The sequence below is a fragment of the Eretmochelys imbricata genome, chromosome 5, assembly GCF_965152235.1.
Source record: "Eretmochelys imbricata isolate rEreImb1 chromosome 5, rEreImb1.hap1, whole genome shotgun sequence".
Taxonomy (NCBI): domain Eukaryota; kingdom Metazoa; phylum Chordata; order Testudines; family Cheloniidae; genus Eretmochelys; species Eretmochelys imbricata.
The window spans coordinates 60,503,077-60,624,972 of NC_135576.1; the positions used below are offsets into that span (position 1 = coordinate 60,503,077).

The following is a 121,896-nucleotide window of genomic DNA, read 5'->3' on the forward strand; positions in this document are numbered from 1 at the left end:
TGCAATCACAGCAGCCAGTTCCTTTAGCACTCTCGGATGCAACTCGTCCGGCCCCATGGACTTGTGCACGTCCAGCTTTTCTAAATAGTCCCTAACCACCTCTTTCTCCACAGAGGGCTGGCCATCTATTCCCCATGTTGTGATGCCCAGCGCAGCAGTCTCGGAGCTGACCTTGTTCGTGAAAACAGAGGCAAAAAAAGCATTGAGTACATTAGCTTTTTCCACATTCTCTGTCACTAGGTTGCCTCCCTCATTCATTAAGGGGCCCACACTTTCCTTGGCTTTCTTCTTGTTGCCAACATACCTGAAGAAACCCTTCTTGTTACTCTTGACATCTCTTGCTAGCTGCAGCTCCAGATTCTATTTGGCCCTCCTGATTTCATTCCTACATGCCCAAGCAATATTTTTATACTCTTCCCTGGTCATATGTCCAACCTTCCACTTCTTGTAAGCTTCTTTTTTATGTTTAAGATCCGCTAGGATTTCACCGTTAAGCCAAGCTGGTCACCTGCCATATTTACTATTCTTTTGACTCATCGGGATGGTTTGTCCCTGTAACCTCAACACGGATTCCTTGAAATATAGCCAGCTCTCCTGGACTCCTTTCCCCTTCATGTTAGTCCCCCAGGGGATCCTACCCATCCATTTTCTGAGGGAGTCGAAGTCTGCTTTCCTGAAGTCCAGGGTCCGTATCCTGCTGCTTACCTTTCTTCCCTGTGTCAGGATCCTGAACTCAACCAACTCATGGTCACTGCCTCCCAGATTCCCATCCACTTTTGCTTCCCCCACTAATTCTTCCCAGTTTGTGAGCAGAAGGTCAAGAAAAGCTCCCCCCCAGTTGGCTCCTCTAGCACTTGCACCAGGAAATTGTCCCCTACGCTTTCCAAAAACTTCCTGGATTGTCTATGCACCGCTGTATTGCTCTCCCAGCAGATATCAGGAAAATTAAAGTCACCCATGAGAACCAGGGCGTGCGATCTAGTAGCTTCTGCGAGCTGCCGGAAGAAAGCCTCATCCACCTCATCCCCCTGGTCCGGTGGTCTATAGCAGACTCCCACCACTACATCACTCTTGTTGCTCACACTTCTAAACTTAATCCAGAGACACTCAGGTTTTTCTGCAGTTTCGTACCGGAGCTCTGAGCAGTCATACTGCTCCCTTACATAAAGTGCTACTCCCCCACCTTTTCTGCCCTGCCTGTCCTTCCTGAACAGTTTATAACCATCCATGACAGTACTCCAGTCATGTGAGTTATCCCACATATTGAAGTCATATCGGCCAAGGAGGGCTTGGTGGTTGGCTACTCTCAGCTGAAGGCTGGAAGACGAATAAACCTTACGTCCAAAAAGATCCAGCCTCCTGGAGTCTTTATTTCTGGGGGTGGCCCCTGGTTGTCTCTGCCTCTTCTTGTGTTTTACCACCTCGACCACAAGGGAATTGGGGCCTGGGTGGGAGTACAAGTACTCATGCCCCTTGGTTGGCACAAAATACTTGCATTCGGCCCTTTTAGAGATGGGGCCAGGGAAAAGGGGGTCTGCCACAGGGCATTAGGGATCTTGAAAACACCTTCATGAAGGGGTAGAGCCCCCCGTGGCAGGAGCCAAGGAGTATAGGATGTCAAACAGGGAGTCCGAGGATTCTTCCAGAGGGCTCTTCCAATTCCTCTGCCTGAAGTTAGAAGTGACCCTCTTCAAAAGTCCGTGGTGAGCTTTGGTGTCATCCTAAGGAACCGGGTGAGGGGGCCCCATAATAGATTTGTCTAGTGACGATAAGGATGGATGCCGATGCTATGGGATCCTCCACGTCCATTGGTGGTCCAGCAGCTTGCTCCTCTGGGTCCTCATGGACCTGTGGGGTCTTACCCTCCGAAGTCTCAAGCACCTGAGAGGGATGGGATACCGAGGCTACTGGCCCAACACTGATTGGGCAGCCTGGGAAGTTGGGTGAACCCCTCAAGGGTTCCCCAGGTACCATGATGCTGGCCACTGAGCTTGGGGCATAGGACAGGTTTCGGTGCTAATAATGTAGTTGGCACCACCGATACCGGGGCTTGTCCCGCAGTCAGGGCCCCACCATCTCCAGGGAAAGCAGAGAAAAATTTGAATTAGGGCCCTGACAGCGCTGCCTTCTGATTAGGCTATAGAATGAGCACATGACACTCGATTGTTCCCTGACTGGAGGGACAGGGTGTAGTGGAGACACATTAGGTTGCCTGGGGGAGGGTGGTGGAGACATCCTCCCCCAAACATCACCACTCCCCCCACCCCACATCCCTGTGATGCTGCTTGTGGGGCTGTGGCTGCACAAGCAGCTGCCCAGGGACACACTGCGCTGCACAGCACAGTCCAACCACTTGCCCCATGCTGGGAGGCCCTACACTGGGAAGTGGGCATGGCTCCACAGGGCTGCAGCCCTGGCTCGGCTTCAGCCCGAGCAGTCCATTGAAAAGCCTCTGGCAGTCCAGATTTGGCCCAAGGTCTGCTTATTGACTACTTCTCACGTAACATAACCTTTAATATACCCTTAGGTTAAATAACTAAGCATTTAACAACTCATATAAACAATCTGCAAACTAGCATCAAAATAATTGCTATGTCCTATGACCACATATCATATGATATATAATATAATATACTGTTATATATAAACTACTACATTGCTCTGACCTGTTCACATATTACAACACAATTATCTAAAGTATATTCAGAGCCCAAATCTACCTATTTCTCTATGATTATGCCAAGTACATCTGGTCCACAGAGAAGTTATGAATTTCTGTAGTGGCTCACCCTGAGCAAGATCACTTTTAACTTTTCTTTTAACTTAAAAAAAATAAAAAAGCTGAAATTCAAAGTCAGCAGCTGTTACATGGTTCTCCAAACAAGTGTCTAAAGAATAAAATCTCACATAGTCTTGATTAGAAACATCTGACCTATATGTCAAAGAATTTTTAAAATGTAAACCTATCTTTCATCCTTTGCTTCTGGTCAGTGGGAGGAAAATTGTGTTTTGAATGCACATGTATGACAGCTATGACAATTTTCACACTAGAATTTCATAAACATATATAATTTATAACAGGGCAATCTTGAAAAATATCCGGCCAGGTACATCTGTACTAAGTACAGACTGTACTGTACAGTACCTTCACTAAACAGATTTTCTTTGTAACATCACCTTGTGATCTTCAGCTTTAACAGTTTTCTTAAGGGATCATGTTGAGTTCACATAGCACTAGCAGAAGTTTTTCAATAGCCCTATGTAAAAAACAAACAAACAAGTAATAAGATTACTGACTGGTAGCATTTTAGGAATAAAAAAATTCAAAAGTAAGTCTTAAAGATGTTTTAATGCTACATAAAAACATGTTTCAATAAAAAGAGAAAATTCTTAATACCCATTGATAAATTGTTAACTTATGCTATTGGACAGATTTTTTTTATTTTTTTAAATTTAAGTGCTGGTTTTAACTTTGAGTTTCTTCATTTCAGCTGGTGCATGCCTCAAATTTGTGTGTGTGTGTAAATCTTCTGACCAATAACTTAGTCTGAGTCAGATTTAACTTGGAGGGATCCACATGGGTGAAAAAGGGCTACTGCTGCTTGCTATAGAAGTACAGTATATCCCATCCATCAACTGAATATTCTGTAATACAACTTTGTGAAAGGAGGGTTCTTGACTCTTTCAAGTCAAGTAATTATTAAAAATGACTGAGAATTGTGAAGAGTTTTAAAAACCTCATAATTTTGTATAAAGGAATGGAAATTCCTTCAAGAGTCCTCTCCAGAATGGATCAGCTGTGGCAATGGGAAGAACTCTCAGTCAAGTAGCTAGGATGTATGTTGGGAAACACTAATACCACCACTAGTCCACAATTAAAAATTAAACTCCTGCCTAAATATGCTTTTAACAAATAGACCAAAACTACTGAAGAATCCATTTCTGTCTCCTGGGTACAAAAACACAGAGTGTTTTTTTAAAGAAATAAGTAGTAAAGGAAATGCAAAAACCTATATGAAAAATGACATTAAGGTTGTGACACCAGAGAACAAAAGCCAAGAAATTTAAAGTTAAGCTGACACTCAGTCCTTAAATCATGCTATTGTGCTTCTTTTTAAAAAGCAACAATGTGAGTTAATGACAAGTTGTCAGCTTTAACTTTGAATTGCCTGAAGTTTGTCATTTGGTGTTTGTGTCACAACCTTAATGTTATTTAAATGTAGTTTTTAATATCTATTATTTAAAAAGGTCTACTTTAAGACAGCAAAGAGCTTTGATGGAGTAAACCTCAAAGTACACTGCATTGCCGGTATGCCACTTCATTAGAAGTAGTGCATAAAACATATGCTGTTGACAAATCTAATTCATTAAAGTTGAGATAGATGCACTTTAAAACAACTGGCTGGCATCATTATCTACAGTTCCTTTTATAAATTATTCCTCTTTTTCCTTTTGACTGAACTTGTCACTGTTCCCTTTTCAGAATATGAATGTTATGCCTTAAAATTCAATACTTTCAACGTGTTTAGACAAGTCAGAAGTTAAATAAAGTAGCTTATTTGCTAAAAATAAGTGTGTAAGCAAAAAAACTTACACCGATTATTTCAGTGATTTTAACTGAAGACAAGTAAAATTAGTTAATGTATAGCAGTTTCAGCTTGATCAAACACATAAAATAAAAATGTATTGAATAGGAATAGGGAATTAAAAAGTAGAAGAGAGAGTAGATTCTGGCAGCCTTGTTGCATTGCCATGCAGATGATTTGAATTTAGAATGGAATTGTGCTCTGCAAGAGAGAGGAGATCAGGCACATCACAATGTTGACAGCTGACACATACTTTTAAAGGGAAATTGCTAACTGTATTATTCTTAGAAACCAAAACACAGTGCAGCATTATGTTGACTGTTTGGAGGAAGCTATGAGCTGGCAAAGTACACTTAATCAGAGAAGAAAATTTCTCACATATTAGCTACTTTCTTTTCTATGAATTAGATGTTCAATTAAAAGGTCATCCTTCCTTGACAGTATGTGAGGGTAGCTACAAAGTTCATCTATAAGCTTCTTCAGTGCAAGAATTTAACTTTTAGTTTCTTTCAAAAACTACATAATGCTACACACAACTGGAAAACTGTTATTGAATTAGTTACATAAAATGCACCTCAGTATCTGCATATGCTGTAACAAATAATTTTAAAAGGCTGGTGGGAGCAGTGGACATGTAATTCAGAGAAAGTTAAATTAGGAATTTTTTTCTTGCTCTGTCCTATACACCTACCAGTTCTTCACTAAATATTAGGTGTCCCAACTAATTCCATAGTCTCTTATGTTTTGGATGAGGACAAAAGGATAAAGAACATTTTTTTTTAGGATTTATTAAACCTCAAGTTCATTTAAGGGTAAACTCCGGAAATGTATCAGGAAAAAAATTTTCGTGATGAAAAATGAAGTTCAACTGACCGAACTTCAGGAATCCAGGAGAGCTGGCTGTATTTTAAAGAATCCTTATCGAGGTTGCAGGAACAAATCATCCCGATGTGTAGAAAGAATAGTAAATATGGCAGGTGACCAGCTTGGCTTAACAGTGAAATACTTGCTGATCTTAAACACAAAAAAGAAGCTTACAAGAAGTGGAAGCTTGGACAAATGACCAGGCAGGAGTATAAAAATATTGTTCAGGCATGCAGGAGTGAAATCAGGAAGGCCAAGCTGCAACTGTCATGGGATGTTAAGAACAACAAGAGGGGTTTCTACAGGTATGTTAGCAACAACAAGGTGGTCAGGGAAAGCGTGGGCCCCGTACTGAACAGGGGAGGCAACCTAGTGACAGAGGATGTGGAAAAAGCTAATGTGCTCAATGCTTTTTTTGCCTCTGTCTTCACGAACAAGGTCAGCTCCCAGACTACTGCACTGGGCAGCACAGTATGGGGAGGAGGTGACCAGCTCTCTGTGGACAAAGAAGTGGTTCAGGACTATTGAGAAAAGCTGAATGAGCACCAGTCCATGGGGCCAGATGCACTGCATCCAAGGGTGCTAAAGGAGCTGGCGGATGTGATTGCAGAGCCATGGGCCATTATCTTTGAAAACTCATGGCCATCGGGGGAGGTCCCGGGTGACTGGAAAAAGGCTAATGTAGTGCCCATCTTTTAAAAAGGAACGAGGAGGATCCGGGGAACTACAGGCCAGTCAGCCTCACCTCAGTCCCTGGGAAAATCATGGGGCAGGTCCTCAAGGAATCAATTATGAAGCACTTCGAGGAGAGGAAAGTGATCAGGAACACTCAACATGGATTCACCAAGGGAAAGTCATGCCTGACTAACCTAATTGCCTTCTATGATGAGATAACTGGCTCTGTGGATGAGGGGAAAGCAGTAGACGTGTTATTCCTTGACTTTAGCAAAGCTTTTGATATGGCCTCTCACAGTACTCTTGCCAGCAAGTTAAGAAGTATGGGCTGTATGAATGGACGATAAGGTGGATAGAAATCTGGCTAGATCATCGGGCTCAACAGGTAGTGATCAATAGCTCCACGTCTAGTTGGCAGGGGAGCTATTTGCCCAATTTTGCTACCCGAAGCAGTCGCCACCGAATTGCTGCCGCCACGATACCAGCAGAGCTGCCGCCGAATTGCCGCTGCACCCGGAAAAGCAGCAGAGCTGCTGCCCAAAAGCCGCCGCGGTGGGAAGAGCGGCAGAACTGCCGCCGAATTGCCGCCGCGGGACACAGACTGCCACCCCATTCTGAATGCCGCTGCTAGCACCTGCTTGGAAAATTAGTGCCTGGAGCCGGCCCTGTTAGTTGGCAGCCGGCATCAAGCGGAGTGCCCCAAGGGTCGGTCCTGGGGCTAGTTTTGTTCAATATCTTTATTAATGATCTGGCGGATGGTGTGGATTGCACCCTCAGCAAGTTTGCAGATGACACTAAACTAGGAGGAGTGGTAGAGAAGATGAAGGGTAGGGATAGGATACAGAGGGACCTAGACAAATTAGAGGATTGGGCCAAAAGAAATCTGATGAGGTTCAACAAGGACAAGTACACTTAGGACAGAAGAATCCCATGCACTGCTACAGTCTAGGGACCAAGTAGATAGGAAGCAGTTCTGCAGAAAAGGACCTAGGGGTTACAGTGGACAAGAAGCTGGAGTCAACAGTGTGCCCTTGTTGCCAAAAAGGCTAATGACATTTGAGGCTGTATAAGTAGGAGCACTGCCAGCAGATCGAGGGATGTAATCATTCCTCTCTATTTGGCATTGGTGAGACCTCATCTGGAGTACTGTGTCCAGTTTTGGGCCCCACACTACAAGAAGGATGTGGATAAATTGGAAAGAGTCCAGTGGAAGGCAACAAAAATGATTAGGGGGCTGGAGCACATGATTTATGAGGAGAGGCTGAGGGAACTGGGATTATTTAGCCTGCAGAAGAGAAGAATGAGGGAGGATTTGATAGCTGCTTTCAACTACCTGAAAGGGGGTTCCAAAGAGGATGGATCATAGAATCATAGAATATCAGGGTTGGAAGGGACCCCTGAAGGTCATCTAGTCCAACCCCCTGCTCGAAGCAGGACCAATTCCCAGTTAAATCATCCCAGCCAGGGCTTTGTCAAGCCTGACCTTAAAAACCTCTAAGGAAGGAGATTCTACCACCTCCCTAGGATCTAGGCTGTTCTCAATGGTAGCAGATGACAGAACAAGGAGTAATGGTCTCAAGTTGCAGTGGGGGAGGTTTAGGTTGTATATTAGGAAAAACTTTTTCACTAGGAGGATGGTGAAGCACTGGAATGGGTTACCGTAGGGAGGTGGTGGAATCTCCTTCCTTAGAAGTTTTTAAGGTCAGGCTTGACAAAGCCCTGGCTGGGATGATTTAGTTGGGGAGTGGTCCTGCTTTGAGCAGGGGGTTGGACTAGATGACCTCCTGAGGTCCCTTCCAACCCTGATATTCTATGATTCTATAACTCTTTGCACCAGACACTGTGGGAACACAAGACAAGACACCAGGAACATGGCTTAACTAGGCCACAACTTTATTAACACATTTAGAAACTATCCAGCAACAATTCATCCAGTGCAGGTCACCCTTCCTTTGTAATCCATGCCACCTGGTGGAGGGCTGCCATCAGCCTCCCCAACTCCTCAGTTAACCTGGTCCCAGCATCATTATTGGAACCTATTGTCTTTTCCTCATATGAGAGTTACTGAGGGGTTGTTTCCTCAGCGTATTGGACATTAAGAGCCCCAACCCCAGTCCCCAACTTCTTTAGAAAATGCCTTCTCCTAATACATTTCCATTTCCAGTTTATCAGTGAACTAGACCCCATACTGAACCATTACCTGCACTGGGCACCTGCCACCAGGAGGCACCAGAAATTTGCTTGGCTTCCTCCCTACCATACCTGCTGGATTCCCAGATTGTTAACACTTCATTCTAATGGCCGCCAGATTAACCTCCATTGCCCCTGGAGAGATGTACAACCTCTTCTTCGAATAACTCAAGTATTGAATATGCATTTTCATGATGGGTAATCATCAATTTTTCCTGCTCACATAATTTAGCCACCAGTCAATTTAATTCTCACCTGGCCTTGCCCACCCACTCCCCACAACAGATCCTTCACTGCAGCAGCTCAGGTCAGTTCACAATTACCCCCAGGAAAAGGACTTAGTTCCACTCCTAATACCTTTGTCCTAATCGTTATCTGTACTCCTTTACTAAATCCCCAAATAGTTTCCTACAAGGTACATAATGATCCATTCACATGGCCCCTTCCTGGCCAATGAATGTAAGAGTGGAAGCTGCTGATCCCAGAGTCTGCCCCTCCAGCTAGACCAATTTAGAGCTGCCTCATCACTGAGGCCCAGCTTTGAATTTCCAGAGAGAACTGGCCACCCACCTGTGGGGACCAAGTGCACAATACTTCACCTCCACAACTAGATACCTATTCCTGTGACCTATTATCTTGATCTTGAAGGAAGAGATAAAAAGGAAGAGTATAGCACATTTAGACCACTGAATAATCATCCCAGAAGGGGACTTCCATACACTTGTACGCATTTGGATGCCCCCACTGATACCTGAAATAACTGTGTTCCTATTTCATACTGTGCTGTGGATGTAGCCGCTCCAGTCCTAAATTAATGGGCTCCCAATTCATCAGGGAAACCTCAACGACACATGCTCTTCAGCATCTCCATGACTGGAGATGTCCTTTTCTGAGGTAACTCTCTTCCCTGTGAAGAAACTGTAGCCTGACAGCAGCAGGCCTCTATACTAGGCAAGTCTGTATGACTTCAGGTGGACCAATCCCAGCCTACCCACACTCTTGTAGCATTATTTCACAGGATTCCACATCAGCTACCCAGTAAGCAGTGCTGCCTAGCCTGTTTTTGTGGTTCCTCAGTCACAAACACACCCAGGCTGTTTCCCTTTTACCAGATGTACATTTCTTCTTCTGTTTTTAAGCAGAACAGAACATGACATAGGTATTCAGCAGAAGACTTCCACACACAGCCTTCTCTCCTGTTCCAACTCACTCACTGAGCTCCCCTGCTTCCTGTTCCTCCCAGTTATATATCCTTGCAATTACTGAGCCAATTGTCTCATTAGTCCAGCAATTACCACCAAGGTGTCAGTAATCTCCCAACAGAAACTGGTTAATTGCTTCCAGTTAAGCCTGCAGCCTCCTCTGTGCTGCATCAATCTCAGTGACCAGACTAACACCCTGTCTTAACTATATCTTACCTTGACAACCCTTAATTGGTTTTCTGACAGTGTCAGATCTCTCCCTCTCATTGCAGCTCCTTAAACCCCAAATCCCTATTCAAATCCACCTTTGCTGACCCCTTAATAATCCTTACTGAGACCAACCCCCCATAGCCTAACTAAAACCCACTAAAAAGGTTCTGGTAACCCAGTATCTTAACACAAAGCGTGTTGCTCAAGCAATCCAAAATGCAATATGATGCCAACCTACAGTGTACCCATGATACCATCAATTGCACTACCCAACATAAAAATAGGTCAGATTTTCTGAGAGCTCTCTCCTGTCCTCAAATGGAGTTGAATAAGTTCCTCAAGAGTCCCAACATACACCTGAATGTTCTAGTTGCTTTGCAATGAACCAAGGTTTTAGAGACCTAGCTGCACATGAATGAAAAATAAGAGTTAAATCATCGTTCTAGGTCTTTCCAATCACTTATTAACTTCCTCATATTAAGGCAGTGGCTCAAGTGATAGTCCTCAGGTTCTTTTGGGGCACCTGCTTCAAAAGAGAAGTTCACAAATCTTCTATTGTAAAAGACCCTGCAACTATTTTTTCCCTACATAAATCTCATCTCTTACTATGCAATATAAACCCTCCAAGGACTTTGAAGTCTGGAATCATTCTCAAACATCTATCTCTATACAGGTTTCAGAGTAGCAGCCGTGTTAGTCTGTATTCGCAAAAAGAAAAGGAGTACTTGTGGCACCTTAGAGACTAACAAATTTATTTGAGCATAAGTTTAATTCACGAAAGCTTATGCTCAAATAAATTTGTTAGTCTCTAAGGTGACACAAGTACTCCTTTTCTTTTTATCTCTATACAGTAAATGCTATATTTAGTCATGCTGAACATCGTTTCCTCACTATGCTCTCTCTTGTCATGGTAATCCCACAGGAGCGCCCAGAGCATCTTGAGCTCAACGACAGATTAAGCCATTTCTCTGCTCCTGTTCCTGTCCCTAGATGGAGAGATTCTGACAGACTCCCACTAATGGAGTGTAACCTCCCCTGGGGGTCTGGACCAAACATGTTCCTCCAGTGCCAAAATGTTGTATTTTATTTTTAACCTCCATGTTTGTATTTGCATGAATTCCACCAACATTTGCCCACAGTGAAGGTTGTCTAGTTGGGAACAAAGGATGACATTTAAATAGCCAAAGTCATCCATTATAATTATATTTAAAGATAACACACAGATACACAGACCCTGCATTATAAATAACTTTAAGGTTGCCAAGTCAAGCACTTAAAAGTTAGGAAATGGCAGAATTAAGGTTGCCTGAGCCCCTTGTGTGTGTTCAATATGATTAGTCTTTAATTACATGAACACAATTTTTTTTTTTTCAAACATTCAGTGCACAGGATGGACTTGTTCTCAGGAATGAATTGGGATTGAGTAGTGAAGGAGTGGGTTTGTTTAGGACCGCTGCTTCATTCGTTGCAGATGACGAATGGTGTGTAGCAAATGAGGCTAGAGATTGCAGAAAGGAAAAGAATGGTCTCATGGTTAAGGAAAATGAATACGACTCTGGTGAATTGGATTCTATCCCTGCCTCTGCCACAGAGTGCCTGTGTGATGCTAGGTAAATCACTTAAACTAAACCTTTCATGGGTGGTCACTAATTGTGTACTCCTCATTTTCTGGGTTCCCCTCTCCATACCCTGGAGTCTGATTTGCAGAGGGCCTTAGCACTCATAGCTATAACTGAAGTCAATGGGAGCTGTGGTTTGAACATATAAAGTGATATGTAATCTTAGGTATTCTGAAAAATACCTGAACATATAAAGTACTACGTAATCAGGTATTCTGAAAAAAATCAGGTCCTAAGTGTCTCTGATTGGACACTCAAAATTAGTAGATATTTTTTCCCTTAATCTCTCTGTGACTCAGTTCTTTCACTGTAACATGGGGATAATAAAACCCATTCATCTTACGTGTTATGAAAATAAATTCATTATTGTTTGTAAAGCAGACACTATAATATCCATAGAAAACCCTATGAAGAAATTAATAATTCTGTCTTCAGAGCAGGATCTGAATAGTGTGTAGTAAATAAGGACCACACAATGAACAATTAGAAAACAAAATACTGAATAGCTCATTAAGTGAGCATCATCCATCCTGTTTACTAAACGAAGCAGGAGCATGTAGCTAAAGACTGTATCATAATACAGATGCACAACAGGGCTAAATCAAGGTTAAAAAGACATATTTAATTCTGTCATTTCCTAACTTTTGAGTGCTTGACTTTGCAATCTTAATAGTATTGTTTTAACATAGTTTGTGTGTGTGTAATTTCTTAGATTAATAAAAAAACCTGAAAAACCAAAAATTCCATTAAGTGATATCGTATTGATGATACCTACATGGTTCATCAGCAGGGTTGGAACCTTTAGCTCCACTGTAACAGGTAGCAGTTGTATGTTGTCATCTCCTGTGGACCAGTACTGTGGGGGGCAGGAGGGGAGGGAATGAGACACTTTGCTGTCAACAAATATTTGTGGAACGTCCTGGCAGAGAAACAGTGAGATTCAGGAATCTTGAGTTCCATTCCAACCTCTGGAGTCGACAGTGCTCTGGTGGCAACAGTCTCTTCTGCTAGTTAGTCACAGCCCTGACCCATTCAGCCCACCCCCTCCAACCTGTTCCAGTCCTGCCTCTTGGCAAAATGAAAGCAACTGAAAACAGTTCATAATGGGAAGTGCTGGGTAACTTTAATAATAGGCAGTGATACCAGCCCCATCTATAGTCAGCCTGGTCGCATTTAATTCCCTTACACACTGGAACCATCAATCCAATTTCCTCCATGCCAGAGCCCTAACTGTACTGTGGACCCAACAGACTAATCTGTTATATTCTGACATTGCTGAGTCTTCGTCCGAATCTCTGTCCAACAGCATGCTTGCACATCTTCAGTGGGAAGCATGCCCACTTTCCCAGATCCAAATTAGTCTATTAGCTTCCACACCTTCCTTTTCTACCTCTGCCCCTAAATTCCTTTCAAAATAATTAGATTTTTTTATATATATATTATATCCCTTTAAATATCATCTCTATTGGCTTAGAGAAAGTACACTATAATAGAAGCAGATACTCCTATTTAAGCCTGCTTCACTGAAAGTCCCTGGGAAAACCATGGAGCAGGTCCTCAAGGAATCAATTCTGAAGCACTTAGAGGAGAAGAAAGTGATCAGGAACAGTCAGCATAGATTCACCAAGGGCAAGTCATGCGTGACTAGCCTAATTGCCTTCTATGACAAGATAACTGGCTCTGTGGATGAGGGGAAAGCAGTGGACGTGTTGTTCCTTGACTTTAGCAAAGCTTTTGACACAGTTTCCCACAGTATTCTTGCCAGTAAGTTAAAGAATTATGGGCTGGATGAATGGACGATAAGGTGGATAGAAAGCTGGCTAGATTGTAGGGCTCAACGAGTAGTGATCAATGGCTCCATGTCTAGTTGGCAGCCGGTATCAAGTGGAGTGCCCCAAGGGTCAGTCCTCAGGACGGTTTTGTTCAATATCTTCATTAATGATCTGGAGGATGGTGTGGATTGCAGCCTCAGTAAGTTTGCAGATGACACTAAACTGGGAGGGGAGGTAGATACGCTGGAGGGCAGGGATAGGATACAGAGGGACCTAGACAAATTAGAGGATTGGGCCAAAAGAAATCTGATGAGGTTCAACAAGGACAAGTGTAGAGTCCTGCACTTAGGATGGAAGAATCCCATGCACTGCTACACACCAGGGACCGAATGGCTAGGCAGCAGTTCTGCAGAAAAGGACCTAGGGGTTACAGTGGATGAGAAGCTGGATATGAGTCAACAGTGTGCCCTTGTTGCCAAGAAGGCCAATGGCATTTTGGGATGTATACGTAGGAGCATTGCCAGCAGATCGAGGGATGCGATTGTTCCCCTCTATTCTACATTGGTGAGGCCTCATCTGGAGTACTGTGTCCAGTTTTGGGCCCCACACTACAAGAAGGATGTGGAAAAATTGAAAAACATCCAGTGGAGGGCAACAAAAATGATTCGGGGACTGGAACACATGACTTATGAGGAGAGGCTGGGGGAACTGGGATTGTTTAGTCTGCGGAAGAGAAGAATGAGGGGGGATTTGATAGCTGCTTTCAACTACCTGAAAGGGGGTTCCAAAGAGGATGGATCTAGACTGTTCTCAGTGGTAGCAGATGACAGAACAAGGAGTAATGGTCTCAAGTTGCAGTGGGGGAGGTTTAGGTTGGATATTAGGAAAAACTTTTTCACTAGGAGGGTGGTGAAGCACTGGAATGGGTTACCTAGGGAGGTGGTAGAATCTTCATCCTTAGAAGTTTTTAAGGTCAGGCTTGACAAAACCCTGGCTGGGATGATTTAGTTGGGGAGTGGTCCTGCTTTGAGCAGGGGGTTGGACTAGATGATCTCCTGAGGTCCCTTCCAACCCTGATATTCTATGAAAGACTGGGACTGTTAATTGCAGTGGCTTCCACCACACTATATGCCTCCCACTCACTCTCAATGCAGTGGAAGCCGTTTGAGTGGCCTTGAGTTAGACTTAAAGGTGTTTGATCTGTAACATTCTGCCTGCGGGAAGGACCAACGCTCCATTGGCTGCTGCCACTACTCCAATCTTGAACCTATGCAAGTCATGAATTGGTGCAAGGCCCAGATTTTATGACAGCGGGTTACTTTGCCTACCCTTAATGTTTGGGCACTAGGATCCAGGAAATCCACAAATCCATTTTAGCAATGCAGCTGTCAGCAGAATATGGAGCCTGTGCTACAGGGTGGTGCTAACTGCTAAACAATCCGGGGGAAAGAAAACTGCTTCAACATCTGATCTTTGTATCGCAGAGATCTTGAACCCCTGTCAAAGGGAAACTTCCAAGTTCCTTCTCTTCTCCCCCATCAGTGATTTCAGCCCCTAGGGAATTTCATGCCATTCCCCCCACTGTTCCTTCCTGCCATAGTCCTGTGGGGGCAAGAGCTCAGCCAACATATCAACCATGCTGCCCCTTCAGGACCCAGTCATCCATCCCGGGATCAACAAGAAACATCCCAAACTTCCATCCTTCTCTATCACCCCCACAGGGTAAAAGCTGTGGCTCCTATTGCGTGTAAATGGCCCGGCCCAGCCCTGGGCCACTACTTTGGCATGACTGCTGCCACACATTCTTTCTGCTGCTGCAATCCTGAGGGCGATTTCCACCCAGTCCTTGCTGGGATCCAGGGACTCTTGCTGCCAACTAACAGAGGGTTTCACGGGGATCTCCTGGGTCAGATATATGCATAATAGTTCACCAGAGGGGCATGTGAGGTCTCTAGCAAGAGCCTACTGATCATAATAATTATGATAATAATAATCAGTATCCTACTGATCATAATAATTATGACAAGGCATTTGGGGAATCATAGAATATTAGGGTTAGAAGAGACCTCAGGAGGTCATCTAGTCCAACCCCTGGCTCAAAGCAGGACTAAACCCCAACTAAATCATCCCAGCCAGGGCTTTGTCAAGCCTGACCTTAAAAACCTCTAAGGATGGAGATTCTACCACCTCCCTAGGTAACCCATTCCAGTGCTTCAGCCATCGTCCTAGTGAAATAGTGTTTCCTAATATGCAACCTAGACCTCCCTCACTGCATCTTGAAACCATTGCTCCTTGTTGGTCATCTGCCACCACTGAGAACAGCCGAGCTCCATTCTCTTTGGAACCTCCCCATCAGGCAGTTGAAGGCTGCTATGATCTCCCCTCACTCTTCTGTAGACTAAATAACCGCAGTTCCTTCAGCCTCTCCTCCTAAATCATGTGCCCAGGCCCTAATAATTTTCGTTGCCCTCCGCTGGACTCTCTCCAATTTGTCCACATCCCTTCTATAGTGTGGGGACCAAAACTGGATGCAATACTCCAGGTGTGGCTTCACCAGCGCCGAGTAGAGGGGACTAATCACTTCCCTTGATCTGCTTGCAACGATCCTACTAATTCAGCCCAATATGCTGCTGCTGACTCACATCCAGCTTCTTGTCCACTGTAATCCCCAGGTCCTTTTCTGTAGAACTGCTGCTTAGCCAGTCGGTCCCCAGACTTCCTAATTGCAGGACTCTGCATTTGTCCTTGTTGAACCTCATCAGATTTCTTTTGGCCCAATCCTCCAATTTGTCTAGGTCACTCTGGACCCTCCAGCATATCTACCTCTCCCCGCAGCTTAGTGTCATCTGCAAACTTGCTCAGGGTGCAATTAATCCCATCATCCAGATCATCAATAAAGATGTTGAACAAAACCAGCCCCAGTACTGACCCATCCCTGCGGCACACCAGTCGGTCCAAAACAGGTGAAGTAAAACTTGTAACCTGAGTCGAGACAAGCCTCAGGGCTAACTCAATCAGCACATAGAACCATGAACACCTGCCTAGTTTCTAGGCCAGGTGCGGGCCTGAGGATTTACGAAGACAAGGAACTCCAAGATAAGCCTCTGAAGATGGGAGCTCCTGGGATAAGAGACAACGGTCTGTAACAGCAACAACAACAAAAAAGAGAGGGGACAAGATTTTATCTTTCACCAAAGAGGCAAGCTGACAGTAGGACTTGTCTCATGAATGATGGATGACAGCAAAACCTGGACAGGGGCTGGACACTCCAGGAGGTTGGAGTGTGCCTACTGCTAACCTGTAGAGAAACAGTGGAGCCTGCATAGGCCTAAAGAGGAATGCTTGTGTTGCCAGTGGCCAGTGGAGTATGGGAGCTGACGCCCATCAGGGACAGACAAAGCTTCTTCATGCTAAGGGCAGATAGTAGTGAGTTGTTTCACAACCTTTGATACCTCTAGGAAGCATTACAGATCCCACTTCTGACCCTGAGGCTCATGGGGACCCTCCACCTTGCAGTGCACAGTGGGGTGCCTTGGCCGTAAACAACCAAAGCAGGTTTTTATGCTGCCTGCCGCCTTACAGCAACTCTACCTCCATCACCAGGTGCAGAAGGAAAGAAAGGCTCCTGTGCAGAAGGAAAGGCTTATATGCTCTCCCCTTGGGTGCGAGGCAGCCAACAGGCTTACGTTTCACTCTTCTATCCAACCAATCAGCCACAGTATCACCTTTTGACCTCCTCAAAGTGTGGGGGGGTAATCCTTAAAGAGGCCATGGTTCTTCTTTCCCTGCTGCCCCAGATAAAGCCTTTCCCTGACCTCTGAGGCTAGGGGCGGGGGATTGGAAGGAGTGCAGCATTGTTCCAAAACGAGTATAGCTGCTCAGGGACCTAATTTTCAGCTGTGCTGTACACTCACAGTTCTTACTGAAGTCAATGGGAGTTATGGCTTTCAGCAACTCTGATAATCAGATTTATGCTAACCCCTCCCCCACACAACCTTGAAATTATCTTTTGCAAGAAACACTCTTCATTTGTTGTTATCCATAACAATACTAAAATGGCCAGTTCTCTGCTTTGGAAACATTACTCTTTCCAAAGTCAATAAGACATTGTCTTTTTGGCAAATACTCCTTGCTTCATCTGCTTGCTGGCCAAGTCTTCCCAACTGACTGTGATAAATCAGATACATACACATGCTCAATATATTTTAGAATGTAGAGTTTCTACTATTACAAGAGTTTTTGTGAGAAGTTTCAGGGAGTCGATAGCCCAATAGGACAGGTTGGTACTGGCAGTGACTCGGAACTCTTATGGCAAAGATAAATGAAAGCATGAAGATACAATATAAATCTGTAAGATCTGTTGGTGACAGGAAATATCCTTCAAATTGATGTGAGGACAGACAAACATCTCCATGATAAATCTCTTCTAGCATCTTACAAACTTGAAAAAAAAAATTACCCCACTATACACTAACCTCAAGACTAAAACGTACTATCCATGTTAAAAAAAAAAAAAAAAATTAAGTATCTAGTACAATTCTGGGCACTAATACCACATTTCCCGGAAGTCCCAGTAACATAAATGAATAAAACAATTGTGTATAATTGTAACATACTGTTAGTGGTTATTTTACTTTAAAAAAAATATAACATGGTAATACTCCTGCCTTTGTTATACTTTCTTTAACTTCCTGATTTTACTTTCACACACCTCCCTCTTTTTTTCCTTTTTCATCACAGTACATGGTATATATTTTCCTGCATTTGCTTTCAGTGTATTTTCTTTTCTCTTTCCTTCCGTAACCTTATACTGCTTCATCTTTCTTTCTTTCATCCAAGGCAACCACAAACATAATGAACAGTAGGAAAGGCAAGAAGTAGATGGGGAAACACATTGCCTCAGTGGTTGCATCACATCTGAAATTACTTTCTAAATTCTGTGGGATAGGGTTCACATTTATCTATCATGTGGCATCAAACAGGGTGTTAGGGACTGTTTAATAAAAATATAGCTTTCTGCACTGTAATGTTTGTCCTTTGTGAAGAAAAACAAACAGTGAAAGGATAACTGCTTGATTGGAAGTTAAAATAAAAATATACATTTGTTTTAATATGTGGTCACAATTATAGAACTATCACTATGCACATGCACCAATACACTTGCAAGTGCTGAGAGAAGGCTAGTGCATAACAGAAATAAAGAATTTAAATAAATAAAATGAATGGATATATTAGGTGAAAAATGCCCTGTGGCTATATCAGGAAAGGATGGGAAGAATAATTTGAACAAGGAAAGAGGTTGCTGACCAGCTCGTGAAGGACATTCTACATAGAAGAGAAAACATTAGAAGGCTGTGAGGGAAGCAGAACAATTAAGCATTCCAAGCTGGTATCACTGGTTTAGCAGAGGGAGAGAAAGGGAACATGATAAGAAAGTTGAGTCAGACAGACAGGGAGGGGCAGGGTAATGCACAGTCCTGAAGGCAAGGACAAGAAGCTTGAACTTGATACAGTGGTGAAAAGGGACCTAGTGGAGGGATTCAAAATCTTTGTCTATGCTAAAAAAATAAATAAAAATAAAATCTTATCACCAGCTGACAACGGGTGTTAGTAACAGGTGCACTACATCTGAACTACATCTGAAAATGGTTAATCTAAAAGGATATTTAGAACCAAACTGTGCTCAGCACTATTTCAAAAACCCTGGTTGAGCAAGGTACTGAACTCTTTTGTCTTGTATACATTTGTAGATAAACCACTTTTTATTATAGTGATAGACTCAAGGAGCTCAACTCAAGGTTATACCAACATGGGGAACAGCTATTTAATGATAGCAGAGAAACACATAACACGATCCAGTGGCTGGACATTGAAACTAAACAAATTCAGACTGGAGATAATGTATAAATTTTTAACAACAAGAGTAATTAAGCACTGAACCAATTTGCCAAGGATCATGGCTAGGGCCCTACTAAATTCACAACCATGAAAAACATGTCACAGACCATGAAATCTCATCTCCCCCCTGTGAAATCTCTATAAATATAGCGTAAAAGTACACAAAAGACCAGATTTCATGGGGGAGACCAGCATTTCTCAAATTGGGGGTCCTGACCCGAAAGGGAGTTGCAGGGGGGTTGCAAGGTTATTTTAGGGTGGTTGCAGTATTGCCACCCTCACTTCTGTGCTGCATTTAGAGCTGGGCAGCTAGAGAGTGGCAACTGCTGACTGAGGACCCAGTCTGCATACCATGCCATCCTTACTTCTGCACTGCTGCTGGCAGCAGCTCTGCCTTCAGAGCTGGGCTCCTGGCCAGCAATCGCTGCTCTCCAGCTGCCCAGCTCTGGAGGCAGTGCCATCACCAGCAGCAGTGCAGAAGTAAGGGTAGCAGTACCATAACCCCCCCTTACAATAACCTTGTGACTCCCCCCCCCGCCACTGCTTTTTGGATCAGGACCCCTACAATTACAACACCATTAAATTTCTGATTTAAATAGCCAAAATAATGAAATTTATTATTTTTAAAATCCTATGACCGTGAAACTGACCAAAATGGAATTTGGTAGGACCCTAATCATGGCAGATTCTTCATCACTGACAATTTATGAATCAAAATTAGATGTTCTCCCAAAAGATATGCTGTAGGAATTATTTTGGGCAAGTTCTATGGCTTGTGTTATATGGGGGGGGGGGGGGTCCAGACTAGATTATCACAGTGGTCCTTTCTGGCTTTAGAATCTATGAACCTATGAGCATTGATTCAGCAGCACCAAATGACAGCACATGTTGTCTGCAGTGGGTTTGTTGTGGACAGCAGACAACCTAATGAGGTCAGATTGATGTAAAAGGATGATTTTAGAAGGGTACTTTATAAGAACTGACAGGAGACCAGGTGAGTGCGGAGACCAGAGAAGAGGAGATTTCAGAAGTCACAATGGAAGGTGATTAGGATGTAGACAAAAGTTTTAGTTGTGCGAGATGAAAGCAAAGGAAGCATCTTTGAAATACTATGGAGAAAGAAGCTTCACGCTGTTAATACAAAGTTGTAATTAAGAATTAAAATCAACAAGGTTCAGAAAATAGTATTAAGTGTTGTGAGAACTATTCTACCACATTGCATACGTGCATCAAAGCATGAAACATACTGCTACACAGAGCAGTACAAATGTCTACTCTTGTGGAAAATGAATTACTTGTTAGGTGAACTATAACTTTTCCATGTACTGGCTTCTGTGCATTTAACTTTTTAGCTATAACATTTCTATTTTCTCTTTTGGCCCTATAAGTTAACATGCCACCATAGTGAAGGATGCCACATGTTATATTCACTGTGTATTTTGGGGAAGTGCTGGTTTCATAGTTAAGGAAACCTTATGAAATCGCCTTAAAATGAGACATAAACTTATGTTTTTCCTGTACATGCAGGTGGTCTTTCTGTGTGAAATTTTATACAATGTTAGATAAATCAAAGTGTACAAACTATGAAGCTTCTGACTGATTTCCTTTTATAAATTTTTAACAGGAAGTGTTTGACATTGGGCTATGACTGAAATTTGTCTGTGGCAGTCCAACATGTATTTAGTTGAATTATATGTTAAAAAAAAAATTGCTCATCTACAAAAACACTGGTAGAAAGGGTAATCGTCAGTAGATCTTGTGCACCAGATAAGGCTTTTTAACATAAATATATGTAGAATAAAATATTTCCCCATCATATGCATAAACTATTCTCCATTGGATAATTTTTTTTCCTTTCAGTAATTACACTTTTCTGTGAGATTATATTTTACAAGACAGAATGTTTTATGCATGTACTGTACCACTATCACAACTATCACACACCCCTTATTCATTATAGGCAGAGCTGCTAGCACCTCTAGTTAAGGTCACTGCACACTTCACCTTATAAAATCATGTTTTCAGTTGCTTATGACTGCTGAAGTTTTAACTGCTTGAGCTGAAATGTAAATGCCACATGTTTGATTCAGTCTAAATTTTTTGGGGGGAAACGTCACTTAAAACGGTTCAGTTGTTTCTGATAAACAGTTAGGAAAAATACACTTTCCCTTTTCGGGGGTTATTTTTGTTTTGTTTTGTTTTTTACAGCTGTTCTGTTGACAATCTAGTTCCTCCATGCAATGGAGCAGGCACTTGAAATCTGGCTGGCCAGGGGGTGAGGAAATTTGCCCAAATATTTGTCTAAGTTATAAGCCTCCAAAAAAATTCAGTTCACACCTGCTTACTAATTAGAGTTTGGCAGCTAAATTATATATAAATTCTGACTGCAGTGAGCTCCATCCCCTCGGAGCTTCTACACGACTACCAGAGTCCACATGGCTAACATGTATAGCAACTGAACATACTCCATCCTGGGACTGCATAGATGGAGCAGGATTTTTCCTGAAATTGCTCCTCCCCATAGCAGGGGGGACCCTGTGGTGCTGAGCATAGGAATTGAGAACAGGGATTGTCTATCCTGAGCACTTAGTGCTCCCACTGCTAGCACCAAGGAAGCATGGAGGAGGAAGAGGAGAAGAAGGAGGAATCAGCCATACTGGAATACAGAGGGGTGAGACACGGTGAGGGGGACTGACAATTGTAGAAGCCAGGGAGGGGCAGGAACAGCAGGGAGGGGGCAAGAGCCAGGGAATGCGGTGGTGGTGGATGGGAGCAGAGGGTGACAGATGCTGGGGGAACATGTGTAGGATCAAATGGAAAGGGGGGGAGGAGACAGGAGGAGTCAGATAGGAGCACAGGGGGATTGAGACAAGCTAGGTGCACTGGGGCAGAAGAGTCTATAACTATTTGAGTACAGTCCCTTACAGAACTTGGAACCGAACCCAGCATTTCTGAGTTAAAATTCCTTGGCTTTCAACAAATATCTGTGAAACCCAATGCCGAAGTGGGTCTCTCATTCCCACTGTAGAGACTTGTGCACCCAGAGAATAACAGTCTACTATTGTTATCAAGTGAAAGAGGTCTCCTCTGTGGACTTAAAGGTTCCATCCCTATAGATGACCCAAGTTGGGGGTCAACATGGTTCCACATTAATTTGTTTTTTTTTCAATTTGTTTAAAAAAATCATAAATTACATAAAACACATTAAAATAACGTTAAGATGGCACAGTCAAGTACTCAAGAGTTAGAAATGCTGTTAAGGCTCCTTTGTGCATATGCATTCTCACAATCTTGAATCACATGCTGTTTTTTCCACAGAACGCTTGCTTCATTCTGTGAATGGGGGCAGTTACTTAATATTTCCTTTTATATTCCACATTCAACGTGTCCCCCCAGACTTTCAGTATTGCATCCCACCCAAAACCTGCACTGAATACAAAATTATTTATTTTCTCATGGGCATTTCAATGATGTTTTCACCACAGTACCCATGTGCTTCAAAAACAATGAATTTATCTTCACAATACCTGTGGAAGATTATTATCCCCATTTGATAGCTGGAGAACTGAGAGAAGGAGAGGCACTGTCAAGACTCCACTAATTTTGGGTGCTGTCATAAATATCCTCTCACCTGTAAAGGGTTAAGAAGCTAAAGGTAACCTCGCTGGCACCTGACCAAGATGACCAATGAGGAGACAAGATACTTTCAAAAGCTGGGAGGAAGGAGAGAAACAAAGGGTCTGGGTCTATCTACATGCTGCTTTTGCCAGGGATAGACCAGGAATGGAGTCTTAGAACTTTTAGTAAGTAATCTAGCTAGGTATGTGTTAGATTATGATTTCTTTAAATGGCTGAGAAAAGAATTGTGCTGAATACAATGACTATTTCTGTCTGTGTGTATTTTTTGTAACTTAAGGTTCTGCCTAGAGGGATTCTCTATGTTTTGAATCTAATTACCCTATAAGGTATCTACCATCCTGATTTTACAGAGGTGATTCCTTTACCTCTATTTACTTCTATTTCTATTAAAAGTCTTCTTGTAAGAAAACTGAATGCTTTTTCATTGTTCTCAGATCCAAGGGTTTGGGTCTGTGGTCACCTATGCAAATTGGTGAGGATTTTTACCAATCCTTTCCCAGGAAGTGGGGTGCAAGGGTTGGGAGGATTTGGGGGGGAAAGACGTGTCCAAACTATGTTTCCCAGTAAACCCAGTTAGAGTTTGGTGGTGGCAGTGGATATTCCAAGGACAAAGGATAAAATTAATTTGTACCTTGGGGAAGTTTTAACCTAAGCTGGTAAAAGTAAGCTTAGGAGGTTTTCATGCAGGTCCCCACATCTGTACCCTAGAGTTCAGAGTGGGGGAGGAACCTTGACAGGTGCCCAACTTGGGACACCTCAGGCCTGATTTTTCAGAATATTTAGCATTTTATACTTTCAAAGCACTGATCCACTTGACTTAAGCCGCAGCTGTGAGTGCTCAGCACTTCTACAAATCTGGCCCCAGATAGCTCACATTGGGCACACAGAAAATAAGGAATAATTAGTGGCCAGTTGTTAACAGTTTGATTGAAAGTGACTTATGCAGCATCACATAGGAACTTTATGAGAGGAAGGGATAGGATCCAATTTCCCAAGGTGGCATTCAACTTTAACTAGGAGACCATTCTTTAGTCTTCCTGCAGTCCCATATGCTTCATTCATTACACACCTTCCAACTTCCGCAACAAATGAAGTAGGAGTCCTCCAGACAACAGCCTCATTCACTACACAACCCTCGTTCATCCCCAGAGCACAATCCATCATGTACACTGAATAAGGCAGGGGTCTTATATTATGCGATCATGTAATTAAAGACTGTATCATAATGCATGCACAAAAGGAAGCCACATTAAAGTTCTATAGGCAACCTCAATTCTGCTGTTTCCTAACTTTTAGAGTTCTTGACATTTCAACCTTATCTTATAATGAAGGTTTTTAAAATATAATTTTATATAGGTTATACACCATTATCATAGCTGCACAAATGTGCTGATAGATAATTGATGATTATTTGGGATACCATTAGGGTTTTTCAACAAATTAGCTTTAGACTAACAAACCACTGAGATTTTTAAAGTATATCAAACTCTGTACTATAAGTATGGCCATTAATATTGTTACTCTGAATATACCATTCCCCTTGAAGAACAGTAAACTGATGTGTTATTTTAACAAATCTATGTGAAGTTTCAATAATGTTACAAAATCAGTATTTTAAAGTTAAGAGCTATCTTAGTCACCTACTTTTTAATCATGGGATTGGAAAAGTAAGTAGGTCAAAAGAGGCAAAAGAGATTACGGTTATATAGGTCTTGTCCTCTGATAAAGTAACAAGAATTTTGAGATTGTATTGAAATATTAGTTGAATTTAAGGGGGAAAAAAGTCTTCCTTCTCCTGTGGACTCTTGCACAGGTAGAAAATGAAAATTGTCTACTGAGTGCTGACATATTTTATGTAAACTAGGGATTTTTTTTTAAATTGCCATATTTCATTAAACAGGGTAATATACTGTATGTATTTGAGGCATCTATTGTACTATTTAAATAGAGATTGGTCATGGAAATTTTTTTTATGTATAAAAATAATCAAGTGGCTAAAACTAAGATTTTTGGCTGAAAGTTGATTGGGTGTAAATTAGATTGGTATGTAAAGGGAACAATGAACATGACGGAAGAACAAATACATTTTTCAATAGTGAAAATGAGGCAATAAATATCTGGTTTAAAAACAGATTGCACGTAAATCATAGAGAAGTTATTTCAAAATTTAAAAGGTGCAAACAGTAAACACCTACGGTTGGTAATATGAAGTGTACTAAATAAAATGGAAAAAAAACTTATGTTGTACGTGTTTCAGGAGTCAAAGAAAATTATTCTGAATGCTCTTCCACAATCTACAAAAAGTAACTGAAGATTGATATAATTGTCTATTTTCTGTAATGCTGAAATTTCTAACTTCTGCAGTAAAGATATTTGCTGGTAGAAATAGTAACTAGAGAAGAATGAGTAGGACTCTGCCAGAATTCATAACTAAGCATTGTCATAAATATAAAGGGAAGGGTAAACCCCTTTAAAATCCCTCCTGGCCAGAGGAAAAATCCTCTCACCTGTAAAGGGTTAAGAAGCTAAAGATAACCTCGCGGGCACCTGACCAAAATGACCAATGAGGAGACAAGATACTTTCAAAAGCTGGGAGGAGGGAGAGAAACAAAGGGTCTCGGTCTGTCTATATGCTGCTTTTGTCGGGGATAGACCAGGAATGGAGTCTTAGAACTTTTAGTAAGTAATCTAGCTAGGTATGTGTTAGATTATGATTTCTTTAAATGGCTGAGAAAAGAATTGTGCTGAATAGAATAACTATTTCTGTCTGTGTATCTTTTTTTGTAACTTAAGGTTTTGCCTAGAGGGATTCTCTGTCTTGAATCTAATTACCCTGTAAGGTATCTACCATCCTGATTTTACAGAGGGGATTCCTTTACTTCTGTTTACTCCTATTTCTATTAAAAGTCTTCTTGTAAGAAAACTGAATGCTTTTTCATTGTTCTCAGATCCAAGGGTTTGGGTCTGTAGTCACCTATGCAAATTGTTGAGGCTTTTTACCAAACCTTGTCCAGGAAGTGGGGTGCAAGGTTTTGGGAAGTATTTGGGGAGAAAGACGTTTCCAAACAGCTCTTCCCCAGTAACCAGTATTTGTTTGGTGGTGGCAGCGGCCAATCCAAGGACAAAGGGTGGAATATTTTGTACCTTGGGGAAGTTTTGACCTAAGCTGGTACAGAGAAGCTTAGGAGGTTTTCATGCAGGTCCCCACATCTGTACCCTAGCGTTCAGAGTGGGGGAGGAACCTTGACATGATCATCATCATCTTCTTGACAGGCCAATACTAATACTTAGACTTGATTTACTTATTTTTTTAAATAAAAAATGCAAGCTATAGAAAGATATTCACACTGCTGAAGAATTTACAGTATTTTGGGAAATCTAGATTTCCCAAAATTTCCCATGTCACTGAAATATCTAATCCACAGATTAGAAGACATCTTGAAAGATACAGAATACTTAACTTAAAATCATAATATTTTATGAATTCTGAAGTTATTTTATCTTTCTATATGTATTTTGCTCCAAGCTTTCAAGTTAAGTGAGAATGGGTACACATGTTGTGATCCAACCTTGAATACTGTATTGATTTAGTATATGCAAGTGACACTATTGCATTCCATGAACTTCCAGAAACCAAGCCTAAGTGCCCCAATATTCAAAACCACAAGAACTATCACTCCTTTTATGATTGTCAACCTAATGAAGCACAATGCAACCTTTTTGATTTTTTTCTCCGAAGAACTTGTTTTTACTACCAGAAGTGGATGGTAGGCTTCGCTCTCCAAGCAGACACAGTCTACAAAAAAGCATTTACAGCCAGCCATAGAAGACTGGAGAACTCTGCGCTGCCAAGACGGAATAAATAATTTTACATTGTTGCTGTCATAAATATAAAGGGAAGGGTAACTACCGTTCTGTATACAGTGCTGTAAAATCCCTCCTGGCCAGAGGCAACATCATGTTACCTGTAAAGGGTTAAGAAGCTCAGCTAACCTGGCTGGCACCTGACCCAAAGAACCAATAAGGGGACAAGATACTTTCAAATCTTGGGGGGTGGGGGGAGGGGGAGGAAGAAGGCTTTTTGTTTCATGCTCTTTGTTTATGTGGTTGTTCTCTCTTGGGACTGAGAGAGGCCAGACAGAAATCCATCTTCTCCAATCCATCCTAATTCAAGTCTCCAATATGGCAACCAGTATACATAAGCCAGGCAAGGCAGATTAGTTTATCTTTTGTTTTATGTGAATTTTCCCTGTGTTAAGAGGGAGGTTTATTCCTGTCTTCTGTAAACTTTAAGGTTCTGTCCAGAGGGGGATCCTCTGTGTTTTGAATCTGAATACCCTGTGAAGTATTTTCCATTCTCATTTTACAGAGATGATTTTCCCCTTCCCCCCCCCCTTTTTTTTTTAAATAAAATCCTTCTTTTAAGAACCTGACTGATTTTTCCATTGTTCCAAGATCCAGGGGTTTGAGCCTTTGATGATTTTGTAACAAATTGGTTAGGATATTATTCTCAAGCCTCCCCGTGAAAAGGGGCGTCTAGGGCTTGCGGGGAAGATGTCTCCAAGTGGTCTCTTTCCATGTTCTTTGTTTAAAACGCTTGGTGGTGGCAGCATACTGTTCAAGGACAAGGCATAGTTTGTACCTTGGCGAAGTTTTTAACCTAAGCTGGTAAGAATAAGCTTAGGGGGTCTTTCATGTGGTCCCCACATCTGTACCCTAGAGTTCAGAGTGGGGAAGGAACCCTGACAGTTCCTGACAAAGTTTCACATCACTGGACAGAAAACTTGTGATGGTGTTAGATTTTTGAGGGGAGAAAAATGCTAGTTCCCTGAATAGAAACTTTTCTTCTAAAGTCCCTCTGTCAAACTAAGTAAACAATTGATGAGCCAACCAATTCTGCTAGAATGTTAGAAGTTATTGTAGAAGTAAGACATTTATAAGCAGCCTATCCAATAATATAACCAGATTTGAAAATAGTAGGATTTAAATCCATCAACACACTAAACAGGGAACAAGAGAAGAACAACTAGCATTTTATATCTTATGAAAAATTAGCTTTTATAAAAATCTAGAGAGTTGAATATGATGATGCTGCAAGTTACAAAATCAAGTTTAAGACATGACATAGGTAAGGAACCAGAAAGAAGCCCTGGAAAGAAATTTGGACCACCAATGAGATTGGTCTCCTTTGTCTACAAAGATTAAGGTGAATTATTTTATGCAAGAAGTACAATATATTACAAGATAAGAAATATGTAGCTACTATAATCGGAACTCAGGCAGGATGAATATGGAGTGGGGAAAAAAATTCAGGATTCTAATGAAAAAGACATGCGAAAGCATGTCTTTAGTACAAAGTCATTTGAAATTGTTAGACTGAATGCAATCCAAGTACAAACTTCATGATCCTTCAAAATTTCATTTAAAGAGTAATTAATTTATACCATTACACCACAGTGTGGTCACTATAGTAATTTAGGACCATCATGCAAGGAATGTTTTGATGACAAATCTGTTGTCCTGATCCCATGAATTTTGTGTGTCAAAGTAAGAATAATACAATTCCCATATAAAACCAGAGCCTATATATATGCCAAACTTTTGTGAGCAGTTTTTCAGCTCCTTACAAGCCATGTATTTGAATTCACATTTTTTGAGGTTAGATGTCAAATATTTGTATGCAGTTGAAAATAGGTGAATTACTGGAAGACCAGTTCTGAAGCTGAAATAACTGGCATTGGCTTTAGTGTATTTTGTAGGTTGTGTTACCTGTGGTATTGTTTTTTGTGAATAACCCAGGCTATGGGTTATCACCTTAAGAACTGGTTTCAGAGTAACAACCGTGTTAGTCTGTATTCGCAAAAAGAAAAGGAGTACTTGTGGCACCTTAGAGACTAACCAATTTATTTGAGCATAAGCTTTCATGAGCTACAGCAACTGTGGCTCATATAACTAGTAAGCATTCAACATTTCAAAAATATCACAAGTGAACAAATGCCCAAAGGTGAATAATTCAGTCATCACCACACGATAATTAATTGCCTTGTTTAACTTCAGAATCAATCTGACCTGACCTCCAACCTTCCCCAGAAAATCAATCTACCACAAAAGTTACCCAATCTTCCTCCTTGCTGACTAACACAACTGTAACCCACTTACCTCTTACCACCCTTTGCCAGAAACCACAGTGACTGTACAAAGGGAGACCGACAGATTTAACATAATTCATAGTGAAATGGAAACACATGAAACCATGGAAGAAGCAGAAAATTATGCTTTATATGATTTTCATGCCAACATAACTGATGTCCTAATTACAGTTAATGAATAGTTTTCACGGTATTCAATGGTATTTTTTTTTATTTTATGTAGTTTAAGGGAAGGTGTTTAACTGGGAGTGTGTTACTGGGGTGAGTATACTCTAGTTTGGGAAATTAAGTGCCCTTGTAGGGACCCTTTGTAAATGAAATAAAAATATTAAAATGTACCTGAATTATTGTTTTAAGTGAACCTATCTTTTACAAAAGTTAAAAAGCTCCAGAAATATTGCCACAATTTTGTTTTCTACATTCCAGTGGAGATAGTTATGTTAAAAAATGTACTCAATGCTACTGAATGCAGTGACTCTTTTTTCTGGGTAGCAGGAAAAAGAGAATGGGGCTCCCTACTACATTTGGGTTTCGATGGAGGAGAAAAGAGAACAGACTTACCTGACCGAAACCAAGGAGAGAACAGGAAGGGACTTGGCCAGATGGAGGCACTGACCTACCATGCACACTAGGCAAAGGGGAGGGTATTTATACCCTATGCATTCCAGAAGAAATTCTGCCTCCCATAGTCACTGATCAGCAGTGTCTACCCTCAGGATCAGGGCAGGACCAGATTTATGATTTGCTGTGGGTTTGTGCTTAGTCGCCTCTTTCTTGGGGGGCGGGGGGGGGCGGGGCGAGAGTGGGAGGGGAAAGAGGTTGAGAAGTAATTTTTCTTTCACCACCAGATTGGCAGAGACAGGGTAGATTTTTGAACCTTCCCGATAGCAGGACACTAAAATCAGAAAAAATACTTAAAAATAAACATTGACATTATCCATCAAAATTACAAAAAAAATAAAAATTGAATTCTGCCAAGCCTAATTATGATATAATCTTTCATTAAATGATTACATACTAGTTTTTCCACAGGACCCCTGCTTCACTCAGTGCACAGGATGGACAGCACTCACTGAATGGATAACTAATCAATATTTCTTTTTATCTACATCAGTGTGTAACGACATCTTATTTACTGCACAGAATCCAAACTTTACACTGAACAAAAAAATAATAATTTCCTCATGGGCTTTTTAATTACACTCATCACCATAGCATCTGAATGCTTCACAAATATTAATTATCCTCCCAACACTTATCTAAGTAGAGATAATTTTACTGTCTCCATTTAATATATGGGGAACTGAGGCACAGGAAAATTAAAGGTCAAAATCATCCACTAACTTTAGGTGTCAAATCTGAGGTGTCTACAGTCTGATTTTTCAGAGTATCTAGCATTTTATAGTACTTTATACATTCAGAGAAAAGCTTCCACTGACTTCAGTTGCAGTTGTGAATACTCAGAAGTTCTGCAAATCTGGCCCCAGATGTCTCAAATTAGGCACCTACAAAATGAGGAAGACAAAATTAGTGGCCACCTGGGAAAAGTTTGGTTAAAAGTGACTTGTTCAGAATCACACAGGAACTCTGTGAGAGGGGCAGGAATAGAATCCAGTTCTTCAGGGTGTAATTCAACTTAATCACAAGATCATCTTTTATCTTCCTGCAGTCCCATGCCCTATTTGCTACATACCTTCCATCTTCTCCAGCAAATGAAGCAGGGGTTCTACAGTCAACAGTCTCATTCACTATATTATACTAACTGATTTCCTGCACATCCTGTCCAGTGAGACTCAGGGATCCTCTGGAAAGACCAGAATGTGATTGTGTAATGAAAAACTGGATTATAATGCTTATGCACAAAAGATCTGAATTAAGGTTAAACAGGCAACCTTAATTTTGGCACTTCCTAATTGTTGAGGGCTTGACCTACAACTGTAACATTAGGGGGGCTTAGTTTGCTTCTGGGTGGATAAAAATCAATGATTTTAAAATGATTTTTATTTAAATTGGATTTTTTTTGATAAAATACTTTTTGAGGGAAAAAAAAACTTTTTAATTAAGGTATCTTTGAGCTATGAAGTATCTCATCATGGAAAAGGGATTATAAATTCTAATTCTATAGTATGACACAATATATTCATGTAATGTTTAAGAAAAGTTTTGTAAACGAGTTCCAATAGTTCGTGGATTAGGGACCCACTCTTATGGGGTTCCAGGGGCTTCTGTACATATTATTTAGGTTAATCTTTCTATCTACCCAATGGGACTCAGTGCTCAGTCTAGAAGATACCATCAGAGATGCTCAGTTTTGCAGTTCTCAAACTGTGGATTCGTGCATGTTATCTCTTGATGCTTGTTAACAGCAAAAAATGTTTTAAAATAAATAAATAATATACAGAGGTGAGAAATACCAGACCTTAACCCTACTGTCCCTCTGCAAATTTGTACACAGAGTCAATCCCTTACCTCTCTCTAAAAGTGCAAAGTTTCAAAAAGTTCAATGAATAGAAGATTGTCCATATCTATTCCACCCACAATAATGAGAAGAAGTCTGGAGACAAATGTAAGAAGGGACGGACAGACAGTAGAAACAAAAGTCAAACTGTATGAGCAGCATATTCCAGAAATCTTGAGGTCTTTCTGAGTGAAGCCTTCATTGATCTAAGATCTACCATACTATTCTCTCACTAGAAGGGAAAACCTACAATGGCAGCAGGCCATAAGAGAGACCCAGTTTGGGAATATTTTAATGAAGTTCCTCTACCTGTGGGTAAGACAGGCATGCGTGCAAAATGCAAACAGTGCAACAAAGAAATGCAAGGCCTGGTTGCCCAAATGAAACAACATCATGAGAAGTGTTCCTTCTCAGGAGGAAGCTGCGTTGAAGATGATAAAAGGAACATGTCTGAACATGCAGGATCTTCAGGTTGGTAACTTTTTTGTTACATGCTTCTTTCTTAAGGACTGCTCGTCTTCCTTCTGGACTATTCTTGAATTCTCATGTTTGAGCAAAAAATATAGTTGTTGCTGTATGATACTATCATTTTAGATGCAGTTGTGATAAAAAATAAATAGCTGAAATAGGCAGATATTCCTTTTACAATTTCACCTTTAAAGTAATACTGAGTGTTAGTGAATGCAGTGAGTAATAATAAATGAGCAGCATGGTAATAATGATTAAATAACTGCATGGACTTATTTTGTTTAGGAGAATCCATCCTCAACATACAGGATTCTGAAGACTATCCACCTTCAAGATCACCATCATTTTCTATAGTTTCAGAATTATCTGCCAATGATAGTGTTTCAGTCACATCATGTATATCCCATAGCCATAGTATATCACCTGTAGATAAGTTTGTGATAAGAACCAGCAGATTACAATAAGAGGTAACTGATGAAAAAATTGCCTAGTTTGTTTATCCAACAAACTATCCTTTCCGTATGATTGAGAACCCACACTTCATTAACATGGTTCAGTCATTAAGACCAGGACACAGTCCACCCAACAGAGCATACGTCGCAGACAAATTGCTGGATAAAGTGTATGAAATAGAAATTGGAAGTGTGCAAAAGATCTAGAGCGTGAAATTGTTAACCTGAGTCTTGATGGGTGGAGCAATGTCCACAATGATCCTGTTGTAAGTGCTTGTGTGACAACAGAAGAAGGGAATGTCTTCCTTACAGAAACAATTGATACATCAGGAAATGCACACACAGCAGAATACTTACAAGTAGCAGCAGTAAAAGCTATGACAAAACTGTGAAAAAAAATTCAAATGTTTAGTACGCAGCTTGGTCACAGACAAAGCTGCAAATGTATCCAAGATAAGAAGAAATTATTTAGAAGAGAGTCCCAAGCTAATAACATACAGTTGCAGTGTTCATCTGATGCACCTCCTAGCCAAAGTGTTCCAGAAATAAAGGCTAATGTTGTTGAAATTGCAAAATACTTCCATAACAACCACTCTGCAGCAGCTGCTCTGAAAAAAGGGGGAGGAAACAAGCTAACTCTCCCACAAGACGTGCGACGGAACTCAGGAGTGGACTGTTTTGAGCAGTGTATCAAGAACTGGCCTAATCTGTTGACAGTTTGTGAACAAAATCGTGAAAAAATAGATGGCATGGTCACAGCCAAAGTTCTCAACATTGGGCTTAAGAGAAATGTTGAACACATGGTAAGTACCCTGAAGCCTATTTCTGTAGCCTTGAACAATATGCAGGGAAACAGCTGTTTTATTGCTGACGCTGTTGAAATTTAGAAGGAACCGAGTGAGATTTTTAAAAGAGAAATATGCAATGACAGAGTTAAATTACAAGCATTAAAAAAAACAAATGGGACAAGCACTATTTCCAGCTCACTTTCTTGCAAATATTCTCAATACTTGGTACCAGGGTCAAACCAGAAGAAGAGGAGTTGGCTATGACATGGACATTTAGTAATCATCCCTCCATAATAAACTTCCAAGCTAAGGGTGAACCATTCGAGAAACATAGGTTTGCTGATGAGGTTTTAAGAAAGTCACACAAGTGAATTGGTGGAAGTCATTTAAGCACTTGGATTCAGAGACCATTGAAGTGATGATCTCTTCTTCTGCTGGTGTAGAAAGAATATTTTCTGCCTTTGGACTAATTCATTCCAAATTGAGAAATCATTTGGGACCTGAAAAAGCAGGAAAGTTTGTTTTTCTTTTCCAGATTACGAACAAACAGGAAAATGAAGGTGAAAATGACCGAGTTAGCTGCAGAAGCCAATATTTTAAATTTCTCATGTTGACCTGGCTGATGTAGTAGATTTAATTTTGTTTGTTTTGAAATATTTCATTTAACTATTTTAATTAAAAATAATTTTAACAAAAACAAACCTGATTTTAAAAAACGTGAATGTTTAAATTCAAAAATGCATATGCTTATTTTGTTAAAATATTATATGTTTGCTGCTGAAGAAAAAAATCCAGAATACATAACGTTGTTGTTTTAGTTAACTAAAACAATTTAAATGTCTGACTGGTAATGTTCTCTTCCTAATACAGCATGGCAAGAAAATCCTCCAAATATTAATGATTAACCTGTTGAAGTGGAGATAGTTCACCTCCCAATCACTTCATAAATATCTGCTTCAATTACCTTTGGTAAATGAAATAACCAAACAATCATTCATTTTCTGATATAGCTGTAAAACTAATCTGAAAAGTTTTGAAAATAAATCACTTTAAAAATGTATAGTATGTACCTTCTAAAAATGAAACCTACATCTATCTCTGAGGTGTGAAGGATATGTATTAAGGTTATAACAACCAACAAGAATGCACTTTTATGTAGAAAATCCATGATTAAATTGAGTCTTCCTGACTAGCGGTTTAAATCAATTTGATTTAAATCAAATCCACCCTGGTTTGCTTTTTTAAAACTAAGGATATTCCATCATGTAGAATTATACTGGTCCTCATATGGGTCATCAGTAGGGCTGGAACTAATACCAGATATTTTTGAGCTCTTCTATTCTGTTTCATAAACACAGCACTAAAAGCATCACCTTGCCACCATTAGCTGAAAATGGGGGAAGAATTAAAATAAGATTAACTAAATTGGCAGGAAATGGAGTGGTAACAGAAGACCATAATATTAAGATAGGGTACATACTGTATGTATCCAATTGTCAGTTTAAGGATGAGGTAATTGTTTACAGTTTGGTGTATGTGGAATGTTGGCATGCATCCAAGTAAAAGTGGAGCATGCTCAGCACAGAGGTAGACTTAAGGTCACCTAAGTAGGTCAGTCAAGCATGGCTCAGTGTAAATAGAGGAAAAAGTTTACAGACCATAATAGTTGGCAGATGATATTATTTAGCTACAGACCATAGTAGCCAATACAGACTATAATATCAAACTTTTATATAAGAATGACTCAAACAATTATTATGGGATAATAAGGGAAGGATTGTAAAAGAACCAATAGAGAGATTGGAATGCAAGCATGCTCAGAAAGGGTCTTCTGGCTGGCAAAACTGTATAAAAGATAGATAGTCAGTAGGCAGTGCTTATTTAGTTAGAAGGAGAAGGTGAAGGTGTTGGTGAAGTTGTTCAGAGAGGGAGGAGAAGATCAGGGTCAGAACTCTGGGGTGGTTTTTGCAGCGGAAGAAAAAACCGCTACAAGCAGTGCCAGAACCTGCATCAACTAGCAGACCCTGACAGAACAGAGGGAAAGAAACCTATGGAGAGTAGGCATGCTTGTTATAGGATAAATATAGAACTGAAATCATATTAATGAGTATGTTTGGAGCAATAAAGATGTGTATTTCTGCTAGATCAGTGGCTCTCAACCTTTCCAGACTACTGTACCCCATTCAGCAGTCTGATTTGTCTTGAGTATCCCCAAGTTACACCTCACATAAAAACTACTTGCTTACAAAATCAGACACAAAAAGTGTCACAGCACACTATTACTTAAAAAATTGCTTACTTTCTCATTTTACCATATTATAAATGAATTGGAATATATATATATTGTGCTTATATACAAATGCACAAAGCCTTGGTAACAAGCAGGGAGAACTGGAGGTCCTGGTGATGTCAAAGAACTATGACGTGATTGGAATAACAGAGACTTCGTGTGATAATTCCCATGACTGGAGTACTGTCATGGGTGGTTATAAACTGTTCAGGAAGGACAGGCAGGGCAGAAAAGGTGGGGGGAGTAGCACTGTATGTAAGGGAGCAGTATGACTGCTCAGAGCTCCGGTACGAAACTGCAGAAAAACCTGAGTGTCTCTGGATTAAGTTTAGAAGTGTGTGCAACAAGAGTGATGTAGTGGTGGGAGTCTGCTATAGACCACCGGACCAGGGGGATGAGGTAGATGAGGCTTTCTTCCGACAGCTCACGGAAGCTACTAGATCGCATGCCCTGATTCTCATGGGTGACTTTAATTTTCCTGATATCTGCTGGGAGAGCAATACAGCAGTGCATAGACAATCCAGGAAGTTTTTGGAAAGCGTAGGGGACAATTTCCTGGCGCAAGTGCCAGAGGAGCCAACTAGGGAGGGCGCTTTTCTTGACCTGCTGCTCACAAACCAGGTAGAATTAGTGGGGGAAGCAAAAGTGGATGGGAATCTGGGAGGCAGTGACCATGAGTTGGTTGAGTTCAGGATCCTGACACAGGGAAGAAAGGTAAGCAGCAGGATACGGACCCTGGACTTCAGGAAAGCAGACTTCGACTCCCTCAGGGAACGGATGGCCAGGATCCCCTGGGGGACTAACTTGAAGGGGAAAGGAGTCCAGGAGAGCTGGCTGTATTTCAAGGAATCCCTGTTGAGGTTACAGGGACAAACCATCCCGATGAGTCGAAAGAATAGTAAATATGGCAGGCGACCAGCTTGGCTTAATGGTGAAATCCTAGCAGATCTTAAACATAAAAAAGAAGCTTACAAGAAGTGGAAGGTTGGACATATGACCAGGGAAGAGTATAAAAATATTGCTCGGGCATGTAGGAATTATATCAGGAGGGCCAAATCGCACCTGGAGCTGCAGCTAGCAAGAGATGTCAAGAGTGACAAGAAGGGTTTCTTCAGGTATGTTGGCAACAAGAAGAAAGCCAAGGAAAGTGTGGGCCCCTTAATGAATGAGGGAGGCAACCTAGTGACAGAGGATGTGGAAAAAGCTAATGTACTCAATGCTTTTTTTTGCCTCTGTCTTCACGAACAAGGTCAGCTCCCAGACTGCTGCGCTGGGCATCACAACATGGGGAATAGATGGCCAGCCCTCTGTGGAGAAAGAGGTGGTTAGGGACTATTTAGAAAAGCTGGACATGCACAAGTCCATGGGGCCGGACGAGTTGCATCCAAGAGTGCGAAAAGAATTGGCGGCTGTGATTGCAGAGCCATTGGCCATTATCTTTGAAAACTCATGGCGAATGGGGGAAGTCCCGGATGACTGGAAAAAGGCTAATGTAGTTCCAATCTTTAAAAAAGGGAAGAAGGAGGATCCAGGGAACTACAGGACAGTCAGCCTCACCTCAGTCCCTGGAAAAATCATGGAGCAGGTCCTCAAAGAATCAATCCTGAAGCACTTGCATGAGAGGAAAGTGATCAGGAACAGCCAGCATGGATTCACCAAGGGAAGGTCATGCCTGACTAATCTAATTGCCTTTTATGATGAGATTACTGGTTCTGTGGATGAAGGGAAAGCAGTGGATGTATTGTTTCTTGACTTTAGCAAAGCTTTTGACACGGTCTCCCACAGTATTCTTGTCAGCAAGTTAAGGAAGTATGGGCTGGATGAATGCACTATAAGGTGGGTAGAAAGCTGGCTAGATTGTCGGGCTCAACGGGTAGTGATCAATGGCTCCATGTCTAGTTGGCAGCCGGTATCAAGTGGAGTGCCCCAAGGGTCAATCCTGGGGCCGGTTTTGTTCAATATCTTCATAAATGATCTGGAGGATGGTGTGGATTGCACTCTCAGCAAATTTGCGGATGATACTAAACTGGGAGGAGTGGTAGATATGCTGGAGGGGAGGGATAGGATACAGAAGGACCTAGACAAATTGGAGGATTGGGCCAGAAGAAATCTGATGAGATTCAATAAGGATAAGTGCAGGGTCCTGCACTTAGGATGGAAGAATCCAATGCACCGCTACAGACTAGGGACCGAATGGCTAGGCAGCAGTTCTGCGGAAAAGGACCTAGGGGTGACAGTGGACGAGAAGCTGGATATGAGTCAGCAGTGTGCCCTTGTTGCCAAGAAGACCAATGGCATTTTGGGATGTATAAGTAGGGGCATAGCGAGCAGATCGAGGGACGTGATCGTTCCCCTCTATTCGACATTGGTGAGGCCTCATCTGGAGTACTGTGTCCAGTTTTGGGCCCCACACTACAAGAAGGATGTGGATAAATTGGAGAGAGTCCAGCGAAGGGCAACAAAAATGATTAGGGGTCTAGAACACATGACTTATGAGGAGAGGCTGAGGGAGCTGGGATTGTTTAGCCTGCAGAAGAGAAGAATGAGGGGGGATTTGATAGCTGCTTTCAACTACCTGAAAGGGGGTTCCAAAGAGGATGGCTCTAGACTCTTCTCAATGGTAGCAGATGACAGAACGAGGAGTAATGGTCTCAAGTTACAGTGGGGGAGGTTTAGATTGGATATTAGGAAAAACTTTTTCACTAAGAGGGTGGTGAAACACTGGAATGCGTTACCTAGGGAGGTGGTGGAATCTCCTTCCTTAGAGGTTTTTAAGGTCAGGCTTGACAAAGCCCTGGCTGGGATGATTTAACTGGGAATTGGTCCTGCTTCGAGCAGGGGGTTGGACTAGATGACCTTCAGGGGTCCCTTCCAACCCTGATATTCTATGATTCTATGATTCTACTTACATTTGAGTATATAGAGCAGTATAACCAACTCACTCTCTGTATGAAATTTTAGTTTGTACTGACTTCACTAGAGCTTTCTATGTAGCCTGTTATAAAACGAGCCAAATATCCAGATGAGCTGAAAGACATTTGCACACCCCTGGTTGAGAACCACTGTGTTAGAGCTTAAACTTTATACATATAAAACAATGTAAAATTTCTGTCAGCGACTGCACATGGCTAATCACCATATGTAGGGTGCAACACTTAGTACTGTTCTAATTGTACGACATTGCAGTTCAGATATTTTTAAATCTGTAGGAATTGTGTTGATGAGATTACATTGTAGCCAGGAAACATCAGTGTGCTACTGTAATAGAAGATACTTTGTTTTGGAAAAGTACTGCCTGTGTGTCAACCAACTATATCAGAAGACCATATCTGTGTCCTCCCAAAGGTAACTGATCTAGGATACTCTGGGGAGTTTTTCTAAAAAGGGAACCTCTAGTAAACCCAGGGAATTTCTCTAGGGTGAGCCCCCTTTCACCATTCAGAAACATATTAATAGGTTAGTAGGCTACCTTGAAGGGAACTTCTGGTAAACCCAGGAGGGGGCAACAGATAAGCTATTCTGGGGGTATCCTGGGTCTGATTTTGGGGTAACAGAACCTTTAATGCATTGTACAGACCTCTGCCACATCAGCTAACACAGTAACGAATAGCAGGAACAGGTTGTTATCCAGTATGTAGATCAGCCTCTAGAGCAGGGATTCTCAAACTTCATTGCACTGCGACCCACTTCCGACAACAAAAATTACTACATGACCTCAGTGTCCAGTATTACTCTAAATTATAGAGTCTAGAACATAGAGTCTAGAATCAGGGCTTGTGTTAGGGGGTGGTAAGCAGGGAAATCACCCGTGGCCCCATTCCACAGGGGGCAAGTGAAACTAAGTGGCTCATGTGTTGGCTTCAGCCCTAAGCAGTGGGGCTTGGGCTTTAGCTTCCGTCCCCCGCGGCAAGGTGTCTAATACCAGCACTGGCGACCCCATTAAAAGAAACTTGTGGCCCACTTTGGGGTCGTGACCCACAGTTTGAGAACTGCTGCTCTAGGAGATGAGACACACTTTGCCAGTCGGTTTCACTGATATTTACTGGCAACAGAGGTATGTTCAGGCGCAGGAATACTGGGATCTGTTGCAAGTTCCTGGAGGTCATGTCATCCAGGGGATACAGAAGCCGCAGACACTGTCCTTCCTTCCCAAGCCTGAGCCATTCTGCTTAGTTCCCTAGCACTGTGCTTCTGTACCCCACCAGACTGACTTGGTCCCCCTCTAGCTCTTCTCTTTGTTAGGCACCAGCAGCTCAATCTATTTAACTTATTTCTATAAGTAGGTTTGGCAGAATTCAAAAAAAAATTTATAATTTTGACAGATATCAATGTATATTTTAAAGCATTTTTCTCATTTTTATCTATTTAAAGTTCCAAACTGTGAAAAATTATATATGTTAAGTATTTTTTATCCATTTTTATCTATAATCTTTCACAGTTGTGGGAAATTATGGGGGGCAGACAACAACAGGTATCAGATAATTATTTAATGACAGCAATGTTGAAATTCAAAAAGTTAAAGCTTTATAATCATTAAAACACAAATTGTCAGTATCACATGTATATTTTGATATATGAAGTAAATATCCCCAAATCAAACTGTAATGAGTTCTCAAGCAGTATTTTTCTTTATTTACCTATCTGTAAATTTCAATTATGTTTTATGGAATTTTTTTTTTTTTTTTTTTGAGTTTTTGCGTGTATGGTAAAACTGAAACCAAGCTAATCCTTCCAAGCCTAACTATAAGGCACATTTCCTAATCTTTTAATAATTCTCGTGGTTCTTCTCTGAACCCTCTCCAATTTATCAACATCCTTCTTGAATTGTGGACACCAGGACTGGACGCAATATTCCAGGAACTGTCACACCAGTACCAAATACAGGGGTAAAATAACCTCTCAGCTCCTGCTTGAGATTCCCCTATTTATGCACCCCCGGACTCCATTAGCCCTTTTGGCCACAGCATCACACCGGCAGCTCATGTTCGGCTTATTATCCCCCATGACCCCAAATCATTTTCAAAGTCACTGCTTGCCAGGAAAGAGGTCCCCAAGTATGGCCTACATTCTTTGTTCCTACTTGCATATATTTACATTTAGCCATCTGAAAACACATATTATATGCTTGTGCCCAGATTACCAAGCAATCCAGATTGCTCTGTATCAGTGACCTATTCTCATTCTCTTCATTATTTATCACTCCCCCAGTTTTTCTGTCATCTGCAAACTTTATCACTGATGACTTTGTGTCTTCTTCCAGGTCATTGATAAAAAGGTCAAATAGCATAGAGCAAAGAACTGATCCCCATAGGACCCCCACTAGGAACACAGCTGTTTAATGATTATTCCCTACTTAGAATTCTATTTTGAGACCTATCAATTTATCATCTTTTAATCCATTTAATGTGTGCCATCTTCATTTTATATTGTTCCAGTTTTACAAAGTATTGTGCGGTACCAAGTCAAATGCCATACAGAAATATAAGCACATTACATCAACACCATTCTCTTCATCCACCAAACTTAAGAATCTCATAAAAAATTACATAAAATTAGTTTGAGGGGATCTATTTTCCATAAAACCAAGTTGACTGGCATTAATTATGACAGGTTTCAGAGTAGCAGCCGTGTTAGTCTGTATTTGCAAAAAGAAAAGGAGTACTAGTGACACCTTAGAGACTAACCAATTTATAATGAGCTTATCTTAAGTGATCACTCTCCTTATAGTGTGTATAACACCCATTTTTTCATGTTCTGTGTGTATATAAATCTCCTCACTGTATTTTCCACTGAATGCATCCGATGAAGTGAGCTGTAGCTCACAAAAGCTTATGCTCAAATAAATTGGTTAGTCTCTAAGGTGCCACTAGTATTCCTTTTCTTTTGGCATTAATTATGTTATCCTCCTTTAATTCTTTATTTATGCAGTCCCATATCAAGCACTCCATTTTCTTGCCTAGGACTGATGGCAAACTAAGAGGCTTATAGTTACCCAGGTCATCCTGCTTACCCTTTTAAAATATTGGCATAACATTAATTTTCTTCAGTGTTCTGGAACTTCCCCTGGATTCCAAGACTTATTGAAAATCAACATTAATGGTCCAATGAGCACCTGAAGCAGCACTTCTAAAACTCTTGGGTGCAAGTTATCTGGACCTGCTGATTTCAAAGTGTTTAATCTTAATAGTTACTATTTAACATTCTCCCGAGTACACCAGTGGAATGGAAAGAGTGTTACTATCATGACTACAAAAAGAAAAGGAGTACTTGTGGCACCTTAGAGACTAACCAATTTATTTGAGCATGAGCTTTCGTGAGCTACAGCTCACTTCATCAGATGCATACCGTGGAAACTGCAGCAGACTTTATATATACACAGAGAATATGAAACAATACCTCCTCCCACCCCACTGTCCTGCTGGTAATAGCTTATCTAAAGTAATCGTCAGGTTAGGCCATTTCCAGCACAAATCCAGGTTTTCTCACCCTCCACCCCCCCACACAAATTCACTCTCCTGCTGGTGATAGCCCATCCAAAGTGACAACTCTTTACACAATGTGCATGATAATGAAGTTAGGCCATTTCCTGCACAAATCCAGGTTCTCTCACTCCCTCACCCCCCTCCAAAAACCACCCCCATACACACACAGACTCACTCTCCTGCTGGTAATAGCTCGTCCAAACTGACCACTCTCCAAGTTTAAATCCAAGTTAAACCAGAACATCTGGGGGGGGGGGGTAGGAAAAAACAAGAGGAAATAGGCTACCTTGCATAATGACTTAGCCACTCCCAGTCTCTATTTAAGCCTAAATTAATAGTATCCAATTTGCAAATGAATTCCAATTCAGCAGTTTCTCGCTGGAGTCTGGATTTGAAGTTTTTTTGTTTTAAGATAGCGACCTTCATGTCTGTGATTGCGTGACCAGAGAGATTGAAGTGTTCTCCGACTGGTTTATGAATGTTATAATTCTTGACATCTGATTTGTGTCCATTTATTCTTTTACGTAGAGACTGTCCAGTTTGACCAATGTACATGGCAGAGGGGCATTGCTGGCACATGATGGCATAAATCACATTGGTGGATGTCCTGGGCGCCCCATCATTTCAGGCATTGGCACCCTGACAGCAGGATTGTCTGGCTATGTAGACTCCCTCCTCAGGCCCTACGCTACCAGCACTCCCAGCTACCTTCGAGACACCACTGACTTCCTGAGGAAACTTCAATCCATCGGCGATCTTCCTGATAACACCATCCTGGCCACTATGGATGTAGAAGCCCTCTACACCAACATTCCACACAAAGATGGACTACAAGCCGTCAGGAACACTATCCCCGATAATGTCACGGCTAACCTGGTGGCTGAACTTTGTGACTTTGTCCTTACCCATAACTATTTCACATTTGGGGACAATGTATACCTTCAGATCAGCGGCACTGCTATGGGTACCCGCATGGCCCCAGAATATGCCAACATTTTTATGGCTGATTTAGAACAACGCTTCCTCAGCTCTCATCCCCTAAAGCCCCTACTCTACTTGCGCTATATTGATGACATCTTCATCATCTGGACCCATGGAAAAGAAGCCCTTGAGGAATTCCACCATGATTTCAACAATTTCCATCCCACCATCAACCTCAGCCTGGTCCAGTCCACACAAGAGATCCACTTCCTGGACACTACAGTGCTAATAAACAATGGTCACATAAACACCACCCTATACCGGAAACCTACTGACCGCTATTCCTACCTGCATGCCTCCAGCTTTCACCCTGACCACACCACACGATCCATCGTCTACAGCCAAGCTCTGCGATACAACCGCATTTGCTCCAACCCCTCAGACAGAGACAAACACCTACACGATCTCTGTCAAGCTTTCTTACAACTACAATACCCACCTGCGGAAGTAAAGAAACAGATTGATAGAGCCAGAAGAGTTCCCAGAAGTTACCTACTACAGGACAGGCCTTACAAAGAAAATAACAGAACGCCACTAGCCGTCACCTTCAGCCCCCAACTAAAACCCCTCCAACGCATTATTAAGGATCTACAACCTATCCTAAAGGATGACCCAACACTCTCACACATCTTGGGAGACAGGCCAGTCCTTGCCTACAGACAGCCCCGCAACCTGAAGCAAATACTCACCAACAACCACATACCACACAACAGAACCACTAACCCAGGAACTTATCCTTGCAACAAAGCCCGTTGCCAATTGTGCCCACATATCTATTCAGGGGACACCATTACAGGGCCTAATAACATCAGCCACACTATCAGAGGCTCGTTCACCTGCACATCCACCAATGTGATTTATGCCATCATGTGCCAGCAATGCCCCTCTGCCATGTACATTGGTCAAACTGGACAATCTCTACGTAAAAGAATAAATGGACACAAATCAGATTTCATAAGCCAGTCGGAGAACACTTCAATCTCTCTGGTCACGCAATCACAGACATGAAGGTCGCTATCTTAAAACAAAAAAACTTCAAATCCAGACTCCAGCGAGAAACTGCTGAATTGGAATTCATTTGCAAATTGGATACTATTAATTTAGGCTTAAATAGAGACTGGGAGTGGCTAAGTCATTATGCAAGGTAGCCTATTTCCTCTTGTTTTTTCCTACCCCCCCCCCCCCGATGTTCTGGTTTAACTTGGATTTAAACTTGGAGAGTGGTCAGTTTGGACGAGCTATTACCAGCAGGAGAGTGAGTCTGTGTGTGTATGGGGGTGGTTTTTGGAGGGGGGTAAGGGAGTGAGAGAACCTGGATTTGTGCAGGAAATGGCCTAACTTCATTATCATGCACATTGTGTAAAGAGTTGTCACTTTGGATGGGCTATCACCAGCAGGAGAGTGAATTTGTGTGGGGGGGTGGAGGGTGAGAAAACCTGGATTTGTGCTGGAAATGGCCTAACCTGACGATTACTTTAGATAAGCTATTACCAGCAGGACAGTGGGGTGGGAGGAGGTATTGTTTCATATTCTCTGTGTATATATAAAGTCTGCTGCAGTTTCCACGGTATGCATCTGATGAAGTGAGCTGTAGCTCACGAAAGCTCATGCTCAAATAAATTGGTTAGTCTCTAAGGTGCCACAAGTACTCCTTTTCTTTTTGCGAATACAGACTAACACGGCTGTTACTCTGAAACCTATCATGACTACATCATCTGTTTTTCCCCTACAAATACAAAACAGAAATATTTATTTAACACTTCTGTTTTTTCCTCCACAATTCTACCATTTCCATCTAGTAACAGACTAGTCTCTAAGGTGTCACAAGTACTCCTTTTCTTTTTGAGACTAAAACCAATTGACCTAGATAATACTAACCAGGGATACCTAGCATTTGTAGAAGACTTGAATTTTCAAACTTGCCATTAATCAAACTTCACAACATCTCTTTTGAAGTAGGTGGCTAAGACTTATTTGCCTAGTGGGGAAACTGAGGCAAAGAAGGTCTGTGTTAGCCATTCCTCAACAAAAAATAATGTGATATATGCCATCATGTGCCAGCAATGCCCCTCTGCCATGTACATTGGCCAAACCAGATAGTCTCTACATAAAAGAATAAATGGACACAAATCAGATATCAGGAATGGTAACATACAAAAGCCAGTAGGAGAACACTTCAATCTCCCCGGACATTCAATAACAGATTTAAAAGTAGCCATCCTTTAACAAAAAACTTCAAAAACAGACTTCAAAGAGAAACTGCAGAGCTACAATTCATTTGCAAACTTAACACCATCAATTTGGGCTTGAATAGGGACGGAAAGTGGCTTGCTCACACAAAAGCAATTTTCCCTCTCTTGGAATTGATACCTCCTCATCAGTTATTGGGAGAGGACCACATCCACCCTGAGTGAATTGGCCTTGTTAACACTAGTTCTCCTCTTGTAAGATAACTCTCTTCATGTGCCAATATATATTTATGCCTGTAATTTTCACTCCATGCATCTGAAGAAGTGGGTTTTTTTAGCCACAAAAGCTTATGCCCAAATAAATGTGTTAGTCTTTAAGGTGCCACCGGCCTCCTCTTTGTTTTTATGATTTGTGCAAGGTCACAAAAGAAGTCAGCGCAGGACCAGGACCAGAAACAGACCATCCCAGTGTCCCGACTAGTTCCAGGCCCTTCTAACCAAACGTGCCGTCTTTAATTTATAGCACCACCACCACTTGGCAAAAGAAATAAATTGGGGGGGGGGCAGCCTGGGGTCCTCACCATCTGCTCAGCCCGCGACAGACGGTGGCACACGGCATGTGACCCGGCCCTGGCGAGCGCAGCCGGAGCGCCACACGCTGTCAGGCAGCCAAGTTAGTTATTCACAGGCACGAGAGAGAGAGTGTGTGTGTGTGGGGGGGGGGGGGGGGCACTAACGGTCAGTCACAAGGAGCGTCCTGTTGGGGGGGCTGGAGGGGAGCCGGGCCCGGGGGCACGAGAGGGGCTAGTGGGGAGCAGGGCGCCTGCCGGGGCGGTTCTAGTGGGGCCCCGCTCTCCAGGAGGTGCGTGTTGGGACACAGCGGCCCGGAGATGTCTCGGACCCTGCTGCCCACAGTCTCTCCGCCCCACCAGGCTCACTTACCGGCCGGGCCCCGCTCGGCTCCGTGCTCACAGCCCCAGAGACCAGGGAGCGTCAGTGACAACGTCCCGGAACAGCTGGGTCCCACATCCGGGGGCGGGGCCGGCGGGAAGGAGGCTGCAGGGGCTGGTATGGCGGCGCGCCCGCCGTCTCTTACAGCAGCTCCGGTAAAGGCGGGGTCGGGTCTTCTACAGCCGCTGCTGCGCTGCCCTCTCCCCACAGCAGCGCTTGGGTGGCTAATGCCAGCAGGCACGAGAGGGGCTGTTTGATCCGCCTCGGCTCTGTGAGCGCGACCATCCCCGGGCAGGGAAAGGTGAGCGCCCTGGGGTGACCGAGTGTGGCCTCCCCCTGCTCCCAGGCCCCCATGGTAGGTGTGGGCGGGGGAGAGCTGGGTACCCCACCATGATGCACGCCCTAGGCCTAGCAATGCCATGCAAACTGTGCACTAATATCCATGTAGAATTGACAGGTGGTGCCCCATGAAGTCCAGCTGCTGGTTCAGGTTTGAAAATGCAGTTATTGGCGCCACCTCCATTCAACATCCTGTCTCCTCCCCTTCTGTTCTACTCCTCCTATTAAAAAGAAAAGGAGTACTTGTGGCACCTTAGCCTAACAAATTTATTTCCCTGGGGCCCTTTCTGCTACAACCTACCTTGCCTAGGACAGCTGGTTTCACTTTGCTTATTATGGACCTCCCCCCTCAGTGGCTGGTCTGAGTCCCTCTGTATGCGGCCAGGGGTTTGGTTAGGGAACAGTCACAGCAAATCTTGCTGGCATGTCTAACTCTCTTCCTTGAGGTGGGTAGGCTGGCACACAAAGGTGCAGAGCTGGGAGAATCATGTAGGTGCTCAGCATTGTCTGGAACCTCTGCTTTAGGCTATTATCTTTAGTGTACATTAATGCTACTTAGTAACAATTTTAAAATGGTCATTTTTGTAGTATCTCAAAGTAGTATTACTCTAATAGAATCATTTGCTTATAGAGCTATATTAAGTCTTTAATTTTATCCAAAAACGTGGAAGGAATAGAAAGTTCGAATACAAATTGTACAAACAATTTATGCATATATTTTCCTCCCCCCCGCCCAAAAAAACCCCACAACATTTTACAGATGGCGACTGCTGTCCAGAAACGGAGAATCCAACTAACTGGATTTAAGAAACAAGAAAAGGAGGCTATAGTTGAATTACTACTTACACTGGACTGTGTTTTTATTGATACTGAGGTAAGCATCTACCTTCGTTGTTTCTTTCATTAAATTCACAGAAGGAGCAAAAGGAAGCGGCAGATAAGATGGAATTCTACAGATAAATAGGCTGGATGATGGTCTGTGCTATAAGCTAAAACTATAAGTCTGTGCTAGTAGTTAAAAAAACTAAACAACCATTTTCAATTACACTTTTTTGTTTGTTTGTTTTTGTTAGCAATACAGAAATTGCACACATCTTATAGCAAAACAGCTTTCCAAGAGTGAAAAGTTCTTAGCAGCTTGTGCAGCAGGTGAGTAACAAATTGTGGTATCCTCTTTAACTGTATCAGTTAATGAACAAATAAGATTATTAACCTTGTTTCATAATTGTTCTTATCTTTGCTGATAAACAAGACTTTTGCTCAAGCTTGGATTTGCTTCCTCTCAGCTTATCTCTTCCCTTTGTTTGACTGAAATTAGTAAGTCTGTTATCCCACAAAAAGATAATTGTTGGTTAAGGTAACAGTTAAGATAGAGAAGTCACAAGTTATTTATTAGAGAGAATAAAAAGTATTGGAATACTTGCTATTGGTAGCATACAATTCTGACGCTAAACTTCACACTAACATTCGCTCACAGACTGCAAACTTCTGCCTGCACAGCAACCCCTTATGGCCAAAAGAAAAACCCTTACCTCTGCCTTTTTTATAGGCTCTAGACCCCAATTTTACTCCTTTGTTTTTTTTCATACTTATGGCCTGAATCTGAAAACCGTTACTCAAATATTTAAAGGTTTTCAAGATGAGACCTCTATATTGTAAGATGTTTTTGATGTAGGGCTTTCTGGAAGGGCTTTATGGTGTTTACAGGCTGTTGTTATGGACATAAGTTTTGCAATGGCAATATATTGGTATGGTAACCATTTTGAGTATTATCATCCTCTTTTCTTTTAATCATACTTGTGCCATATATATGCTGAAGCATATGTATTACTAATAATTATTTGTATTACCATAGTGTTTAGGGGCCCTACTCTAAACCAGGAGGACTACATTATACTAGGTACTGTACGAACACACAACAAAAAGATGGTCTGTACCCCAAGGGGCTTATGATCTAAGCATAGATAACACAAACAGATGGGAGAGTTCAAGTAAACAATGAGAGGTACAGGTCAGCATGGTAGGCAGTGGACTTTGCACATTAGCAGCCTAACTTAAGTTTTTCATAGGCCTCACTGCAACGGAGAATTTTGGGGAAAGATTTTAAGGTAAATAATGAGGTAGGTTTGCGAATATTTAAAGAGGACAGCTCCCAATTACGTGGGGCAGCATGGGAGAAAACATGGACAAACAGGCAGTGGAACCTGGCATCATGGAATGATTGGAGGTGAGAGTTAACATGTCAATAGTGAATGAGAGAAAATAGGGTGGGGATAGGCCATGAGGGGCCGTTAAAGAGAATACAGGCAGCTTATGTTTGATTCAATAGAGAAGGGAAGCCAGTGAAGGGATTCAAAGAGAGGAACGACATGGGTGAAGTGATGGGCTAGGAAAATCTTAGTATCCGCATTTTAAATGGATATGAGCAGGACATGATTGCATTTGTTAAGGCCAGAGAGTAGGGTGTTCCAGTAACTGAGACATGAGTGATAAGAGCTTGAAGGAGAGTTTTGGCTGTGTGGATAGATGGGCCATATAGAGATACTATGCATAACAAATTGGTAAGATTTAGATGTAACCTGGATATGAAGCCTAGAGAAAGGTTGGAGTCGAAGATGACATCCATGTTACAGGCCTGAATGACAGGAAGGGTGGTAGTGTTATCTACAATGATTGAGAAAGAAAGTAGGGGGAAAGGGAGATTAGAAGCTTTATTTTAGCCATGTTTAGCTTGAGCGGGCAGCTAGATATCCACAAGATCATCTCCAGGAGGCAGGTCATGGTTTTAGTTTGGACAGAATGGGACAGGTCTGGAGTTGAGAGGCAGATGTGTGAGTTTTCAGCATAAAGATAGTGGTTGAATTTGTGTTTGTGAATGAGATTACCCAGAGATAAAGTGCAGATGGAGAACAGAACAGAACCAAGGATGGAGCCCCCACATAAAGTTACAGGGTGGATGAGGATCCTCCCGAGGACATGCTGAAGGAGCGATTAGAGAACCAGGAGAGAAGAGAGTCACAGAAGCCAAGCAAGGACAAGATTTCAAGACTGTGTCAAAGGTAGCTGACAAGTCAAGGAGGACGAGGATGGAGTACTGGTTCTGAACTTTAGCTGGAAAGAGGGCATTAGAGATTTGGTAAGAACCATTTCAGTGAAATATAAGGGGCAGAAGCCAGATTGGAAAAGGTCTAGGACAGAACTGGAGGAGAGGCACTCCAGAAGGCAGTTGTAGATAAGAGCATTCAATGAGTTTATAGATAGATGGGGAAGTAGTTATAGGCAAGTGGGGTTAAGGATATTGTGTTTGGGGTTTTTTTTGAGATGGGAGAGACTAAAGCATGCATGTATACTGGAGTCATAGTTCAAGGCAACTACACTCATGTTTCTCTTCAGTGGTCCAGCAAGGACACCGTTCTCAGGCTGCCAGTTCCCCGGTCTGTCACCTTTCTTGGGTAGAGACCTCCCATCTCTCTCCCTTCTGACAAGGGTATCTCCAGGCTACACAGTTCCCTGCCTTCACTGTGTTGTTCCAGCACAGACAGGTTGTCCAAGGAATACCTATTTGTTTCTGTTCAGAGATGGTTAACGTGTAATTGCTACAGTTGTAAGTACCCCAGAGTTCTTTCTATGCAAGCCTACTTTAGAATAAAGGTAAAAAACTTGACAGATAGTGTACTGAAAACAAACAAGAAAAACCTTACATGTATGCTAATAAGCTTACCAGACATCTCAATCCTAACATGGATTCTGGCAGGAGCAGTCCTTCAACCGCCTTCACTACCTAAAGGGATTCCTTGTGGTTACTAGTTCATCACAGCTGCAGCTCAGGACAAGTTCTTAGTCCAGTGGTTCTCAACCTGTGGTCTAATCAGCTCACATCTGTGGCCCAGGTGACATCCTCAGGGCCATACATGTAGTATATATATATATTGTGTGGATACGGCCTACATCAACACAGAGCTGCATATACTGCCCACGATGGTAAATAGGTTGAGACCCACTGCCTTAGTCTTATGAGACCTCAGTAGTCCCAGTGCTTCCAACCCTACCTTAAGGACTGGGGCCCTCCATGGACCAGGGTTCTTGTCCATTTGGTGGTTCAAGAAGGCCCATAGCCAGATTAAAACCAGGCTATTTATCCAAAAATCCTCTTTTTCTGTTGGTCCCTGGAGAATCCTGTCAGAATTAGTACATACACATAGCTCTGCAAGGGGGTGGCTTCAAAGAGATGATAACAGAAGGAAGCACATCCCCCCGCCCTCACTAGAGAAGGTACATACAATACCACAATAACACATGCACAGTTGTTTTTTAATACAGTGTACCTCAAAGGTATTAACCTTAATTTGATCAGATTTAATTCATATAAAGTTAATCTTAATTCTGTAAGGTTTGTTTAGAATATTACAGGATATTGTCAGTCTGGCACAGCTTGAATTTGAAGATTGGTATAAGGCTAACAGGCTTATATACACAGATATGCTAAATCAGTATTTACTGATGATTGTGAAATTGTTCAGTTGTATTGGCATTTAAATGCCAGTGATAGACACCTTTGAAAATTCTAGCATCTAATGACAATTGGCTATATGGGTGGACTCTGGTACCCCATGCAGAGCCTTATTGAAGTCAGGGCTATAGAATTTAGGTCCTGATCCTGCAGCAAGTTCCATGTCTGCAGAAGCAGACAAGGTTCTATTTGTGCTGGAATCCCTTGCAGGATTGGGGCTTTAGTGAGAGAGGTTAAGTGATTTGCTTGAAGGCATAGAGAGATAACTGGTGTCTGAGTCAAGATTCAGAGTCATGATTTTCTGTCTCCTGTCTAGACGGTATTATCTCCTCCAAAGGTGCAGGCACTTAAACCAACTGTTTTGGTAAAAAGGATTACTTTTTTCAAGGTAGGATCAAACAAAAGAGAAAGTGGGTCAGTGAAAAAGAAAATTCCTATTAAAGCACATTTTCAGTAGTCAAGAAAACCCAAGAAACTATTGGCCAGATTCAAAGTGTGAGCGTGTATGCGTATGCTTAACATTGTCTAATATGAAAAGTCCTTTACCTATATTTAATGAAGTAGATTCACGTGGTTATGATGTTGCATACAATGGACTTCCATCTCAAACCATCCCTTACAAGTCATCTTCCTTCCTCAAGAGTCAGTATGGGAGAATTCAGGCTTCTTAAATCCTTCAAAACTGCATCTTCCAAACTCATTTGAGGCAGACCTTGTGCTCCGCTTCCTTTCCACTCAGCTCTGTAAACCTTCTGTAGATGCATACCTTCTACATGAGAGAGGTTCTACGTGACCCCACAGCTGCACTCTTCTTGTTCTTCACTGATGACAGACTGCATCTGCTGGGATCATCTATCTCCTCGTTTGTGACAAAATCAAATCAGTGGATGTTAAGAATATGCTGTAACTTTTAATATTGAAAACTGTTTAGTTTCCTCTCCTCAGCTGTTCAACGGCCATGTTTCTGCTCCGTATAACAGGGTTGTAATCACCACCACATTAAACAATAAATATCCTGCCACCTAAACAGAGGGCGTTGAAGACACTGAATACCATTGACAAGACCGATTCAACGTGTGACTACTTCAGTTATAGAACATCTTGCCGTCAACCAATTACCCAGATAGAGAACTCTTCACGCATTAGACGTCATTACCATCTACCTGCAGTATCAGCTGGTCATTTGTTTCCATTTTATAGGTACTTCTATTTATCACCAATGATCTTAAGTCCCATAGTTTCTGCATTAGCTGTAGTTGGTCAGTAGTGTCTTCAAATAAGGCAATATCATCCACATATTCAAGATCCTCAAATTTCACCCCTTCTACTCGGGCTCCATCAGCTTCGTTATCAGTTTATTAAAATACTAGATAATATGGGGGAGAGCAAGAGAGAGAGAGAACACGCATTCCTGGAATACTCCTGATTCTATGGAAAACCAGTCTAATACAATCACTGACCCTCACACAACTAAATGTACCATGGTAGAGTTCCTCCAATAAGCATGCTACGTTGTCAGACATCCTGTACTGACATAGCAGTACCCAGGGTGCATCATCTGATCGATGTACTGATACTGAGAGGGAAAATAGTAAGGGTGGATCTTGTAAAGGGCAAAGAGGGAAATAATGGGGGCAACGAGGGGGTAGACACTGTGGAATATGAAGTGGGGAGGAAAAACTGGGTTGTGTAAGAGATGTAGTAAGCAAAGAAGCAGGATAGTGCTCCTGGTGGAATTCTGCACCAAAAAATTAAAAATTCTGCACACAATATTTTAAAATTCTGCAAATTTTATTTGTTAAAATAATGCAGTATAATCCTGCTGGTTTCAATAATTCTGGTAATTTGTTTAAACTACAATACAATGGATGAAGAATCGGAGTGGGGAGCATTGGAGGAAATCGCCAACACCCCTTCTGTCTAATAGTAATGGAGCTAGTATTGACCCTTTAGTCAACAAACATATGCAGCCATACGCTCAGTGTTACATCATAGGCAACTGAAGTACAAGTGAGGGCTGGGGACTCAAACTCGCAATTTATATTGGCTACTAATGATCTCCAGAAAGGTCAGTAGCAAACAGTTCATGGAGCACATTTTGATAAAAAAAAATTCAGTCCAAAAATGTAAACCAGTTCTAATCAGTAAAGCACCATAAGCATTTATACGGCCACACTGTCCTTTACGATCAAGATCCTTTACACCACTCTGGCAATGTAAAGGAGCCTTAAAATTTTAACACTTTTTTTATACTCCTTGGGAATTCACTAAGAACACTGGGAACAATTAACTAAGAAGGCAGGCTGTTACATTCTGCTCTGCCTGAGGGGACAGAGGCTGCCTCACGCCTACCTCCCCAGAAACACCCCAAAGCCCTGCCCGTCCATGCTGAGGGCGCCACAATAGCAAGCAAGAGGGACAGAGTATCTGTCTCTCTCTCACACATGACTTCCCAGCGTTCAGAAGTCATTTTTCTGTGGGGAAGCAAAGAAATCTGCGGGGGGCCATGAATTCTGCGCATGCGCAGTGACACAGAATTCCCCCCCCGAGTAATGATAGCAATAAAGTATGGGGATGGACAGGGAAAGGATGGCAGCTACTCCACTCTAGGGCTTAGGAATGTTTTTTAGGTTCTCTCTCAGAAGCTAGTAGGGATACTCACATTTCACATGTGCTTGTCACATTAGATTTTGAGCATGAAAATAATCAGACTTAGGGTACAGGTGGCTTCCATCTAAAGATTAAAAAAACTTGACGGGAAATGAAAACAAATCCCAGATTTTAATTCATCTTTCTTGACATGTGACTCATGATTTTAGACTATTGGGGATTGGCTGTAGTGCATCCATGCAGATGGCTCCCTCTCTGTGAGCACAGGGTCTTGATAAGTCTCTTAATGCTGGAAATCCTCATCCTTTCCCATCTCTACACCCTGGGTAGTTAAAATACATTGAAAACTGGGTGAGCAGCTCTCACCAACCAATTGAGCAGGAGCAGCTGCAAGGAAGTGCTCCTTGCATAAGCCAGGGAATGGAGAAGGAGCTTTCCCTGCTTTTAGCAGAAGAGGGGGAGCCACTCCCTCTCTTTAATCTCTGTGTGGCTCCCCTCAGATTCTTCCCCCTGAGGTAATAGTGTAAAGCAGGGGTGGGCAAAACACGGCCCATGCGCTGGATCTGGCCTGTCTAACATTTCTGTCCAGCCTGCCATGACTAACATATCCATCTGGCCTCTTCTGCCCCCTTGCGATCTCTGATTCCAGGCTGCTAAAAGTCCCACGGTGCAGCCTGCACCTTGCACCCCCTCCCACACCCCAACCCCCTGCCCCAGGTCAGAACCCCCTCCTGCACCAAAACTCCCTCCCAGAGCCCACACCCCTCACCCTCTCCTGCACGCCAACACTCTGCACCAGCCTGGAGCACCTCCTCCATTAATATAGTAGAAATATGCAGCCCATGACAACTTATCAAAATACGTGGAGTGTCCCCCCCCCGCGAAAATTATTGTCCACCCCAGCATAAAGGGAACTCTGTCAGGGATCTTTCAGGAAGATCTCTTGCACATCATACCTCTCCATGAGGCTTCTGTAGGTAAGGACACTCGCCCACTCCCCCCCAAAAGGACAACTAAACCACCAAAATGGCAGGAAGAGACAAGGTGAAAATATCAGAAGGGTGGCTATATTAGTCTGTATCCACAAAAACAGTGAGGCGTCCAGTGGCACCTTTAGAGACTAACAGGTTTATTTGGGCATAAGCTTTCGTGGGTAAAAAAAATCCACTACTTCAGATGCATGGAGTGACCATTACAGATGCAGGCATAAATATAGTGGCACATGAAGAGAAGGGAGTTACCTTACAAGTGGAGAACCAGTGTTGACAAGGCCAATTCAGTCAGGGTGGATGTCCACTCCCAATAATTCATGAGGAGGTGTCAATACCAAGAGAGGGAAAATTGCTTTTGTAGTGAGCCAGCCACTCCCAGTCCCTATTCAAGTCAAATTAATGGTGTTAAGTTTGCAAATGAATTGTAGCATTGCAGTTTCTCTTTGAAGTCTGTTTTTGAAGTTTTTTGTTAAAGGATGGCTACTTTTAAATCTGTTATTGAATGTCCGGGGAGATTGAAGGGTTCTCCTACTGGCTTTTGTATGTTACCATTTCTAATGTCTGATTTGTGTCCATTTATTCTTTTATGTAGAGACTGTCTGGTTTGGCCAATGTACATGGCAGAGGGGTATTGCTGGTACATGATGGCATATATCACATTATTAGATGTGCAGGTGAATGAGCCCCTAATGGTGTGGCTGATGTGGTTGGGTCTCCTGATGGTGTCCCAAGAGTAGATGTGGGAACAGGGTAGGCAACAGGGTTTGTTACAGGGATTGGTTCCTGGGTAGTGTTTCTGTGGTGAATATTTGCTTCAGGTTTGGGGACTGTCTGTAATCGAGGACTGGACTGCCTCCCAACGTCTGAGAGAGTGAGGGATCGTTTTCCAGGATAGGTTGAAGATCGCTGATGTGCTGGAGAGGTTTTTAGTTGGGGGCTGTACGTGATGGCCAGTGGTGTTCTGTTATTTTCCTTGTTGGGCCTGTCCTGTAGTAGGTGATGTCTGGGTATCCGTCACACTCTGTCAGTCTGTTTCCTCACTTCCCCCGGTGGGTATTGTAGTTAATAATTCTTGATAAAGATCTTGTAGATCTTTGCCTCTGTCGGAGGGATTGGAGCAAATGCGGTTGTATCTTAGGGCTTGGCTGTAGACAATGGATCATGTGATTGTCCTGGATGGAAGCTAAGGCAACACAGAAGTAAAGGTGGCATGGTATAATATTGCCATCCTTGCTTCTGCTGGTGGGGCACTGCCTTCAGAACTGAGCATCGGGCCAAAAGCTCTGCTCTCTGGCCACCCAACTCTGAAGGCAGCGCAGAAGGGTGGCAATACCACAACCCCCCTAAAATAACCTTGCAGCCCCCTGCAACTCTCTTTTGGGTCAGGACCCCCAATTTGAGAAAAGCTGGTCTCCCCCATTAAATCCCTATTGTATAGGGTAAAAGCACACAAAAGACCAGATTTCATGGTGGGACACCAGATTTCACGGTCCGTGATGCGTTTTTCATGGCTGTGAATTTGGTAGGGCCCTATCCATAAAGGATAAAGTGATGCAAAACTGCATTTTGGTCTTGTTACCACCACTAGTTCACATTGACACAATATATCTTCCAAAGAACACTAAGTATGATTCCCACCTTTTTAGTTTTACCCATAATCATTCCCTAGTAATGTCCAATATTGCTGAATATTGCCCTTAGGCACAGTTTTGGGGTTTTTTTGGTGTTGCGGGCGGGGAGGGAGACATGCATGTCCACCACCTTTTCTTGGTAAAACTGTAGTGAGAGTGTGGTTAGATTCAGTAGATTCTAATCCCCTTCAGTATTTGTCCTCACCCTGAGAGTTCCAGCAAGCATACCAATGTGGATGGATTTTTAATTACGTGGAACCTATTGAGTAGGAATTGGTGACAAAGGGTTTATTAAGCTATAGGTTATGTACAGAGCACCTTTGTGTCTTTCTATTAGATGTCCATACCCAGTGCTATCTCCTTTAGAAGTACCATCTGTGCTCTTGCACTTATGCATTTTACCAGTAACCCTGCTGTTCTGAGAAATTGATTAGGATCACACAGTTTCACTTAATGTATGCAGTAAGCAGTGTTTCAATACAAGAGGACCACAACTCCTGATCTGAACCTGAAAAGACAGACATTTAGAAAAGAGGGAGGATCTTTACATACAGAAAGAGAAAGAGGAGGTGAGGCCAACGGAGGGGAAAGGATGTGGAAAGGAGTACTAGTCTAAAATTTTCCCCCTAATATTGGTATCCACTAAACTTACACAATTAGAAATGTCTAGACTTTCAGAGTTTAGGGATGAACTATGCTGTGCTTTTAGTATGCTAAAAATTTAGACAGTTTTGTTAGCTGGTGGTACCGGTATTTATGGCTTCAAATAAGAAACTAGCATGGGATGCCTTTATTTGTACATCCAAACAGATTATTCATAAAGGTGATTTGACAGAGTTGTTGCATTTTTTCTGAGTTCACAGAATGTTCACTGTCAGGAAATCTATTTTTACAGTGTATTGAAAAAAATCATATAAGAATACTAAGGCTAAGTTGATACTGGACAAAAGACACAGAAGAAAAATCTAGAGAGGCAAATTAATATCATGATTGTTCTTTTGTCTGGGATTATTTTATTCTGGAAGAGCTTGAGGATACTATGTCATTAGAAGAAAGCAAAACTACCATGTCCAGTGACTTTGCGCAATTCTGATGTTAAAATATTAGGAAAGGAGAACTTTTGGAGTAGAAAGAAAAATTGTTCGAAATGTTACTTAAAGATGTACTGTGGTATTTGAATGAGAGAGCTTGAAGTTAATTTTATATTTGATCTTCATTTGCCATTTGTCTGTACAAAAAAATCTTTTGTGGCTAACAGTTAATTTGCTTTCTAGGAAAGTGGATACTAACTAAGGACTACATAATTAATAGTGTTGAAAGTGGCAGATGGCTTGATGAAACAACTTACGAATGGGGATATAAAATTGAAAAAGGCTCCCATTATTCACCTCAAATGCAATCTGCACCTAAAAGATGGCGCGAAGAACTAACATGCTCTGATGCTTTAGGGGCCTTCCACAGATGGAAAGTTATCCTCCTTGTGAAAGAAGGTGATAAACGAAGGGATTCTATCACAAGGTAGGATGATACTACTTAAAGTTGAAATAATGAATGATAAAGTAGTTGATATAGCTGAATTACATTGTTGTTCTCCCTCTCCCATCCCAATTAATTTGGTCCGCAACAACTCCCAGTGCTTTAGTCTGCATGGCATACTGTTCCACATATTTATAATAGTTGGAACAGTAAAAATTGCTGGTTTTTCTCTTCCAGTTTAGTTTCTTTTTACTTAGTACTATTACCACATTGTTAACTATAGCACTTATGGTTTTATGCATATTTTAAATTAATAGCCTAGGAAGACTTCCTCTGCCCCTGACCCTGATTTGTTCTTAGCTCATATGCTCAGAGTTCATGCATTCTTTTATTTTTCTGTGGTACTGAAATGAAATGTCCAGAATCATATTTCATTTGTGTAATGAAGCTTTCTTTGAGTTGTATGTTACAGTCTACTATGTATCTAGCATTTTGTTAACTTTGATAAATGTTTAGATATGAAAATACCATTAAACTGTTCCATTACTAACTGTTCCATTATTATTATTTTTAAAATAAGGGCATCTTGGTCTAGTTCCACGTTTTTCCCCTCACTATTTTTGGACCCCTCCTCCCCCAAAACTGTAATGCCTAAATGCTCATGTTGAACTTGGAGAGGCGGGATGTGTGATAAAAGGGCAAGGAATACAGTTAGATCTGTGTTTCAGAGTAACAGCCGTGTTAGTCTGTATTCGCAAAAAGAAAAGGAGTACTTGTGGCACCTTAGAGACTAACCAATTTATTTGAGCATGAGCTTTCGTGAGCTACAGCTCACTTCATCAGATGCATACCGTGGAAACTGCAGCAAACTTTATATATACACAGAGAATATGAAACAATACCTCCTCCCACCCCACTGTCCTGCTGGTAATAGCTTATCTAAAGTGAGCATCAGGTTAGGCCATTTCCAGCACAAATCCAGGTTTTCTCACCCTCCACCCCCCCACACAAATTCACTCTCCTGCTGGTGATAGCCCATCCAAAGTGACAACTCTTTACACAATGTGCATGATAATGAAGTTAGGCCATTTCCTGCACAAATCCAGGTTCTCACTCCCTCACCCCCCTCCAAAAACCCACCCCCATACACACACAGACTCACTGTCCTGCTGGTAATAGCTCATCCAAACTGACCACTCTCCAAGTTTAAAACCAAGTTAAACCAGAACATCTGGGGGGGGGGGGGTAGGAAAAAACAAGAGGAAATAGGCTACCTTGCATAATGACTTAGCCACTCCCAGTCTCTATTTAAGCCTAAATTAATAGTATCCAATTTGCAAATGAATTCCAATTCAGCAGTTTCTCGCTGGAGTCTGGATTTGAAGTTTCTTTGTTTTAAGATAGCGACCTTCATGTCTGTGATTGCGTGACCAGAGAGATTGAAGTGTTCTCCGACTGGTTTATGAATGTTATAATTCTTGACATCTGATTTGTGTCCATTTATTCTTTTACGTAGAGACTGTCCAGTTTGACCAATGTACATGGCAGAGGGGCATTGCTGGCACATGATGGCATAAATCACATTGGTGGATGTGCAGGTGAACGAGCCTCTGATAGTGTGGCTGATGTTATTAGGCCCTGTGATGGTGTCCCCTGAATAGATATGTGGGCACAATTGGCAACGGGCTTTGTTGCAAGGATAAGTTCCTGGGTTAGTGGTTCTGTTGTGTGGTATGTGGTTGTTGGTGAGTATTTGCTTCAGGTTGCGGGGCTGTCTGTAGGCAAGGACTGGCCTGTCTCCCAAGATGTGTGAGAGTGTTGGGTCATCCTTTAGGATAGGTTGTAGATCCTTAATAATGCGTTGGAGGGGTTTTAGTTGGGGGCTGAAGGTGACGGCTAGTGGCGTTCTGTTATTTTCTTTGTTAGGCCTGTCCTGTAGTAGGTAACTTCTGGGAACTCTTCTGGCTCTATCAATCTGTTTCTTCACTTCCGCAGGTGGGTATTGTAGTTGTAAGAAAGCTTGACAGAGATCTTGTAGGTGTTTGTCTCTGTCTGAGGGGTTGGAGCAAATGCGGTTGTATCGCAGAGCTTGGCTGTAAACGATGGATCGTGTGGTGTGGTCAGGGTGAAAGCTGGAGGCATGCAGGTAGGAATAGCGGTCAGTAGGTTTCCGGTATAGGGTGGTGTTTATGTGACCATTGTTTATTAGCACTGTAGTGTCCAGGAAGTGGATCTCTTGTGTGGACTGGACCAGGCTGAGGTTGATGGTGGGATGGAAATTGTTGAAATCATGGTGGAATTCCTCAAGGGCTTCTTTTCCATGGGTCCAGATGATGAAGATGTCATCAATATAGCGCAAGTAGAGTAGGGGCTTTAGGGGACGAGAGCTGAGAAAGCGTTGTTCTAAATCAGCCATAAAAATGTTGGCATACTGTGGGGCCATGCGGGTACCCATAGCAGTGCCGCTGATCTGAAGGTATACATTGTCCCCAAATGTGAAATAGTTATGGGTAAGGACAAAGTCACAAAGTTCAGCCACCAGGTTAGCCGTGACATTATCGGGGATAGTGTTCCTGACGGCCACTGCATGTGCCAGCAATGCCCCTCTGCCATGTACATTGGTCAAACTGGACAGTCTCTACGTAAAAGAATAAATGGACACAAATCAGATGTCAAGAATTATAACATTCATAAACCAGTCGGAGAACACTTCAATCTCTCTGGTCACACAATCACAGACATGAAGGTCGCTATCTTAAAACAAAGAAACTTCAAATCCAGACTCCAGCGAGAAACTGCTGAATTGGAATTCATTTGCAAATTGGATACTATTAATTTAGGCTTAAATAGAGACTGGGAGTGGCTAAGTCATTATGCAAGGTAGCCTATTTCCTCTTGTTTTTTCCTACCCCCCCCCCCCCCAGATGTTCTGGTTTAACTTGGTTTTAAACTTGGAGAGTGGTCAGTTTGGATGAGCTATTACCAGCAGGAGAGTGAGTCTGTGTGTGTATGGGGGTGGGTTTTTGGAGGGGGGTGAGGGAGTGAGAGAACCTGGATTTGTGCAGGAAATGGCCTAACTTCATTATCATGCACATTGTGTAAAGAGTTGTCACTTTGGATGGGCTATCACCAGCAGGAGAGTGAATTTGTGTTGGGGGGTGGAGGGTGAGAAAACCTGGATTTGTGCTGGAAATGGCCTAACCTGATGCTCACTTTAGATAAGCTATTACCAGCAGGACAGTGGGGTGGGAGGAGGTATTGTTTCATATTCTCTGTGTATATATAAAGTCTGCTGCAGTTTCCACGGTATGCATCTGATGAAGTGAGCTGTAGCTCACGAAAGCTCATGCTCAAATAAATTGGTTAGTCTCTAAGGTGCCACAAGTACTCCTTTTCTTTTAGTTAGATCTGTGGTGATCTTACTCTATTGTGAAACTACCCCCCTTTTCTCTGGGATGGCAACTTGTCTTTTATTATATGAGAGTGGCAATCCTAGAGGAAAACAAGACTGTCTCATAGGTAAGAGTGAAATAATATGGTAAGTATGGTTCGACATATTGTAAAGCCACATTCTGACTGACTTGGGCCTTTTTTGTGTCACAGTCATGCAGCAGCTCCCCAGTGGTACACTGCTGCAGCCTCAGAACTGAAAAAACACAAAAACTTACTTGCATCATGGTAAATAGGGAAGATTCAAAAGGAAGGGGACAGAGATGATAAAGGAGTGGATGGGAGGAGAAGGGACTGAAGGAAAAAATGAGTTTAAAAGTGCTCCGTTGGCCTTTTGGGATCTCTAGCCACTTCTATCCCACTTTCTGTTTTAAAACAAACCTGGTCTTCTTTAATATTTTAAGACCTAGTTCTGAGATGCTGTCATAAATATAAAGGAAAGAGTAGCATAAAATCCCTCCTTGGCAGGTGTACTGAAGTGCCTTACCTGGAAGGGGTTAAATAGTTCAATAACCTAGTTGGCACCTGACTGGAAGGACCAATGAGAAAAGAAGATACTTTCAAATCTGTGGGGGGGGAGGATTTGTTTTTTGTTCTCTTTGTTGTTCCCTCTCTGGATGGAGGGAGAGACCAAGCAGGTACAACATCTTCTGAAAACATACTTGGAATGATCCATCTAAAATTACAGAAATTGTAAGGAAGGCAAGGAAATGCATTGGGTTATCTTTTGTTTTGGCTTGTGAGTTTTCCTATGCTACAAAGGTAGTTTTATTCCTGTTTTTGTCACTGTGAAGCTGAGTCCAGAGGGGAGTCCTCTGTGTTTTTAAATCTTTTTATTACTCAGTAAAGTTACCTTCCATCCTGATTTTGCAGGTGTGATTCTTTTACTTTTTCTTTATTATAAAGTTCTTCTTTTAAGAACCTGATTGATTTTCAGTGTTCTAAAGACAAGGGTCTGGTCTGTGCTCACATTGCTAACCAATTAGTTGGTATATATTATTCTCAAACCTCCCCAGGAAAGGGGGTAGAGGGGCTTGAGGAGATATTTTGGGGGGAAATAGGGATTCCAAGTGACCCTTCCCTGAATTTTTGTGTAAAACACTTGGTGGTGGCAGCAATACCGTCCAGGGACAAGGAAAGCAATTTGTGCCTTGGGGAAGTTTTAACCTAAGCCTGTAGAATATAAGCTATGGGGGTCTTTCATGCGGGTCCCCACATCTGTACACCAGAGTTCAGAGTGGGGGGAAAACCCTGACAGATGCATATATTTTAATAAAGTGAACTGAAAGTGGCCATTGGACCACATCCTGCTGCTGACAGGGCAGGTAGGCTTCTGAAGGATAGGAGTGAGTGAGAAGGATCTTAACACTCAAAAGTTATGATAAAGTTTCTAGTAAAATATAGGGCATAATACCTGCTCCTCATGTTTATTAAATTATTTTTTTAAATTAAAAAAAACCTCATTCCAATATCTAGTTAAGTCATTAGTGCATCAGGTGATTATTGTTGCACTACTTGGGTGGTTGAAGGAATTCTGCCTTCAGCCTCATGCCCCACAACTAATGATATATGTTAAAAGCTTTATGATCTGCACCTTCTTGTGACTTATTGCTATGTTATCAGGGTCTGCTCTAGACTCTCCGTTCCTTACACCAAGCAAGTTTGAGCTCAAGCATCTATTAGGTAGTCAACAAAGGCTCTGAGATTAAAGCCCCATTACACTAGGCCTAGGTGTAGACATGGTCCTGGCTTGAAAAGCTTATATTCTAAAAAGACAAACAGTATAAAAGTGTTGTGGAGGAGATGCTATACAATATTATATGCACATATACCTGTCATATTTGATTTTTTTTTTTTTCTCCAGGCTTAGGAGTAAGGAAGCAGGAAGAAATTAAGAGTAGGTCAGTACTCTTGTTGCAATTACAACACTTGGGCAGGCAGGGGGAAAGCAAATATGACTCGTATATGAGCATATAGAAAGAATCCTTGTAGGGATTTAAAGGAAGATAGGGTAATAGTCTGACATATCAGTTTGGAGAGTGATCACGGCTGCAGCTTTCATCCAAGTCATTTTCTAAAGCAGATTGAAATCCAACTTAATTTTATATTTGTAATCCATTGTCATTTAACAGCAGGTTCCTCTGTCAGATTAATCTCTATAGATCAAACAGTAGAGATCTGAAAATCCCAGCTCCTGCTCATATGAGACCAATGTAATTCCCCTGAAGACAAAACCAAATTTTTTCATTCTTATATGGCCTAAGCTCCTTACAGGTCTCATGTAGCTCTCTAAAACTACCTCAAGACAGGCCGTAATAACCACTAGTATTTTCTCCTCGAGGTCTTTTGATCCTCATATCAACATTAACCTAGGTTACTGCTAGACTGAAACTTCCTTTTCTTTTTCCTTGTAAGTAGGTAGTCAGCCTGCATCCAGAAATTGTGGGCTATGACCCCATTCCAAAAGAGAGAGAACCATTAACATCTAGTTTATTAAGTTGTATATGGTTTCTCCTTTCTTGGCAGGGGGAAACTGAGCTGTCCTGTGCCCTTCTCAAGCAAAATGTGTTAAGTATTGCTTTAATGGCAGAGGATATAAACAAGCCAATTTCCTTCTTGTCAGGGAAAGTAAACAACCACTATTCCTGACCTGTGGCTTTAGCATTGCACTACAAGTTATCATTGTTCCACTTCCTCTTTCTTTGTTGCTGTCCCAGCGAGACACAGCTGACTACCTCTCCTTTTAGCTTGCCAACTAAGGTGCTCTTTACAAAATGAGACAAGTTTTCTTCCCTCATCCTCAGTGTCTGGGTACATACATCCTACAGCATTTCTGAAAGACATTCTGTTCTCTCGCTGGAATCTTAACCTGGTTCTGCAAATCCCTATTTGTTAAGAATGAAAATAACCTTTAATAGCAACTACATCAGCAAGACAAATGAACTGGGAGTTGTGTGCATCGGGGAATCTGTATTTTTTCCCAAGACATTACCATACAACAATCTGGGTATCCCTTTACTTATGCATAAAAGCACTGCAAGGCAGATATTTTGCTTTCTGAAAACATAGCTTTCAGTCAAGTGTCCTACAGGTGCCAGTAACTTTTAAAAAGGATTGATTTTTCTCTCTCTATCAGCTGTACATAACACTACTATTTGTTTGTTTGTTCTCTTCTGCTTTTCTCCAATTATGACTAACTTAGCTTGTGTGTGAGAGAGAGAGAGAGAGATAAAAGTAGGTGATCTTTTCTTAGAAGTATAAATTGCAGCAGTATACCTTTTGAAGTTGTGTATGGGGAAACAATTACAGGTAGCAGGCCAGAAACATTAACTGAGCTGTCTGGGTATTACATTAGGTGTGACTAACTGTACTGCTGTGGAGTCATTCCTGCAGTGTAGGTATATCTTATGAAAGTTCCAATTTACAGGTAAGGAAAACAATTCCCCATTTTCAGTAAATCCCTCTTTATTTAGATAAAGATCCACTAATTCTCTTGAGCTGTATTGCAATAAACCATAGTTACTGTAATACTAACTTTGAGCTTTATAAAAATGCACTTGTAGAAGCTTCCTAAAAGATGAAGAAAATTAGTATTCTCTTCTAAACTGAGAAGACAGTTCTATCTAGTTGGGTTACGTACTTATCTGAGGGCTCTGAAGTGCTCAGTTAGCCTGCTAAGGAAGGAAGTGTGACTTCATACCTGCCCATTTTCTGTTAATTTTGGGTGCATTGTAGCTTGTGAGCATTAAAAAATACTTTTAAAACAAATTTACAGTAAATACATATTTTAAACTGTATTATTATTATTACTATTATTTATTTAAGAGTTCTAGAAGCTGGAAAGGCAATTATATATCCACCACAAAAGGAAGTGAGAGCTGTTACTCATGTATTCACTGATAATAAAAGTGTCAGCATAGAGAGAGAGAAACATCTCTTTGAGGCTCCATATTATCCTGTGCAATACATAGGGGATTATCTTTTTGAGGTAAGTAAAATAAATATTCTTGACTGAAATTAATGCTTCATTAATAGTGGATTGTCAAAGTTGCAGTATGTTCTAATCAATAAACAAAAGTGAAAGGGATGCTGTCAACTTAATTTTTTAAAATGCACTAGTGTGTTTTTTGTTTTGTTTTTTTTTTTTAAATCTGATCACCTTTTAAATAGCATGTGCTAACTTTTGGGTTTTTTTAAGTGTCCTTGAGAAGATTGTGTATAGCCAGGTTTTCTGTTCTGCTTTTGGTTGGGTCTGATAGCAGCACCACCAAGCACCCTCTTTCTCTGTGCACACACCTGCCTACTATCTTTTTCAATTGCTGCTTATTCACTGCTGTTACTTGTAAACATACTGTTAGAGCTACAGGTATACGCTTTGAGCAGTTCATGAAAGTGATGCAACTGACAAAACAGTGAAACTAGCTATTCATAAAATGCCAAATGAAAACTATTTTTTCCCCTGTAATTGTTTTTCTAGTATCTAAGTACAAAAATATCAAATGGAAGTGTATTTTTTTCAAGTCTGACAATGTCTACTTAACTGCATTAAAACTGTACCTTCACGCTTCAAACATCAGTTTAGTAATTTACCTTCCCCACCCCCATGCATGAACTCATATCTTACCCTGCATTTTCGTCCAGATCATATAACATTTTAGCATAATTTGTAAAGATTCAGAAACTTATTAAAGCAAAGGCAGCTTGCCAGTGTTAATTTGGACCAGTGCCTAGTAATATTGTAGCAGTTATGAAACTGAAAAGGGACTCAAAATTTGTAGGTTCACAACTTCGTGTCTTGCTTTTCACTCAGCACTTTGCAAAGCTAAGTCTTTAGTACAGTTTTAGGGAAAAAGTGATGAATGTTCCACAATACTGTGTGAAAGACCTGGGGCCGTGTCTGCACTACAGGAACTATATAATATGTTGGTATAACATGGTAGCGTAGACACAGCCTACAGCAAAAGAAGGGATTTTTCCATTATTGTAGGAGTATCACCTCCTTGAACAACAGTACTTAGGCTGGCGGAAGCATTTGGGGGTTAAATCAGTATGGCTACAGTGCTTAGGGGTGTGGATTTTTCACACCTCTGAGTGCCACAGCTCTTTTGACATACATTTTAATTATAGAGTAGGCCTTAGTCTGCTCTCAGTTTCTGCTCTGTAACCTTGGCCTAGGAATGTTTTCTAGAAAAGAAGTGCAGTTGTGAACATGGTACATTTGAATCTTGCTCCCATTGAGGCCAATGGTAGAACTCCCCTTTAATTTTGTTGTAGCTGGATACAGCCTGGACTCCTGCAGGGAGTGTTCCATGCTGACTTGGATTGATTCTGTAGTCCAATTAGGATCTGCCTTATTTGTCCCAAGGAGGAGTTAGTTATCGAATCCTTTTAGGCCAGGGAAAATTGTGGCCGCAGCATGAAGCTTAGAGGAAGATGATATGTAAGGAAGAAAGGATGCAGAATATTTCCATGCTAGGAATCTAATGTGGTATTTATATGCAACCTTACAATGATAAACCAGCATGCTACAGAGAGAGATTTTATTAAGAGAACTTTCAAGTATCTAAGTGGTTATAAACTGTGACATATTTAGACTTTTGGCACCTTAGAGACTAACAAGGTGCCACAAGTCTTCCTTTTCTTTTTGCAGATACAGACTAACACGACTGCTACTCTGAAACCTATACTTAGATTTTGTCTGTTAGATCACAAATAAATAGAGGACCGGTGTAGGGAACAGACTCAGTTTAAAGGCCTTGCAAAGGAGAATTCTTTTTTAGTAGCCTATTCATATTCACTCTTTCAGAATAGCAGTGCCTGTTGGAGCACCCTTGCCCGCCTCCGGCATCTCCCCTCTCTGTCGCTGAACATTTTGATGGCAAGGCTATAAAAGGGGGTGCTGTACTTCAGGGGCTTCTGTTACTTCTAACTGTGACAGCAGATTGATCAGGAAACTCACTGGATCTTTCGGACCTGGCTTCATTGGATAACTAGATAGCTAAGGTGGTACTGAGACCAATCCGTTCCAATCAGTCTAGTTAAGTTAGATCAATGTTTCTGAACTGTTGGAACTGGCGTTCTTTGAGAATACTGCTGCATATTTACATTTTCCACCCTTCTTCCACAAATGAAGTGAAGACTCGGAGGAAGAGGGGATGTGAGGAGGTCATAGAAGGAACGGAGACAGCTGGAGCACAGCACTCCCTTCTATAGCCTCAGCCTTAGAACATTCAGGAACAGTGAGTGGTGAGGGAAGGGCATAAAAGCTACTAAAAGGTTCTGTCCATGCATCCCAGGAGTGTGCATGTGCAGAAGTCACATTAAAGAACTCCACTTACAGGCAAGTGACCTTCATTTTATCATCTTGTTTTTGGCTGAATCTTATCCTTCTTAAAACAGTGTATCACTAAAATTACTTGGTTTCATTTTGACATTGTAATGCCATCTCCGCACACTTGAACTGAAATCATTTGGCTTGAACTTGACATTGTGACAGCTGTACACTTACACTAATCTTATTTTGCACTGTGGTCTGAAGTCATACTATGGACCACAGTTTCAGAATTTTGCATTAAAGCTTCCTATGGGATGGTCATTATGAACTCAATTTCCTCTATTGCTTGGCACTGTGGCAAATCAGCAAAGTTCATAAACACGTGCTTGATGAAGAGCACATAAGCCAATAAGACTTCTCTCATGCTTAAAGTTAAGCACACATTTGAGTGCTTTGCTGAAGTAGTGGGGATGGTATCTCCAGAACATCCCTTCATGGCAGGGCATGGCCCTGTAGGTACCCCACCTTCAATGTCCAGTAACTTTCCACCACCAGAAGTATTTAAAACAAGAATCCCCTTCTGGAGTCTAACATATTAACTCTTTCCACATCGTTTCCAGTGACCCTGCAGACCCAAACCCTTCCCTTTTGGCTAAGGGAATATACAACTTTCCTTCCAGGGCTTGTGTTGTGCTTCTCCCTCCCTCTCTCTTTAAATTGCTCTGCACTGGTTCCACCTCAGCTGGCAACAGTCTTTCAAGAAACAGAACTAAAAACAAAACCTTCATAATAGTTCTTCCTCCATGCATCTCTGCTGGGGTTCAGTCTTCCTGCCTCCCTCCACAGCGTGGAGGCCAGGTCACGCCACTGTAGTCCTTTCTCACCATGTGTCTCACAGACTCCTGCAGGAACCTTCTTGCTCTCTGAATCTTTCTCTGATGAGGGAAGACACCTTATTTACTACTTTCTTTCCCCAGACGTTGTCCTGGTTGGCTGAAAGGAAGGGGAGCCTTGCCCCACCCAAACCACGAGGTCCCAGTCTCTTAAAGATACAGTTACCTGGGTTTCCCTAGGCTCTTAACTATTACCCCAAGACCACTTACTCTTCCTCAGCATCTGCTCCAGAGCTCCTGGAACAGAATTTGGCTGGCCACAGTCCCCAGTACCTCTTAAACAGGGCAGACCACTTTGTTACAGCAGGATTGGCGCAGGATTTGTTACAGCAGGATTGGCACTTTGTTACAGCAGGATTCAGCACCTTGCAGGACTGAGCCCTAGTTTATTACTCCTTCAAAGCTAATGTCAAATTCAAATAGTGATCAAATAACAAGGAATGTGGCCAGATCTACAGAATAGGGGATTCTATCTTGAAAAGCAGTGACTCTGAAAAGAATGTAGGGGTCATAATAGACATGCAACTCAGCATGAGCTTCCAGTGTGATATTGTGACAAAAAGGGCTAATATGGATGTATAAGTAGGGGAGGTGATTTTTACCTCTTGATGTGGCATTGGTGACACCTATACTGTAAAATTGCCTCCAGTTCTCACCTCCCTGTTTTTAAAAAATGATATTGATAGTTTGGAAAGGGAACAAAAGAATATCAGAAAAATTTTGAGGGCTGGGAAAAATTCCTGACAATGAGAGACTTAAAGATCTCAGTCTGTTCAGTTTATCCAAAAAAAAAAAAGATGATTTGATTATAGTGTATAAGTACCTTCATAGGGAGAAAATATTGGGTCTAAAAGTCTCTAATTTAGTGGAGAAACGCATAAAAGAACCTATGACTGGAAACTAGAATTTGTCTGGCTTCAATCAGAAATTGGGCATAAATTTTGAACAGTAAGGGTGATTGGATTAATGATTAAACGATTGGTTAAAATTAATAATTAACATTTGGTTAAAATCATGCACTGAATCTTTATGAAATGTATTTTCCCTATATTATACAGTATCTAATTAATTAAATTTGTAATTATTTTATAACAACAATGGACTAAATTGTAGCTTTGCCAAAAGACCTGTGTATGGAGCAGTGTGTAGTTAGACTGTGATTCTACTAAGAGAAGAGTTTAAGACCTAGAAGGACTGGCTGACTTGGAGTACCGGTTAATAAGATATGGAACCTATGTTACACTAATAAAAATGATACCAACAGGATCTTGTAAGAGGGAGAAGGCAAAATGCCACATTTATTGTAAATACAACAAAACATTACTATATGCAATTTCTATATAGATCCATTCACACACACACAGACATTCACACAGGTTCTGCAAAGAGGTTGTTATGGTTACCAGCCTAGACGTTGCTCGTGCCAAGTCATTGGCCAGGTGGCATGGACACGAGAGTGGAGCTGAGACTTTGTCAGATGCGCATCCGATGCTCCTGGAGGGTGGTTGCAGAACCAGACTCAAAGAACACAGTCCCTGGGTCCAATTTTTATAGGTCTCTGGTTCAATACAAGTCTATGGAAGTTGCTTCATCATGCCGAATTTACAATTGAGATGACCATGGATCAGCAGATGGTACATCCATGACGGCTAGGTGTTATCTTCTTGTTCTTCCTTGATGCATTTTCGGTGGATTGCGGTTTGCCCTCTGGGGGTCATCTGGTTATCTCCACCCTGCATATTCTTCGGCCCATCAATACCAAGGTTGTAATTCTTAGGATTAGGCTGGCACCATTTACTAACCAATTATTTCCCTGCTTCAGGCTTTCAATTCCATGCACTCATCATTCATTCTTTTACTTAACAATACAGTCTCATGACTCTTTTGGTTTTAACAAGTTTCATCCCACTATTTTTCCTTCTTTGGATACAAAGATTTACATAGGCATGACAAGGGGCCCCATGGGGGAAGAGGGTCAGGGTGTTGCTTCAAAGAACAGCATTGGTTTCTCAAAGTTCTTATCATTTTTCCAGCACAGACTCTTTGTGCTGTACCGGCCATTCTTATTATCTCCTTGCATAGTTTATTAGCTCACTCCTTGTACCAGCCTGAAATAATTAGCACTTTGGCCTTGCATTTGTTACAGAATGAAATTCAACAGCATGGAACTGATGTTCATAACTTTTTGCAATACCTATACCTTTTATCTATCTTTATTTCTACTACTACATAATTATAATTCTATCATACTTAGCTTTGAGGGTGACCCAACACCTTTAAACTGTAGGTTGCCAGTTGAGCTTCGTCACTGGTAGTCAGCCGCTGGAAGGGATTGACATCTGATCGTATTTTGTTGCCCTTTATGAAATTGGGGCTTTTCTAGACAAGGAGTTATTCCAGAATAACAATTCCTGATTAACTCCCTGTGTGAACACTCTTATTTTGGAATAAGAGTTCCTTAACCCCTGGATTAAGCTAATTCAAAATGAAGTGAGCTGTAGCTCACAAAAGCTCATGCTCAAATAAATTGGTTAGTCTCTAAGGTGCCACAAGTACTCCTTTTCTTTTTGCGAATACAGACTAACACGGCTGTTACTCTGAAACCTGTCACAGAGAATTAATCAGGAATAATTATCTTTTAATTTCACCCCCTATTTTAGTCCAAAATAATTTTATAAACTTTATAAAAAATATATGCAAAAATACCTATAGAGGAGAAAAAAGGTGTAAGTAGAGTTGTTCTAGACAGCTGTCTCTGTATATACAAGTTTTAAATCTTTTGACTTTCACAGAATGAAATACAAAATATTACTGAAGATAACCAGATGAACCATCTTTTAGCTGAACAAGAAGCCAGAGATACAATGTCTGACATGCAACTTGTTGAAATGAAAAATGCATTAATAAAGCATATATATTTTGCTCAGGTAAGGAAAAAACCAGGACTGTACAAACTTTTAATTATAAAAATGTAATAAAATTCTCACTAGGTATATTTGCCCTTCAAACACAAATGTAACAAAGATAACATTAGATTTCTTAACATCTGCATAAATTGTAACAATATATTGTAATTTGTAAAGTTTACAAATTCTATACTGTATTTAGTACAATACTATCTTTTTATTACCAAACTAAGGTCCATTCTATTATTAGGTGATTGTTTTATATGTGTTTAGTGAAAAAATGAAATATCAGTGGTAATACCATAGATAGCTAATTGGTCATTTTATTGCATTTTGGTTTTTAACTGTCTCACAAAACAGTGGACTGGCTTTTAGTCTTTCAGTGTCTGAACTTTAAATAGCTATATTTATATGTTCTTCTCAAAACCAAAGATATCCCTAAACGAGCAACGTTTTGCTGAGCATTATGAAACATTCCACACAGCAATAAGAATTCATGTTAAGGAGAATAGAACTTAATGCATTCTACCATTTTAATAATATCACAGATTTAATCATGAAGTGCATTAGGAAGTGAGGGCATTATTTCATATTTAGAAAAATGAACAATTAATTGTCTTGAATCAGTACAGAATATATTACCAGCATAATATACTGTTTGTTATTTAATAGTTCTTATGTGAGCCCTAATACAGCAAACACACGTTTGTAAACTTAAACTTATGAATATCTGGGTCTTCAGGAGCAGGTCCATGATATTTATTAATACTTGTTGTATTATTATGCAGTGAGGTATGTTGTCAATTTAGGGTTGCCACACTCACAAAAGCAAGGAATAAAAATTTAACCCTCTAACAGTAAATATCCAATGCTCTTCTACCCACAGGCACATGATTTATTAACTACCATACATCACAGACCATTCACTGCAACCGTACCGCTGCCCCCATCTTTTCCTTCCTCGTACACACCTCTTTACCCGACTATTTTTTCCCTCCAATGTTAGTAGTTGTGGATGTTCGGTGGATGCCTGGTTATGATAGGAGAGGATAGTTTACTAAAGGGTTATGCACAATGATGAGTGTGTGCCCAAGAGGATTTTTGAAGGCTGGCATTCCCAGGGGGGCATGCTTTTTTTTTAAAGGTGCAGTTTTTTGTAATGTATATTAATAGGACCATAGTGGTGACCCCTACCTGGATGTAAAAATGATTTTACATTTATATTTATTTCCTTTTATTTCATAGGCTCCCAAAGCACTTTATGTCATAAACACCAGTGTATATACAACATCTCACCATTGGAAAAACAGAAAAGAAAAGAAAATTAAGAGTATGCTTAAGTGCAAATTAGGTATCTTAAACTGACCCTGTCTTCACATAGAAACAGTTTAAAACAAAAAGTGAAGAATAATGCATTAATTCTAATTGCAGGACAATTTAAATTTGAAGAATGAAATTGCCCAGATTATTGTTGACGCAGGGCATCTCTTGTAGAAGCCTACTCTTGTTAAAAGTTTCATAAGTAGTATGCCTTCGGTTTCTATAAAATGAGAACTAATTAGATCTCCATGTTAAATTTGCCTTTATTTTTTAACCACTGGTTAAATATTTTTGAACATTGATGTATGTTTTGCTGGTTATTAAATGTAGTATTTTGTCAGTAAGGGTTTTCATGAATGCCCTTGATTTACTTCTATTTTACAGACTGTGAAACAGAAGTCTACTCAAATAGACCAACTGAGTGGATGTGGTACAGAAGTAAGTACCTGTAATTCTTGATTTCTGAAGGTGTAACATATAATAGTTCAGCACTTATCCAATCATCTTCCCTGAATTGAGGGATCTGTTTTTTTTGGAGCAGGTTTTTCAATTGATAATTTTTCACCTCTCCCAGAAAGGAACTTGACAGTTGCAGGCATTGGAAATCACTGTGGTTTCCATTGTGGGTGTGATTATGTGAGGCACCCCATGGCTTTAGAAATTTTATTCTGTGGAAGTTTTCTACCAAGCTCTCAGAAGGCACACCCGAAAGAGTGAAGACTTCCTACAATATATACCCTTAGGCCATGTCTACATTTACAGTGGCATGTACAGTATGTTCTGTATAACCCCAGCACAGGTATAAATAAAGTGTAGACAGTGAGACGCTGCTTAGGCGAGTAAAGACACACCAGAACCTGAGGGTATATACCCTACATGACTTCCTACATGCCCTACAGTTTTTAGCAGTGTAGCATCCTGCTGCTGGAGCAGTTCTTTGTGGTGGGTGAAGGTTCTGGCTGCTACCCACTGCTTTCCCCCCATCAGAGCCTTTCACTGCCATGTGTAGCTACACACTGCAGTGTGGACACTGCCTGCGCTTCACTGCAGCATGTAACTATGCATACCCTACATGCCAGTGCCAGTGTAGATGAGAGCTCAGAGTAAGTACAGTAAATTGCTGGGGCTTAAATAATAACATACTATGACTCAATCGCCTGAGATGATAAGCGTATCCTGCAAGGTACTGAGTGCTTTTAGTGGGAGTTCAAATAGTAGCGGTTAGGAGCAGTGAGGTCCTTGCAGAAGACATTCATCATATCAGTGGATTGCACTATAAATTAGTAATTACTTTAAATTAGAACTGTTGTTTTCTATATATTCAAACAATTTCTTACCTTGTTATATGATGAACAAAAGTATATACATACTTTTTGGCCAAAGAAATTTTGTATAAAGATTCATAAATGTTTCCCTTTTGTATCTAAAGGGACTAAACTTTTAGTTGGTTCTCATTTTTCTTTTAAGAAAGAACTATGTTTATAAATCTTTTATTTAGCCATTCCTTCTATGCAGTTATTCACAAATATTTGCCATTCCTAGGTTAAAACTATTGACCTCTCCAGAGGTATATTGTGTATACTTGAAGGACTAGTAGAAGGACATTTCTTTACTGATGTAATCACAGAACTTGCTGCTACTCAAAAATACTCCATCCCTCCTGTGCAACTTCTTCATTCTCTTCTAGAGCATATGCTACAGGTGAGAACTAAAGGCTTGGTCTTTCGCAGTATTAAATCAGGGGAGGGAATGTAAAAAACATGGTCTTAATCAGATACCAACAATATATTTTAAAAAAAGAGTGTCTTCATCCATGATTTCTTTAACCAATGTTCCCTTAACCACTACTTCATCAGAATATACTGTGAATATATTGTTGAAAGAGTCAGATCCCAGCATACCATGCAAGACAGAAAATTATTCATTCAGATTGAGCAAATAAATATAGTCTTTTTCATACTGTCAACATTACCTCCTTTAGGACTATACTATCTACATTTATGCAGGTAACAAATTATATAGGTTTCAGAGTAACAGCCGTGTTAGTCTGTATTCGCAAAAAGAAAAGGAGTACTTGTGGCACCTTAGAGACTAACCAATTTATTTGAGCATGAGCTTTCGTGAGCTACAGCTCACTTCATCAGATGCATACCGTGGAAACTGCAGCAGACTTTATATATACACAGAGAATATGAAACAATACCTCCTCCCACCCCACCGTCCTGCTGGTAATAGCTTATCTAAAGTGATCATCAGGTTAGGCCATTTCCAGCACAAATCCAGGTTTTCTTACCCTCCACCCCCATTCTCTGTGTATATATAAAGTCTGCTGCAGTTTCCACGGTATGCATCTGATGAAGTGAGCTGTAGCTCACGAAAGCTCATGCTCAAATAAATTGGTTAGTCTCTAAGGTGCCACAAGTCCTCCTTTTCTTTTAACAAATTATATAGTAAGTTACATGTTTGTATCAACTGAGACTATAGTGTATATAAGGATAACCACTCTAAGACCATGGGGGATGTCAGTGGATAAAAGTGAAATACTTGTGCATGCACTCGCACACTCTCAACTTTTTCTCCAGTATAATTTATTTAAATAATTGAAAACAATCAGAAACCAAATAGTATTTTTCATAAGCCCTATTAATGTAGTACCCATCTTATTGTTAAATGCTGTCCTTATATGTAAATATAAAAACAGTTACAGAAAGGAAGGGTAAGCAGTGAGGTTGAGGCTTTCCAATACTTTGGTTGGCAGCAATAGAAATCTTGGTCTCTCTGAATAGCATAAAGATAATTTGGAAATAGGAAACAGGTCGGAATTGAAAAGAATTGAAAATTCAGGATTAATCAAATGGTGTAACTTGCACTGTTTTGGTATTGTGATTCTGCAAAATGAGCATGACTTGCACATACACAGGTCTGAATTGGTATTTGCAGGCAAGGCAATGAGCAGGAGGGTGTATATATAAAGCAATTGCATACACACTTACACTGCATCATTCCCAACTCTGTAAGAGATAAAATTCACTGGTATAAATGAGTTAATATCAGAGCTGAATACCATTTTTGGTTCAAGTTACGCTTATTTTTTTCCTTTTCTATGCAAATTACAATATTTTGCCTCTTATATTCCTCTCTCTCCCTTTCCCACATGATATTAAGCTAACATTTGTCATCTGTGAATTTGAATTTTGGATGACTTTGAATTTAGGAGGAGTATGACTAACACAGAAGTTCTTTACTATTAAGTCTTTGGCCAGTACAGAACCAATATTTATTTCTTATTTTTAAAACAGGGAAATACAGACACAGTATTCTCTGCTAAATTTTTTCACATCTTGTATATTCTTCTTCAACTTGATCCTCCTTGGAAGTCTCCCTCGATGTTAAGATATTATCTGGAATTTCTTCAGTGTCCTATTTGCATGAGAGGAACATGGTCTCTGGTAGAGATGCTTGTGAGGTAAGAAGCAGTTGGAAAGGGTTTTTGTATGTTCTCTTGTTTGGGGGCTTCTCTCTCTCTCTAAAAGCTTGGCTAAGTGGAAACAATTAATATCACACTTTTTCAGAAAAAGGTCTCCTTAGTTAAAAATTATAGAATTTACATATAAAGCCCTATTATACGAAAGTCACTTTTTCAATGTACTGTAATTAGTTCATTGTAAGTGAAGGTTTTCTATAACTAGAATAGCATTTGTACATTTCAGAACTTTTATTATAAATTTCAATTAATCTGAACTCCCTGAAAATGGCTGTCACTTTAGAGAAAAATTATACACTTCTTGTTTCTCCCGTTCTTTGCATTTCTATATTAAATGTTTCAGGATAATTATTTGTATATTGTGTGGCTTTTGACAATCTAGATCAATGTATATTACTACTGTGCTTTTCGCGAAAAGAAAAGGAGTACTTGTGGCACCTTAGAGACTAACCAATTTATTTGAGCGTAAACTTCCGTGAGCTACAGCTCACTTCACATGAAAGCTTATGGTCAAATAAATTGGTTAGTCTCTAAGGTGCCACAAGTACTCCTTTTCTTTTTGTGAAAACAGACTAACACGGCTGCTACTCTGAAACCTGTGCTTTTTATATCTATTTTGCTGCAAATAAAACAGTATAAATCTTATCTTGTCAAATATGCAGTTTCATGTTATGTTTTCATTTTCAGCATGAAATTTGCAAACTTGTGTATTGGTCTTAATACACTATACAAACACAAGACTCAGGACAGCAGCCTTTTGGGTGCTTCCACCTGATAAAAGGAGAATTTCAGGTTTCTATGACTTTTGTGAACAGAAACTGATTCATTTCATCTCTGGAAAGAGTGACTGCACCTCAGTTCATCGCTGTGATATCTTCTCTAGTTTAACATTTAAGTACTCTAATATGGCAATGTTGACCAGTATAGAAATGCATATAGGATTTTTTTGTTTAAATATATCATTCCATATTCTGAAACCATTGTAAGTATAAACTGTTGTTACACTCGCATACAAACTCCATTCACTTACAAGGAAGTCACTAAAATGCACATTCCTCCATTATTAAAGCTCAATGAAATCACAAGTCCAAGGCAGACTTTATCATTTGTTTTAATAGACAGTCATCATACTATGCAAATGCACACTGACTCCTTCTCTCCCCAGCAAACTCCCTTGTACTTCCTAACATATAGCCAGCCATAATGCACATACCCAGTTCCTCTACATCACAATCAAACGCATAACCCATCCACCATGGCTACAACTGGGTAGTGTGGAAATCTCTTCCAGAGGTTTGCAGGGAAGACATGAATATTGTGTATTCATAGCCTTCTTACCTTCCTAGTGCACTGTGTGGGGAGCTACCAGGAGGATGAATAGCAGTTTGGGGGACAGAGGTAAGGTGGGATTGTACTTCAGACTTGAGTTGGAAAGGTTATGCGTAGGTAGACAGGGACTCTGCAGCAGGCCTGGGGTGGGGAGCTAAGTCACTGTGGCAATCCATAAGAGCTTGAGCTGCCAGGTGCTGGTGCCTTAGCTTTGTAGCACACCAAGGCACTGGCTCTGTAGGGAGTCCTTGATGTGTTCATGTTTTCCTACCTCTCAGTCAAATAATTTAATACTAGCATTTCAAAGCTGATACACCATACTTTCAACTACAGACCGAGAAGACAGTTGAAAACTAAAATGATTATCCTGATGATGGGTAGAAAAGAGATTGGTGTGTGCTTTCTTTTTCTGTGGGTGGTTGAAAAAGAGGAGGCAACTCCCTCAATTTAAAAGCCATATGTTATGTGCAGGGCTTGAAAAAGCCACTCACTCATGGCCAGTAGTAACCTTTCCAGGGTGAGTGAAAAAGAAAAAGTTGAATCTGTGTAATTTGACAACTAACAATTTTGTATAGGAATGCTTTGCAAAGCACTGTTCTCAGGTGGTTTATTATCAAACCATCCTGAACAGAGAAGGAAGGCACTCAAACTCAGAATGACATGAACAGACATGGGACATTGGGCTAATAGGTGGCTTATACAATTCAGTGTAGGAAACTTACGCTAATGAGGTTTTAATTCAAAAAGAAACCAGAAATAAACCCATCAATGTTCAGATGCTAAAAAATATCTGAGATTTGGGAATATAATTGTTGATAGAGCTCTTCAAACCTTTGGCAGAAGACTTAATTGGAGAAAAACACAAAACGAATCAGTGCTGGATATATCAAGGGTAGTTACTCTGCCAATGTCAAATTCCTCCAAAAATGTAAACTAGAAAAGATGTTCTGCTCTTGTCTTAAAACAGTTCATCATGTTGTTAAATTATGAAGTTTCATCAAGGCGTGGCTAAAATGATATGCAAATAAGATCTAATCATGGAAACTCTTACTCATGTGAGTAAAGGTTTACAGGATCATGCTGTAGTTTCCAAAGTGCTAGGAAATCTTTTGGAATTAAAGCCTTTTTATAAATATTCTATTAAATACAAGAACTCTGCCCCTCCACAAGGAATTCCGTTCCTTCTCCAGTGCACAAGGAAATGTGCTAAATGCAACAATAATTTATCTCACACTATAACATGCACCTTTCATTAAAACTTTTTTTCCACAAAATAACACATGAGATCAAACACCTAATCAGTGACCATGCCAGCACAGAATATATATTTTAAAAATTGCTGAAAATCTGGCCTTAAGTCATCAATGGTATTGGTCTGTAAATATACATTTAGTTACAATATATTAGAAACACAAATTAATGTCCTTTAAGTAAAAATTAATTTAGGTAGGACTCACTCTGTGCACTGTGCCAGCACAAGGCCTGTGCATTACTTAAATTCTACTAAAGGCTTCAAAATAGAACTGACATGAGTAGTGCCTTGCGTTGGCCCTCCGTGCACTGGTGAAGTTCAACTTTTGTGCACAAATAACTAACTTTCTTAATTTATATTTTTAATCTGGACATAGAGAAATTCCCTCCTAAATTGATATTGTATATGGCAAGTTTCATCCTGAGCAAAGTTTTGACCAAGTTTAAAGAATCCTTCAGTTATTCTCACTTTCATGTTCAAGTGTGACACCTGTAATAGGGTCACTATGTTTTGTCATTTTATTAATTATGATTATTTCTGAACTGCTGATTTGATTGCATTTACAAAACCTCACAACTATATTACTGCAATTTCGGAACTAAAATGTCAGAATTGCATCATGCATTGATTAGTCAGTAGATCATTTCAAACTTAAAGATTGTCTGGTGCTTTATTTTTCAGATCTTGCCTTTACTGCAAAGGTTTTTGTCATGCAGTCTCTGTTTCAGAAAAAATAAGTGAACAGAGGGTGGTTCACAAAGCATTACTCAAGTTTTTCTTTAATTTAGTGAATGCTGAAGTACAGGCTTTAACAAGAAGGTAAGTTTTATAGGAGAATACTTTACTTTACTTCTGCTGCTGCTGAAAAATTCAAACCCATTTCTCAATCCACAACGGAATTGTACTCTGTCTTTACTATGCTCGCTGTCTCTGAAATGGGATACAGTCCTCATAGAGGTTTGCAAGTGGTATTTGGTCATGCACTTGCTAAATGTTTCCTTTGAAATCTCTCATTTCTTTGCCTGTTTATAACTAGATTTCATTATGTTAAAAGAATATGCTGCCTGGATATTTGTATGGAGACTTCTGACTAATTTTTTTACGTATTATTTTCCCACTATGTTACGTGTGTGGATAGGTGTTTAATTTTGTTTCATAAGGGTGAGTTTTTTAGCTTTGCAGTCCTTAGATTTTTTTTTTATTGCCCAGCAAATTCTTAATTGAAAGACCTTGAACATACAGCATACATGTTGTCTTTTTTAATCTGTAAGCACTTGTATTATCTCATCCTCCCTATTTAATGTAAATGAATAGATGTATGTATGATTGCCTTATAAAGTAAAAATTTTCCTTTTGTTCCAACTGTAATTATATTTATATAATATTAACACAACATTTGAGTTCCTTCACTTTGGCTGTCATCATTTTACATATATTATTCATCAAAAATTGTGTATGATCTTTCTGTGCTTAAAAATTTCCAAACCTTTGTATGTTTTGACAGGAGACGTGTTATCTGTCTAGTAACTATAGTAATCAAATTGGCATAAAGCTTTAGGTTTTGTTCACTTTTTCTTTTTCTTCTATAGATTATGTGAAGGGGCTAATTCACAGCTTCTGCAAGTTATGCCACAGACAGTTCTTCTGAAGACCTTTTGGTTGGGAAGTGAAACCTCTCTGCTTTTTACCAAACAGATAAATATTCTGGTAGATTGGGTCATACATTCCTATAGAGAAAAGTTCAAAACAAATGATGTGAGTATGATTCATTTTCTATAAAAAAAAGTAATGAAGGTCAATGTATTTTTTTTAAAAAGCATTTATTTCTTCACTCCTTTCTGAGAAACTACATTCAGGTATCAAAGCTGCTTGTTACATCTACCTTTTGTTGTGAAGCATGCTGACTTTTGCTCCACAAAAGGAAATGAACTGCTCTATAAGGTTCTCATATATTGATCTGTAAAGAGGAAATGTAATGGAGTCATGAGTGGTTTTCTGTTTGCACTCAGATGTTCATATGCTTTTACCAGCAGGTGTTATTGCAGTCATTAGGGACATAAGGTTACGATGCCTTATCAAATAAACTGTAACCAATGAGGTAATTATCTTATTTTACAATGAAAAGTACTTTTTAGAAAAAAAATTATTCAGTAAATATTGTCTGAGGATAGAACTAATGAAACAAGTGGGGTTTTGTTGTTTTATATACCTTTTTTAACCTGAACCTTTTTCTGTGAACTCACCAGTTTTCTTCCCAATCCCTTGAGTTTCCTTTGGTGCCTCCTCTAGTTTTTTTTCATCCAAACAGAATGGAAGACAACATAACTGCTGTTCCATAGCATGCTGGCTAGCAGGACAATGACCTGAACTGAAACTGGCTGTCCTCTATATACCACCCCTCCCTTGCTAAAGCCTTTCTAAAGTGTCTTTGACTATTCAGTTCCCATACAAAAGTACAAACTCGTCACCATTCTTTGAAAATTATTGTGAAAGTATAGAATACGAAGGCAACACACATCTTTTCAGCACTATCACAAGACAATTACAGAAAATGAAGTATTGTAGAAAGAAAAACATTTCCAATGTACTATCTGATTGTTCTGCATAGTGTGAAGAAGGCAGAGAGATTTAAACACACTGAAAGCTTTTCTCAGGTTACTTTAATTATAACCAGTCCACCTACTGTTTTTGAGAGAGGGTGAAACAAGCCATGCAGAAATAAAGTATTGTCCTTTATCCATGGTCAAGATATATACATATACATACATATATTTCAGGTGCCTAAATTTAGGCTTCCAAATCCATATTAGCAGCTTAATCAAGTGTCATGATTTTTTTTTTTTTCCCAAAGATATTGAACACCAAGAAAGCAAATGTCCCGTTGACTTTCAGTGGGAATTTCAATACCGCTTGAAAATCAAACCATTCTTTTAGGTTCCTAAGTGTAAATTCTGGAGCTTAAATGTAGGCACCCACTTTCTTTTTTAATCTTGCCCTTTCTTCTGTTCAAAAGTTTCAACTTTTTAAACCATACAGTGTTACAAGTTGTATTGTTTCTTCAGTAAGTACAATATTAACTTGTAGACAAGTAGACTACAGTATAAGGTGTATTGATTAAAAAGAAACAAACAACTTTTGATAAGACTAAACTGTAGAATCAAACATACACAGAAGTCTGTAATAGACTTAAACCTAAAGTATCAGTTGTCCTTTTCCACAAAAACAAGGTTCCCATTGCTGTTCAACTTTCATTTTATACTCTACATTGTATAACATCCCAGCAGATGTGAAATCTGGCCTTACAATGCAGCTATATTATATTGTTCCCTGACAAGCTACTGTGTTGTGGTGTTTTGCTTTGTTTTTTTAAATAGCCCTCATTCCTTAGCTGTGCATTTAATTTCTTTGCCTCATATTTTAAACAAAAATAAGATTGATAAAAATGTTTTGTTAGTAATCTTGTATGAATAACTTGCTCCCTGATATGTGCAAAGCTCAATTATTATCCCTTTCTGTGTTTTCAGTTTTGAGCTATTGTCTGCAAAACATGGGTACCAAACTTTGTCTAGATAGTCAGTTTTAAATCCCTTAATGTAGATGAAAAGATCAGTTCAAAAGAAACACTCACAGGAGCAAATCCTCCCCATTGCTACATAGCTAGCTTTGCCTCTCTTTTCAATTTCTTTGTGTTAGAGGTGCAGAAGGAAAATTTGGAGTGTTTCTGTAGCATTGAGCTTAGCAAATAGGGAGCAGAATTCCCCTTCTCTCCATAAGCTTGGGCGGGAGGAGGATTGGTGAGAACCCGTCTGTTTGTTATGTGAAGTAAGCAATCTTAATTAAACCCTACGAAATCAAAGAAAATATTTAAGTGAGTTTATTTAGAAAAAGCCATTTTTCTGTCTTAAGATAGTCCAATAATTGGAATATTAAGAATCTTAAATCCAGTTAAGTCCCACTATTTTTCTGTTACCAATGTTTAGGTCTGCCTCCTCTCCAGGAACATATGCCAACCTTTTGGAGGTTAACTGGATAAACTTGGTATTTTAGTTTACAACAATATTTGCATATCCCAACAAATTATTACAAGAGTTTTAAATCTTAATCATTTGGCTGTGTCCTAGGGCATATCTATACTGCAGTGTGAGCCCAGGGCTCGTGGGACTTGAGTCATCTGATCCCTGATTAGAGAACCCAGGGCTTGAGTGTCTACACTGATTGTTAACCCTATATGAAGAATTTTCTAACCTGGGCTGGAACATGGTGCTCTGGCATCCACACTGCAGAATGCAGACCTGTGTCAAACCAACTATATCCCAGACTCCCAAGCACCCTCCTGAAATGTGGCTGCTCTAGCCCTTTGACCATGGTGCACTGTGGGAAAACTTGACTGTCTGCCCTGCACGTTACAGGAAGTTTGAATGACCCATCAATACATCCTGTCAAGCACTCATTTTGTCTGTGCATCCCCACCTGCTGGAGCCAGCAACATGGAAGAGATGCCTTTTGTTTGTGCTTTCACTCCTGTGTCAGGAAATAGGGAGAGCATCCGTGAAATGCTGGGAGCATTTTGATGGCGTTTTCTGACCCACCAAAGGCACCCAACATAGTTTATGATGGAGAAGGAGGAGGGCACAGACATGGAAGGCTCAAACTGGCTGATGCTGTTCATGACACTCAGTACAGCCACTGGTGCCCCCTACATAGACCAGTGCTTCTGGAGTAAGGCCACAAGTACAGCCTGGTGGAATTACATCATCATGCAGACCTAGGATGATCAGCAGTGGTTCCAGAACTTTAACATGAGGAAAGTTACATTTTTAGAGCTTTGCAAGAAGTTTGCCCCGACTTTCCCAGTGTAAAGACACATGCATCAGAGTGGCCTAGCCAATCCAGAAGTGGATTGCTGTAATCATCTGGAAGCTGGCTACTATGGATTGCTACAGGCCCTCTGCCAACCAGTTTGGTGTTGGAAAGTTTGACTGTAGTTAGAGTGGTGGCGGAGGTTTCTGAGGCGATCAGTCAAGTGGTTTACCCCAGGGAGGTGAGTATAAAAGATATTCCTGAATTAACTGCTGGCTTTGAGAGAATGGAGTTTTCATATTGTACGTGGCCATTGATTGCACTCATGTGCCCACAGTTTATGCTCCTTTAGGAGGACAGGAGTACATAAACTATCATTGTGCAGGCCCTCGTGGACTACAGAGGTCAATTTTTGTGAATGTCAATGTGGGTTGCACTGGAAAAGTTCACATTGCCAGGGGTTTTTTTTGTTTTTGTTTTGCCAATCAGGAGTCTACATTCATGGACAGGCTGGGACGCTATTCCCACCAAATGACATTGTCATAAGCAGAATTACTGTCCCCACCATTATTCTGGGGGACTCCTTGTACCTCCATTTGCTTTGGCTTATGAAACCATACGCTGATTTCAGAGGCCCTGGCAGAAGATGGTTTAATTACACTCTCAGCCAGTAAGAATGGTTGTTGAATCCGCTTTTGGTAGATTGAAATCCCATTGGTGATGTCTACAGAATCATTTGGATTCCAGTGTAAGCAGTGCTGTCCACATTACAGTGGCTTGCTGTGCTCATCACAACATTTGTGAAGCCAGAGGTGAGCTGTTTCCTCCTGAATGGACCCATGACAGTGAGGGGCTGCTGAATCAGGATACTCAGCCAGAAAGTAAACCTACCACAACTGGAACTGGATGCACCCAGGCTCCAGAAGTCAGACATGCTTTGTGTTCCCACATTATGGACTTGGATGGCCCAATGGAACTGGGGGGACAGTACCTCTATGAATGTGTTTGTGGGTGAGGGGATGGGGCTCATTGATTGTATGGGTGTATGTGGCTTCAGTGCTTGTAGAGGGGTAGGGAGTTGATTGCCATGCAGTGTACTCATGAATGACATGACTACTTATCAAATGGGATGGAGGGGTTCACAGTACGGATTGATGTAAGGAAGTGATTGAAATACGGATTGATGTAGATAACCGTATTGAGGAATTGAGGACAGAAGCAACTTTGTCTGTACAAAGTGCAAGCTGGTCTCCATATTGGAAGAGAAGATTGAAGGTCTGGAGCAACAGATAACGACCCTGCGTTGCATATGAGAATCTGAGGATTTTCTGGACAAAAGTCAGGATATGCTTCTACGAGCACAAAGCTCTAAAGATTTAGAGCAGGTTGCACAGCGGAGCCAAGAGGCCAGTGAAGAAGCTTGGCAACATGTGACCTCCAGAAGAAGAAGGGGGAATTTCCGGGTTCCAGCAACGCAGACACGGGTAACTAACCGCTTTCATGTTCTGTCCACAGGTACCATTGCAGAGAGTGGACCAGATGATACGTCTGGGAGGAGAAAGCAGAAGGAGACTCTGCTGGTTGGGAGGCATGAGATGCACTGTCCTGAGATTGGGGCTTCCACGACCACCACTCCCAAGAGAAGGAGGCGGGTGGTGGTCGGGGACTCTCTCCTCCAGGGGACTGAGTCATCTATCTGCCGCCCTGACCGGGAAAACCGAGAAGTCTGCTGCTTGCCAGGGGCTAAGATTCGCGATGTGACAGACTGCCGAGACTCTTCAAGCCCTTGGATCGCTACCCCTTCCTGCTTCTCCACGTGGGCACCAATGATACTGCCAAGAATGACCTTGAGTGGATCACTGCGGACTATGTGGCTCTGAGAAGAAGGATAAAGGAGTTTGAGGCGCAAGTGGTGTTCTCGTCCATCCTCCCCGTGGAAGGAAAAGGCCAGGGTAGGGACTGTCGAATTGTGGAAGTCAACGAATGGCTACGCAGGTGGTGTCGGAGAGAAGGCTTTGGATTCTTTGACCATGGGATGGTGTTCCATGAAGGAGGAGTGCTAGGCAGAGACGGGCTCCATCTTACGAAGAGAGGGAAGAGCATCTTTGCCAGCAGGCTGGCTAACCTAGTGAGGAGGGCTTTAAACTAGGTTCACTGGGGGAAGGAGACCAAAGCCCTGAGGTAAGTGGGAAAGCCGGATACCGGGAGGAAGCACAGGCAGGAACGTCTGTGAGGGGAGGGCTCCTGCCTCATACTGAGAATGAGGGGCGATCAGCAGGTTATCTCAAGTGCTTATATACGAATGCACAAAGCCTTGGAAACAAGTAGGGAGAACTGGAGGTCCTGGTGATGTCAAGGAATTATGACGTGATTGGAATAACAGAGACTTGGTGGGATAACTCCCATGACTGGAGTACTGTCATGGATGGTTATAAACTGTTCAGGAAGGACAGGCAGGGCAGAAAAGGTGGGGGAGTAGCACTGTATGTAAGGGAGCAGTATGACTGCTCAGAGCTCCGGTACGAAACTGCAGAAAAACCTGAGTGTCTCTGGATTAAGTTTAGAAGTGTGAGCAACAAGAGTGATGTAGTGGTGGGAGTCTGCTATAGACCACCGGACCAGGGGGATGAGGTGGATGAGGCTTTCTTCCGGCAACTCGCAGAAGCTACTAGATCGCACGCCCTGGTTCTCATGGGTGACTTTAATTTTCCTGATATCTGCTGGGAGAGCAATACAGCGGTGCATAGACAATCCAGTAAGTTTTTGGAAAGCGTAGGGGACAATTTCCTGGTGCAAGTGCTAGAGGAGCCAACTGGGGGGGAGCTTTTCTTGACCTGCTGCTCACAAACCGGAAAGAATTAGTGGGGGAAGCAAAAGTGGATGGGAATCTGGGAGGCAGTGACCGTGAGTTGGTTGAGTTCAGGATCCTGACACAGGGAAGAAAGGTAAGCAGCAGGATACGGACCCTGGGCTTCAGGAAAGCAGACTTCGATTCCCTCAGAAAACGGATGGGTAGGATCCCCTGGGGGACTAACATGAAGGGAAAAGGAGTTCAGGAGAGCTGGCTGTATTTCAAGGAATCCGTGTTGAGGTTACAGGGACAAACCATCCCGATGAGTCGAAAGAATAGTAAATATGGCAGGCGACCAGCTTGGCTTAACGGTGAAATCCTGGCGGATCTTAAACATAAAAAAGAAGCTTACAAGAAGTGGAAGGTTGGACATATGACCAGGGAAGAGTACAAAAATATTGCTCGGGCATGTAGGAATGATATCAGGAGTGCCAAATCGCACCTGGAGCTGCAGCTAGCAAGAGATGTCAAGAGTAACAAGAAGGGTTTCTTCAGGTATGTTGGCAACAAGAAGAAAGCCAAGGAAAGTGTGGGCCCCTTAATGAATGAGGGAGGCAACCTAGTGACAGAGGATGTGGAAAAAGCTAATGTACTCAATGCTTTTTTTTGCCTCTGTCTTCACGAACAAGGTCAGCTCCCAGACTGCTGCGCTGGGCATCACAACATGGGGAATAGATGGCCAGCCCTCTGTGGAGAAAGAGGTGGTTAGGGACTATTTAGAAAAGCTGGACGTGCACAAGTCCATGGGGCCGGACGAGTTGCATCCAAGAATGCGAAAAGAATTGGCGGCTGTGATTGCAGAGCCATTGGCCATTATCTTTGAAAACTCGTGGCGAACGGGGGAAGTCCCAGATGACTGGAAAAAGGCTAATGTAGTGCCAATCTTTAAAAAAGGGAAGGAGGAGGATCCTGGGAACTACAGGTCAGTCAGCCTCACCTCAGTCCCTGGAAATATCATGGAGCAGGTCCTCAAAGAATCAATCCTAAAGCACTTACATGAGAGGAAAGTGATCAGGAACAGTCAGCATGGATTCACCAAGGGAAGGTCATGCCTGACTAATCTAATCGCCTTCTATGATGAGATTACTGGTTCTGTGGATGAAGGGAAAGCAGTGGATGTATTGTTTCTTGACTTTAGCAAAGCTTTTGCCACAGTCTCCCACAGTATTCTTGTCAGCAAGTTAAAGAAGTATGGGCTGGATGAATGCACTATAAGGTGGGTAGCAAGTTGGCTAGATAGTCGGGCTCAACGGGTAGTGATCAATGGCTCCATGTCTAGTTGGCAGCCGGTGTCAAGTGGAGTGCCCCAGGGGTCGGTCCTGGGGCCGGTTTTGTTCAATATCTTCATAAATGATCTGGAGGATGGTGTGGATTGCACTCTCAGCAAATTTGCGGATGATACTAAACTAGGAGGAGTGGTAGATACGCTGGAGGGCAGGGATAGGATACAGAGGGACCTAGACAAATTGGAGGATTGGGCCAAAAGAAATCGGATGAGGTTCAATAAGGACAAGTGCAGGGTCCTGCACTTAGGACGGAAGAACCCAATGCACCACTACAGACTAGGGACCGAATGGCTAGGCAGCAGTTCTGCAGAAAAGGACCTGGGGTAACAGTGGACGAGAAGCTGGATATGAGTCAGCAGTGTGCCCTTGTTGCCAAGAAGACCAATGGCATTTTGGGATGTATAAGTAGGGGCATAGCGAGCAGATCGAGGGACGTGATCGTCCCCCTCTATTCGACATTGGTGAGGCCTCATCTGGAGTACTGTGTCCAGTTTTGGGCCCCACACTACAAGAAGGATGTGGGTAAATTGGAGAGAGTCCAGCGAAGGGCAACAAAAATGATTAGGGGTCTGGAACACATGAGTTATGAGGAGAGGCTGAGGGAACTGGGATTGTTTAGTCTGCAGAAGAGAAGAATGAGGGGGGATTTGATAGCTGCTTTCAACTACCTGAGAGGTGGTTCCAGAGAGGATGGTTCTAGACTTATTCTCAGTGGTAGAAGAGGACAGAACAAAGAGTAATGGTCTCAAGTTGCAATGGGGGAGGTTTAGGTTGGATATTAGGAAAAACTTTTTCACTAGGAGGGTGGTGAAACACTGGAATGCGTTACCTAGAGAGGTGGTAGAATCTCCTTCCTTAGAAGTTTTTAAGGTCAGGCTTGACAAAGTCCTGGCTGGGATGATTTAATTGGGGATTGGTCCTGCTTTGAGCAGGGGGTTGGACTAGGTGACCTCCTGAGGTCCCTTCCAACCCTGATATTCTATGATTCTATGAATAGTGTTGGCAAACTAATTCCTAATTGTCCAAGATTGTGTTTACCTTTATACATTGTGTGTGTGATGTGATGTAGTGATAGCAATAAACTTTCTTGATAAAATAAAAAGCTGTATTTATAAACATGTATTAGAAAAGTACATTAACCCATTCCGAAGCACCCATAACAACAAAACCTTAAAAAAAAAAAAAGTGTATGAACAAGCGCAAAGATGGAATCATGTACAAGACAGAAACCCCCTACTGTTGCATGTGCTCTGGCCCTTGTTTAACTTTCCCCTTTCTCACCCATTTGCTGTGCAGTTCGTGCTGGGGAATGTGGGTGGAGGTATGCATGGGGAGGGGATTAATATGGAAGATTGCAAGGGGCAAAGTTGCCTTGCCGAGCTACTCATGGGAGGCCCGATTTGCATCAGCCACCCAGCCATAGAGTTTTCCAAGCTGTTTCTGGACTGCATCAGAGCAATACCCTGTAGGGGACTCAGGCCATGGTGTGGGTGATGCAGCAGGAGCCGGTACTCTTGTAGCCATTAGTGATAGCAGCAGCTCAAACAATTCTTTCTGCTGTGCTCTATCCTCCTCTCTTAGCTGCAACTCTTGTTCCAGGAACTCCAAAGCAAGTGCCTGCTCCCACGCTGAAACCCTGTCCTCAAGCTATGCAGCCAGGCTGAGGTTTTCCTCTTGCCTCTCGCCATGCCTTCCTTCTAGCCACATGGCCCTCTCTTTTTTTGGTACTGGACCTACTTATTGGCCCGGTCCATAACTTCAACCATAAGTTCATCATGGAAATGCTTCCTCTTGGAATGGCCCAGGCTTCTGCTACAATGTGAGTGAGCTGTCGACATACTGCAGCCAGTAGAAGTAGAAGAGGAGCCTGTAATAGGACAAGACACTGAGGGTTATTGTCTGGTATATCTCAGTGCAGTGAAGGCCACTCTTCAGCACCAAAGACAAGCTCGACGGCCTCCAGGCACTGATCGCACTCGCTGGTGCTGCATAAGAAGCAAAGAAGAGCTGAGGGATGCGAGTTGCCAAAAGTAAGAGCAGTGGAGCGTGATGGTGCCCACCGAGTGTGTCACGTGCTGGGACACTTAGCTCCTGCTCAGGCAAAACGGTCACCGTTGACTCTGGCTGCACAGGTGGACCCGTTGAGTCTGGTCCTGTTGGACTCTCCAGAATGGGACAGCCAAATGGGATAGTTGGAACTGCCATCTACCCCAGACACGTTCGAGGCCACGAGGGACCTCCTAGAGATGGCTGCCCTGCAGTCTCCAACAATGACAGCACCGGCACCGCACGGAGGGGCTGTGCTCTCCAAGGGCAAACTGGCCATGCTCCAGCACTGGTCATCCTCACCTTGGCACCACTCTCCGGCACTGTCCTGCACGGCACTGCTGTGGTCTCAGAGGTCAGACTTGTCTTCGGGGTCGGAGCCGGAATCATATGTCTTAAGACGGAGCCGGCACCGCTCTCAGTGTTTGAGGCGTGAAGGACATCAAGTCTCCATGATGCCCTGGCCACTGTAATGGTAGGCGCACACGTAGTGGACTTGCTGGACCCTATGGGCATAACATCAAACACCAGAGCTCCAGGTCCCTGTCAATTACCTTGGACAGGTGAGGCCCCCCCGTCTTCCTCAATGATGAGGGAACCTCCGCGGGGATCGGAGCCCAGAGCCCAGTTTCTTCATTTCCTCAGTATCTTTATGGGTTGTCCTTAGGAGCATCTTCTTTTTATGAATATGTAGTTTGTTAATTATATATGTATTGAGGTTGTAATTCTTTCTTGACAGTTATATTTCCTTTGTCTTTGACAGGAGATTCTTAGAACATCTTTAAATGTAGTGTTTTAGTTCTGTTCAGTCCATTTTCTGAGAGTGTTTTCAGTTTCATTAGGGTCTAACAGGAAATAAAATTCTGCCTCCAAAAAGTCCAAGCACTCCTATGCTTTTATATAAACATTTTTTAGTTTGCAAAAGTTTTTTAATATTAAATAAATCTTAGAGAGGATTTCCCATAAATAGTTATTAAAAAGTTGCTTCTTCAAAAAATTTTTTGGCAGGATGATGATTCTTGTCTTCCTGAGTTGGTTGGGGGAACTGCTTGAGCACTGTGTAATTATTTTCCCATTAATATAAATATTCTGTACTCAGATAGCTTCTTGTATTGGTAATCAGTTTAATTCAGGTTAGTACACAAAGTGTTTTATCATTTACAAAACAGTGATAGTCGGAATACTAGGAGCTTTGCTTTTAGCTAATATTTGCAGGTATGCATTTCACAAAGGTGTTTGTCATTTCAACATTTGAGACACACTCAGATTTACAAAGCCATTGTTAATTTTTAAATGCCAAAATCATTGATAAAAGGTCTCTTCATCATGTATAAGATTCTTGCCTTCAATTATATGCTAAAACTACTCATCAAAATATTACACTAAATTGCAGAAGGACTATGTAAAAATGCAAGGGTTAAAATATTTAGGAAGCAGAGTAGAGTTGTACAATAGCAGTATAGATTATTTTAATACTTTGGTTTGAAGTTTTCTATTATGGTTAATAAATAGGAGCTATATAGTTGCATAGTGATTGTTGCCATGCATGATAGTAATTTCCATATTTAATATAGAAGTTAACTGAGACTTTTTTATACACATACTTTTTCATTAAAGTATATATCACTACTATTTTTTGGCAATTTTCATTTAAAATAATTTCATGCATTTTCATAGGCATTAGTTTTAGTGGGTTAGGATACCATTTTCTTTATATGTAGCATTGAAGCATTCTCTTCAAATCATTAACTAAACAGAAGTGCTTAGTTTATGCAAATGTTGTTTTATCACGTCAGCCAACTGAACGTATGCCAGTCCTGCCAGCTGACATCATAGCAGTAAATTTCATTATCAAGAATCTGAGAATACAGTAGGCTTTCCTTGGCAGTGCACAGAGGTGAGATACTTAATTGTGGAGGAGTTGTAGCTCCAATTTGTGCATCTGCTAAATTGCTCTGCAGCTCTTTGATATCTGTTTTGTAGAACACCATTAACATATGCTCTATAAGCAGGTTTCTGGAACAGTGCCAAAAGTGGCTCCATGTGGTCTCTGCTCTAGATTAAATCCCTGGAGTGGTGAGAGAGCTGGCCAATCAGCACCCTTCCCCCACCCCAACTGGTTAGTGGGTGCTAGAGACTCCAAGGGGAGGTGGGAGAAGCTACCTGGTGTCCCTCATCAGCGAGTGTCTCCCTCCCTCCCTCACTGCTGGGGCTGTCCCCTTTCATTGCTGGCCCCATCCGTTGCATTTTGCTCTATAAGCAGCTGTTATCCCCTCTTATACTTCAAGATACCTACAACCTTTGCCAGAAAGAAAAATCAGGGAACAAGTAGGATGGAGAGGTGGCTGAGGAACAGGAGAAGGAAACAGAATATCTGGCTCTATTCCTAGATATACCCCAGACTACTTACATGACCTTGGGCAAATCACTTAATCTCTCTGCAGTAATTCTGCTTATCTCAGTGGTCCACAAACTGCGGGGCGCATCCCCCTAGGGGTCTGGGCCCCTCAGGAGGAATGTTGAGAGGGAGGGGGGTGCACGGCAGGGCCTGGACCAGCCCCCACAGATGGGCAGGGAGGGAGCAGCATGCAGACAGATTCCATTAATGATAAGAGGGGGTGTGACTGGAAAAGTTTGCGCACCGCTGGCTCTTAAAAGTGCATTATAACAAAACAAATTTAAGTTCTGTTAATCTCTTCTGCTTTCTATTCCTGACTCTCTTAGGAATGTTTAAAAATACGTATATCAAGCAGGGAAAAAGTGTGCCACTCTTTTTTACCCTTCCGCTGCCCAACTAATCTCCTCAATTCTACTTTCCTCACTCTTTTTTTTTTTTAATAAAATTTCTCACTCCATCTTAAGTAAAGTATTAGTTTTTCTTCATTTTACTGAGTTCTAAGTGGAGACTGTCCTTGTGTGTTAGATATATGGACTGTGTGTGTGTATTCCAGAATTGGTTTGGAGATACCTTAAGTCTGATTTGTCCCATAGTCTCTATTATTCTTTCATAAATCTCCGTCTGATTTATGAAACTTGTACTTTCTCAGTCATTGGTGCTTTCTAATTCTGCTAAGAGAATCGTTCTAATAAAAATTTGATCCTCAACCAGACTTTGGTCTCAGAGAAATATCAGACGTAACTGGTAATTAGACGTAACTTGGTGTAATTGATATACTAACATAAAAAATGGTCCCAGTTCATAATTTTGTTGCACAAAATGACCATCATTTTTTCAGGTTGAAAACATGAGAGAGAACTTCTTAAAGGAGATAAAACTGTGCTATTTTGTTCAGTACGGTTTCTTGCACCAGATCTCACATGTAGTATGATGCGAGATTTAATATACAATATGTGGGCTGGAGCTTCAGTCAAAGAGCTAAACTTTGTTTTTCACTGCTAAGGATTGATGAGGGAGAGGTGGAACCTTGGGTACCTTAACATTAGTGAATAGGTAATAAGACCTCACAAGTCACAATGCCTCCTGAGCACTACATTCAAGATTTGTAAAAATATTGGGTACACGTTTTTAAAAAGCTGAAGCTTATTCTTTTCCCCATGCCTAGTCCTCTATAGCAGGTATGGAGGGAAGGGATAAGGCTTGTATCTCCATCTCCATTCCTCCCAAACATGCCCCCATTGGGCTGGGTAGAATTATTGACAGTACTAAGAAAGTTCCCCATTCCAAAATGCTAGGAGACAGAGTTTGCCTGTCTCCTGCACTTGTGTTCTGTGGAGCAAAGGACCTCTTTACATCTTCACCTGCCTCTAGCAAATCCATGTCTCGTCATAATTTAGCTTTAAACTTATATTTGATGATATCTTTGGAAAAAATAATTTTAATGAGCAACAAGGGAGGAAGATTTCTGTAAAAGTAAATAAACAGCTTAATTGAAGTAAATGCACAACTTGAAATCATTTATTTAAACCCAGATTTAACTAAGCCTCTCTTGTGTGTGACTTCAAGTATTGATCTCATTTTGCATGTGTTTGTTTTTAAATACTGTAAAGCACTTTCTTCTGAGTGTTCAATTGACTTGTAATTAATGGCATGTTAATCATATTAACCTACCTGCAAGAGTTAGCCCTGGAGCTGGAGAAAGTAAAGTCTTTGAGAAAGTTAATTGTCAGCAGAGTGGATCTTTGTTGTTGCTGCTTTTACCAAACCATTATCGTTTTGTTTTGGGGTTTTTGGTATTTCATAAGGCTATTCTACAAATACTACATATTCTGTTTTAGGTCTTCAAAGATGAAGTAGCTATGCTGCTAACTGGAATTCTTGGAACTGTGGTAGAATATTGGATTCTTTCAGGCTTCATGATGGACAGAAACGTGTTGCATCAAGTGGCAGATGACCTGGCAAATTACATTGCCATTTCATGTGATGGTGAGTGTCTGGGATACATTTTATATTCTCTTTTAAATGTTAGTCTCAGATATTAAAATCCTAATTTAAGTTTCCTGTTTAAACTATTTTGCCTTTCATTATGCCTGTGCAACCTCATTTTATAGATATTTTAAAATATAAAAGGGGTAATGTTTGATTCTTCAGTCTATTAACTGATGCAAGGGCCAAAATTTAATAGGCTTTCCTGGCAGATTTGTGCCGGACAGGTTTTTTCATCAGGTTCCAACTCTTGTTAAAATCCCTCTTGAATTGCAGAATGGGAGCTGTGCTACAAATGCTGTTAGCCCAGGAAGAGGCTCAGAACCTGGAAGGTTTACTGGGATCTCATCATCCCCCATATCTGCTGGGACTCCACTAGGGACACCTCTGTTAGGTCAGATTATTCCTTCAGCTCTTGAGACTCAGCAAACTGGACCCTCCTCACTGACCAAAGACTTTTTTTCAACAAATTTGAAAATCACTTTGAATTCTCATGTCCAGTGCTCCTTGATATTATATTATATTATATTATAGCACATCATAAATGTGATCAAGTCATGATCACCTGTACATAAGCTACCATAAATTTTTAGTTCTGTGATCAGTTCCTATTTATTTATTAAGAAAAGGTCTAATACAGAATTCTCTCATGTTGTCTGCAACACTTTTTGGGTTAGGAAATTGACATCTATAATGTTTAAAAATTGCAAGGTTGTCTTAGTACTGGCAGCGTGAGAACTCCAGTTTCCAAACTGAAAACCCCCATGATCATGCATTATAAATAGTTGCATAAGGAAGTGGTCATCCTGTTTCCTAGTGTGATTTGGTGGTCTGTAGCAGACACCAGCTAATACCTTATCTTATGCTTTATCTGTTAGCACGTTGCTCCATAAGCATTCAGGATCATTTTCTTCTAGTTATCAGTAAGGCTGTGATTCTGTCATGGAGGTCGCAGAAGTCACGGATTCCATGATTTTCCGTGACCTCCATGACTTTCACAGCTGCAATGGCCGATGCGGCTGATCTCTGGGCTGTGAGAGCAGCTGGCCCTGGGGAGCGCCCCAGCAGCGGTCCTGGGGAGCACCCAAGCAGGGATGGCTGGGAGCAGTCAGCCCCTGTTGCCAGCTCAGGGGCTAGCTGTTGGCCCCCGCACCACCACAGCAGCAGTGTCCTGGGGGCCCCCAGAGCAGCAGTATCTGGGACCCCAGGAGCTGCTAAGTTTTAGTCAGAGGTATTTATTAGTAAAAGTCATGGACGGGTCCCGGGCCATGAATTTTTGTTTATTGCCCATTACCTGTCCAGTGTTAGGATATAGATATTCAGGCCTGTGTGTAAAGGCCTATACTCTAAGAATTTAGGTGTATTCTTATCACTTGGCTAGTTATAGAGGTATAAAAGAATCAAAATCACTGTCTGCCAGTGTAAGGTCCTTCTCTTACTGTGACAGTCTGAGGCCCTGTTCTTAGGTTAAGGCCTTTGGCTAAGCAGCAGAGGCAGCCATAAGCTGGGAAGCGACCGGTCACCTCCTCACATTCCAAACTAGTCACATTGAAAGAAGGTGCTATTGGGTTGTTAGGAATACAGTCCTGTCCTGATAATGCCTATTGCCTCCAGAGAAAGGGAAGTGCCTAGAAGATGTAAAAGGAAACTTAGTTTGATAGCATCCTGTCTGGCAAGAACTCACTTATCAATAGCTGGGATGTGAAATCCTCATTTCTGTGTTTGTTCTATCACTGTAGTCCCCATTTCCCCATTGTTTGTCTGTATAATCTCTGTCTGGTTCTGTGATTGTTTCTGTCTGCTGTATAATCAGTTTTGCTGGGTGTAAACTAATTAAGGTGGTGGGATATAATTGGTTACATAATCATGTTACAATATGTTAGGATTGGTTATTTAAATTTCAGTAAAATGATTGGTTAAGGTATAGCTAAGCAGAACTCAAGTTTTACTATATAGTCTGCAGTCAATCAGGAAGTGATTGGGTGGGTGTGTGGGGGAGAAATGGGAACAGGAAATGGGGGTGGGGAAATTGGAATCATGTTTTGCTAAAGGGGGAAATGGGAACAGGGATACAGGAGTAAGGCTCTGTGGTGTCAGAGCTGGGAAGGGGGACACTAAGGAAGGAAACTGGAATCATGCTTGCTGGAAGTTCACCCCAATAAACATCAAATTGTTTGCACCTTTGGACTTTGGGTATTGTTGCTCTCTGTTCATGCGAGAAGGACCAGGGGAAGTAAGTGGGTGAAGGAGTAAGCCCCCTAACATCCATGACTTTTACTAAAAATACCCCTGACTAAATCTTAGCCTTAGTTATCAGTGACTCGGAAATGGGTAATGCCATTTTTGACGTAGAGTGCTACTCTCCTTCCCCTTTTGCCCACTCATCATCACTCCCATAACCGCATTGGTCGTTGGGGCACCATCACTGATGAGCAATCAACCAATTGTCTCCACCCCTGATGATTGTGTGTCAATGCTTGAGTATCCGCAAAGTCCATTCCTGTCCACTCTTCTATGTTATCAGTCCATCTCTTCTTCTGTCTACCTCTTCTTCTCTTCCCCTGTACTGTCCCTTGGAGGATGATCTTGGATAGGCCAGATGATCTTGTTACATGGCCTTACTACTTCAGCTTGCGCTTCTTCACGGTCGTCAGGAGGTCTTCTTATGACCCAGCGCATTGGGTGATGATGTTGTGGACCTCTTCATTAGTGACGTGGTCGAAGTAGGAAATGCCCAGGATTTTACCGAAGTATCTCATCTCTACTACCTGTATTTTCTGTTCAAGTTCTGCCATAAGGGTCCGTGGCTCGCACACATACTGAAAGATGGAGATGACCAATGTGTGCATCAGTTTCAGTTTGGATTCCAGGGAGATATTCTTATTCCTCCAAATTGGCTTTAGCTTTGCCGCTGCTGCTGCTGTTTGCACAGTTCTTGCACGAATTTCTGCCTTGAATCCTTTATCAGTGATGATTGCCTCCAAATACTTGAACTGTTTCACTGGCTCCCGCTCGTGTCCACTGACAGTGATATGTGAGCTGATCCCATCATGTTTGTTTGTCATCAGGTTGGTTTTCTCTGTACTGATTTCCATACCGTATTTTGCGGAGGTTTCATCCAATCATTTCACAAGGTTGGCAAGTTCATCTTCACTGCCTGCCATGCCATCAATGTCATCAGCGAACTGAAGATTTGAGATTGTTCACCCCCAAATGCTGACTGCATATGTGATCTAGGGCATCAGTCATTATGCGCTCCGAGTAGATGTTGAACAGTGTGGGCGAAAGAAGGGAGCCTTGCCAGACTCCAACAGTGGTGCAAAACCACTCTCCTATTGTGCCATTGACAAGAACTGCACTGCTGGCCTTGGCATACAGTTGTTTAATGGTAAAAATAAGCTTACGACCAACATTGTACTTCTTCATGGTTCCCCAGAGAGTTTTGTGCCATACTCTGTCAAGTGCCTTTTTGAAGTCAACAAAGATATGGTGGATGTCCTGCTGATGTTATAAGTACTTCTCACCTAGAACACGAAGGTTGAAAATCAGTTCTGTGGTGGTACTTCCAGTAGGAAAGCCAGCCTGTTGTTCAGCAATGATATTGTCTGCTTGTGGCTTCAATCTGTTCACTATGACTTTCAACATTTTGACACAATTGCAGGTTGCCTTTCTTTGGCAGAGTAATGATTAGTGACTGTGTCCATGTGGAGGGCCACTTATCTGTCTGCCAGATCTTGTTGCAGATCTTGGTGAGTACATCTATTATTATTTCTCCTCCGAATTTCATCAGTTTGGCTGGGATGTTGTCAATACCTGTAGCCTTTCCATTCTTGAGTGATTTCACAGCTGTCTCCCCTTCTTCGCGTAGTATTAGAAAGTCCTACTCCTCCTCTATTGAATCTGGGCTGTCTAAGACACTAGAATTTCCATTTGTCTGGTGGTTATATAGATCAGAGCAGTAGTTTGTCCATTATTGATGTCCCTTTCTTCTGTAAGACTATTCCCTTCTTTGTCTTAGATTACGTTAGCTTTGATCCATCTCTCCTTTGTCAGATCTTGTACAACCTGGGAGGCTCGTTTGCTATTTTTATTATTGATACACTCTCTAATTTTAGAACATTGCTTTTCAATCCATATCTCCTTGGCCATTTTCATTCCTTTCTTGATCTTTCTGCCAATCACTCTGTATTTATCAGCTCCCTCAGTGCTGTTCTTGTCTCTCTCTTAAGTTCTCTTCTAATGTCGCACATTTGTAGTATTTCATTTGTGACCCATGGTTTTTGTCTTCTTACGATGTTTTCCCAAGGATGTCCGTTGCTGCCTCATTCATTACAGCATTGAAATTGTTGGTCATTGTTTCTACGTCTTCCTCTAGAGCAAGCAGCGCGGGGCAAATTTTCCACCGATCATCACTTGAAATGACTCTCCAGTGTTTTGGTCTCGGAGTCTTTCTAAATCAAACTTGGTTCTGGTGAATTTTGGCCTGACTATTTTCCTTAGCCACAGGCATAAATTTAGCATCACAAGGTCATGCTCACTTCCAATATCCTCACCGGGGAAACTCCTTGTTTTAGCTCTGTTAATCCCAAAATGAAATCAGTTTTGCATGATGATGTAGTCTATCTGGCTGTGATGTAGACTATAAAGTTTGTGCCATGTTGATTGTCTGGATGCTTAATGTGTTTGCAAGAACCAGATTGTTATAGCTGGCAAACTCCAAACATCTCAATCCTCTCTCATTCATTACCACATTACAGAAAGGGCCACAATAATCTCGCCAATCTGCCTGTACAGTACCCGCTTTAGCATTCCAACCTCCTTGTACAATCAGGATATCTTTCTTGTGTACCTTATCGATGGTGTCTTGGAGCTGATTGTCATGTCTGTTGTAGGGACTTAGACTCGTTACCACTGTGATATTAAACAGTACTGCCTTTAGACGGATGTAAATAAGCCTGCTGGACATTGGGCGGCATCCTAATACTGAATTCTTGGTATCTTTATGCACAAGAAATTCTACACCGTTGACATATTTGTCCTCTCCACTGTATTAGAGTCCATGGCCACCTTCTGTTAGTGCCTCTCCAAAGTTCTTCCATCTGACCTCAGAGATTCCTAGGAGGTGCCAGGTGTATTGTTCCATTTCGTATGTGAGTTGTTTCAACCTCCCTATTTGTCTCCATGTCCTTACATTCCACGTGGCTATGGTGATGTTATCTCTTCCATAGATCCTCTTTGTTGGGGTAACATCAGAAGTATACTTGTCCCACTTGGTGGGAGACAGATGGTACGGTCATTATTAGCCCGGGCTGCAATCAATCCGGTATGGACATCGTTGACTTGCTCATCATATGGTGTGTCTTGGGCAAATTTCTAACTTGGCTAAGCCCATCCCTCTCCCCCTTTTAGTCGCCTCTTACGACATGCAGGAGGAGCAGTGGGCCTATTCTGACTCCGGACCCACAGGGGAACTTTTGCACACTCAATCCTTCCTAAATAGGCTATAACCATTGATTTTTAACATCCCAGTCATGGTTAATCATCCCATTGGTTTTAGTTATATCAACTAGATCACATTTATGCTCATAAGAGGAATTCAGATTGCTCATTTGTTTGTTATCCAGACTCCTAGTATTGGTGTATAGGCAATTCAAAAAATTTCTTCTCTTCATGTGCTTTGGTTCCTTGATTAATTTTGTTCTCAACATCTCAATATTGTGCTAAGTGCTCTTATCGGCCCTCTTTTTACCCTTCCCTTTTGCTATTTGCTTAATGCCCTCCTGAATACTCTAGCTAGCTTTTCCCAAAAGAGACTGGTCCGCCTTCTACTGAGATGGAAGCCACCAAGCTATACAGCCCCTTCCCCCATAAAGAGTGGACCAGTGTTCCACAAACCCCAAACCCTCCACCCCTTACCTAGCCAGTAGTTCCATTATGCATATCAATATTTCTGACCCTACTGGGCCCTGTGTGGAATACACCACACCAGAAGACCAGTGTCATCTTCCTAATCCTGGGCTAGATTCCTTTTTCCACCTCACAAGGGGGCTTTACCACCAGCTCAATATGTTCCTCTGCCAGCTCTAAACAGATTATTATTCAAGTGCTTGTTCATGTCCATTGCAATGTAGGTGTGTGCTCGCCCCAAGTGCCAGAAAGTTTAAGTTCTTTTAGGGAGCAGAAAGCCATCCACTAGAGCTACGTACCTGGAAAAGTGGGAAAGATTCTTGATCTGGTCGGCGCAGAAAGGTGTCTCATCCACATGGTCATCAGTGCCTTTCATTCTGGACTACTTGCTACACCTGAATCCGCAAGGGCTATCGGTGTCATTGATTAGAGTCCACCTGTATGCAGTTTTGGTGTGTCACCTGTGGGTGAAGGGCCAATCTGTCTTTGAAAACCAATCTGCAGTCTGTTTCTCAAGGGTTTAACAGAATATGCCTCCAGGTATGTCAATCACTCCCACCCTGGGATCTCAACCTGGTATTGTCGAGACTCATGGGTTCCCCATTCAAGCCATTGGCAACGTGTCTTCTGCTCTACTTGTCCTGGAACGTGGCCTTCCTGGTGGACACAACTTCAGTTAGAAGGGTCTCCTAGATTAGGGTCCTTACTTCGGAACCTCCGTACATGGGATTCTTCAAGGACAAGGTCCAGCTGCATCCTCAACCAGCCTTCCTCCTGAAGATGGTTTCACAGTTCCATAGTAACCAGGACATATTCCTTCTGGTCTTCTATCCAAAACTGCATGCCAAAAACAGGAGTAGGAACTTTACTCACTAGATGTCAGATACACACTGGCCTTCTACACAGGACTAAATCGTTTTGGAAAACTACTCAACTTTTTGTGGATGTTGCAGACTGGATGAAGGGTCTCCCAGTCTCAGCCCAGAGAATCTCATCATGGATCACTTCCTGTATCCACATATGCTACAGCCTGGCAAAGGTCCCTGCTCCAGTTCTGACCACACTTACTACAAGGGCACAAGCATCTTCAGTTGCATTTGTAGTATATGTCCCTATCAAGGACAACTGTAGATCGGCAACATGGTCTTCGGTCCACACTTTTGCGTCTCACTATGCCATCACTCAGGAGGTTAGAGATGAGGCTGAGTTTGGCAGAGCAGTGCTACAGTCTGCTTGTCAATGAACTCCAGACCTTTCCCCTACATCTGCTTGGAAGTCACCTACATTAGAATTAACATGAGCAAGCACTCAAAGAAAAAGGGTCACTAACCTTCCATAACTGTTCTTCGAGATGTGTTGCTCATGTCTATTCCAAACCCCCTTTCCTGCCCCTCTGTTTAAAGTTAGCTGGCAAGAAGGAACTGAGGAAGTGGCGGATCGGTAGGGCCCTTTTATACCATCATCATGAAAGCGTGACTTCAGGGGGCACCAGAGCTGACCTGACTGATACCACTGAGGGAATACTTTCTGGCAGCAGTGCTCGGAGCAAGCACATACCTACATTGGAATGGACATGAGCAACACATCTCAAAGAACAACAGTTAAGGAAGGTTAGTAACCATTTTATCATGGCTCTGATGAAGAATTTTCAAGCAGAGAACCATCCTGCCCCAGCTCACATATCGTTTTCATCCTCAGATAAAGCTGTAGTTTCCAAGACATCTAAAAAACGTGACTACAAGATATTCCAGGACATGTTACATATAATGACTGCCACATTGGAGATTACCGTGGACATAGTCCAGGGGAAAAAAATCACTCAAGCTCTGGAATATCATCCACACTTTGGTTCCTGGAAGTCTTGCAATACTCATCATAAGGGACTTTTAGAGCTGTCTAAATTGCTCTGCCAGATGCCTGCCTCCCTGTCATCAACTTTGAAGAGAGGAGACCGGCACTTGAGGTTCTTTCCTAGGTTTTCGAGCAATTTTATACATACTCCATAGTGGGATCATTAATTGTCACTGTGGCTAATGAGAGGTCGAGACGAAGCCAATGAAAGGTGACACCAGAAGAGAAAGAACTCCCAAAAATTAAATTTGGACAAAAAATTATTTCACAACAGTCCTCTAAATGAGAATTGCCAACTACCAATACCTGTTGGCAAATTATGATTATGTGAATTGGGTTCTATGGTTAAATTCTCATTTCAGGACAACAGAGAAGAACTTACTCTCTTATTGCTGAAGATCAGCTTCTAGCATGCACATCCCTCCAAGCAGCCCTTGATGCTGTGGATACAGTCTCTAGATCTCTGGTGACTTCAGTTGCTGTGACGAGATCCTTGTGGCTCCACTCTTCAGGAATCCCTAAAGAAGTTCAAGTAAGAATTGAACATCTCCCACCTGAGGAATATGAACTCTTATACTTTCTGAAGGACTCGCATGCCACAACGTGATCTTTAGGGATCTATACTCCTGTACACAGTGAAAGAACTTTGCCTCTGCTGTGATGGAGGCTTGATATTTTTCATGTTGTTTTTTTCCAGACCCTCCACCCAACCCATCCTCATAATTTTTCAAGGACTCCTCTAACAATGATGTGTTACATCAGGATGTGCAGTCACTTCTAAACTTTGGAGCAGTGGAAGAAGTTCCTTAAGAATACCAGGAAAGTGGTTTTACTCATTTTTTTTATTCCCAAAAAGAATAGGTGTCAAAAGTTCTGCTCCAGAGGGGACAAAGTTAGGGATCCAATAAATTTATAGTCACATGATCCCTAGACCTGATGTAAGATGACTCTCCAATTCCATTAATCCTGAGAGTTCTCAGGAAGCTCAGGCAGGACTCTGTTAGAATAATCCTGGAAGCTCCAGCATGACTGAGACAGTTCTGGTACTCAGAGCTAAAGAATCTATCCTCCAATACAGTTACTTCCCCAGCCAGAGGAAAAATCACAGAAGCATGATCAAATGGTTCATCTGAATCCATGGTCCCTGCATCCTGAAGTATAGATGCTGGCTGGCTGGCTGGCTGACAGTGGAAAGATCCTGGATCCGGCCCATAGTGTTTCCACTTTGGATGTACAGCTTTGGATGTAATCCTCTAGAGACGCTGCAGAAAGAGTATGGCAAAATCCTGGAGCTTCACAGACAAGTCTGAGCTGACTGCAGGCTTCCCAAAAATCTCATAACTGGGAAAAGGCCATTTCCAGAAAGGAAGTAATCCAGGAAAGGGATTTCTGTTCTAAATCTACTTGCCTTCTTCTAATGAAGATCCCTTACACAAAAACTGAGGATACGTTTACATTGCAATAAAAGACCTGTAGCAGCTGGTCCAGGTCGGCCGACTTGGGCTCATGAGGCTTAGGCTGTGGGTTATAAAATTGTAGTGTAGACATTCGAGTTTGGGCTGGAGCTCAGGATCTCAGACTGAATGAAGTCAGAGGGTCTCAGAACCCAGGCTCCAGCCCAAGTCTGAGCGTCTACAGGGCAATTTTATAGCCCTGCAACCCAAGCTTCATGAACCCGAGTCAGCTGACCTGGGCTCTGAGAGTCGGTGCTGGGTTGTTTTTTTTTTTTTAATCACCGTGTAGACATACCCTCAAAATACTGAACTTAACAGAAAACCTTGTTACTTTAACCAAATACACATTGTATTCAAATGTAGCATTTAATTTATTAATTTGGGGGAGGAGGGAAAGTGTTCTAAATGCCTTCATATGGAATATGAAATTTGTAAAAACAGGTGATAAAAGATTTGGTTATAAACAATGTTGAGCATGTTTGGGGGAGGGGAGTCAGCCTCCATCTCCACCTTTTGTTACAATCATTGGACGTTCTTGATATTGAATACCATTAACATATGTGTCAGCATCATGACAGCATAGCATTCATCCAGGATTTGCTACTGCACCATGTTGTTTTTGTTATATGCCTTCTTGGCTAATGTTTCATACTCTTTTTTTTTTTTTTTTTTTTTTTTTTTTATGGATGGTATTATATTGTCCCATCTGAAATTTTGAAGATTATCACTAGTGTAACTTCCTTGAATAAATACTTTCCTTTTCAAAAATCTTAGCATAACAGTTATGCAGATTGTATCAGAGATAGTCTTTTATTTAAAAATGATTGATTTAATATTTTAAGCAGATTCACTTTTTAAAACCTGATGAGCGGTGTCACAAAAACTATGCTTGTTAGCTACTGGATTATATGTTGTTTGTAAATTGGCAGTTTTAATCATTTAATTTATGAATTAGCAGTAGTAAGGAAAGAAATCCAGCAGGGGCATGAACTATGATTTCGCCGCCTTTGATATGGCTCATGTATCTATCTTTTATTTATTTGTCTGTCTGTTTAATTTTTCCCCAACCTAGACTTTTCAACACAGGAATTAAAAATGTTCATTTGTTCCATACCATCTCTCTGGCTTCAAATGTTTGTTGCAGAGGCAGTCTTTAAAAATTTATGTTTACGGAGGAACATTACTATTTCTGCCAAACCTCTTTCTCTTCACAAAATAGTAAGTAGCATTTGTACTGTTTGATACTGAACTACATTTTGGAATGTAATATGACTAACCGACTAATGAGATGGAATTCTGGAAACCAATAATTTTTACTTATTTGCCTTCTCCTTGTCCTACACCACAGTTAGAGGAGATATGCATTGCCTGTGTCGCATTCCATCCTTGGAGAATCCAAAGCGTTTAAATGAAAAATAATATTAGGTTTGGGTTTATCTTGGCACAGATATGAGATCATAGTTCAAATATGGATATGATTTTTTTTCTTACGAAGCAATTCTTAGTGACAACTGTCTTGTTAAGGTGGCAGCCTACACCAACAGATAAAGTGAAAAACATTAAAAATAATCCTTTTTCATTGCAATATTAAATTCCAGGTGTAGGAATATGCCCAATTTTGTGTGATAAAGTAAATACTGAAAAAAGGCAATTCTATCCACTATATTATTTGCAAACACAACTTTGTTTCATGATTCAGAACAGCAGTGTTCCATCTAAATTTTCTTCTGTTAATGTTCCATCTTCTGCTTCTGTCAAAGTTGCTACCTTCACATCACAATTTCTGGTGCTTGGGTATGGAATGTTAAGACTGTCTTCAAATCCCCAACTAAATCATCCCAGCCAAAAGATTAAAACCTCTAAGGAAGGAGATTCCACCACCTCCCTAGGTAACCCATTCCAGTGCTTCACCACCCTCCTAGTGAAAACGTTTTTCTTAATATCCAACCTAAACCTCCCCCACTGCAACTTGAGACTATTACTCCTTGTTCTATCATCTGGTACCACTGAGAACAGTCTAGATCCATCCTCTTTGGAACCCCCTTTCAGGTAATTGAAAGCAGCTATCAAATCCCCCCCCCCCCTTCATTCTTCTCTTCTGCAGACTAAATAATCCCAGTTCCCTCAGTCACTCCTCATAAGTCATGTGCTCCAGCCCCCATTTTTGTTGCCCTCCGCTGGACGTTTTCCAATTTTTCCATATCCTTCTTGTAGCGTGGGGCCCAAAACTGGACACAGTACTCCAGATGAGGCCTCACCAATGCCAAATAGAGGGGAACGATCACGTTCCTCAATCTGCTGGCAATGCTCCTACTTATACAGCCCCAAATGCCGTTAGCCTTCTTGGCAACAAGGGCACACTGTTGACTCATATCCAGCTTCTCGTCCACTGGAACCCCTAGGTCCTTTTCTGCAGAACTGCTGCCTAGTCACTCAGTCCCTAGTGTGTAGCAGTGCATGGGATTCTTCTGTCCTAAGTGCAGGTCTCTGCACTTGTCCTTGCCGAACCTCATCAGATTTCTTTTGACCCAATCCTCTAATTTGTCTAGGTCCCCCCCCCCCCGCTCTCCTGTTGGTAATAGCTCATCTTAAGCGATCACTCTCCTTACAGTGTGTGTAACAACACCCATTTTTTCATGTTCTGTGTATATATAAATCTCCTCACTGTATTTTCCACTGAATGCACCCGATGAAGTGAGCTGTAGCTCACGAAAGCTCATGCTCAAATAAATTGGTTAGTCTCTAAGGTGCCACTAGTACTTTTTCTTTTTGCGAATACAGACTAACACGGCTGCTACTCTGAAACCTACCCTCCAGTGTATCTACCACTCCTCCCAGTTTAGTATCATCCGCAAACTTGCTGAGGGTGCAATCCACGCCATCCTCCAGATCATTAATGAAGATATTGAACAAAACCAGCCCCGGGACCAGTCCTTGGAGCACTCCGCTTGATACCGGCTGCCAACTAGACATGGAGCCATTGATCACTGCCCATTGAGCCCGACAATCTAGCCAGCTTTCTGTCCATCTTCTATACAGAACAGTTGCCTTCAGATATAGAAGAATTCAAGATAGATTGGAACTTTTTTATGCATTGTTCACCGTAAATAGTCTTTAAGCAGAGCACTGGGGAAAGACATATGTAAGCTGACAAAACAAGCTAAGAAATGAACACACAAGCTAACTTTACCATGTGTAATCAACACATACACAAAGAAAACTCTACTAATGTTTATATAACATAGTCAGCATTATTAAGTCTTCATTATGACAATTGCACAGTAAAGTAAATGGAAACATTTTTTCAGTGAATAAGGCAAATTCTCATTCCTTTTGCAAATTTTTCTTGGTCTCATGGAGATTTCCCCCTCTTCCACAGGGTGGTATTAATTTCTGGCCTAATTTTGCCACCTGAACTCCTGTTGAGTAGTATCTTGTTACCTAAGTAGTCCCACCTTAGCAGTATAAACATTCTTAAACTTTTTTAAAGTAATGGGTGTAGTGATGTGATTGTGGTTGGAGACGGTCTTAAGTAGAGTAAATGCAGCAAAAGATGGAGGGAAAATGAATTGTAATTTCTAATGACCAGTTAAGCAGTACTTCTTTTTCCCTAAACACAGTCATAAAAATTGTAACAAACATACTATTTTTGCAACAGGTTTGTTCCTATTTGCCTGCTTTAGGAGAAGTAGGTATGCATGAGACTGGGAAAGTGCAGAAAGTGAAGAAAAAGAAAATAGGGCAGTGGCCTTGCCCTGAGTCTCAAAGGGCATTACTGATGCTAAATGGTGATAAGCAGAACCAAGCCAAACTGCTGCCTGATCTACCGTAAGTAATACCTATAACATCACCAGTTTTATTCTGCTTTGGGGGACAGCTTCTGACCTGACACATTTCTTGAACTTTATGTGACCTGTGTTGTTGTCTGCAAATTACTGTGACTGGCAGAAAGCTCCATTTTAAACTTGTAACACATCTGGGTAGGTTTTTTTCCCTCTCTCGGTTTATATGTATATTGATGCACGTTCATTTCCCTAGGGAAGCATTTTACATTAATAATGGAAAAATGTAAGTATTCACAGAATTATTTTTTTTAAGTCTGATCCCCATATAATTACTGCTTTAAACAAGTATGTACTTTGCCAAATGTTTTTAAAATGCAATTAAGATTAAGTATCAGAGGGGTAGCCGTGTTAGTCTGTATCCACGAAAGCTTATGCCCAAATAAATCTGTTAGTCTTTAAGGTGCCACCGGACTCTTCGTTGTTTTTAATTAAGATTAAATTTCAGACTCTCTAACTTGGAAACACACATTATATGTATGGAGTATATACATGCTGTGATAACATTAAATATGTACATATGTTTAATAATTTTCCAAACAGATTAGTTTAATAAAAATATACTTGTCATTGCTTGATTTCCTTTTAGTGAACTGATCTTCAATAAATTCCCTCCATTATCAAAGAAGTTAAGGATGAAAGCAGAAGTTGAGGTGTCAAACACCAAAGAGAATCGCCACCCTTTGGATGAAGAGATGCACTTTTATAAGACTAATATTAAAGGTATTCTGTATATCTAATTTATGCTAAAAACTTCATATGGTTACAGTCAGTACTTCCAGGTTTGATATACTTGCCCTGATGAATGCTGAGCTAAAGTGATGTCCCAAGCCCAAGAAATACTTCCTTGTGTATCATATTAGTTGTTTTCAACATTTGAGAGAGAAATCATTTTATACATGGTGAAATAAAGCTGCTTACTCTATTCCCCTCCGCCCTCCCCCCCCCCCCCCCAAAAAAAAATTAGAGTGTATAGCTTGTGTGAGCTCATTCCAGTCTTGCCCGTCTTACTTTGCTAATCCACCTCAACCTGTACTTGGTAGGATCAACGTCTTCTGATTTGAAAGTATAATTCAGTCTTCATCTCTTTCAGTCCTAGACATTTTGTGAACAAAGACTGAGAAGTATGCTATGTTGCATAGCTGTGTTAAGCATATGGACGGTTTTCTTCCAGGCATTGAGCCCAGACTATGAAATGCATTTGGCTTTTAGTCTTAACTATACTGGAACCCAAGTACCTTAGAAGGAAATAGCCCTGCAGTAATTCACTCAGGCCTCACTTACTATACAAATTTAATAAAATGCACTTTACACAAGTCTATACCTGGCCAGAATCACTTGCTGGAACTGGGTGGGTTTTTTTTTGTTTTGTTTTTTGTTTTTTAATCTGAGCCTTACCAATAGTGTTTCTAATACAAATATATCTATCATGTAGACACTCAAGGGAGAACTGAAGTAAAATTGGCAGAAAAAAAAAAGCCCTCATCATTTAAGATTTTATATTCAGTAGTGTATGTCTCAAACAATGAAGGACAAAAAATTCACCCCATTTTGGGGTTTAAAAAAAAAAAAATTTCCTCAGTAACAGAGCCAGGCCATACATTTTAAAAATTGGTGCCCTTTCCCTTTACTGCTTCTGTAAGTAAAATTAATGTGAATGATTGCATGCGGTCTTTATAAAGGCAAAATGAACTAGAGGAATAGGGCAGAAAATGGTCAACCCTTCATCTTCTCCATCTCTCTACCAAAATCTGAAGTAGCATCTCAATAAAAATAAAAATTCTACTGAAAAGAACTAGTAGGGAACTGACAGTTGTACTTTAATGTGCGCATTAAATATTGTAAAAATACACTGTCTTGGCACTATTGTATAGATTGAGAAAATTAGTCTGATATATATTTCATTTCTAACCTGTTTGCTGTTGCATCTTCAGTCAGCTTTCATCAAGATTTTGATCTGGCTTTTTGTTCAGATATAATCACTTATTGAAAACAAATTTATACATACAGTAGGCCTGAAGTTCTTACCATGTATTCATTAACTGTGTCTTTACTTATACATAGCAGTTCAGTCTCTTGCTATTCAGTTTGTCACCTTTTGTTTCAGCTTTAAATGGTACCTTGCCTCTGTGGACGATTTTTTTTTCCCTTGTGGGTTTTTATTTTTTTTTTAAATGACTCACTCTCTCTTTCTGCGCTATGGTAGCCAAGTCAGACAGCCTATTGAGAAACAGCAAACCATCTGTTAAAGGGTTTGAAATTCTGAATTATACTTGAATGTGTAGAGGTACTCGTGCTTAGCCAGAAACATTCATTTGAATTAAGCTATAAATGCTGTGTAAAAAGAATCATACATTTAACGTCGGTTCATGAATAAATTTAAGGGACGGCAACTGCACGCTAAACTTTTATTGCTTGAAAACCCAGTATTTTTGGTGTTCTGTGATCATTCAGTGCTTTTATAGTGTGATTGAAGCTTTAAACCTTGAATTGGGGGGGTGATAAATCCACTGTTAAACCTTTTGCAGTACAATTTCATTGCTGGATCTGTGATGGAACAGAAGCTCTGTGGGTTTAAAAAAATTTTTTTTTTTTTTTAAGATGTTTAAACAGGACAAAGGAAAATCTTACTCATTATTGAATTTTCTGGCATGCAGCCAGATCTCCTAGTTGATTATTTCTTTAGTTGCTATCTTGCCTAGTGTAGTATAATCTATTATTTTTTTATGGTAGGAGAGACAGCCCTGCATATAGCTTGCATAAGAAACAAAGTGGAGAGACTGATTCAGCTTCTCCCTTTTCCTGGAACAGACATTAATGTTAAAGGTAAGCATGTTGATTTTCTGTACTGAACCAACATATTAAACCAACCAAATAATTTTAGTATTTTCATTTTGAAATACAAAGTTCACCTTTTAGAAATACTTAAAGAAAATCCTAATTGTTTTAATAATATGGAGTCATGACTTAAAGCACAGGTTTTATGAACAGCTAGCCTGTAACTAAAGTCCAACCATTAAGTCATAGGTGAAGTCTTAAAAATTTTCTATGTGTTTTTGAATGAATTTTTTTATTATTTTAAAATGGGATTAATCTTCAAACGTTAAAAGGTAAGTGTGGTGCTAGTTAGCAGAAAGAAAGTAGTGCTGTTTAATGAATCAGAATTATAATATTATGAACAGTTTACTACTACTTTTGCTCTTTTAAAACTTCCCTTGATTTATAATTCAGACTATGCTGGCTGGACGCCTTTGCATGAAGCCTGTAACCATGGTAGCACAGTGTGTGTCCGTGAAATTTTGCAGCGTTGTCCAGAGGTAGACCTGCTCAGTCAAGTGGACGGGGTGACTCCTTTGCATGATGCACTGTCAAACGGACATGTAGAAATTGGCAAACTGCTACTTCAGCATGGGGGTGAGTGCATTTATGCTAAACTGGTTTTAAGAAAGTGTCCAGTGTTAAATGAGTCCATATGAAGTTCATAGCATCCTTCTTTGCTGATGGTTAAAATGCAATACTATTTTAAAAGAAATGTTTAAAATAAACTTTAAAAGCTGGTTTGGTCACTATAGATAAAATCCTTATGATTTTTTCACTTATTCAGATTCTCATAAATATGTGAAATATAATATATCCTTGACTTGTAAATTCTTTTCAGGGTTTGAGTGGTTTGATTTTTTTTCTTTGTTTAAAATGTTTTATACTCCCATGATGAGTTAGAGAGTTATATTCTGAAAGATTTTAGAGAGTGAACATAAAGATTACCCAGTTACCAAGCAAATCTACAGAATTTTTTTATTGTTTTAATCTATATTGCAAGGATTTCTATAGAGATTTGCTAGTCTAGTTTTCTAGGTCGTGTTTATAAATTTAAATGAAAACTTGCTCAGTATTTATGAAAATGATTATCTTTAAAAAATATGGTTTGCTGACAAACTAGCTGAAGAAAGGGCATTTTGTAGTTGTCATAACTGCTGTTTGGGGAGAGGGGTACCAATAGGAGGGAGACCATAGTTTAACACGCATACATTGCTCCCAATACAATTTACAATGCATGCTTTTAATAATTTTTTTCTTTAGTGACAGGATTCTTAGATCATGTCTTGATAAATGCTATACCAGCTGAATTAACTTACTGTGTTCATGAACAAAGCTCATGTAAAAAATTGACTGTTTTAAAAAAGACAGTTGATGTCTCATCTGCTAAAACAAAGATTTATGTTGCTTGTACTGTTCACACCTACTTTGTGTCAATCTAATCTCTATGCATTATATCCCATGTCCAAATCTTTGTGATAGTGATCATTCTGCACATAACCACATAAGGCAAAAGAATGCACTGTATTTAGATGACTTATAACTTAATTCAGCTAGAGACAAAATTATGTTTGGTTTTTGGAATTATAAGACTTCTGTATTTACAGTCTTCTCCTGCCCCCTAAAGGCTACTTCTGTGTCTGTTGGGCAGACATCATCTCTTAATCAATACATTCTTCTGCTGTTCTACCTCAGTATGTTTGATGAGCTTCAATGCTGTGGCTCCCAGGTGTTTTATTTGTCTACTCACCCATGTATCTGACATGCCAAGCCAATACCTGGCCTCCCTTCAGCTGGTCTAAGTGATACAAGAGCCAATATTATAGTAAGCCCAACTCTTCAATAGAAAATGGCATTGCACTGACAGATGTGCATTTTTCCTGAGCCTTTGTGAAGAATAGGCAGTGGATGATCCTCTTGTCCTCGGGGACATCTACTTGCACTTGCATTCATCAAGGTCTTCTGGCAACTGTACAGACTGCATGCAGCCTTATCTTTGCCTTTGTCAGATTCTAGGTTTTGGCCTGTCAACCAGTTTGACACCATGGTTGTGGGAACTGCATTACACATTCATCTTAGATTCACTAAGGCTTGGTAGCTGTAATTTGGAGCATTTCTGCATTAACTTTCATTTTCTCTTTCTCTCTCTCTAGTATTCAGATTTTTACAAGGTATTCTCTTTTTCTTCAAAAAGGCTTCACTTTGCAAAAGTTATTGTAGCTACTTTACATAATCAGTGTTAGATTAAAACAGTATTATAGTTAAAGCAGCATTAAGTAATTTAAAATACTCTAGCTATTGTTGCTAGATTTAGTGTTATGTACATGGTACAATAACCTTCTATTAGAGTTTAAACTGCAATTTACCTTATCAAAAGATGGCTAATAGACACATTATGTTAAAGAAACGATGCCATTTTATAGCAACCCAAATTTGCAACTTAAATAAGCAGTCTTGAAAACACCATGTGTTGTGCATTAACATATTTCTGGTATGACCATTTAATTTACTTGTGATCAATACATTTGTAAAGTGTTACAAATTTGCCAAACTATTTTAGTAATACATTTAGGGATTATTAAAAGGAAGAATCTGACACAGTCTGAAGAGCTAACATGTTGCCTGTTGAAAGTTAATTGAACACAGTTTAATACAATACCTAGCCTCTGTATTGCAGAGATTGCTAAAAACAGGTATTGTAACTTAGTATTTAGTAGCTGAGAGGGACCTGGATTCTCATCTTGCCAGCTGACTTGGTGCATGACCTGGGGAAAAGTTACTTGACCAGCTTGTGCTTTAGCCAGCCCAGCAATAACATAAGGTAAAATCTGGACTTTGCTAATTAATGCTGTATTTGGGCCCAGCTTCTGCAAGAGTATATCAAATAACTGATCACTAGAAATTCTTAATGAAACTGACCACACTGCACCTTAAATCAGCGGAGTGCGGGGAAGGGACGTTGTCTGGCTTGCTGGGGAAAGGGGTATATCAATTTAAGGATTGGGACCAGAGAGGCACAGACACTGCTGCAAAGGCAGGGTGGGGTCAGCATTGTGACACTGACTCATCCCTCAGGAACCTGGGGAGTTGATAAGGGCAAGTCTGGTGGGAGAAGCTCCTTGGTAAAAAACTTAAAGGAGGTGTTTGTTAAAGGAGCTGAACAGGGTGGGGTTCGGGGCACCAATGACTGGCATGGCAGGGAGCCAACCCCCAATTCCTTGATAGCCCACCTTAACCCTCATTCCAGGTGGGGGGATGGTAATGTCCCAGCAATGGGTTGTCTGGGACCAGGATGGAAAAGGAGAAGTGGGGCCTGGCAGAAGCCCCCAGGTGGACATCGAATGAACATGGAGTTAGCTGCACTGTACACTTATCTGCTGGGTAGTCCCAGACATCAAATAATAAAGTTGCGTCCTGATTAAACCATATACATATGTCTCCTTTCCTTCTTCCGGTGTAGCCGGACAATTAACATTTGCAACACTTCCAATATAATGTATGTTTGCAGTATATTATCACTTAAATTTAAAATAATTAAGATGATTGTGATTTTTTTCCTTTTCCAAATAATAATTTGCATTTCATATAATATATCAGGTGGTAAACCAAGGCTTATATAATTCTGTACAAAACTAGGCAGTTGACTTGAAATTGCTTACTAATGTGTCTTGACTAGGCAGTCAGTATGTAATTAGTTAATTTGTGCCAACATAATTTAGTACTAAAAGAGGTTATAAACAGAACCCCTAGGTGCTGCTCCCTTCCCCAAAAAATAGCAGCACTGCTCAGCTGCTATCTTAAAAATGCTGTTACTATTAATGCTTTATATTTTTCTTGCAGGACCACTGCTCCTACAGCAGAGGGACTTTTATGGGAAATTGCCACTGGATTATGTGGAGTCCCTAGCAGTAAAACAAGAACTTTTGGATATTGTCCACCCAGAAGAGACTGTCAAGGACTTCTATGAACGTGTGGAAAAAGATTTCCACAGCCAGCAAAGAGAACTTTGGTTAATTTTATTTAATAAGTTGTTGCTAAATTTTTGTTCAGTTTATAACTTATCTTCACCCTCTCCTTTACCTTTTAAAGTAGCCCACTTAAATTCACTTCCATTAGTAGCTATTAATGGCTGTAAATTGAAAAGTGGGTCTCTTACTGATTGGTTAGTAGATCTTTATGTTGGAGAGCTACAGACTTTCCAGAAACTTCCAGAGTTTATTCAGGAAATATCTGAGAACCTAAAAAAATCTTTTGGAGAACAGGTACATCCCTTACTGGCAACACTAGAAACTATGGCAATGGCAACTCAGCCATCTACTTTTCATCTTTCTAACCATTAAGATCAGTTCCATTGGTTCAGTTGTGATAGTTTATCATGGACACTGGCGAGATTCATTCTTGTGGATACAGGAGTACACATGGCACATCCTACGCCAGGCTGGCCTAGTGCTACCTAAGAAATATTCCTTTTGATCCCTTCTGGCATTTTAAAGCGCTGAGCCAAGGCTTCCATAGTCCCACTGAAGGAAGCTGCAGTGTGGAAATACTGAATAAATGCACCTCCTGGCCACTACCCCTCTGTGGCCAATGCCATCAACTTTTCAGGCTGAACTGAATGCCTGTGGCTCTCTCAGCAGAGCAGAGTTCACTTGCACCATATCAACCCCTCTTTTTTCCCCTTCTAGCACATTTTCTGTCATGAGGAACTTTGTGCCAGAATTCTTGCTGGTTTCAAGGACGTTGACCCTAAAATTTGTCTGATTTAGACACTACAGTTGGTTACTTTTTTCCAGGGTGTACAGTTATGCCTGCAGTTCTCATGTGACTAACTTTATGAATAGTTGTCAAATAAAAAAAAAAAATGGAAAAACTACTACTACAATTATCCATTTTTCTTATATCATCATCCTGGAAAATGCATATCTTTAAAATACATTTAAAAATTTAGCTCAAAAGTTAGTTTTTAAAATTTTGTGTATTTACAGTACCAGTTTACGGTACTTCCCATATTGTCCTTACTGATTTTGTATCAAAGGATATTGACAACGTTTTTCATGCAAATGAGCCATTAAACTTTCTACTAGCTTTCTGTAGTATTGTGGTGCTCACTCATTCATACCTGTATAATGATCAGCTTGACTCAGATCCTCAGCTACATTAGAACTGTGGTTGGCAGAGCTGAATCAGGAAGGGTTAAAAGGAACCAAGCTTCCTTTATGCTTTCCAGATTCCTAAGACTGCTGTGGCCCAGTTTGGCCTCCAACATAAGTTACACAACCTTGGGGCTTCTCCAAACTATGCTGGCTTGTAATAGCCCTATGTAAGTCTGTATCACTGGCAGGGATTGCCAAAGCATGAAATGCTGTGATGACATCCTCAAGCCTGTGGTGGTACTTGTACAGAACTGACATTTTAGTAGCTGGGGGTCTCACCCTGTCAAGATATGGCAGTTTTAAGATAGCTCCATGCTGCTTATTTGAAGTTGGGGTGCCAGCCTCCTTAAAAATTGCAGCCCCATTAATATTAGGATTTTGTCCGCAGTACTAAGAATATATGAATACTAGACAAGATAAATCCTCTAAACTGATAAACTAATCCTCTATCCTAATTTAGGATTGTGTGCTTATAAAGTATTATATTGGCTGTGTTTAGTAATTAATTATACAGAAGGGGCAAATCCTGCCCCCTCCTCCAAATGTACAAAGACTGGTGATTCTGATTCATAAGAGGAAGGGCTGAAGGAGGACAGAATTTGGGGAATCCATACTGTGCTGCCCTGCACAAAGGAATTGAGAATGGGATGGCAATGGGGGATCTGCCAAGATATGGATACTCTTCACGCCCAACTCGATTTAGGCTGAGGTCTGGGGAAAGAATTTGCCCCATAAAGGAAAATGCAAAGAAATGCTGCTTTATAATAAGGATACCTACTGAAATAGTAGGACAAATTATAATTCATTAAAAGATTAAGAATAATCTAAAATCTTAACTGTCAGAAGGAATGGGCTGATTAGTAATGTTTCAATTTGCAGTTCTTTTCTAATAGCACTGTATAGTGTTAAAGAAACTAAAAGAAAAGGGGATAATAGCCATTTCTGGAATTGGTGTTGCTTGACTAGAGGGAATAAGTTACATTGATACAGCTGGCTGAGGCACATTAAAACTTCCATTTAGCTTTCATGCAATGGAGACGTGAACTCAGCAATAAATCCACTGATGATGCTCAGGCTGGTTTGGTCTTGGAACCAGATATTTATTACAAATGTTCAGTGGTTATTAATGACTGATTATTTTTATTAGGCATGTATATTGAGCAAACTGTTCTAGTGAGGATAAGGAGTCCTCTTAGGTTAGATTTGTTTGTTTTGAGCATTTTGACTTTTCTACACTCTGATACTTTACAATAAAATAAAACTTTGTTGTAGATGAAATGTGATAGCAATTGTAATTTCAGTGTATGCTATAGTAAACAGGCATAGTGAAAGTGTTCTTATGTACAGATGTTGCAAAGAATGCAAAATATGCCCTTAATTGGTCACATTAGATTTTTTTTTTTTAAATCATGAATTTGAGACTCAGTTACATCATCACGCCATAGCAAGCCACAGCAAAAGGATAGTGGTAATACTCGTAAGGTGTTGGTTCAGACTTCAGAATAAAAAAAAATCTTAGATACAGAGATGAAAGCCTTCATGGCTTTTCCTTGACCTGATGGAGATAATTTCTTACTTGCGTCCTTAAACTTACATTTAGTCCAATATATTTCCTACCACAGCTACTTGCTATTTTGTCATTTAGTCAGGGCAACAAAGAATAGTACAACTACCAATTCTAAGACCTGTTTATATATAAAATTTATTTGTGTGTCTGTATAGCATATCTGTAGAACTACCATGATTGGTGCTCTCCTGCAAAGCTAAACATGGATAGGAGAGTCTGGGCTGTGCCTGTAAGACAGTGGGTCTTATGGTGGCTTTAAGACAGTGGGTCTTATGGTGGCTTTAAGCCATCTTTGCACCACCTGGACCTTGAGCTGCTCCGCTGCACCCTGCATAATTTAGACAGCCCTGGTGGCCCTGTCAGAATTATGGCAGCCTGTCCTTAGCTGCCTAAGGGCACAGCACAGCCCTGCCTGAAATCTCTGTAATGCTACAAAGTGCAGCCCCTCCTGCAGCATGCCAAGACTGGTCCTCTGAAAGCAACCTTATGACACTTTTCTCCAGTTCTTGCACCACAGGAATCTTCTCCCAGCCAGAGTTTGGAGATAAGAATGATTCCATAGCCCAGTGGCTGGGCACTAACCTGAACATAAGAACGGCCATACTAGGTGAGACCAATGGTCCACATAGCCCAGTATCCTGTCTTCTGACAGTGGGCAGTGCCAGATGCTTCAAAGAGAATGAAAAGAATATGGAAATTATCAAGTGATCCATCCTCTGTTGTCCACTCCCAGCATCTGGCAGTCAGATGTTTAGGCACACCCAGAGCATGAGATTGCATCCCTGATCATCTTGACTAATAGCCGTTGATGGACATATCCTCCATGACTTCATCTAAATCTTTTCTGAACCCGGTTATACTTTTGGCCTTCAACATCCTGTGGCAACAAGCTCCACAAGTTGACTGTACGTTGTGTGCAATAGTATTTCCTCATGTTTGTTTTAAACCTGCTGCCTATTAATTTCATTGGGTGACTCTGGTTCTTGTGTTATGTAAAGAGGCAAATTACACTTCTCTGTTTACTTTCTCCGCACCATTCATAATTTTATAGACCCTTAGACATCTTCCCCCCCGCCCCCCAAAATGAACAGTCCCAGTCTTTTTAATCTCTCCATTTGGAAGCTGTTCCATGCCCCAACCACTTTTGTTGCCCTTCTCTGTACCCCTTCCAATTCTAATATGTTGGTTTTGGGATGGGGTGACCAAAACTGCACACTCAAGGTGTGGGCGTACCATAGATTTCTATAGTGGCATTATGATATTTTCTATTTTATTATTGGTTCCTAGCATTCTTTTAGCTTTTTTTGTCGCTGCATGTTGAGCAGATGTTTTCAGAGAACTGTTTACAATGTCTGCAAGATCTTTCTTGAGTGGCAAGATCTAATTCAGACTCCATTATTTTGTATGGATAGTTGGGATTATGTTTTCCAATGTGCATTACTTTGCATTTATCAACATTGAATTTCATCTGTTATTTTGTTGCCTAGTTTTTGTGAGAGCCCTTTGTAACTCTGGCTTAAAGTCCTTGGTCCAATGATTATTCAATTAGTTATACAAAGTGAAACAGCCTCATCAGGAGAAACTGCAAGAATCCAATCCACCAGCTATTGCTATCCAGTAGCCTAGCTAGCAGTCAGGGCACTCATCAGAGAGTGCCCCAGAGTGAGAACCTGGATCTCTCACATCCCACTACTACTACTACTACTATATTTCTAGTAAATTAATAGGAAAATCTACATTTTTGTCTGAAAGCAAAACTTTTACGTGAATTAATAATTGCAGTAAAATGAGACCTAAGTTGATGAAAAGTAAATTTGTTTGATTTTTTCATCTCCAGTACTGAGGAGATTCTTCATTTCCTCCTGAAGTTTTGAAGAAGCTGTTTCCTTGCAGACCCTTCTTTCTCCACTGGAAAAGTACCCCTTGTCATGATACCTTGGTAGGCTGCCCTGTTGTCCCGTTTCTAGGTCTCCCTGAGTACACCCCACATAGGTATCAGAAATCATCTCTTTACCTTTTCTGGGATGGAATTCCACAATTCACCCACTCTCAGACCAGGTTCTGGGTTACAGCCCCCTGGATATCAAGTGTGACAAATTCAGCAGATTTAACTGGGGTTGGACCCTGCAAAGGTTCTCTCTTTCAGAGTCTGTGACAGCATGCATTTGCAGTGAGATAGAAACAGCTTCTTCAAAACAAAGCCTGATTTATTTTGCCCAAGAGGTACTCGGCACTTAGAGAAGTGGATTTAAAATAACAGTGACCTTATCTAAGTGTAACCTCTCTATCCATAGCTCAGGCCAGTCTGTCTTGTTCTCCCTTGTAAATTGGGAGAAACCGCCTACTTTCTTGTAATCTTCTCCCTCTGTTTCTGAAGGCTGTCATCCTCAGGGTACCAGTAAGTGAGTTTAATATTTAATACCAGTTAATTGTTTGTTTTTTGTAAAGTGCTGTGCAAACCCATCATGCTGTTTAAAGAATATATTTTGTTGGAAATTTACAATTCCTTGTCTTCAATATTGAAAATTGCTGTGTCAAAAATTGAATTTGAACTGTAGGCCTTTGCTGACCTAAATGCTTGCTTTTAAGGTTTCTCTTGAACTTGATGTTATTGAATGTACTGGAACATAATGGCATATAATATTTAACATAATATTTAAGTTGGGATGATATAGTGTTGTAATATTTCTGCTTAATATCATGGTGTTTTGAAAACAGGCTCAATAAATAGGCTAACTTGAACACAAAGTCTAAATCTAAATAGCTTTGATTCAAACCATCTGAGGACACTTAAATGTAGGTCTGTCCTACAAAGGAAGCATGTCATTTATTTATCTTTCTGATGTACTAATGGGGGGAAATAAAACAAATACTTATGAGAATTACTAGCTTGATGTCTGCATTTGCAGCTAAGTCTTAAATACAAATATCCGTGTCAGAAATTAAGGAAATCCCATTTAGTAAATTGTGAGAAAATGTTCATAAACTGGAATGAGGGCTGGTCTCACCACCAGATGTGAAACACTTACACACCTTGAAACCACTTGTACAAGTCCCAGTTATTCAGATAAAGTCGATAAATACAATCTTGATGTGTGGGTGGGTGTGTCTTTAAAATGAGGCCTTAAAAAAATTTCCCGCCTGCTTTGCATGGATGTTAAAGATCATGTGGTGCTTTTAGGTTTGCCTTCATGTCACTGGCAAAAACATTTCCCTTTCCCCTACTGTTTCCCCCAGTGTGCTGTGGTCAGTTGGCTGCCTCCTTACTCACTCATCTTGATTTCAGTGATGCTGTATATATTTAATGTGTAAAGAGTGTTTGGCTCCTTTTCAATGAAAGAAAAGTATAAATTGTTTTATTACTATGATTATATGGTATCTACATATTAAGTCTTTAGTATTGGTTTAATTTTAGACTTGACTACATTTATCATCTTAACTCATTAAAACACAAGTGCTTATATTTCCCCGGGTAAACCAATGTGGTTCAGGGTGAGTTATCGTAAATGGTGTTATCACTAGGTATCACTATTAGCATATGTGTGCAGTCCTGAAAACTTAAAATGGCACCTCTTCTTAAGCAAAATTCCCTTTATTTTTAGAGGAATTCCCATATTATTCAAGGAAATTCACGCAGTAGGGGAGGAAATCCCTTGTAGAACATGTGAAAACTTTAAGGCTCCAAGACTGTAGTAATATTACACTGAAATATTTGAGTATCTGTAAGCAACTATGATTTAAATGACTGATTAAATTACTCCAAAAATACTTATAGAAACTAGTATTGAGATCTTTTTGTGCATCCCTATCTGTTTAAACTTGATACTAGTTAAGAAGGGAAAAAATCGAATATACTTCTTTCCTTCATCAATAATGCTAGTAGGAATTACTGTTGTAGACTACTACAGTGGAAGAGATTACTGGTTGGGAAGGAAAAGGGAAAAGATGTCAGTATTTAATGCTTTTCTGTTTCTATACTACATTAAGACAAGCATATCTGAATCTGGGATCCTGCATTTAAATTTCGCCCATTCAAACACTCCACCAATCTTTCAGATGGGTTGTTGCTGTATTGGCCTCTGAAAATTGTGATTCATCTTGATTGCAAAAGAATTAAAAACAAAAGAAGGATTGAGTAGTCAGTCTATAAAGATGGTTAATTCAGGAATGCTAACGCACACAAAGAATTTTATCTGTCATCACAGTCCCTTGTATATAGCTAAAGGTTAGAGTAATGAACAGCAATTCTTCTCACTCATAACTGAACTTCTTTTATGCATTTCTTAATTTTCATAGATATTCAAATTGGTAATTCTTGAGGAGGGTCTCACATTTTTCTCTTACCTGGTACATTTAATTCAACCAACATTGCTGGTGTTTTTACAAATAGGGTATGTTTTAGTCAGACTACTAATCTGCAATAAGACAACTATTATTCAGTTATCCTGTCTTTTTTTCAGAGAAGCAACATCTATTTTATTGAAAAGACATTGAAGATAGAGAAGGTATGATGTAATGATTTGTTTGTGAAGCTCTTTTTAGAATATAAAAGCTATTATATAATCAGATTGCAGTAAAACATTATTTCGCGTTTTAATTGTTTATTGTTCTAATCGTGTCTGTGCACTAGTTGTCCATTTATTCTTAATTTGGTATTTTCTACTTCACACTTAAGGATTTTTTAATGAGGTCTTATCGTGTTACATAGATGGGTATTTTGGAGACATTAAGGTATGTGCTGAAATTTTCCTCTGAGAATGTTTCTGATCTGTCAGTTTGAGGTGGTCTACCAATCATTAATTTAAGCCTTCTCAAAGCAGACCTTTTCTGTGTGAGGGACATGCTATCTATAATGGCTCTTAAACTGCTAAAGATTGAACTTTTTCATATGGATACCATGTGGCTTGATGATAACATATCTTCTCTATCAAGCCCTTATGATTTTAGGAGTGTTCATGGAACATGAAGAATTACTTGTTCCCTGATGGGTCTTTTCAAACTCAACACAAAAAAGCAGGGAGGGAACTGATAAGATTAAATGATGGGGACACTTATCAAAGGCTCTACCATAGATGTATTTATAGGGAGTTCACTACTGTTATTAGATTATGGTTCTTTTTTCTTGTCAAATCCAGAAAAATGCTTTCAAATGCATATTGTATGACAGCAGCATCAGGTTTAAGAGACAATGCTTTGAAATGGTATTATCTAGTTTGCCTACAGTGAGTCCTTGCTACCAGTCAAATTGCCGGCTTACTGTTCTGTCAAAGGGTGCGATCTCATACCTGCACAGTGGAAAGAAGGAAAGCAACTTCTGCAGAAGAAACTTTAAACAGGTGAACTGTCTAATTTTCAAACTTTTCATTTTATATCTGCTTACAATATTTTTTTGTAAACAGTCAAAGTAGTCTGAGTTAAAACCACCCAACTGACAGCAAAAGCTAGGGACAGACTGATCAACTGGAAACACAAGTAGATTGTATAACTAGCTGGTTGGTAAACTACCCACACTATAACTACAGTATAAGTAAGTGGTATACACCTTCAGTTTCTCAGCAAACTTTGTTTCCTTTCAGAGTAACAGCCGTGTTAGTCTGTATTCGCAAAAA

The 121,896-nt window shown here is 40.9% G+C and overlaps 1 protein-coding gene across 1 annotated transcript; it reads left to right on the forward strand.

Moving 5' to 3' along the window:
- The first annotated feature begins 45,983 nt into the window (after positions 1–45,983).
- Positions 45,984–119,918, forward strand: SLF1 (SMC5/6 complex localization factor 1). The gene is made up of 18 exons (XM_077817197.1): positions 45,984–46,164; positions 46,963–47,076; positions 47,276–47,351; positions 57,220–57,463; positions 64,697–64,859; positions 70,831–70,965; positions 72,649–72,702; positions 73,807–73,965; positions 75,564–75,730; positions 79,011–79,148; positions 79,919–80,084; positions 93,549–93,696; positions 103,981–104,126; positions 106,567–106,736; positions 107,340–107,473; positions 109,484–109,576; positions 109,982–110,164; positions 113,408–119,918. The coding sequence occupies exons 2-18, from the start codon at positions 46,963–46,965 to the stop codon at positions 113,905–113,907; spliced, it is 2,790 nt and encodes a 929-aa protein (XP_077673323.1). The 5' UTR covers positions 45,984–46,164; the 3' UTR covers positions 113,908–119,918.
- The last annotated feature ends 1,978 nt before the right edge of the window (positions 119,919–121,896 follow it).

Coding starts and splice junctions, on each gene's coding strand:
- SLF1 (XM_077817197.1), top strand. CDS start 46,963: ATGGCGACTGCTGTCCAGAAACGGAGAATCCAACTAACTGGATTTAAG. Junction 47,077..47,275: donor GTGTTTTTATTGATACTGAG/GTAAGCATCTAC, acceptor TGTTTTTGTTAG/CAATACAGAAATTGCACACA. Junction 75,731..79,010: donor CTGGTAGAGATGCTTGTGAG/GTAAGAAGCAGT, acceptor TTTATTTTTCAG/ATCTTGCCTTTACTGCAAAG.